The sequence below is a fragment of the Syngnathus leptorhynchus genome, chromosome 5 (assembly GCF_054491065.1).
Source record: "Syngnathus leptorhynchus isolate UIUO chromosome 5, UIUO_Slep, whole genome shotgun sequence".
NCBI lineage: Eukaryota > Metazoa > Chordata > Actinopteri > Syngnathiformes > Syngnathidae > Syngnathus > Syngnathus leptorhynchus.
In genome coordinates this window covers 8,286,256-8,392,150 of record NC_141199.1, presented here as the reverse complement: position 1 = coordinate 8,392,150, position 105,895 = coordinate 8,286,256, and the positions used below count along the sequence as shown (strand labels likewise).

The window sequence follows — 105,895 nt, the reverse complement described above, 5'->3', positions numbered from 1 at the left end:
CTGATATATTAAAGTACAAAAAGAAGATAAAGAAATTGTAGCTTCTGTATGAATACACAAAACGGGATGGGTTGCGGCAGTATACATAGTCGGAAATGTTTCGATATGCATACCCTTGTGTCTGAGCCAAACCAGTGTAAGTAATTCACAAAACACAAATAACCAATTCCTGTGCAGCCACAAGTAATGTCAAATGTTTATTGACACAGTGTCTCACAGCAATACATAGCAAGTTGAAATACTAACAAGAGTAACATATCAGCAACATTCAATCCCTAAACTTTACTTGTCATGGTAGCTCTAAATAAATGCAAATAATGATCAAACACCCCACTGGACAAAATCTGCACCATGCACATGGTCAGATACGAAGCTGCTGGTGTTTTAAGGCATTTTTTTATCCTACGTTATTTATTCTATGGCAAAATATTGATCCTTGTGTTTGTAATGACCTGGTGCTGCAAATGTGATATTTTTGGCAGTGTTGCAGTGGTGGGATATTTAGAAAGCCATTTCTTTTCTTTGCTGTGTGGTTATAAAAGCTTTTGTTACTCTGAAATGCAGCAAACATACATGTATATGTGCTAGTGACATTTTTTTCTTCCAAAGTTCTTTTAGGGTAGGCCACTGCATAGCGATACAAATACACACTCACTACATATCGACTGTTCCCAAGCCACAAATATAACAAGCCAATCCAGAACATTCTGTGTGAGTGCAATGTTGTTAGGGCACGGTCTGCCATGGCGACTAGCATAAAAACAACATTGCTGTGTTTAATTAAACTGGTAGAAAGCGAGCAAATAAAGTGAGCAAAGAGTGGCTCACTCAAACAGTTTTCTACTGGTGGATTCGTACTATAACAGACATTTTATCCAGTCATGGCCAAAGTGTGAAAGAAAGAGGTCACATTTTAAACAATCTGGTGCTTTTCGGCTGTATGGCGGCTTTATTTCAATTGCCCTTGCAAAGTTTGGGCTTCAGGCTGTGATATAGTAAATTGTGGGTTCAAAATGGGCTTTATTCATCAATGTGAGAAATTGTGAGAAATGGAGCTACGCACGGTACGCTTATCGTTCAGGTGCATCGTACGGAGTTAGCGTTTTGTGCTTAAGCGCAATTTATCAAACAATTTCAAGCAAACAATTTCCTGTGCATTATTTTTGTTTGAGTTTTCTTTTTCATCGCATTTTTTTTTTTTTAGATTTATTGTCTTTATGGTTATATCCACCATACAAACACCATCTGCAGTGCAGTGATCGATGAATGCTTTGCATGATGAAGTTGTGCATGGTCAAAGGAGGCTGATGATGGGGAGGGGGGGGTGTCATAGGAGCCCCGCCCTTAAATCCAGCCACTGTGCTGAATGAGCAATGGAGCAGGATGACGGACAACTAGATACGCCATGCAAATCAAGCTCGCTTTACACACATTTCTTTTTTGCTGATTAAATATCACAACTATTATTATTATTATCAGCACTATTATTTAAGAAGTAAGAAAGGGCAGTGTTCCTTTGAGGATGTCCACCCACTTTTGTGTTGCTGCCTTGCAGACACAATTGATGCACCAAAATTGATTTGTCTGAGGTGAAATTTGTCTTGATTGAGTCAACTAGGCAATATTACAAGCTAGTTCTTTGGTCCAACCGTACATTGTTATTTACCTCGGAATGATTTCTTATAGTTGTCTGTGCTTTTTTTGTTAATCTGTTTCATCTTATGTAGGTGATGTGTTCAAAGCATTTGTCCTTTAAGTATGCAAAGTGATTGCACACATTTTTGTCTCGTGATTGTGGTAGTGGTGTTTGACCAGATATAATCTACTGTGTGCATTTGTATGATGCAAATGTGAACAAGAAATTGAGTACTGTACCACGGTTCTAGCATGTGTTGCCTAAGAGCTTGTTCTTCTCGGTAAGTGAGTGACAAACAATCAAAAAAGAATTAATGAATGATTAATTAATTAATGAAGTGACTGATATAGTGGAGTTATGGTATGATGCTTTCCTTCGGGGAATGTGTGTGGTATTTAAGGGAAACTGAAAGCATTGTGAGATCAACCTCTGGATCCCAAATTGTACTTCTATCTGCAAAACCAACGCTTCAACACAAGAGGTTTACGAGAAGGCAAACTAGCATCTTAGGTCCCTGTGGTGTAAGTGGATTAGTATTAGTAATGAAAATGATCAAAGAAAGGGGTGGAGATTTAGTGGTCTAGCAGGCTTACACTAGGTTTCTAGTTATTCTGTTTGGTGGAGGTATCACTGGCATCTTGCTGTTTCTCCACCTTTTTAGTGGTGACCACTGTTTCCTCATAAACCTCATGTGTGGCCTTGTTCCCAGCCTTGCTCTGCGGCTGGCTCTCATCCTTGCCTTCCCTCTTGGAGCCCTTGCCGGAGCTGGTGTAGATGCGGGACTGGTAGTTGTAGCCTGAAGTAATGGATGGGCTGGGATAGGTGATCCCTGTCCCTATGCGGGTCTCCTCGCCTTCCAGCAGCTTCCTGCAGATGACAATAATGAGAAGGGATTAAAAGGAAGGTTAACCATGGCTGCAAAAAGTGTGCTGCGTGTTTCTTTTTTTTTTTTTAAATCCTAATGGACAGTATGTTAAGTGACCTACCTATATGCCGCTATCTCAATATCAAGAGCCATCTTGACATTCAGCAGATCTTGGTACTCCCTCAAGTGACGAGCCATCTCATTTTTAGTGGTCCTCAGCTCATTTTCCAACTCTGCTATGCCATCCTGTGAAAAAGATAGATTAACAGGCTGCCTGTTAAATATTTAAATTCCAGCAGAGCCAAGAGACATCTTTAGTTCTGAGGACATGCAATGCTGTATTGAGACAGCGTATGTTGCACAACATTGGAATTGCATTTACTGCAAAGCATACCTTTTTTTTATGCCTATCAACTGGTCATAGAGCTCAACTCTCTGTTCATATACATTAAAATCCCAAAGCAAAATGAACTCGAGGATATGCACGTTTTGCAAGCTGATGACAGAGAACAAGGACGTGGGCGTTGTCACTCGCAGATGCTGAGCCGAGATGTCCCAGGAGAAATTCAGAACCACGGACAGAGCTCATAGCTCACATTAGCCCTTCAATACTCTATTTTATACATGAAACCAAATAAATGTTACAAGATACAATGTGAACAAGATTTGGTTACCTGATAGTTTCCAATCTCCACGCCGTGTCTGTCCTCCATCTCCCTGAGCTGCTTTTCCAGGGACTCATTAGTGCCTCTGAGGCTCTCAATTTCAATGGTCTTGGACTGCAGTTGCCTCCTAAACTCGCTCATTTCCTCCCTGCTGGCGCGGATGGCATCGTTGCTGCGGGTGGCCTGCTCAGAGAGGTCGGCGAATTTGGTCTTGTACCACTCCTCGGCGGACTGCAGGTTCTTGGAGGCCATGGATTCATACTGACTTCGGATCTCCTTGAGGGCAGAGGTCAGGTCCGGCTTGGCGACCTCCATCTCCACAGACACCTGAGCGGCCTGGATCATGTCCGTGAGTTCGGCCACCTCCTCATCGTGCACCTTCCTCAGGAAGCTGATTTCATCCAGGAGAGATTCCACCTTCTTCTCCAGGTCTAAACGCACCATGGTGGCGTCCTCCACATCTTTCTTGAAAGCCTTGAGAGTGGCCTCTGCGTCCTCCCGGGCACGGAACTCTTCTTCATATTTCCCCCTGAGCTTCTGGAGGTCATCATCAATGCTATCTCTCTCGATGAGGAGCTGGGACTTCTCCCCATTAAGATCATCCAGCTGGGAGCGCAGTTCGCGGATCTCCTGCTGGTACAACTCGGCGAGGCGGGATGGTTCCGCCTGCCTCTGGCGCAGAGCCACCAGCTCAGTCTCCAGCACTTTATTATGTTGCTCCAAGTTGCGCACTTTCTCGATGAACATGGCAAAGCGGTCATTGAGACCTTGCATTTGCTCCTTTTCATTCGTGCGTACAATTTTGAACTCATTATTGAGGACGGTGCTCTGGGCCAGGTCGAAAGTATCCAGAGGCATGGACGAATAGGCGCGTCCGGACTTTCGGGTGTACGCGCCTGCGGATGAAACGTTGCTCCGAGGTGCGGAGGAGGCTCGGTAACCTGCCCGCGAGGAGGAGACGCTCATGGCTGTCCGAGATGGAGAGGACGCATAGCGGGGAGATTCCCCGAACATCCTTCGGTAGGAGGAAGAGGAGTACACTTCAGATCCGTAGTTCATCGTGGCTTGAATGGAGTCAGAAGAGTAGATGGGCGCGTCTCCCTTTTATAGGCGGGGGCAGCGCGATCGTTAATGAATATGCATTGTTAGCAGCCTACCGCGGATTCACCCCCAAAGTAGTCGGAAATACAAAGTAAATTTTAATTCATAAAACACAAATTACATATTGGTATTTGTTGAGTTGACTTGAGAGCAACACTGATGACAAATTCACCTTTTTTGTGTTGCGGGTTAATTGGTCAGTCATTTAGATATAAAACGGGATTTACGAACAATCCAATAGAACCTGTTATTTTTGTTATTCCAATGAATCAATTTTGCAATCTGGATGCAATTTCTATTCGTTTTTCAACTTGATAAAAAAAACAAATGTCATTCCCCATATATACTGCAATTCAGCAGTTAAAAATGGGACTCTGCTGCCCTCTTTTGGAAAGAAGAGGAGCTCGGTAATTTGAAGTTGGTGAGGCGCATCTATGAGGCCCCGAGGGGCAATAAATTATGCACTTCCTGAGCTGGACTCATTTATTCTTTAGATGCTTGCCTTTTAAGTGCCGAATGTACAAAACCGAATTATATGATGAATCTTTATAAAAATGCCTGAATTAGCAAGTTTAAATGTGCTTGCATTGTTGATAGCAAGTTTAAATGTGTTTTTTTTTTGCTTGCATTGTTCACACGCATTCACAATCATTGTATTTACCACACCACAAAATATCATATACATCAAGCCAAAGATGAATGAGCAATAACAAAATTTTAATGACTTTAATGATGATTAATTTTTCTTAGCATTCTCGAAACATGCAATACAATCTTGCATTTGCCAAATTTTGAGCGATTGCTTTGACTCCATTTGAAGTAAAATGTCTTTCAAAGTCAAAGTCTGCTTTAGTCTGCTTTAGTCTGCTTTTTAGTCACACGCATTCACAATCATTGTATTTACCACACCACAAAATATCATATACATCAAGCCAAAGATGAATGAGCAATAACAAAATTTTAATGACTTTAATGATGATTAATTTTTCTTAGCATTCTCGAAACATGCAATACAATCTTGCATTTGCCAAATTTTGAGCGATTGCTTTGACTCCATTTGAAGTAAAATGTCTTTCAAAGTCAAAGTCTGCTTTATTGTCAATTTCTTCCCGACACACACAAAATTCAACATGTAAAGAAAATTCAGCTTAAAAAAAATCTCCTGCAAAAAATATTCAGCTGCAAAAATTCAGCCTAAAAAAATTCGCCTGCTTTGAAAAATTCAGCCGCAAAAATTCAACTGCAGAACATTCCGATGCAACATCTGGACATTCAAGGAGAAGCAATCGATCCCCGTCTCTATTCATCCAAAATTCAACCAATCAAGTTTTGCTCGACTGGTCATGTGACACTGACAGCAGCAATACAACGCAATCGTCGTGACGTCGTCAAACAAAGATGCCGACAATCAACCAATACACGCGATGGCGCTGCCGTGAGTCTGTCTGCAGTTTGTATTCATACATTTGAATACAGTTATTACTTGACACAATGTACAATCGCCCGATTTATTAAACAGACTGAACTCTGATTGAAGTGGCGTTTGTTAAATATAAATGTTTATCCTGATTTCACAGAGTATTATTTTACCGGTTGTAGAGCTGAAAGTTCAAGAGAAACTATAATAATTTATTAGTAGTAGTAGTAATAGTAGTATTGGCACGTCTATTTAGCCTGAATTTATGTTTTTTTCTTATGGAGAGATATGATGCTATTGTATGATTATATAATAGGGCATACTTAAGTGTCCTTTGGAAATGACCATCATTAAAGTGCAGTAACATTATGTGGTTTGTTGAAAACAATTCTTGCACTGCTGGTTTGTGACACTATGCTGACTCTTGTTCTTGTTCAGTTTTGTTTGTGATGACAGGCCTTGCGATGACAATGATATATATATATATATATATATATATATATATATATATATATATATATATATATATATATATATATATATATATATATATATATATATATATATATATATATATATATATATATATATATATATTTATTTATTTATATATTTCTTTATTTATTTATTTATTTATTTATTTATTTATTTATTTGTATTTAAAGTTTGACAAAATGGAAGTCTTCCTGATCAGTTTATTCAGAGTTCATGAAATTTTAGGCAAAATTGTACAGCTACAATGTAGATATTACTACCAAAAGACTGAACTGTAGCTCTTGGATAAACTTCATCCCTTAAATATGTCAGTTGTCCATCGGTCAGTGGGCATGCTGTGTGTGGAGCAACTCTGCTTGTTTGGTCAGCACCAGAATGTCCACTGTTTTCCCATTCATTGTCAGGAATCTCTGGCCTACAAAGAAATACAGAGCATTTTAGACTGCATGGAGTAACAGCAGGCACAATTTTAAATAATATTTGCACAATTTCAAATAATATTTGCAGCTTCATGAACTAATTGCAAATGATTTGTTAAGTCAAATTTATTTGTATAGCCCTAAATCACAAGCAGTCTTAAAGGGCTTCACATAGACAAACAATTGACAATTATTCTCAAAGCATCCCCTGATCTTAAGCTCCCAAAAGGGCAAGGAAAAACTAAAAAAAAAAAACACCAGGGGAAAAATGAGAAACCTTGAGAAGGGACTTTTCAAATAACATACTTGAATATAGCTCTGTTATCTGGAACGAGATAATATGTGCGATCCAACTTCCACAGCTGATTAGGGGTCATGTGGTGCTTTGTCCGCAGTGGATGTATTCTGCAGGTGAAGGGAGGAAAGATCTTCCAAAAATGTATACATGATATGAAATATATTTAAAATGTCTTATCTACAATTGGTGCACAAAAAAGAGACTACTGCTAACATCCAATCGTCCCTTTTGCTCACATCACGAGGACAAGATGAAGGCCTATTATAATGTTCTTTGAGATGTTCCTCTCTTCATTTATAACGAAATGACATTCACGTTGGTTAGCTGTGCTGCGTGAAATCTCCGCCTCCTGATGAAAGACAGAAGGAGGTCCCGCCCTCTCAATATGCCTTCCCCTTGAGCTGGCAGCGGAGAGAAAGAGATAGAAACCTCATACCTGTCAACCGAGGAAAGGACATCTACGGCCCGGCCTCACGGTGCACTCATTCGGGGCCAGACTTGCAGCTTTCTACGTCGATATATATACACAGCCTTTCTTTCTCATACTTCCACACTGCTCAAGGCGCATGCACCGACGTAGTTGACAAGATATAGCAGTGGTGAGTACAATCACGATAAGAAACAGCTAAGTTAAATCCAGTGAAACCAAGCTTGTTGGCTGTTTTGATTGTATCCCATCAAGCTATGTGTTATTAGGCTTATTCAATACATTACATGCTACCCGCATCATCAATGTCGAAGAAGGTGCTTTAGCAGACTGTTAGCTTGTGTAGCAAATAACCAGATATTTGGCTGTCATTACTAGTCAATAGATTTTTCCTGTAACCCGAGTTAATTTTACACCGATTGTCGGTGCAATTCATAAATGATCTTGTGCTGCACTGGCATTCAGATTTCAGAGGGTGTGCAAGTTCGCTGTAGTAGCGCTTACCCGCTATGTGATCTACTGTATAAGTGGAACAAAGCCCGTTTGCGTTTCTGCAGGCATGTCGTATGTAATGCTCTGACATACTGAGTCTTTGGAAACCTGAGCTCCCATATGGACACCCCCGAGCCCCTGGTCAAAATAAACACAGATGTCCTGAAGACAGGCATGGAGTCAAGTAAAGATGACTGCAACCCGGTAGTCGTTTGGGGTTCTTTTGACACACGCAAAATGCTCATCAAACGCGTGCATTCAAATATGAAAAAGATACAAGTGATGATGTGTGGTTGCGCGTTTTTCCGCGACACATCATGTGTTTTATCTGCCCCGTGCTGACACGAGAGCAAAAAAAAAAAAAAAGCTGACTTAAACGATTGTGCAATGCAGGTTTTCCCCTCTTCTCCAGATTCCATTAAAAACAACTTAGTAATTACTTTCAACAGCCCAAAGGTCCAGAAATGTTCGTACAATCAGAGTTGACAGTGCACCAGTTTCTCACGAAGGCACAAGTGATTGCGCACGTTCCTAAAAGGTTGCAAACGGTTGCTAACAGTTCAACATTTCTTTGCAACAAGAAAAACTTGTCAACAATTAAAACTGTTGGCAAGTGTTTGGCAAACATTTTTGTGGTTGTTTGCGACCTTGAATAAACGCTGCATTTGCAAATATTTGTTGAAAAGATATGCAACTATTATCTCTTTTTGAATCAAGATAAGCAGTTGGCACAATAAAACACACACATGCACACACGCGCTTGCACTATAAAAGTACCGTAATTTTCGGACTATAAGTCGCTCCGTAGTATGAGTCCCACCAGCCATAAAATGCACAATAAAGTGAAAAAAAAACATATATAAATCGCACTTTTGTTAAATCGGCTGAGTAGCATGGTAATAATCCATTTGTTAATGATGATTCACCAAAAGATTGTACCGTTTGAGGACGCATCGGGCCATTCCTTGCTTTTTTTTGTGCTAACCATTTAAGTATCATCCGTGTGCTGTGATTTCATCAACTATTATATCCATGCTAACAGGATTAACAATACATTCAAGTAAGAAAGTGTAATCCCAATCAATCAGTGCGCCTCATTCACAATAACAACATTCATCCTCACACAAAGGAATTTACGACTTTGCATTGGAGTAGACCAGTCGCTCATGTTCCATGTTTACTAATTTCCAGTCGGAAAAGTGTCATTATGATTTCTGGTCGGCATACAAAAAACGCTTTGAGGGTGAAATCAAATTAGATAAACTGCAACAGATACTGTATGACAATAAAAGCATAAAGTTAAAAATGTATTGAATTTGTGAGCATATATAATCTTACTTAGCTCAATATTTTCAAGTCTGGTTTGCATGTCTGTATATTCAATATCAGCCTAACTGTGACAGATTAAAGACAGTCAAGCTATATCCATGATAAAATGCAGATTACTAAATGTAGAGCACATTTAACATTGAGGTTACTTAAAACCTGCCTGAACATGTGATTAAAAGTTTTATTATCTCATTTCTATTTCATAATTTGGGTATTTTAGGGTCTCAGAGTGGTATTTGCTCAACCACTTTATTAGGTCAGCTTCAAACCTCCAGCCAAATGGAACCATGAGTTACCTTAAGTTGACAAAGTATAGAGATGGACCTGTTTCATTTCTCCTCAGACACCGAAAGACTAAAGATGACTACTTCATGGAGTGACAGACTGCAAAATTATGCTGACCTGCCAGCCAACATGGACAGAATAACAATGAAAAAATACAGACGAGAGCCCTACCATAGGTAAGAAGCCTCTGTCTAACATGCACCCTCTTTAGAATAGTGATAGGTGATGCAATATTTTTGGCTTGTTGGAGTTCTCTTAGATAATCCTTCTTTTATTGCTTCCCATTATGGAGCCTATAAAACAGGAAGGATTTCCTTTCTTGAATCTTCTCTTTAAGTACCTGTAATTTTGAGACAGAGCTGCTGGTCCAAATGACTTGTCAAATTCATTTGTCGCTTTTCACAGTTGACAGAAATCGGCAAAAAAGAATCTTCCAACTTGTGCTGATTTTAACAGAGCCAGTATTGTCCGATTAAACGGTGTGGCCCTAGTTAGGAGTCTTAAGAATGTTACTCTAAAAATTGGCTTATATAATAAAAAAAAAATACTTTATGATGTCAACAGTTTGTAAATGAATGAATCAATAATTCCTTTTATTCTTATGAGTACAATTCTTTGTAAATACAACAATGGTTTTCTAACTGTAATCTAAGAAAGAACTGAATATCCTCCACGACCCCTTCCACTATATGAGTCGCATAGCTGTTGCTTGCTTGGTTCTGCCGGACTTGTGATTGTTCTGGATATCTTTGAAGGGCCATAAATGTCATGCCACAGAACAACAACTCTGACTAACTGCACGCAACAACAGAGAATGACGTAGAATAGTCACAATCATTTTTGCAACAAGTCAGAAAACATCTGAATGGTAAGAAAGCAAAGAGAGGGGGGTGGGTGAGAGAGGGTGGAGTGGGGGGCTTTATTGTTTGTGGGTCCTGTTTTGGCCTGCTGGAGTGGAGCAGATCCGAGAGTCAAAGTGGGGTTTTATTTCACATACTAGAATGCATCGCTACGCGTCTCCTGGACAAACATCGAAATGGGGGCTTTTTCACTACGGAACTGCTTCAAGGTATTTACTATCTGGTTTCGATGAGTAGAGATGACAAATGAATATAATCCATTATGACATAGCGCTACTTTCTATTTGTCTCTTGATGTTTGGTATCTTTTTTTTTTTTTGCTGATTTGTATCTTATTTTGACGAGAATGAAATAGTGACGCGTGCTAAAACCTGTCGACAACGGAAACAATTCCAAAAAATCTGATGGAATTTAAAGGATATTGCTCTATAATCAACGTTTGTCCCAAACTGTAAAAGATGTACATCATGAAAGGTCTGTTCATAGCCTAAATGTCCAAGCAGTGTGAGTTAAGTGAACAATGTCTGTGATGTAAACAATGAGGACACTGTGTCCCCATTGACTGATTTACAAGGCAGGACAGTAGAGCCGTTTCCTGGCCGATCGACACAAAGTCTTAGTGGTAAGCATCGCTCGAAATAGTAGCGTACTGTCACGTATCACCGGACAGAAAGCAAGTTTCTATTTATTGATGGAAATTGAAACTATATTCTCCATGATTTTACCATACGAATATTATAGAGAACATAACAAATTGGGATGTTTTTTTTCTGATGTTGATAATTTCTCTTGGTATGAAGCCTTAAACCCATCCAGTACTGAATGATAGATCCACTATGGCCTGGCTACTTGTCTGTCTTGTGTAATATTTAATCTCGAGTTAACATTTTTCACTCCAGAACACTATTTGCCATTGTGTCTGTGATTGTTGTTGTTTTTTGACATTGCCAGTAACACACATACCTTGGTGTGTCTTCTCTAGAGTGTTTGTCAACAGAAGTCTGGCAATGGAGAAGATTAAGTGCTTTGGTTTTGATATGGATTACACTTTGGCAGGTATGTAAGACTTTACTCAACACCTATGGGAGCAAAACAACAAGATAGATATGATTTCTAAAGAAATAATCACAATTTTGTAATTCCGTATTCTATTTCCATGTTCTTACATCAGTAAGCAGCAAATATGTTATGAATGTTCCACGTAACTCCCTGGCATATCAATCATCTAGTAACTGCTCCAAAATTATCCTGCCATGTTGTTCTGTGACTCAGACCCACTTTATTATCCGCGCTTCCCAAAATAACCAAATGAATTAGCTAAGTGGGTCACGTGTGTTTGTGAACTTCTTGAACGATGACCCCTTTGAGAACAGGAATCACTCTTAGTCCCCCTCTGAATTTGCGGCAAAATTTTAGCGCAGAGTAAAAGTTGCTCTTTTTATGGGAGCTCATACCCTAGTGTCAATGTTTACAAGAAGCACGGCCATCACGTATCCATGGAGGGGCTGTCAGCTTTCGACCCCAGACGTGCTTTATCAAATCCGGACAACTAGAGAGTGCCACCACTGTGTGCTGTACTCGCATAAAATGTCATTGTTATTACATATGTGGGTTTTATTGTTGGGGTAGCATGGTCTATTTGGGGCTAGCCTATTTTGCTTCACAATTCTGAGGTTTGGGTTTCGAATCCCAGCTTGGGCCTTCCCGTGTGGTGTTTGCAATCACATTGGTTTTACCGCTAACTTTTGATGTTTCTTGAAGTCCAATCAGCTATACTCCACTGAGTTTGGAAAAAATGTCTCCTTGAGGGAGCAACTTGTAAGCACAAGAACAAGTTTGTATCAGCCACCCTTATCTCACAGTGCACTTTGAAATTCCAGAGGTGATTGGGAGGTACACGTGATGGGTGTACCAAAGGGTTCATCGGTCCAGTGATAATGGAACTTGAAGGTACAAACATCCTTCCTTCAAGCGCCTTAAACAGCAATATTGAGACACAACTAGGCTAGGTTTGAGCTTTAGAAGATCCATAGTAGTGGTGGAGTCCACCGATGAATCGAATAATCGGATAAAATTCCATTTTGCATTAAAGTATATTTAAAACATTTTTTTCCCAAATTACTGTTTATCGACCGATTATTGTTGTTTATTTGGCCTTGTTTAACAATAAAAAATAACTAAACAACAAATAAGCAAATCACTTGACAGGGATGTTGTACTTGCCATCGTTTTTGAAAGGGATTTAGTTCCTGGTTCAGTCATTTAAAACGTTTCATTTTGATTCAAGATAAAACTGCAGAAATCAGAGAAGAATTCAGAAATCAGATGAGTTGGACAATTTTAAGTTAATCAATAGCAAGTAAGTAAGTATCTGAAAAGAAACCCATTACGAACGATACAAATGTAAAATTTCTGAATGAAACTTTTTCATCCAAGGCTCTGTGTCAGAGAGTTAGTCATGTACATGCCCTCAGTGGGAGGAATACAAGAATTAAAAAAATTTAAGGCAGCTGAGGACATTGTAACCAACAGTGCCGCAACTTCCGGTACAACCACCTGAGCTCTTTATTAGCCTAGCAGTGGAGTTTCTGATGCAGTAAGAGAGCTACTAATAGCACCACAAACTTCTGTCAGAAATAGGGACAGCTAAAGTTACACCTGAGAGTCGAATACTCTCTGATACTATACTATCTATACATTGCAGTTTCTTGTTTTGCACGTCCTCTGTTTATCAGCAGAGGACTCAGTCAAACATGTAATTATGAACAGGTTACATGGTTGAGCAAGCTTAATCTTTTCTGTAATTATTTGATTACACGACTCACTTCCTAAATGATAACCGGTTTTATGGTCTTGATTAAGATATTGAATGACACGCTAAATCGAGATTTGTCAATTCAAGGTCAACATGTTGAAATGGACCTGGCAGTGAACTACAGAAAGTGAGACTGGTGATCGCAGAGGTGACCGAGGGCAAACAACTCTTAAAATAGGTTACATTGTAGCGCCTCTGAGCTTTGGGAAGAATTTGACAAAAGAGTGTGTGGTGCAAGGAGGAGAAGAAGCGAGTGAAGCAAGAGGTGGAGAGGCAATGTACCGTAATTTTCGGACTATAAGTCGCACCAGCCATAAAATGCACAATAAAGTGAAAAAAAAAACATATATAAGTCGCTCCAGAGTATGTCGCACTTTTGGGGCAAATTTATTTGTCAAAATTCAACACCAAAAACAGACATGAAAAGGCACAACCAACGACAATGCAACATGGGATATTAGGATACTCGTCCCCACTAATATCCCATTTCAAACAAAAACAAAAAAACCCTCTCCAAATTCACTGGGACAAAAAAATAATGGTACCCCTAGAAAAGATACATTTAATCATGGGCACATCAAACAGGGACAAACCTCTCATTAGTATCACAAGTGACTTCAAATAGAAAACACCTTTCAAACAAACCTGAGACAACTGAGGCAGTTTGTTCATCAAGAGCAGACCAAAGCACTTGCTGAGAGATGCAGAAGTCTCAGTGGATGTTAAACAATGTTTTTGATTGCATTAATACCTCAAACCGGTGTACAACAAGTCTTAAGTTCAGGGTACAATTTTTGTCCAGGCTTGTTTCATGAGTTTGTTTTTGAAAATAAGTCCTTAGAACCACAATTCAAAAGCAATGTCTGATTTAGTATTTCATTAACAGTGGCGTTACAACAATTTTGTCGATGTGTGCATGTTTTACTCATGTTTGGCACCATGCAACCAGAAAGGGCAGAAGATAAACTATTTCATTTTGTTCTGTACATTTCTTCCAAACAATCCCACTAGGAGTAGGGAAAGCAGCCATCAACACAAGCACATTCTCCATTTTGTATTTATAACATGTGACATACCCGTGTCCCAGTGTCAGATAGCATTTTAATCCTCAGCTGGCCTTTTTTTTGAGCCCGGTCTTAGTTGTAGTTTGGGCCTGGGGTAAATATTGACGATGGTGAGGAGCGGGCTCATCAACCCGCCCAAAGCTCATCTAAGATTCCACTGAAAGTTGCGCCATTTTTTGTTTTCACACCTGATCAAATGTTCCTGTTGATTCACGTGGAACATCCTGGCTTGTGTTGACACAATGTGTTCACATGTACATGTGTGAAGGGGCTTCATGAGGGAGTGGGAACATGGAGTTAACCAAAGTCCGAAACAACACAGCACAATCTGGAGTGGATACTGTCAACCTTTTTTTATTAAAAGTGACTTGTTTGTGCCTCTTGTATCTTGTTGTTTTCTAGTTTACTGACAATATTCTGAGTCATCTTAAAGAAATCAGTTTTATATATATTTTTTTGCATAATTACGGTAACTGCGTGTCCTGCTATTTTAGTATGTAAATCAAAACGGCTGCATTAAAAAATGTCACTTAACCAAGAAAGCAAGTGGGATCTCAGCTATACGGTACACTTTGTTTTTGATGAGTAAAAATCATCACAAATTGAGTTTTAGTTTAGCAAGGACGTCAAAAAAAAAATCACATTATATTACTAGACAGCTGAAATGTTCACCTGTAAATTTTTAATATACTTTACAATGGCGTATAATTCTAATTTCTCAGACTAAAAAGAACTACATCCGAATAAGGACGTAACAGTGTCATCAGTGAAGCAAGGCAAGCATTTTCCACTTTTGTTTTGTTTCGGCATTTCCTGCTTACCGTACTTCAGAGAATTTTTAAATCCCTTTGCCGAACCCCCCCCCCCCCCAAAAAAAACATACAACATACTATGCAGCTATTTCAGTATTTGAATATGGATACGGGGCAATATTTGCTAAACACACGCCTGTTTGTGCATTTGCTTTCTAGTGTATAAATCACCAGAATATGAGTCTCTTGGATTTGAGCTAATAGTGGAGCGGCTGGTTTCCATCGGTTACCCTCAGGAGTTGTTCAGCTTTGTCTACGATTCGTCCTTTCCTACCAGGTGGGCCCCACTGCCACTTTTATAGAATAATCGAGACCTCTGTATCACCTTTATTTGGTTACGACTAATGTTAAGAGCAGCAGGACAAGTGATTCAACTGAGATTTACCGTGAATAGAGATATGACAACCACTTTTTGTTTCCCCACTTCTAGAGGCCTTGTATTTGACACAATGTATGGAAACCTGTTGAAGGTCGACGCCTACGGTAATATACTGATCTGCGTCCATGGATTCAACTTTCTCAGAGGGTGAGGCTTCTGAACATTCATCTCTCCTCGTCTCTGAGGAAGATTGTTAGTAAGACTGTCAGGTTTGTGTCCTCATACGGTTTGTGTGCCCGCTTCACCGCCCTCATGAAATAATCTCAATGGGTTTCCTCTTTTCCCAGCCCTGAGATCCGTGAGCGCTACCCAAATAAATTCATCCAAAGAGATGATACAGAGCGCTTTTATATTCTCAACACACTCTTTAACCTGCCAGGTATGTCTTGAGCAAAGACAATCTCAGATAATGACAGCGTTATTCATGTTGGTTTTTTTTCCTTTTTTTTTTTTTTTTTCAAGAGACCTACCTCTTTGCATGTTTAGTGGATTTTTTCTCCAACTGTGATCGATATACAAGGTAAGAAGCTGCTTATTCTAATAAATATCATGTCATGCAGCAAGCTGCTGGGCGCTAGCGCCATGTGAAGTGACTCAAACCAACCTGGGGAAAAAAAATGAAACCCCCCGCTGAATGGAGGCTCCGCATTGCAGTCGACCAGTCAAAAAATACATTTGCTTTGCTGAATTGTTAAAAAAAAAAAGCATGGTTTCAAATGATAAAAACATAGGTTTAAAACATTTGACTAACTTTAAGACAAGGGAAAAAAAAACAAAAGAGATAAACATTGGATGCTAACATTAGCGGAGAGTCCAATGTCGTGTACATTTCTTGAGAATGTAATCTGGAATGGTTGCATGGTCTTTGTCCTCTGAAACCTGGTTGTTGGTCTTTTAGGAGAAGAATGCTTTCCTGTTTGGCTGGGGACCCCTCCATCAAGGGAAGGCTATCCCATTTAAAATAAAATGAGCAAAAAGTCAAACCAAGAGAAAAAACAAACTAGGAGAAATGTTTTAGAAATCCTTCCATAAAGATTTGTCTTGTATGACAGCGGTGTATACATGTGCGTCTCTGCTCCTCCTCCCTTTAGCTGTGAAATGGGCTTTAAGGACGGCGACCTCTTCATGTCTTACAAGAGCATGTTCCAGGATGTTCGTGATGCTGTTGACTGGGTCCACTTCAAGGTACAGCATGCATGAAAGCTGCAGTGGCAGAAAAACAAGAATGTGAACCATATTCTGTACACCTGATGAGCTAGTTCCACTCAGATAGTTTGAGGAAACCAATTCCGATGAGTCATTACGTTTGATACAGTAACTTAAATATGACAAAAATATGTTTTATTTTGACTACAAGTGACTTTGAAATGTATTGTTGAAGTCACTAAGTGAAGAAAGTTTTAATATGAATCAATTCATGTTTTATATGATAAATATTCAAAATAAGTCAAGTAAAAATGAAAATATCAGTATTAAAATATTCCCCAAGTTACTACTACATAGAATTGTCTTTTTTTTGTATCAGTTTAATTTTTGGGAATGATTGATTCAAAGTAATTTACTAGTTTAAGCTATGAAACGTTTTTGTTTTTATCAAGACGTACTCTTCGGTTTTGCTTTGTATGGAGTTATGTGTATTTCTACACAAATTGGTCAGAAAATGAATATCTTCATCACCAAGACACAGCAATAATTAAAATAAACAGACACAAATATCTTTTAACACTGCACAACAAGCTGCTCTCTTGGTCCATTTGCAGTGATGCTTTTAATAAGAGTGGTCCGATCAAGCAGTGTGAAGTTTTTACATCTTTTACATTTCAGGGCACACTGAAGGAAAAAACAGTGGAGAACCTTGAGAAGTATGTCGTGAAAGATGTAAGTCGTTTGTATTCATGATGGCACGAGCTTTTCACATCAGCTTGAATCTATAAGTAAGCTTATTTCTAAAGAGCCTTACCCTTCTTTCTTTTTCTTTTGCATTGCCACCAGGGAAAGTTGCCTCTTCTCCTCAGCCGGATGAATGAAGTTGCCAAGGTTTTTTTGGCTACCAACAGCGACTATAAATACACTGATGTAAGTAAGGCCATTAATATTCATGCCATCAGCCACACCAGCTACTTGTTGGCTTCAGTATGGCAGAATAGCCGCCTGTCACAATTGATGTTTTTGCTGTCGAAAAATCATTTTGACGAATTACATTTGAAAGTTTTATGTTTGTTTTTGAAGTAATTAACTATCGTTTTGCTCACAGAAAATCATGACCTACCTGTTTGACTTCTCTCATGGTCCAAAGGTAAATACTCTCTTCTATGTGACAACACTCATAATTTATAAAATATATAAACATTATTATATCATGAATATACATAATCCACTTCAGACGTTAGTACTTTGAAGCCCTCATTTGTTTTGTATAATCCCAATGTTGGCATTTGTTTTCATCATTCATCTGTTTCAGCCTGGTACTTCACACCAACCGTGGCAGTCTTATTTCGACCTCATCCTTGTAGATGCCAGAAAGCCACTCTTCTTTGGTGAAGGGACAGTGCTCCGACAAGTGGACACGGTAAGGGGATAGGAAACTTCCAGAATATACTACAGACAGAGAGAGAGAGAGACAGACAGAGAGAGAGACAGAGAGACACAGAGAGATAGAGAGAGAGAGACAGAGACAGACTTCAAACATTTCTGCTAGCATAGACTAGCTTCAAGGGTTGCTTTTTTTTTATTTTTTATGGTGCAGCGCCTCTGTGTGAAATTTGATGTAAATGACCATATATTTTACACTTATCTCAGACAACAGGACGACTAAAGATTGGCACCTACACAGGACCGCTGCAGCATGGCATTGTTTATTCTGGAGGTAAGACATTTCATGTGGTGTCAGGTTGTTTGTGCTCCCTGAGTGAGTGTTCCCTGGTTCTTCGCCACAGGTTCCTCAGACATCGTTTGTGACTTGCTCGGGGCCAAAGGGAAGGACATCGTGTACATCGGGGACCATATCTTTGGAGACATACTCAAGTCCAAGAAACGCCAAGGCTGGAGGACTTTCCTGGTCATACCTGAGCTTGCCCAGGAGCTGCACGTGTGGACCGACAAGAGTTGTAAGACAGAGAGGAAAAAAAAACTTGTGCTCACAATGTTGGTATGCACGAGTCATGAATTAGACAATGATTTTGCGTATATTTCCAACTTGGGCGCAGAGTGAAAACCATTGCGGTATGGTTGCGTTCGGAAATTCACTCTAACGGCACTCCTTTCCCATTATATTTACAAACACAGACTTTCAATCAACAGCTCGTGCTTCAACTCTTTCCATCTGTAGTGTCAAACATACTGGTGCAGATGAGATACCAAGAGTGTACTTTGATTAACCGAACGGAATTGTTGAACAATGTTGTGAGTTTCAAAACAGTCGATGTGTGAACCAGTGCGTGCTCAGGGCATATTTCTCAACATGCCCTTAGTTGAACTGGAATTACGAGGCCTAGGCCAACATAGCATTGTCTTGAGTTGCACAGATTACGACATTGCACATGAGCAGTGAGAGCTGATCATGGTTTTTTTTTTCCTTCTCAGCTTTGTTTGAGGAACTACAAGGTCTAGACATTTTCTTGGCAGAACTCTACAAGTAAGAACTTGAACTCTTTTCAAACCACCTGCACCGATTTCACCACTTTGCAGAAAGCACGTGTGTTTGTGTGGGCATTATGAGGTCCTTTGGGTCAAAAGTGTAAAGTCTAAAGGAGCGGTCTGAAAATCTGCATTGCTGATGATATTTATAACGCAGTGTCAGCCTCTTAAGCAAACTGATATGACTCCACCCACCCATTTTATGCAACTTTAATCACGGGTCATCATTCTCCTGCAGACATTTGGACAGCAGCAGCAACGAGAGGCCCGATATCAGCACTATCCAGAGAAGAGTCAAGGTACAGCTTCAATCGCCTGGGTTTCCATAGCGACACAAGAGAACAGGGCTTGTCACACATGTAGAGTATGTTTGTTGAGTGTGATTTACCTTTGTTCTGATGACCCCCCCCTCCCCCAGTTTGTCAAAAACAACCACTCTCTGTGTGGATGCTGGTGGCTCGCTATTAATGAATAACCCCCCCCCCCCCCCCCCCACACACACACACACACACAAACACTCACACACACTGACTTGTGCTGACGGGGATGTCAAGTAATGACGAATGATTTCATTATTACAAAAGATAGTGTAATAAAAAAAATCTATCTTTTAATTCATATTTAAATATTTATTGATATTATAAATAAATGCCAAATATGTAATTTACCTTACAGTATAATATTATTAATATTTAGATATTTATTTATACTATAAAGAAATCAAATACCAAATAGTTTACCTTACAGTATTTATGAGGTTGGCTTGCACACTGGTAACACAAACCCGTTGGCTGAGCGCCATTCATAACTATTATGTAGATCACTGTCAACTTTTTTTTTTCTTTTAGATTTTCTTCAAATGTTTGAATATTTGCTCCTTTGTTTTTTCACAAGTGTTGACCCTTGTCCCATCCTCTCAAACGCACATTTTGAGGGATGCTCCTTTGATACACTATCACTCGCTTATTTCAAATGAACCTGTTCATCTGTGGAGTGTTCGGAACTGGTTTTAGTACTTTTGTTGCCTTGTCCCAGCTTTTTTGCCATGTGATACAGGCATCTAGTTCAAAATGAGAGAATAATGGAATTCATAAATGAAAATATAAACTCAATGCGAGGCCCGACCACAGAAATGCTCCTCTATGATGCTGCGCCACTGTCATACGCTCCATTACAACAACCGACATTGACTTGAAATGTTGGGGATGGTAGAAGTGCTCAATGTGTTTCTTCTTTTTCATCTTCTTGTTCTCAATAACAAACAAACAAACAAACAAATAAATGGAGGAAGGGATAAATGACTAAAATATTAGTTGGAACATTACATAGCTTGTCTTTGTAATGTATTCAGTTGAGTAAGTTGTTTCCAAATCATTGCATTCTGTTTTAGTCACAATGTCTCTTTGCCTTTCCTTATCTTTATCGCTTATCAGACAGAGTATCTGTGAGGTCAATCAATTTCGTTCTGGGCAGATATCCTTTCACAACTCCAGTTATTCATCTCTCCTCCAGAAAGTCACGCATGACATGGACATGTGCTACGGCATGATGGGCAGCCTTTTCCGCAGCGGCTCCAGGCAGACTCTGTTTGCCTCCCAAGTGATGCGCTACGCAGATCTCTACGCAGCCTCCTACATCAATCTGCTCTACTATCCATTCAGCTACCTCTTCAGAGCCGCGCACGTGCTTGTGAGTACAGGAAGGAAAACAAACACATTTGCAGATTACATCTTGGGCTCATTGAAGAAAAACGTGAGACTACTTTCAGACACATGCACATACGTCTTCATTCACAACTCAATAAGAAATCAGTGGAGGAAAAACAGCTTTTTAGAAGCAACTAATCAAACCCCCGCTTTTATTCTGAGCCTCAGATGCCCCACGAGTCGACGGTGGAGCACATGCACGTGGACATTGGTGCCGAGTTGCCGATGGCCACGCGCAACCGCAAGGAATTGGAGTGCAAGAGAAACCAGTTGACCCGCTCCTTCAGTGAGATAAAGCCTCCCAACCTGTTTCCTCAAACCCCGCAGGAGATCACCCACTGCCACGATGAAGACGATGATGAAGAGGAAGAAGAGGAAGAAGAAGAGGAAGAAGAGGAAGAATGAAGTACTTTTAGTAATTAAGAGGTTTGCTAGTTTGGCCTTCCTTCACTGTGTGTTTGTTTGTGTGTGCCTGCGTGTGTGTGCGCGTGCGTGCGTGTGTGTGTGCATGCGTCAGTACTTGACATTTTAGAGTAAAGTGTAGCTGACCATTGAAGTTTAACGTGACCTTTTCAGGCCTTATTGTAGGATAAGCTGGCTTGAAGCCTGACATACTCGTGTGTGTCAGCACGCTTTGTGAAGAAGTGCATCGATTGGATGCATCACAATTGATTTTTTTTTTTTTTTATGCAAATGGGAACAACGTGCTTTTCGTTTGTTAGATTTTTTTCGACACTATACATGTATTGGCATTATGCTTGATACTAATGTGAAGATTTGCAAAACTGAGAGATGACGTCACAGTGTTCAGGTGGCCGTTGACCTGTTTTCTCATTGCCGAGCAACATCCTGTACAACATCCTGATAATTGCTATGACAACAGTGAAGTCATGCTTCTGTAAATAGCTGTAAGGTGTAAACTGCTGAAGATGATAAGAGGAGTATTTTTATAGAAACCTGAAATGTGAGTGTTACATTTGCATTTATTTTTTTGGGCAGCTCGGTGCAGTTTATTACTCACTTAACATGCAGCCTCCATATGCAAAAAATGTGCAGAGCATCCTGGAATTTTAACAGCTGTTTGTGCTTATGCAGAGCCAAAACAGTTAAACTGAAGGTTTTTTTTTTTTTTTAAAAGAAACTTTTGAGACAGTTTTTCTTTTCTCTTCTTGATTTGCAGCTTTTATTTTTAATTTCCTTATTTTTGGACGTAGTCACGCAAACGTACAAATATGACGCAACCTTAAACAACTTGAGGACACATCACATCAGTAACTCTTTCTTCTTTATCTTATTTATTATTATTTTATACATAAGGAAGATTTTCATTATCAGGGTTAACTGTGTCTTGAAACTTAAATGAAAGTGTATCCTTTGCTATAGGAGCGGTTGCGATCGTTTTGTTTTGTAACTTTGATGTTAAAGTTACAAAACAAAAAGAGAAGAAAAATCTGTGGTGTGTCCCCGTCCCGCCGTAGGTTTTTCTTCACTTTAATGTTAAAGTTACAAAACAAAAAGATCGCAACCGCTCGTGCACGTTTTTTACAGTGTATGTTGACTGTAAGCATTTTAGAGATTTATTCAATGCGGTTTACATAGGAAACTGTTAACCTAACCTGTAACAAAAAAAAACCAACCAAAAAATGTGAATAACACATTCAAAGCTGTATCTAAATGTTAATTGCAATCAACAGCTTCTTTTGGGGTCAGGTTATTTTTATTTTTCTAAGCTAGTGTTTCTAGAACTATAAATGGAATACTGTGATTCCTCCGATTGTTTCTTAATTTTTGTATCACACCATGCAAATGTTGAGCCTATCGACAATTAGTTAACTGAAGTCAATGCTCGAAGTGAGATTTTATTTGTCACTGTCATCTCTCATTTTGTAAACGACGGTTATATTTGATTTTTATGCATATCCTTTTATGTTCTCATGCTCCAGGTGTCTGTACACTGAGGGAAATAACCTACAAATGTAAAATAAAGATAGTTTTTCAGAGTTTTGTGTTCTTTTCTTGAGCCCAAATACACATTGGCCACTTAATTTAGTATACTTCCTGCAATTTAATGGCATCCAACTCAACATCATTTTTTTTACTGAACAATAAGTTTATTTTTGTCATTGCTGAGAGTGAGACTGTGACGCTTGGATGAGCTAGAGCCTACTCCTGACTGAGTTTGGGTGAGAGAGGGTACACCCGACCCTCGACCGGTTGCTAGTGGGGACTTTAGATTACTGTTGGCCTTAGTTAGCCAAACATGAATGATTTGAGGATGTTAGAGGAAAACGTAAACCTGACACAGGGCTGTCGAGATCCAAACCCAAAACCTCTCAACTATGCGACTCTAGGTATATTTAAAATTGTAATTTGTATATATTATGAATTGGGTCACCAACGTGGCACCCGCAGGCACCAGGTTGACCGTGGGCCTGTTCTAATAACTTGCCAATGAAAGGAAGTTGTGTTTCCAAGGTTATCAAACATATTAGTGTGTGTGTGTGTGTGTGTGTGTGTGTGTGTGTGTGTGTGTGTGTGTGTGTGTGTGTGTGTGTGTGTGTGTGTATATATATATATATATATATATATTTATATATATATATATGATTTTTTCTGAATACAAATGCACACTTATCTGATTTATATTACTTGAAGCATTCAAGTCATAAATATTTGCGATGAAGAAAAAAAAACATTATCTGCGTAAGATGTCACTGTAAAACTGAACCATAAAAGTGAAACAATATCACTGTAAATCTTTTAATGGCAGCCGCAGCAGAATGAAACATGAAACAACAGTTTTGATGTCACTAAACAGTTATTAAACATGGATTATGATCTGCATTGTGATAGCCGCCACAACACTCTTCTCACATTCACTGCTGTCAAAAAAAAACTTTATGAACTAAGATCAGGCATGGTTGTGGAGTGTCATGTGACAAAAAGACAAACAACAGGAAACAAAACTACGGAGCGGATAAGGAATGTCATGTGTCATCTGTGGACATATTTAATGTCGAGGTTTCTTCTTGTGACGTTGATGATGCTCAACCTGTTAGATGAGGTCATTAATACTGTGCAATCGTCAAGTTTGATTAAATGTAAAATTGGCACAAAAAAAAACAAAACACTCTTACAAAACTTAACTCTCAAGCGCATTGGCGCTGTGATGGCCCTTTCACGTTGACATCATTGTTCCCACAACGCAGACTAGACTTGTCTGAGGCCTCCAATTTGAAATTAAGGGAAATTTGCATGTGGATGTTGTATTTCCTATCTTTCGAACACAAACAGACAAATACAGAGCATACATACAAATACATATAGCTGTCAATTTACAATACAGTCATTTTTTTGTATTATTATTAATCATCTCTTAAATAAATTTCTCTTCATTGCACTTTGTTAAAAATAATTAAGGTTATGATTTGTTTTCTTAAAGGCAATAGTGTGATTTTTTTTAAGGTGAAAAAGCCCAATTTAGAATACACAATAGTAAAAATAAGACAATCTGTAATATACATACTGTTTCTGTAAAAGACCTTTGCCCCCTCATATACACCAATGGATGTTTAGCTCCATATTATGTAGCATGTCCTCTCTGGTATGACGTGCATGCTTAATTGCCACTTTAATGTCACACCACATATATATCTTTATATATACATACAATATTTATAAAATAAATAAATACAGGAAAACATTCTTGGTTTATGATGTAATGGTTTCTCTCAAAGCGGTTTTTGGTGCAGTCTTTGCCAAACCATTGCTCTCTGGAGTCCATGTTGATGGGATCAAACGTCCACTGAGTTTCCCTGAAAGATGCAAAAAGGTGAGATTTATTTGGGAGTGTGTGAGTGTGTGTCCAGTGTAAAAAAAAAAAAATCACGGCCATTCACGGGAGGACCAAGGTCTTTGGCCTGAGTGGAAAATATGGTGTGTGTGTGTGAGTGAGTGCGTGTGCGTGTGTGTGTGTGTGTGTGTGTGTGTGTGTGTGTGTGTGTGTGTGTGTGTGTGTGTGTGTGTGTGTGTGTGAGAGGGGTATCAGGTTTGCATGCAGTCCGTTGTCCTCTTGTCCAAGTTACCGCCATGAAAGTGTCAAATCGTCCCAAAAGGAATTTCAGTCACAGCACCATCTTAAGAAGGTGTAGTGGAACAGGGCTGCCAACAGGTGGGGGAATTCACCACACGTCTGCCCCCACTGCCCATCCTTTGTGGAGGGGGGGGGGGCCAACTGACTGAGGTGATGCAGCATCCTCACTCCGCCCGCTCACGCTCCCCTGCGATCTTTCTAGCTACACCACTGCACTGTGCGTCCGTCAGACAGGAAGGCGGAGGGTCCGGGCCTCCACCGAGCTGAGCGCCGGGCTAGATGGGCCACTCGTTGTGTGCGCTGTGGTTGCTCCTGCTCACGCCAACGCAATTGTGCTGCTGGTTAAGAAGGTGGGAAGCCTCGTTAGCCAAGGCTACAGTCACAACCGGGGCGTGGCCGGCGGGGCCGGCGAGCGTGATGGAAGTCTCCAGCTCGTTCGGCGTGAGCTCAATCTTGGTGAACTCGCTGTCTGTGGATTGCGGCGTCTTGTCCATGCGCGACGCCATCAAGGCATTCTGGTACTGCTGCCGTGTTACCTAGTTTTATTGGGTCAGATGGCAAAGCAAGAATGTTGCGATTCAATTTTGGCATTCTCAACTCATACTTCTTCTGTGGTACCTTGACCTAGTAAAGACAGGGTTTTTAAAACCAATCCAAAATGTTTCTGTTGTGTTAAAACTAGAGGCGAGCAATACACTCTGACAATATGTATTACAACAATAATGAAAATAACGACAAAGATAAAAAAAAAAATAATGTGTCATTTTACGACTAGCTTATCTAACGTAATTTATCATCTGCAGCATAATGCATGTCAAATATCATTAGAGGAAACAGATTAAATACATTTCTATTCATTTCAATGGGTAACACAACTTTGATTTTCAAACTTGGAGTTACAAAGTGGGTCACGGAGAGAATTAAATTCATAACTTGATGTATCGCTTTTAAATTTTCTCTAATGTCACTACACTATCATCCTATATTACATTAGTACATCCAAATCCATCTGAAACTAAAATGGGTTAAGGTTACACAGGTATAAGTGTCAATCTCCCTCGACTCACCTTTATAAAATACAGGTCCGAGCATGCTCTGACAGAATAGTCAGGTACGTAGATCTGCAGGAAGGAGTTCAATTGATTGTTACTGCTGCCCAAAGTCGGAGTGATGGCATCTATTCGATCGCTCCTGTTCTGGGAGTCCGAGTGGTTTAGTCCAAACGGCCTTGGTGGAGATTTATTCTCTGTGAGAGAAATGATCAAGTATGAATTTTGCACCAAAATATGCTGCTATAAAATACATATGATGTGAGGCAACTGAAAAATGAACAAATGTGGATAGGCAGCATTTCAGGAAAAAACAACAACTGCTCTTTAATGCCTTTATAATTTAAATTTCTTCAAATAATTTTGTTCTGACATATTTTTGTGGTTGACTCATTTGACAGTGATCCTTCTACTTTAACATTCAATGGTGGTACATTAAAACTAAATTTGCAATTTGCATTGCGTGAACGTAGTTTTAAGACACTGATAATATTAAAATATACTTTCCGTGCCTTTTTGGACTTCCAGAAAATATTTCATGAGTTGGTGAGTTTCACTGAGGCAGCTTGCCTGTGCCCCCACATAGAAAGTACTTGCTCTCTTTTTTTTTTAATTAAAGCCAGATTATATTTTCCACTCCTTAAAGAAGCCTAGTGAAAATCACACACAACAAAGTGAAAACAGCTCGGCTAAAACCAGTGCTACTACGCTGACTGGAATGTATGTAATCCAACATTGCAATAAGTCGGTGTCTATGGGACGCACAAATAGCATTGGTGTGTGTGCGCGCGTGCAGACCAAGCACAGTGGGCCAAAGACCTGGCATGTGAAGTCTTCCAGATTAGTACTCCACTTTCAAAAAGCAGCAGGGGTCAGGTCATTATTTAAACCCCCTGAAAAGTATTTCAAATATATATATATATAATACATGTGTGTATAAAAGCCAGACCAACATCATTGTGTGGCATTCAGGCCTCGAATAGAATGGAAGAAAAAAAAAAAGTTAAATATATGCAAAGTTCCAGATACTGATGTATCCTTTAAAGTGTGCTTGTTTTACTTAAGTCTGTGCAAGTGAACATATGTGTACGTGCTTCTCTTTGTATGTGCGCACAGTGGTGTCCAGCAGGGGGCTGTAGCTGTAGGTCTTGTTTACGCAGTCAGGGGGTTAAAGGTTAGGGGCGAGAGGGAGAGGGCGGAGTCTGGGGCCTCCAGTCTCCAGCACCATTGAACCCCTTGAATAATGGCTCAGAGGATGAGGGTGCTACAGACTTTTTCTTCACACTGATTCCTTTCTTTTTCATATACATGTATTGGACATGGTGCATTCAAGTACAAACCCATTTCTGGACAGATACACATCACCATCTACAAAGTCATTTTAAAACATGAACAAAAAGTAGTATTCATTCGACTAAATATGACGATGCTAAACCAAAAACTCAAAAAAACAGTACAGATTAGCACGTAGCTGAGAATTCAATGAGGAGATGGGTAAAGAAAGAAAAATATACTCTACCTGGTGATCCAGCTAATGAATCGCCCCTATTGACAAATGTTCGCGAAAGAGACAGCGGGACTTTTGGGGCAGGAGGGGGGCGGTCAGAGAAAAGAAGAGGAAAAGAAAAGTAAAGAAAGGTAAGTAAACTAGTATACATATCATGTACATGTAGGCAAAATCAACAGCAACAAATCCAATCATGACTAAAAGAAGAATGAAAGAGAATCATAAGAATCACATTTAACTTAAGACTGCACAGGACACTTTTCGTTTTCACCACTAGGTGTCTCTCAGTTCCTATCTACTGATCAAAATGGTTGTAAGGAATGGGGAATAGTTGAGAAGTTTATGAATGAACTGAGAAGAGTGAGGGCATCACTACTACTACTGTCACTGCGAGAAGGGTCACTAATCCATAATTTCACTGACAAAGCTTGTATCTACAGTTGCTTTAAGATAATGTGGCTGATTATTCACATAAAGGTGAAGGCAATAATGGATGTTCTAAAACGTTCTTATTGTTTTCCCATATTTGGCACGCAACCAAATAAGAGCAAATGAAATTAAAGCCACAAAAAACATTTGAGTCACTGATGACTTGAAGGAAATACAATCAAGTCGCATCATGAGAGAGCTCACCTGGTGAGACAGTGAGAGCCAGCATTCCATAGAAAGAGAATGGTCCAGCTTCAAACTTCATACCCTCTTTTCCTGCCTCCACTTCCACTTTGCCCTGTAGAAGTCAGATTCAGAGCTTTAATGGAAGAAGGACCATAAAAAAGGACTTTTGTTCAACATAGCATTTGCTTTATTCATCTTTTTGTATGAAGTGAAACATCTTTCGTCAAAACACAAGTCAGTTCATTAACTTTGTATTTTTTGCCAAATTTCCCAGAGAAATTTACAAAAACAGAAACTGTTCCGGGGAAATAGTGTAACTGTCATGCAAGTGTAAAAATAGCTTTATTGCTGGTAATATTAAAAGTAAAAACAAGAGGTCTGAGCTTGAAATGCAAACAAATTTCCCAGAGAAATTTACAAAAACAGAAACTGTTCTGGGGAAATAGTGTAACTGTCATGCAAGTGTAAAAATAGCTTTATTGCTGGGAATATTAAAAGTAAAAACAAGAGGTCTGAGCTTGAAATGCAAACAACTGATGGTTAGAGATGGTTAAAGAAGAAAAATCAAGTTATGTGGAAAAAGAGTAGTTGACTGATTATCATATTGCATACACAACAGAATCCAAAATCAAAAAAGTTCACCAATTTTCAAATGTATTTTCAAAGTGGGGTTTGAACAAAAAAAAATTGTTGCAATATTACACTATTATTAAAAGGGAAGACAATTTACAGTTTTGTTATTGTAACAAGAAACCTTGAGTTGACACACATGAGTTGCCTTTGCAGGTCAAATAAAATAATGTGATGGGCCGGATCTGGCCCCCGGGCCTTGAGTTTTATACCTGTGGCGATGGTTAGACCGTTATCACTATCCACTATCAATCGGAAAGCCGGAGCGCTTCACGTGAATTTTGACCCAGAGTTAAAGTACATGCCTTGCATAATGTTTCCAACTGTTTTCGAGTCCCACCAACCTGCAGAATGAGGATGAAATAGTCCACAGGTCTGTTCCTGTGGAAGAGGTAGTGCTCAGGCGCCCGCTTGCTCTTCTCATCGTATTTCAGCTCCTGGATGACATTGGGATGCTTCAACAAGCGCAGTAGAATCTTTTCAGACATTTGCGGTGGTGCGAACAGGTCTACCTCTGCAGACACAGAGAAGGGGGGGGGGGCAGTGAGAATAACAGTTGAACAGAAGGATCAACACAAATAACTATTAAGTATTTTTGAGTTGTCATACAGTATTCCCAGTAAGCAACTAATAGCCACATCATTTGAGATGACATCGGTGATAAATACGACTAACGTGAACATCTAATACTCGGTTATGGCGACGTGGCGTATACTCACCCAACTCAGCAGCCATCCGTCCCAATACATGGAGACACATATGCACACATACGCAAAAACTTTCCTTAAGGCACACTGGGGGGGAAGTAAAGCAGCAACACCGAGCACTTGCCTGTTGCTAGGAAACGCAGGGTAGCCAGCAGAAGCTGAGGTGATATTTTAACCTTCATTTCATTGTCGGTAGGCTTGAAGGCCGAGAAATCCTGCTTCCTGTCGCGATGGGTGATTTTCTTCTTCGTCTTGTTGTCAGCTGCAGACACAAAGAGAGTTGATGAGAAGACACGCGATACAACAACAACCAGACGTCAGTCCACCATGTCACTCCACTAATAAAAGATACTCGTCCCAGGTCACGGGGTGACTAAACTTGAGTTACCCATACTTCTTTGCCTTTTCTGGAAACATAGCTGTGGCGTCTTTCTCAGAAGGAAAAGAGAACTATAGGGGGGCTACATTGTTAGTTTATCACATTCTTAGCATTACTTCAAGCCATATGTTATGGAGCAGCAGATAAGCAGGCGCATTGGTGCAACCCCCAAATATACATTGTCATAGTATATATTTGATAGGAGTGAAATATGTAATAGGATCTAAAAAGTTGAATATATTTAAATTCTGGTGCACAGGACAAATAAGCACGTTTGCAATGCGCAACAAATGTGAAAGTGACAAAAGTGAAAAACACCCACTGAACATTAAAAAACATTGAGTGGGATGTGCACATATTATATTTTGGGGTTTTTTTTTGGATGGAAGGGGGGAAAAAAAGGTCGCCCACAGTTTGTTTTATACCCTGACTGTAAATTTGGGATTAAATTCATCACAAAGCATTTTTGTTGGGTCTTTCTGGGTGCCGTCACAATCATTTCATGTCAAAGAGAATGAAAAGCTACAAGGTGAGATGTTCTATGCCTCATGTACATTGAAGGATTACAGTATTTTAAAATTATAGCCAACTTTATTTTGATCATTAGGCTGTGATAGTGAAAAAATAAAAAAATGAAAACCACTGGAACAATGGCAGCTTTTGAATTGCTTCAGGATGAGCTCGCCTGTGCGTCACAACGTGTAAACTCCTAAAACATGCATCAAAGTGTTTTGTCACATTAAATCTACAACAAAGAGCGCCACAAAAGAGAGAAACTATGATGGAGATTATTCAAATTTAGAAGTGGAAGCCATGACGTAACGTAAGTACATACAAACACACATGCATGGCACGAATGCATGCACACACACACACACTACTAAATACTGTTACTAAATAGTGTGCAAATAACTGTTGACCTGGAGAGACTTTCAAATGAATGAGACCGAGCTCTCCATTCACAATGAATGAGCGCTAGTGGTAAACTCAAGAAAGCACTTCAGTACTATTTCATCCCTTGCACATATGAAATTGTATTATGGTTCAATGTAAAACAGAAAATATGCATTGTTTATATTGGGATTTTTTTCGTCTTTGACAGAAAAAGGCCACATGAGTGGTGTCAGTAATCATTTGAGGGAGTCGGGTCGCTAATGATCCCGCCATGACGCTGACACTGCTTCCTGTAGCGGTTGAAAACAAAATTTTACGCCTGTTCCAATCACACCTCGAGTATAATGTCGCCCCAACTTAGTTTTAATTTGTCATCCAAAGCTGAAATTAATTCTGAATGCTCATTTGTATGCCGTAGAAACACACACCTACGACTTTAAAACGTGAATTTAAGACAATAATACATACATACATACACACAGCTCAGGTCAAAAGCACAGAAAAGTTAAAGTAAAAGGGGCAATAGTGTGGCTGCAAAAAATGTTTTAGCTTTGGATCAGCAATCACAACTATGCATGTAGTTTGGATTCTGAATCCTCTGTGGGTTTTAGTATTACTCGTGGCAATGTGATCCATTTGGATAAAAATGATATTGTTGTGTTGTGATGTACTATATTTCACATTGTTTTGTGGTATTTGGAACAACCTACAGTATACTGTGATTTAAATACTTAATTACTTCATGTTTGGACCTTGACGAAATTAAACTGGTATGAACTTTAAGAGGGCAACCTACTGTACAAGTCTGTCTCGTCCAGGATCTCTGACTTGATGATTTCCTCAATAATGTCCTCCAGGGTGACAATACCGAGAACCTCGTAGAAAGGGTCTCCCTCACCCTCATTGTTGACCCTCTGAACTATGGCCAGATGGGATTTTCCTAGCAAATCATACATGCACACACAGACACACAAACACAAAGGCAAGTTATAAAGTTAGGGTCATATTATGGTTGTTAGAGAAATACAGAGGTCAAGCAGTGGGTGGTGTTAGGGGTAGTGTTGTTCTATTGGGAGATGGGAAGGGGGACCTAAAAGGGAACAAACAAACTGGGGCACCCGAGTTTTGGGGTCATTTTGACGTGACAGATTGGCATATGTTTAAATTGGACGATGACAACTGTACAATAAATGTATGGAACCTGGGGGGAAAAAAGCACGTGTGACAGTACAGAGTCTGACACCATCCAATTGACGGTGGGTGACAAAAACAACAACAGATTTGTGCATCAGTCATGCCCCTATCTAATGCAAGGTAGCAGATCTATCTATCTATCTTTCTATCTATCTATCTATCTATCTATCTATCTATCTATCTATCTATCTATCTATCTATCTATCTATCTATCTATCTATCTATCTATCTATCTATCTATCTATCTATCTATCTATCTATCTATCTATCTATCTATCTATCTATCTATCTATCTATCTATCTCTCGTGATGATACATAAAAGGATGAAAACCCACTTTCGTCAGTCCTTAGTGCGTCTTGTTTTTTTTAAAGTTTGTCATCATTGGTCATTTGTCATCAAAACGGGCATCCATCCCATCAGTATTGACGGAATGCCCACTTCTGATGAATACAATATCAACGCTGATGTAAGAGAATAGTAAACTAATATTTAAGGCTAAAATGAAATAACTCTATTAAAAAATTGTGAAATTCGGTGAGCTGGTCTGCTCCATGAAACGCAAGGACTGTTTATCGCTATTTTGCAAAATCATCATGTTTAATAACCGACCCGGATTCTACCATTGGCCACAATGCAATGTGAGATGCTACTTAAAGTAAATCATTTGAAACAAAAATAACACAAACAATTCTGTAGTTAGAAGAAAATGACAGCAATGTGTTTTCTTCATACATTTTCAAATGACGAAATCTGTGGCATTTTAAAACGTTTTGAGCAACGTATGGTAGAGCACTACAATAAATATTCTGCAATCAATATTTAGGTCAACTTTTATACACACAGTAATGACCCGGGGAATGGTTTACTGACGCTACAGTCAATTTCATAGCAGGTGCTTCTTTCTTGGTCGACACCGTCTCGGTCCACGATGATGTGAAAGTCTCTTCACTGTGGGCGGTGACATTGGTGTTCCAGTTGTTTCCAGGTCATGGTAAGCCTTCGCTCGCCCTGGAGATTCCTGGGTTGTTTGTGAACTTCCAAACCTAGAAGGAAGGAGGACTTGCTCCAAATTCAAATTCACCTCAAATCTAGATGGTTGGAACATGGACACACTGATGTCAATTTAACATCAATATGACATTAAACCTAATTTTGATCTGACATCAAATGCCCACTGGGCAGTTGGAAGTTCCAAAAAGATATTGAGTCTAAACACATTTGCTTTGGACTGGAAAAAGCTGATTTACTGTACATGAAGCTTTTGACGTTCCAAAAGCTCAACATAAATTATGATTGAAATCAGTGTCAGGAGACAACTTATTTAAAGCAAGTACCAAATTGACCAAGATGAGTGGTCAAATATACAGGCAGAAATATATCAGATGCTTGATGACGGCTATAAAATAAAAAGATCAGGTCAAGGTGAAACTTGACATTTAATCAAATACCAGTGACGATGTATGTGTTGTGATTCAGTGTCTATTTTGACCCTGTGAAGAAAACAAAAATAAATTAAAGCTCAACACTCCGGTCTTGTTGTCATTAAAGATTACATCCGATAAAGATTCCAACGTTAATTGGATCAGTGCAAATTCAGAATTAATCTGATATGCTTGCTCATGATGAGTAAAACCTCTCACAAAATGTCCAGTATGAATGAATTGATGAATGAATGAATGAATGAATGAACAAATGGATGGATGAATGGCTGAATGAATTTATTTGATATATGACTAAAAACAACCAATCTACTCCTTTGTCATTTGCTAGTCTCGCTCCAGCCGACATGGCTAAGAATTCTTTTTGCAACCATTGGCAAATGACCACCTAAGACTCGGAGGCAGGTCGAGCTCAGAGCAGTTTAAAAGAGAAACCATCCGTGTAGTCGTGTAGGTACCCGAGAAAATATGTACTGTGGGAAACGGGAACTTTGACACGGTAGAGCAAAATCAACAAGACACTGTGATCCAAGTAGCCTCAAAAGACTCAGGAGTACAACACGTGACAGTCATACTGTCTTGAATGTCATCATGATGTGGCCCGACTTATTCCCCCTTCCCAGGACCCGCCCGTGTGCCACCCAGAAAAAAAAAAAAAAACAACAAACTGCATGTATTCAGTGAAGACTGTCAAGCAAAACGCTAAATAAATTCTTTGCCTTTTCTCAGCTTGTGATCATTTAAAAGGAATTTTCCACATGCCCAGGCTAATATTAGCCTCCTTCAAAATGAAGTTTCCATTCGGCCCCAGCGATATTCTCACCAAGCAAAGGAACAGAACAAGACGAAGCCTCCGCTGTGTGATCAGATTGTCTCAGAATGGGTCGTTTGCATGCAGCTACCTGGGTTTAAATAACCGAGGGTGTCAAATGTGTTTGCGTGCAACTACTGCACATGTTAGTGTATTTCGTATTTCAATGAGACCACAGGTACATTACTCAGAGCATGACCCTGAGTGCTTTTGGCTAATGCAGCTTTTTGTACGGAGAGAAAGGACGTCTACGTTCATCGCTGAAAGTTTTATTGCACTGCAGCGCTCCGCTTCTGCACAACACCATGACAGCACACTAATTTGCAGTGCACTCAACCCGGCAGTCGGAATACATAAAAAAAAAAAACATGTGCATCCACTGCAGTTGATCCTTTGAATAAACACTCGGGTAACTAACATATGAAACCAGTCGAGAAGAATTCCTAGTGAAAACAAGGAATGCGAATGGGTAGTAAGAAGCTTGTTAGAAATTGAGAAACAGGTAACAAAAATAATCGGCTAACGGTGGCACACGTGCACAATATCAATGACTTCTTAATTATTGTGCTTTATCACAAAGGTTTAACTAGGACAAACGCAAATGAAGCCTATTGGGTTCAAGCAATCAGGCCTCATAAGTCCTTGAGCATGCAATTAGTTTAAACCGGCCTGCATATGTGGGGAGTTCAAATACTGAGCACAATTTCTAAAACTGTTACTATCTATCAAAAAACACACACAAGTGATTTGCAAAAGTCTCAGTACAAACACTACTTAAGACTGAGTTTGTAGACAAATAAAATAACATAAGGAACTATAATAACTCAAATATGATATTATTGTATCGTATTGGGAAGATCGATTTGCAACATTCACAGGTGGATGTTGAACCATATTGTATGCGCACACACAAACTCACACAAACTCTATGCACACAAACACACACACACACACACACACACACACACACACACACACACACACACACACACACACACACACACACACACACACACACACACAGAGTAACGTAGCGTAATATTGAGCATGTAATATTTCTCACCATGCAATTACAATTCTCAACAATTACACGATTAACAAAAATATTTAGGTCTATAGGGCCCTTTGCCTATGAATGAATGAACAAATCACAATCTACTTATTTGGTCAAGGGTTTTGAGAGTGAGTATTTTATTGCCAATGTTAAATGCACTCTGGGTTACGAAAAATACTCACTTTGGTCAATAGGTGGCAGTACAAGAACACAGTTTGGCCTGAGTTACCCGATACTGGAGCGAAGGCAACTTTCATGCCGATGCTCAATTCAGATTTTTGTGTGTTTAAGCATTCAGATTCCATATTAAATTTGACCTTTGTGTTAACATATTCGACCCCAGTGACCCGCATGCGAAGAAGAGAGAGACAACGTTACTCGCAATGTCGTTTTGAAGAAAATGTGATCCAGCATTATTATCTTTTCATTATTGCATATACACAGAGGAATGATTTGGGAAGAGGTGAAATATCATATTTTGAGGGAATGAGGCAAGGCTTTTCGATCGCATTTCATGGAGACACCACCAAAGATGATATCACGCCATTACTGTGCGTAATAAATGAACCTTTGTGGCTGCTACTAACACCACAAAGCCAGCTAGCTGCTCAGACTGGCTTAAAAAAATCTGATACAGGTCGCATATGAATAAAAAAAAAATTGGAATTGAGCTGCACCGTGAACGTAGCCTCAGATAGAGTGCATGCGCAACTGCACCTCGGCCTGAGAAATTTTAAGAAAAAAATGTTTTGCAAATTTCTTAAAATCGGGCTTCGCAGTTTACAGTAACGTTTCCAAACATGACAGAAAATGACATCATCCCAAAAACTATGACTAGGCTGAACTGCTTCAGAGAGACAGTGAGGGGATTCAGCCAAAAGAGGCTGTTCTCGAGGACCATACTTGGAGTTTCTGAACAGGATGACGAATTATCCAAACAACTCTGGATTTGTTGTCACGCCGTAATATTTCTCACCATGCATCATACGGAAAAGCAGCACCTGACCACAAGTTCATTCATTTTCTCCTAATGGTTTCCCATTGATGCGTATCCTTATGACTGGGGCTCTAAGGAATCTCCACCCAGGGGACATTTCAACAACAAACGCAACCAGTTACGACAGCAAGCTGCATTCTCTGAATGAATAACAATGTTTTTCCAGCGTGCGTGCGTGTGTGTCTGCATTGTCGCAGCTGAACGATCTTGTGACTAAGGAAGACTAAGCTATGAGCAAATCTGACCTTTTTGTATTGACCATATTGTCAAGACGGTCTTACATGATGGTCTTACATGATCAGAATCCCAAATGATCATAAACGCATCATAAATGCAGCAAATGTTTTATCGGATTTTTCAGTTAATCGATGAACAATCAAAAGAATGTATTCTTTTTTTTTTGTCAATTGTCTTTGTTTTTCAACCCATCTTGCGCAACTTGCTGTTCTTTACCCTCTCACAAGTAGCTAGATGACAAAATTCAAGTTTAATCCATGAATCAACCAATACATTTCATTCTTCAACCGAAATTTAAACAGCCGTTGACATTTTAACATCATGAGACTGAGATGGCACCTAACAACCGATGTAAGGCTTCAGACAGGAAGTGGCTACTGAACTTTGAAAAGAATTACAGAATATGCAATGCTTTCCCATCACCCTTACATTGCTCTATATTTGCCAGTGCTCAAATATTTTTTGGGGAAAAAAAAAGTGGGACGTGGAGAGGGGGGCCACTGATGAGCGTCCACAACAGATACTGACCCCTCATACTCCCACCCCATCTCCCCAAGCCGTAAGTGCCTATTTATAGGGTAAAATTACGCTATGGAAAAATATGACAAAGCTGCATTCCATAAATACACTGGGAATGGTGGAAAAGAGCAAACGGTTTAGTCTCTGAAGGCCAGAGTGGAGGTTCTCAGGCTTGGATTTGGAGTATGGATAATTAGCTACATATATAGGTGGATCTTTCTTTCATTTGGATGAGTGAAACAATATATTTAAGAGACTTAACGACAGGTTGTGCGTACTATGATATGAAATACAGTATTTTAAGAATTAACGGAATGCATGTCTTTCCAACAGAAAAAGGAGAGAATACTTAAATATTGTACATTGTTAATCATAACTGTTAAATAGCTTCAGAATTGCATTTTATATTATATTACATTCTTCTTTTGAAGATCTTTGCTCGGGGTGTGCTTTGAGTCTCATTGACGAGCGACGGCTCCAGATTTCAATGTATGAGTGGATATGTATGTGAACGTAAACAACGAAATAAAAAATGTTTATTTAACATCAAATTACAGCATGCACAAATTGATAAGCGCCAATTTTAACAATGTGCACAGACAGTGACACATAAATACAAAAATAAATACATAAATACAAAAAAAAAAACAATAAATACACACAAAATACCATTCTCAATTTTGAGAGGTTCAAAGTGAGATTTGGTTTTCCACTCAGTCCAAAAGTTTAAATGTTATATTGGGATCATATACGTACTTGATACTTCATTTCCAATAGGGATAACTTTCTGCTCCTCCAAAGTGATACGGATAACCAAAATTCTAAAGCATCTTAGTCGTCACACAAAAATTTCCTGAGCCTTGCTTGGACTACGATGAGAAACATTAGATATTCACAAAGTGACCAAACCAGTGTTACACCTGTCCAAAATCTGATATCACAAGTTACCCAATATGGGTGTTACAAGAAATTCAAACCACCTACTAAGGTTGTCACGATACTAAAATTTCAAATTTGACATCTATACCCAAGAAAATACTGGATACACTCTCCATGAAGAAAAGTGTAATACTGGGAACAACCCTCAAACTGCCAGGCGTAGAAGAAGGAGATCACGCTCAGGTAGGCGAGGAACGATTTTTTTTAAATACACACACATATATGTATGTAAATACACACATATGTGATATGTATTTTGGACATACTTGAAAGGAAATTTAATACACATGTATTTATTAGCGATATTCCACTCACTATTCGATTCGGTAAATATTCTCTCTATGTGCTCAATGCTTATCAGTAGAAGGGAATAATCTGACATGCATTTTGTTTCACCTGAGATAAAACAAACAATTATGTTATTATATCTAATGATTAGATATTTTGGGGGAGGAGGGTAAGAAGTAGAAGTTTTTTTTTTAAAGAATAAGACTGTACACAACAGGTTTCTTAAATGGATGATACTGAAAATGCCCTCTAGCCCCTGGTGTGTGTAATGCGCCCGTGCGCTGGACTACCCAGCATGTATTCAGCGTCAGCCCAGCTCGACGGCCCCAGATGTGCAAAAGTGGTGGCTTACAGGATCCCAGACCAATGCTCCTCACAAACACACCCTTTCACCACGGCTTAGTGCCAAGTTGCAGGCTATGAAAGGTCCACAAGTTCAGTCTCATTTTTACTTTGCGTCTCTCCACTCAAAATCCCCATTCCTGAAAAGCAAGGTATGCAACTATGCATAAACAGGCTTATACCATATGTACTTGTAATACTGTAATGTTTTATGGTTGGCAGAAGCAACAATTAATGCCATGTTTGTGAAGATGAAGAATAGAGAAGTATTGAGTGCAAGATGTTTCGTAGTTGTTTCTGTATTCAAGCGAGAAAAAAGTTGGTCGGACGTTCAATGTTCGATTTGTTCTTACCATTTGTTTTGGAGACCATCCACAAAAGACAGCCTAAGGTGACATATATCAGACAAATGTGAATGTAATAGTAGCTGGAAATGGTATACTATAAGTCATGATTGCCAACCGGTGGTCCGTGGCCCTCTAGTGGTCCGTGATGGTATTAAATGTGGTCCGCGAAATTGGACATGGAAAATAATTGTAACATTTGTATTTATTATTTAGACTTGATTTATTTTCCAGCTAATGTTTTGAATCATTTACCCATCCAAATTATGTCAAATGTAGCTCAGATTCCCAAAATAGATACGGATGCAAATATATATGTATACGTCTATCCTTCTTCGGTGCAAAATAAAATAATATTACGCCAAAGCAGTGGTCCCTGACTTGCTACTTGATTATAATGGTGGTCCCTTGGACAAAACCAGTTGAAATCCCCTATTATAATTTAGAGCAGAAAATGTGACGATATTTCCCACTATGGAGAAATAAGAGGTATTTAAGTCACAACAGGAGGCATGAATTGACAAAGGTACCCACCAAAAGTAAAACACTTTTTTTTTTATTATAACTGCGGTAGTACAGTAGATGGCAAAGGGAGGCCTCTAACAACTAAACCCTAAATTTTCATCATGTCATTTTGAAGTAGGAAGAAAGAAGACTTTTGTGCTATATTGACAGAAACACTACCCTAAAATCAAGGATTGGACTTACTAAGGAAACATCAGTATGCTATGTCTGTTTTTAACAAGAAAACTTGAATTAATACATGTGCATAGTTTTAAAATAGTAAAAAAAAAAGTGTAGGCAACATGGTGAAGCACTGGTAGCACGTCCACATCACAGTTTAGAGTTCATGTTCTCCTTGTGCCTGCGTGGGTTTTTTACAGGTGCTCTGGTTTCCTCCCACATTCTCAAAACATACATGGTAGGTCTGGTGACCACTCCAAATTGTCCGATTGTGAGTTTTGTGCCTTTTTTTGTGCCTTACAATTGGCTGGCAACCAGTTCAGGGCGTCCCCCGCCTACTGCCCAAAGACTGCTGGGATAGGCTCCAACACGCCCGTGACCCCGGTGGGGATAAGCGGCTCAAAAGATAAATGAATCTTTGAACGAATAACTCCACACAGGAAGGTCTTGGGCCATAAATCCATAACTCCTCAACTATGAGGCAAACGCTAACCATTAGACCACTATGATGTCCATAGTAGTAATAATATTAGAATAGTAATTTTTGAATGTTAGTAATCATTGTTTTGGAGCTCAACATGGGTCAAAATGCTACCAGAAATGCTTGACATTCCTTTCTTCAATCTTGATTAGTAGGTTATGACATCTTGTCTAGTATTTGACCTTTTTATCCAAGGTCAATGGCCCGTAGATTTGGTACGGGATCCCTCACATTCCCTCATTTGAGCACAGGCTGCATGGTGAATAAAAGGTATGACAAAATTCACAACCTTATTTTGGCTCATATTTTTAGTCAAATATTGTCTATTTTTGTACTGGAATGAATAGTGTACATTGTTTATGTTTGCATTTTTCAGTTGATTTAATTGATGAATCATTGCACGTCTACTAGCATCCATAAAGGAGCCTAAATTACTGAAGAGATGGCAGACTTTTACCTTATAGCTGGGAATTGGTTCCCTTGAAAAATGCATACAACACCTGTCTTGGCTGACATGGAGTCAAAAGTGGTCTGCATACTGATTGCTAAGTTAATCATAGGGCAACTAATATTGGGGCATTGAGTGGGAATGGACCACCATAGTGTGACAGTCAGATTAAAGAAACTGCTACACTACGGCCATTATTTATCTATGCGCTTCTTGTCATCCACGGTTGGGTGGCGGGGGCAGCAGCTTAAGAAGGAAAGGCCATTTCTTCTCCCCCAGCTACTTTGTCCAGCTCCTCCTCTGGGAGTGACCCTTGGCATTCACAAGCCAGCTGGGAGACAGCCTACCCAGTCTCCCTACTATAACCATTATTATTGAATAATAGAGTAGAATATATGTCACATACCTTTGTATCGGTAAACGTTAGGGAAAGAGATAATACCTGGCTGGAATGTTTCTGTTCATTGGATAATAATTGTGCAACAAGAAACATGCAGTTTGATAAAAAAAAAAAAAAAAGAACCCTGACAAATGAAGAATGTGTCAAAGAAGCCCCGAATAAACCGAATTCCCTCTGACTTCAATTTCCTGATATCTGTATATACAATGTAGAATTAGCAATTTGCATGATTCAATTCAAGTTTTTCAGGGCATGAGATGAAGTTGATCAATATCACGGAAATTATGAGGGGTCAGTTTGAAGCACACCTTAGAATGTTGGCTTCTATTTTAATCCAATGCTGTCACATGAGCAAGGAGAGCAACAGTCCAGTCCATAGACAGTCAATACAAAATGGGAACAACTCATGTACAGATGTTCACACGCACACAAACAACGTAACTCTAGCCTCTGACGCTACTCACAAGGCCATGCCCCTTAATGGGATGCATCCAACACACCAACAGATTCACTCATAACACATCTATATTCATCCATCTATTCATTTTACATAACGCTTTCCCCCACGGGGGTCACAGTTGTGCTAGAACCTATTCCAACTGATTATGGGCAGTAGACCACCCTGAATTGATTCCCAGCCAATTACAGGGTACACAGAGACAAACAACCATCCGCACTCAGACTCACACCTAAGGGCAATTTGGAGTGCTCAATCGACCTGAGCATGAGGGAGGAAACTGGAGTACCCGGGAAAAAGTTGAATCAAACCCGAATTAATTGCATTTCGAAAAAATAGTCCACCGCCTCGGAACATATTTGGTTTTCAATGCAAAATATTGGAAAATCTTTGTCCTGGTTCTCAGATAAAGCTTCGGAAAGCGACCCGACTCGTGAGGTTATTGTAAACAAAATAGAGTTCGTTCCACCTGGTGCTAGTTGACGTTGGCTGGCATTGTTCTTTTAGCGGGTTGCAGACCACTGTAAGGCTGAACTGTACTAGAGAAAAAACATGGGTCCCAAAAAAGAGGCAGAAGAGGAAAGTGGCGAGAACGATAGAGCTGAAAAAGGCCCTCATCGACAAATATGAAAGAGGCGTTCGTGTGATGGACTTGGCATCGGAATTCAAAGTGCAGAGATTGACCATAAGTTTGTTTCTGAGTAATGGATAAAAAATGCTAGTGTTGCTAAGGGGGTTACGAGGAGTTAAGTCCCAGTGGACAAAACAAAGAAAGGAAAACACTGACAAAATGTAGCCAATTGAATTTTTTTTATGGAAGAGGATTCCCCTTCCAAACAATGACCCCGCCCTCCTCCACGCTCATAGGTTCAGCACCTCATCAATGTCAAGGTACATACGTAGATTGGAAAATTACTGTTTTAATTATGTGTTTCTTATTTAATTTATATTGCACATTCATTGTGGTATAAAAAAGACAACAGAGTGGTAAAAATGTTCTGGCTGAGAACAAATTATTGTGTTCTCAGTTATTTCTAATGGGAAAAATTGCTTCGGAACTCAACGGTTTTGCTTCTCAACGCTCCTTCTGGAACGAATTAGATCCGAGCTTCTACCGTATGAGTAAATAGCGTTTAAATCTCGGTCAATGAAAAATTACAAGTCAAGGTATCACTGTATTCTGCTACTGAAATCAATCATAGTAACTTGTTGAAGACTTAAAACAGTAGACACCACGAAGGTATTTTGGACTTGTGGAGAGCCCGTCTAAAGCTTTTCTCGTGCCAGCAAGTGGAGAGACGGACAGTGTGCCCGGTGTTATCAATGAAGCCAGCCTCTTGGCTCTCGGAAAAGTCCGGCTTGGAAAGCATCCATAGCAGAGCATTAGGCCTGGAGGTTTGTGTCGTTTGTAATTTATAACACTGGGGGAAATAGGCAAGAGGACAATATGGAGTGAAGAGGGAGAGGGGGAATGTGGAAGGAGGGGGATGGGACTTGCTGAACTAGCAGGCGACTGTGCCTCTCTGAGTGAGCTGCATAGACTGGAGGCCTTTCGGCCTCTCTTCAAGGCTCACCCTGAACAGGCCTTATTTTCAAGGCAAAGTTCGACTTCAAACTTAGTCAAGGTATCGCATCAACATTCATACAGTCACGGCCCAGAAAAATCCTCCTCTGCTTCTGTTAAATACAGCAACAACAAAAAAATCGAGGTAAATGGTAGCAATCACAAATGCTTTTACATGGTGATTGCTTTTTGTTTGCCTTGTAAAAACACAAAAAGCCAAATCTGATCGTTCTACACAGATAGGTGTGGATAAAAATATCAATCCAAATGCATTGCGATAGATCAGCAAATTCTTTGAATTGAATGGCCTCCTGGTCAGTGAGGGGCGCTTTGCGTGTGTTGTGCATTATACGAACGGAAGCAGCGGTCAACCGAACAGCAACAAAATGGCAACTAAATTAAGTAGTGGCAGCAGCAGCAGCATGAAAGAAGCACCTATTTTTAAATCTGACTTTTCGGATCACTTTAAATTGACTTATAAATTGACAAAAGGTTTTGGTAGTGGTGCTCGGCAGAATGAAAATACACGATAAACCAGCGCAACCACTTCCGGTTGCATGCAGAATGAAGTTGCTGTGGCTAAACCTGTTGACTCAAAACAGGTGCAACTTGACAAATCATTTGGCTGAAACTACTGCCAAGCTCTGTCCACGAACAGAAGATAACCGAGGTGTCGATCGTGTTCATGTGCAAGAACCTTGGAGATCAGGAGATCACGGCAGATTGAGATCTGTTCTCATGTCTGGCCACATTAGAACTCATCAACATTTTGTTTTAGCTTTGTCTTTTAGATGAATGTTCTGCTGTAAGACCCATGACTTCTGACGGTGATCCAACTTTTTGACACTGAGCTCTGCGCGACACAATTTATTGGTATTTTTCAGATTTCATGATGCAATGCACGCGGTCAAGGGATCCGGTACAACAAGCAGCCAAGCAACTCCAAAACAATCAATAAACGTCTACATTGTTAATGTGAGACTTGCCCCCCCCCCACCCCACCCCCCACAACACAAGACTACACGATGAGCAATGGTTGTCAATACTTTAAATTAGCCCAGCTTCAAAAAATACTCAGTGACTCAACATAAGATGAAAAATGAACGACGGTCTACCTATGGAAGAAAATCACACAAATGAATTCTGACATTTCAAACTCACGTCACTCAGTTAATGATTGTGAATGACTCAGCTGATGACAAAATAAGTGCGAACATATGCAACATAACATTGCCAGTAAGTCCAGGATTTTGGAAAATAATTAATATTCATTTTTTGTACACTAGCCAACTTTTACGACGGTGATTGTTTCACAAAAAGTGTTAAAGCGCATTTTCAAAAAATTTGCCACATCTGCTAGAAAGAAAATAAAAGCTTGTGTGATTTTAGATATAAATGAACTATCTTCTTAAATCACCATGGGGAAACAAAATGAACTTTAAAGTAGTTAGCATTGCAGAGTATTCTATATTTTGGGCCTCTGTACTGAAATTAAAAAGTCTACCTCGATAGTAATGTATAAATCTTAAGACTTAGTTTTGCACACTCGCATTTGGTATGTCTAATTGCTACATCCTTTCTCTTCTTCCCTCATCAGAGATGATGATGAGGAGCTGAGTGAGGCTGTTACTGCAGTGGATTCGACATCAACGAACCGGGAATGGTCCTGAGTAGAGCCACTACCCAGGATGCATCTACCTGTGGTGCTACACTTCATTAAATGAACCCTCAAGCTGTTCAAACTATGACTGCATTACATCATATCATGTAATTAATGTTGCCCACTCTGCATCCCGTCGCTCTCCGAAGCCCAAACTATTCAAATTAATCAAATTCAAAGAAACGACACATTATCTGCACACTTATTTATATCGTAAATGTCTAAGATTTGCTTTGGTAGACTTAAAACCAAGGTTGCTATACTTTTGAGATCTCAAACTTTTTCCCAGCCCTAATTCAAATAATCTGTGGCAGTTGAGTAAATTAACGTCTATTGTTGTGATTCTGATCAATATGAATTGTGTCAACGATTGATCGGATGCATATATGTCAGAATTAATGGTCTACAATTATGAGGGATCAATGGACGACGTGGAGGCATGAACCGACAGGCAGGAGAAGACGGTTGCCTCTGTGCACTTCCAGGTGTTTTTTTTCACGACACTTCATGAACTTGACTTGGCTGATCAGATTTATGTAAATACATTCATTTCAAATAGATTATTCTGTATCAAATATATAACGTAACTACTGTAAAATACCTACAACAAATCATGTCTTTTCTTCCAATAAATACATATACGGCTTAACTTGATCATCCATCCGTCCATCCATCCATCCGTCCATCCATCCGTCCATCCATCCGTCCATCCATCCATCCATCCATCCATCCATCCATCCATCCATCCATCCATCCATCATCCGAACCACTTAGCTGCAATTACATGCCAACTTGGTCATTCCTGCAGTTTCTGTGATGAACTATATCTGATCATTTGATTAATTGATGGAATAATTGATTGTAAATTATTTGATGGTGACAGACCTACACGCATTATTAGCAACTTTTCGTTCGACACAAAGATTTGGATCAGGACAGGATCGAGATCGGCCGATCCACGAGGATGCAGTATTGGTAATGGATATGAAAAAGTGGTCTCGAGCCGAGTCCCTACTTTTTCAACCATGGCCACTCAAACAATGATCACAGGGATCGACATCAACAGGGTCCGCGCTGTGCACATTTCTTTGTGATTCAGGTTAAATTTTTCTATAAGGATTGACTTGAACAATATATGACGCCTATAAAATGTCAAAATGCAAAAAGAGGAACACAAAAGTAATCTTTTCTTGAAGGCTTAAAACATACCCTGTAAAGACACTAAATACTAAATTATTTAGTTAATATTATTATCGTATTTTGGGCCAGGGCCAGCGACTTGTCTGTTAGGGCATAACAAAATGACTCACCCAAATTGGTTTAATGTAGAACACTGGATGAATTGATATGCTTTGAGGAGACAAAGCTACCAGCTATATGGAGCTTGTTTAATTTTCCAAGAGCAACAACAAGGTTTCTACAGATCAGACCAATATGGAGGTTGCCAGAGCAGTGATATACTGTATATACACTGTGTATCTATATTTTTAAAACAGCAAAGAATGTCAGTCAAGAATCTTCTCAATGGAATGTTTTCTACTCTGCTCCTTGTTGGCTTTAGAAAAAAAAAATATGGCTGTTTGTTAAGATAATAACCTCGAGTGGTGCCTTGGAACTGATTGGCCTGAAATGTCAGACGGAAGAATGATTATCCTGCAACCTAAAAATGACGCGTTCACCAAGTGCATCAACTTCAGTGATCTGATCTCGCTTGTGTTTCCTACATGGGATCATATTGCAATAGTTGAGTTAACAATGCACAAAGAGTGACATCAAACCTGAGTTATCAAAAAATTCAACAAAAGAGGATATTTAATAAAAATTAAAAAAAAAGGACAATAATGGCAGTAGACAAAATTAACCTACAACCTTCTCTTATTTAAACTCCAAGTCAGGTTTACATTATTGAGTTTCACAAACGTATTAATTAGTTCATAATACTTTAAGTTCTTCATCTGATTATGATTATAGCACCTTTGTCATATCCATTATCCAGAGAAATAAATCCAATGGTACTTGCCGAGTATATTGTGTAATATAGTATATCAATTTCAGCATTGCATAAATTTATCGGATGAAAATTGCTGAGAGAATGTTTTGCACAAGTCCACGCGACCTATCCAAACTGCTTTTTTTTTTTTTTGGAACATGGGATGAGTTGTGGGAGAGGGTTGATGGATGTTAAGGGTAGTCATAATGCCAGACTGGCTTTGGGAATGCTCTGTGCCTTGATTCACACTCCTGTTGTACTAATCGGGTCTTAAAAGGCCACTCCATTTTGAAGCAGAATCTGAAGAATGTAGGCTAATTCAAAAGCCAGCCTTTTAACACAACAAACTTTGCCAAGGAAGCCCAAAAGGTCAAACTAGCCACTAAATCGCCCAATGTCAAAGAGCCATCTTTTTTTGGGGGGGGGAACTGAAAAATTAGCAGGCTACTATTTTGTGTTTTTTTTCATTCCCCTGTGATTGATTTTTTAAGCGCACACACACATTATGGAATCTTAAAAATGACTTAAGTTGTCTGACTTATTTACGCTCCATGTACAATGTACATGTATGCAGCGGTGTTTGTTTGAGTCGGGTTGGGGTGAAATGGGTTGAGTTGAGATAGCTCTACTACTAAGCCTGATATGTGACGATCATGAGACTTTAGGATTTTTATTTATTTTTACAAAACTGAGGGACATTGGAGCACTTCTGTGGTTGTACAATTCAAATCGGAAAGAAAAATGCAACTACAAAGTTTCCCAAAACCTGGGAATTCAAAGTGCCATTATGTAAGACGTCAACACGTGTCACATGCCCTTAGTTCTGTGAGCATCCAGGGATTTAACTGTAGCTGTTTTTCTTTTTGGGGGGGCTTATTTTGGATAACATAAGTGCGTCCACGGCCAAAGGCAGTGATATATATATACTATTTAAAAATAAAAGCAGGGGGTGTACTCCAATTTCCATATTTAGCTACTACAGTGAATACTTTTCACAGAGAAAACTGAAATATTCAAAAGCAATTTTGGATGGCGACCAGTTCAGAGTGTACTAAGAGTGCTGGGATCGGCTCCAGCCCTACCGTGACCCTCGTGAGGATAAGCACATTAGGACGTGAGGGCAATAACACTTTTTAATTCATTATTACATTCAACTATTTTACAGTTTTAATTTCAATAAATGTCGATACCATGAAAAAAGGTTTTAGGGTGGTGCATTGTTTGGCACCGCTAAGTTTCTCTTTGCCATTATCTCAGAGCCAATCGGTGTCCGGGAACAGATTTTATTCCATTTTACGTTCTACTTGAACAAGTTGTCTGGACTTTACAGGGGTGTCCCTCATAAGTGAGGATTAAGTAGTCTTACCAATAATGACGTCATTCAATCCAAACACTTGCACCATGGGGTACTGAGCAAACACTTTGACTCACTTTCCAGTAAGATGCTCGCCACACAAAAAAAAAAAAAAAGGAATTATGACATTGCAATCAAATCACAACATTACTGGTACTATTTCAACATGATCAACACGGGGAAATAAGTAGCAAAGAGTCAGTGAAGGCTGTTTGGATCTGAACTAAGCATAGATTGGCCTATATTGCAGCAATCAGGGATCTGGATCAAGACCTGCTGGGCCGCATGGAGGCTTTTTCACTGAAGGTACTTCCTCCCAAACATTGCAGCAGGTATCGCTGCCCCAACGTTAATCACTGAATAGAACATTCAACGGCTAGGTTTTATTCTAATCGTAACAACTACGAGATATTTTTTCTTTTATTGGAAATCGTGCTTGACTTTTATATTCCATGAATTGATGTGATATGAAATCTTCCTCCCACATTGAACCTAGGGTAGGTGTCTTGCCTTACCCAGGGGGACAGGAGGTCACTGCAGTGGAGCCAAGAAACTGGACATAACCTGATATAAAGCCCTCAAACAGTCCTTCATCACTTATAGGTCGGTCGCACTGCATGCCAGTGAACTTCCAGGAATATCATAAATGCTGGAAGTCATGGAGGGGGGGGCAAATTCCTCTTTCTTACTCTGCTACTTGGTTTGGTCCCAAAGTGAGCCTCTCATTAAAGAGCAAACTTTGAGCTGAGTGAACAACCCCTGGATGCCAGTCATTGTGGCAGTCACAGTGAGAAAGCGCAATTAGTGAAAGGGTCAGAAATTTCCAGAAGGGTGTCGGTCTCAATTTGTTAACTCCAAATGAAACTTCTGAGCCAAGCACTCGCAACTTTTTAATTGTAAACTGACCTTTTGCATGTCTTTATTTACTTCAATTGGTGGTTCCTTTAATTGTCCATTGTACACAATTAAAAAAAAAAAAAAAACTTTCACATCTTCCCATTAGACCACTCCATAATAATCTTTAATACCAGTTCTGGAAAGAATTGTCCAGTTCCTTGATTATAAAACAGTTTTATTCAGGGTTGTTGAGTTTTTATTAATTCACTCCTGCATTTGTATCGCCTTTACATGACTCTTGTGTGTTCCGGCCAGAAAAATTGATATTTTATAGTTTTAGTTTAATAACAGCATTTGTCTTGCTACCAAAAAGTTTTTTTTCATCCGCATTGCCAACCCAGAAAGAATCAGTATCAGTCGAGGAAAAAAGTTGCTATCTCCATCCCTGATTTTGTAATAATGGTGCTGCTACAGTGAAACTGTAACTACTTAAGAGATTTGTGAGACCATCTAATGCAGTCATAATTCATTACTTTACAAAATATTACACACATTAATGCCCCAACAAATCCTCCGCTGTCCAGAGACTTGGAAAGCTTTTTTTTTTTTTTTTTCCCCGAATTCTAGTTTTTCTATAATGCTCCTGTTGGAGCCTGTAACATTGCACATTTGTCACTTTTGTGAGCAATATTAGACAAGTGTCTACAAATAAATAAACAATGACTTACATTACAAGGCCCTTTGAACTGAGCGTGTGAGTTGAACAGAACCAGACTGACGAGAAACTGACCCTGTCGGCCTCCCTTCAACAGTTGCTTATGACCTCCGCGAGAGGCCGGAGGCAAATTCCTTCTGGTGCTGCTCATGTCGTAATAACGTTCTGTGCCAGCTGCGTATCGGAACCAGAACTACAGAATTAATGGCGCATTTTGAACTATACAGGTGTAAAATGAAAGATCCACGCAAGTAAATTATAAATGATGTGAATGAATTCAAGAAGGACCGTGTGAAGTGTAACAATACCCGCTCCAACATAGACAACAGACTATAATGATGAGAAAAAGGAACATGGGAATTCACTACTGGCAAAATTAGAACTATATTGGATTTGTTTTTGTTGGAAAATCAGCTCAAAAAGCTTCGGTACGTTTCATGCTTCGCTCAGCAAAGAAACAGTAAATGATGAAAACACCCCCGCCCCCCTGCTAATGTATTACATAATGCTAATTTGGCAAGGAGAGTTACACCTAAATTCTGGTAATGGAGCTCAATGATTTGCTCTGTTTTCCACCCCAATTAATCCTCTTAAAGATAAGTGAATTTTCGAATCAACACAGAATGCACCTTAAGTGTTTTTAGGGATACTATAAGAATGTGTTCAATCAAACGTGGAAGTGTGGAAGGACTTCAAAATGCTGAGGACTCTTTTATATATACAGCGTTCCCTTGCTATATCACGGTTCACCTTTTCACTGCCTCACTGTGGGGTTGTCAATTTATCATGCTTTGATTCATTCATTCATTTATTTTCCAGCATAGGAATAGTCGACGGCAAATGGAGTGCACTTATTTTTTATTTATCAAAAAGGGAATGGATGAATAAAAAAATAAAAGAAAGTTATTAGCTATGTTCTTTTGTGCTCGTCCCCTAACCCTCTCACGGCACGCAGCTTGTGTTTAGTCTTCAATTTACATTTTAATTTAGGAGGAAGAAAAAAAAAAAAAATAGCCTTTTTTGGAACGTAACAACCACAATAATGCCCAGGGAACACATACACATGATGGATAGATAGATAGATAGATACAATATATAGTAGCCAAATGAGGTAACAAAATCATTAAAAACAATCATGCAGTGCAATTCTACATCACAAATAATTCAAATTGATCTTTTGTGTAACTTGTTACGGTCAAATATACAGTACCTTCAGTCATAACCTGGCTGCAATTAGTATGGCTAGAGGCTGAGGGGGAGTGACGTGCCAAACTTCAGGTAAACTGCGTGAGGTAAACATCTTTGTCAAACATCATGCGCATACACACAACACACGAGAGGGGGGGGGCAGGAGGGGCTTGAGGGTTTTAGAGGCTGTTATTCATTATCCACATGACTGCATTCCAGGGCTGGACAAAAGAAGTTATCACCACCATCACTCAGAGGCGAGTAAGCGAGAGGGATTTAAGCAGGTTCTCAAACAAGATGCCCCTACCTGATAACCTTAAGTCTTGCACTTCCACCATTCCCACGTGTCCTAATGCATTCACAAATTGGAGAGGGACGGAGGGGGGCATAGCTAAAATGTCTGAATGAGACTGACATGAAAAGGACAGAGGACACATAGAGAAACTTTGAGAACATAACACCGAGTGGAAGTGATGGAGGACGATAAGGAGACCGGAAGTGAGCACCGAGGTTGTGTCAAGTGCAAAGACGTCACTACAACAATGCTTTGTAAGGCCGAAATAAGAAAGGGGGGGGGGGGGGGGGAAGCGCCTTTTCTTCTTCATCCCCGCAACTTTCAGATTTACACACACTTGACCTTTCACTTCCAGCCGCGTTGGAGAGAGGAAGAGAGGCTAAAGGTCAATATGTGAGGGTCAAGAGGGATTATGTTGAACATGTAGTGTGCTTGTCTTTTTGCATCAGTTCAGGGTTGAAGGGAGTGGAAGAAAATAAAAAAAATAAAAAGAACTTGACATAATGCGAGCCGTCATACAAGGAAAGTGTCAAACCAACTAACTCACCTTTCTTAAACTCTTCCAGCATTGCATCCAGCTTGGTGTCATTGAAGACAAAGTGCAACGGGTGGCTATAAAACTTTGTTATGGTTTTGAGTGGTGTGCAATCATCCGGGTCAACAAAGGCCAGGTCCTTGACAAAGAGAAGGTCTACTATGTTGGACCTCTCGCCCTCGAAGACCGGAATGCGCGTGTATCCACTCTTCATGATTTCGGACATGGTGTTGAAGTCGAGGGTGGCGTCCCAGGGTATCATGAAGCAATCTCGAAGAGGCGTCATCACAACTTCCACCGTCTTAGTCCTCAACTCCAGGGCACCCTGGATGATGTTGAGCTCCTCCTTGACCAGGTCATTGTAAGGATCCGTGACACGCAGCATTTCCAGAAGCTTCTCCCGGTTGTACACGGTTCCGATCTCCTGGCCCAGCAGGTAGTCGAGCAGTTTGCTCACTGGGTAGGAAGCAGGGAAGGTGAGCAACATAAAGAACTTTGTCAGGAAAATGGTGTTGGCACCCACGGCCAGCCCGTGTCGGGAGCATATGGCCTGTGGCACGATTTCCCCAAAGATGACTATTCCAATGGTGGACATGACCACGGCTATCAAGCCTGAACCAGCGATATCATCCAGCAGGATGGTCAGCGTGGTGTTCACCAACACGTTACCGAGCAGAAGCGAGCAAAGCAAATAATTCCCTTGGCTCCTGACAGGCTCGATCTTTTTGGCGTAGTTTTTCTCCCTTTCCGTGCCACAGTTCTGAACTATCTGGAGCTCCATGGGGTCCAGAGCCATGAGGCCCAGGTTCAAGCCGCTGAACATACCAGACAGACACAGCAGCATTGAGATGAAGATGACCTGGAGCCAGAAAGGTAGTAAAAACTTTTTCTCCTCCACTACGATCACCCTGGTGTCTTCGCCGTCGTGATAAATCCAGGTGTTCTCCGTCCACGGGTCGTGCATTCCAGCCGCGGCAGGTGCGGAGGTGGCGGTGCAAAGGTAATAGGCTTTGCTCCTCTCCGTCTTCCGCAGAGGTTTGACCTCGATCTCAACTATTCCTGAAGTCTTTCGGTTCACAACAATGTTTGGTAATATGATGATATCTGAAGTCCTGATGCCACAAGGATGCGAGCCAGAGAAGTCCTCTTGGCTGTGGTTATCCCCCGAGGAGCTGTCAAGGCTCAGCCCCGCCTGGTTCCTCTCGTGCTCCGTGAAGGCAATCTTGGACCAGGTCTCGTTGTTGATGTTCTGCCCGTACACTCTTAATTTGATCCGAGAGCGCTCACTCACCCGCAAGTAGCCTTTATCCATGAAGGAAATGTCGTCCGTGTCCTCCAGACGCAGGCCACTGATGACGGTCTCCTCGGACCCTTCCTTGCCACTTGTCGAGGTGACAAAACAACCAGTGACAGTCAAGAAAATTAATGTCAACGCGCGGACCCGGTTCGCTGACGCCATTTTTGCAGCGGTGGGTGCAGGGGATAACGGCTCTGCCATAATGACCACTGTTGGCATGCAACCTGCTGAATGAAAATGACTTTGTCAAATCAGAACCAGTCAGAGTCCGCCTTCATCTCCGCAGAGGGTTGCCGTGACTCGCGCATCAGGACCTCTTCTTTCCCACTACGTGTACGACAGTGGTCCCTCCGCCAGACCAGGGTAAGTGGCGAACTCGTGCCTGCATTGATTTCGCGCAGACAGATGCCGTCGGGGGCCAATCAGAAAACGGATCCGGGACAGGGGCGGGGCGGCCGCTGTCACAGTGACGAATCAAATTCCAAAACAAGTGCACCTCATGTTAAGAAATGGACAAGAGCCACTCGTGACTTTTTCTACAGACTAGATTCAAGTTTTGGAATTCGACATCTAGTCGAAATTATGACAACGTGGGCTAGGTCTCCGTATTGGACAGATTTGGGTGACGTCACTATGTTGTCAAATCGTTGTTTTTAATCATCATTTAGCAAACACAATAAGTTCTCACGCTCAATAACGCGTGATAGGTATAAACACGTACTTCTCATGTTTTAAGCAATTTATACCAGTGTCTAGTTGCTTTACTGTTTTTTCTTATTTATTAAGATGAAAAATACGTTCTTTTTCCCTTAAAACTGCGTGATGTCGAGCCCATAATGCAATATGCTGATTCACCAATTGCACAAAGCTATACTGACTCATAATCACTGCAGAAAGACTCATAACATAATGGGAATAGTATGTCATGTTTGAATTGAGATGATTTCAATTTCCCTTATGGATATATGCATGTATAGACACAGTTGTCTTGGGTGACATAGGCTCATTAATATTGTGTACATTGCATTCACATAATACTAGGTTAAGCAGTGGGGTGTTTATCTTCACTCATCCTTTTACACACTGCCTCTATAATTGTCAACACTAATAGAATAGAATACGATTACAATGTTATTTATATGGCCCATAGAAAGTGTCTCTGAAAATATGAGGCATTGAGGTTTACAAAGCAGGATCACAAACATTTATTGTCATATTATAAACACAATGATTAATGTGATGGACATTTGGATCGACGAGAACTGGAAATAAGGCAAAAAAACAAAAAAAAAAGTGCACAGTATGACTAATGACCCCAAGTAAGCAAATTTTATACTGATGTAAATTTTTCTGTTACTTTTTTTTAACAGTAAAACATCGTTTCTCTTAAAAAGGTGTGAGTTGGTATGCTTGTTACTCGTCAATAAATGCTACAGCTAATTGTTAACTTTCAAACTTAGTCCGTAGCAAACAACATTTGTAATCCACTGGTAAAAGGAGACTTTGAAGCAAACAAATATATGTATACTAGTGATATATTTTGGGGTATTTGGGATTGTTGTTAATGTTTCATATCATATCTTCTGTAGACTACTTTGTTATAGCTGCAGCAGCTATGAAAGTGCTATTTAAGGATAAATTGAGTTGAATTAAAGATGTTCAACAACTGCTTTAAAATGTCTAAAATAATGTGCACCCCATTAGAATTTGTTGAACAAGTCATGATTTCTCATGTTGTATCAAGAGGCCTTAAGGTCTGACCATATTGTATTTAATCCTTTATCCCTACGGTGCACTTTATTGAAATTGGACATGGACTGCGTAAACACACATCCAGAAACACCAAGGCGCATTTGCGACACTACTGTTCCACTACCACGTGATTACATTATGTTGCCGAGATTCTGAACGTTGCAGCAGTGTTCTACTCCCAGAATCACTCGAAGCAGGTTGCAGACTGTGTACTGCAGCACCCCCCTGTGGCTAAGCCTGCACTCTGTTTCTGCAGCTGCGCGGCCAGCTCAAAAGGGTCCCCAGAGATTGCCTGAAGTGCAACAAGTAACAGGGACATCACACTTTTGGATTATGTCACATTTCCCCCAAGGCAATTCTAACAAGTGTGCAAAAGTACATTTCGAAATAACATTCTATTGTTATTTTATAGTCATGTAAAAAAATGTGTCTGGTATCAACGGAGGCTCTGTGCCAGTTTACAAGTGGTGTAGTGTTTTACTTTTGTTTTAATCCCTTCCAAACATTGATTGTTTACTAAATTGTCTGAAAAGGGCCAAACAAAAGTATTTGTAAAACCAACAAACACAGTTGATTACAGTGCCAGTCCAAAGGTTCAACTATGAACTCTGATCTTAGACGTACTATCGAAGGAATCAAAAGGCAACATCTGCATTATGCATCTTAAAAAATGCGCTTCTGATGCGATTGGCTTGTTGATGAATCATCTGGTGTTGCTCATGAAATGTATGCATTCATAGAATAACCATGAGAGTTGATATGAAAGCATTCCATGAGCTAGAGAAGAGAGCATTCCTTCCTGTTAAAGGTTCCCAGCATGCCTCCGCAGTTTGGTTATGACTCTGAGACAGCTGCTTGACCTTGCGCTCGTGGATGAGTGCATATGTGTGCTTGCAGTGTGTGTGCGTGCGTGAGAATGTCCAGCATGTTTCCTCCACTGTGAAGTTAAGACAGCGGGCCTCTGTGGGCATGTCGGCAATTTTGAATTGATGCTGCAGAGTAACAACACAAATACATTTCAACATACTATATTTTAATGTATCACTGACCTTCAGTTTTAGTACGCAAGATTCACACGAGTCTTCTGATGGCTGGAAAGTGAAGGCCTGTGCGTATCTGGATTGCATCAGGATAGCAGCTAGTTCGCCATCAACCTCTGCCACTTGATTTGTCTGTCAGATGGAAATATTTGTGGAACTTCAGTTCAAAATCAGCAAGAGCTAATGCTGAGGAGCTGCATACCTTGAAGGTGTACTGACAGTCAAAGTGAAGGGAGTCTTCCGCCCCTGTAATATTTCCATTATAAATGACTTTACACGGCTTTAGGTTGCCTTTTGGAACCTTAAACAGACGATATGTAGCAGAGACAAACTTGAAGTCACCTGTAATGCAGAACAAATGAAAAGAAATGATCAGTATGTCCAATGGTGGTACGTTAGAGAATGAAGTTAGTATAATCCACACAGACAAGTTACAATAACAATACATAAGAGCAAAAAGACAGAAACAAGCGTCACACCCAGAATGGCTTGCATTTCGTTGTTGTTAACAGTGATAATATTGGCTTTGACGAGCCTCGGCGGTCTGAATCCTACTTCTTCGGCCAACTGTAGCAGATCTTTGTACCATAGCGCACCTCCGAATCCCTCACCTGTTGTGGAAAATTGCATGATCAAACTAGGGCATGTGTCCGCGGCATATAAGTAGAGTACAAATACACACCCCAAAGAACTTTGTTGTTTTTAATTTCCTCAGTTTGTCTTCCACTGCTGTACATGTCACTGAAGAAAAACTCACCACCATCCTAACCATCGGTCGAGCAAGCACATGAAGTCTTTTGTTGGTCAGGACACAATTATAACTACTGATGAAACTTGATCAGACCATGAGTGTACCTTGAGGACGTTGTAAGCTTCAGTCAGGACTTGCTTCTTGTCTGGAGAAAGATTCACCACACAGTTGGAGCTAAGTAATAAAAGGGACTATTTCAAAACATTTCAAAACAACTACAGTACTCAGATTTGAAGTGTGAAACTAACTGAAAGAGAGCAGGAGGCAAGAAGAAGCACATCTTACATGATGATATCAAAAGAGTTCTTTTCCAGACCTGCCTCTGATAAGGCCTCGATGAAGCCCCGGACAAACGTCACATTGGGCTTCTTGTAGCCAAACTCCTTCATGTGAAAGTCCACATGTTTCCTGGCCACTTCAAGCTAGATGACATAAGAGATTTCAATTCAATTCAAAATGTCCATATGATAAAGCCCATCAATTATTATTGAGTTAAAATCAAAAACATGAAGCTGATGCATACTTTGTGATGGCTACTGTTTCTTTCTGGTGATAAAACACATTACTTTTTAAAGCGCTTGGTCGTATTATGTCAAAGTGACAACAGCAGGAAATTTTTCATTGTGAGATAAATTAATTTAAGGTTACAGTGCATTTTAGGTTCATTGAAATTTCAGACAAACATCCCTGACATTTTGAGTATAAATGACTGGATTTGGCTTGAGTTTACCTGATCCTCTGTCATGTCGATGCCAGTGACATGACCTGCCTCTCCTACCAGTTGACTTAATATGTAGCAGTCTCGACCACTTCCGCAACCCAGGTCCAGAATACTGCATCCTTCCAAACACTCTGGCACAGCCAGACCACAACCGTAGTATCTGACGGGGAGAAACCCACGCAATATTACAAACTGCTTTGCCAATAAAGTGCATGAACATATTCAGCAGAAACCTGTCAGTCACATCAGGATGGACTTTCTTCATAGCCTGGAGGATGAGTTTTGGGACAGGCCCCACTGGAGCCACACAGACATTACTCTGTACATCTGATGTCTTCTGCAATGTCTTTCCATAATAATCCTACATGGGAGGTAAATCAATACGCAGCTATGAGAACAATAACTTTAAAATAGAGCATCACCCAGCAAAATCACAACAGAATTAGCTTTATGCCCAAGTACGTTAATCACATTAGATTTCATTTGCTTTCGACTTTTGGAGTTAGAGGAGTAGTTGAAAAGAAAAAGACTGCAAACACACTCACACGACTCTTTTTGTATAGCTGATAAGTCATGAATCAGTGATACATCAAAAACAATTTAGAAAAAATCATTTTCACAGCTCACCAGCGCATGTAAATTGGTCAAGGGTTAGGTGACTACCAAAACAATGATAATAATAAATTGAAACAATAATGATATTAGTATTTGAAGTGTTTTATCCTACCTTAACATCCAGATGAACGGTGGTATCGACAAAGCTTTAAAAAAAAAAAAAATTGGATCAATGAATGCAATGAGTATATACGACAGAAGTTAGCAAAAGTTCCAGGTCAAACTTTGCTGCGTTGAACTTATTGTCACGATTTTTGACAGCGTAGGCTGAAAGAAATTACGGCCGTACTACTCTGAGAATACCCGATCTCGTCGGCTCTCGGAAATTGAGACAAGTTCTGCGTGTTTGTGGGTGCTGTTACCTAGTTTTATCAGCCATTATTGATGGTCCATAAGAAGTCCACAACACGGTTGCGAAAGTTATGTGGAATAAGAGCTCAGTTAAGATGTCCGTTGGAGGGAGGGTTCTAAAAGCACTTTATGCACATGACAAGAGCACACCCTGTGCTTCACTATACGAAATTACATGAGTCCAGATAGGAATCAAAATAATAAAGACGTTGAAAGAGAAATATATTGTTCAGCTATAAGAAAAATCACTGCAATGCCCAAATAAATTGAAAAAATCCATGTATGGCTTCCATGTATTTAATGATGTATTCTCTGACAAAACCAGTAGGATTAATTCTTGAATGTTTCAGGAATATCTGCTCAAATTCCGCCAAATGCTTCAGAATTCACTCGACAGCGCTTAACAATGTAGATGAAAAATGAGCTGAAGTATCCCGTGAAAGCAGTCAAAATGAAGAGTGATGTTATGCAATGGCCAAGTCAATCAATCATCCATCCATTTTCTAAACCGCTTATCACTTGACCTGAATCCACTTGAGCATGCGTGCTAACAAGACGATACAGAAAAATGGGAACACCAGATATTCATCACACTTTATTGCTCCCTTTATATGCCATCAAGACCACAATGTGGAAGCTCCAGAACAAGACTTTGATAATGACTTGCAGAGGCCTCTCACTGGGTGGAAACAGCTTTAATATTAAATTCCTTTGTTAAAACGTTGTGGAGCTGGCTCAGCAGTCACTGGGAGCTACTTTTTTTTTGTTACTGACAGTAGCCACTCTGGAAGGCAACTTAACAACTGTAGTTTCTTTTACGGCACATAAGCAAATCTCTCTTGGAGATAGAAAACCCAAAACGAATGTTTTTTGTTTGTTTTTACAAAGCAGCACTTTCAATTGTATCACATATATATTTGATTCTGTTAGTTACAGAACAAGTAAGGCCTTGAAATGTACTTTACACAATTTAAAATATGTACAACAGTAGCGATTACAAAAGCTACTGTTGCTAGCTACAGCAGTTATTTTCTTGGTACACTCCTTTTTGCATATGTAAACGCAGAGCTGAAATCACAGGCCTAAAAGTTCCAGTTTTGTCACAACTGTAGAAAGATAACATATTCCTAAAAAGCTTTTTGGCTGGTTCATTTACCTCTGGAAAATGTCTGTCCTGTGACATATTCAGCGATCATTGTGAGTGTGTATTTTCTCTTTAGATGGAAAGGTACCAACAATTTGGACGTCGAGACTCTTCATTCTAGTCTAGTGCAAATCACAAAAGATCAAATCTATAAAAGGCTAATTCTACTGGATTCGTCCATATTAGACAAATGATCATACTGTAATTAGCAGATGGTGATACAGCATGTGTTGCGTGAATAAGTAATCATTTTTAATGCAGGATCATTCTATCCAGATTTCCGAATCTAAATAATAGAAAATCACTTGCAGCAGGTTGCAGACTTTGTACTGCAGCAACCACCTCCTGTGGTTGAACCTGGACTCTGTTTCTTCAACTGCACAACTAGCTCGAAAGGATCCTCAGAGAGTGTCTGATTGATGGGTAAGGGAGACCAAATAAAAATTACACTTTTGCATTCTACGATTCCAAAGTTTCGTTTAAGAATGAAAGTGGTAAAAATATGTGTATATATATATATATATATATATATATATATATATATATATATATATATATATATATATATATATATATATATATATATATATATATATATATATATTGGAGACATTCTATTGTACAGTTCATAATAAAAACATTCTATGAATGAGCAAAGGCTTTTAGTGTCAGTTTAGTGGAGTTGTGAGTTTTTTGTTCTCTTCAATCAGACAAGGGTCCTTGAATAACACAAAAGTAACTAATTACAGTAAATTATGCAACATTGATTTCACATCAAAGGAACCATCTAAAGGTTCACCCCTTAAGTATTGTTTCGTGATGGGGAAATGAAGTTTCAAATTGGCTTCCTGAACCAGCTGTTGTTGTTTTATCCTCTAGATGGCACTGTTGGTTTAAGTAAAGGGGTTTTAAGAAATGGCAAGCCTCATACGGTGTCCTTTCAGTCCAATGTTGAATAGGGAGTGCGATCTACTGTAGAGGAGTCAAAACAATGCAACTGGTTCATGAGGCAAATTTGAAGGTTCATTTTTCTCACCACTAGTCTCAAAAACTCTTATTGGGGAAGCAGTGTGCAGTAAGTGCCTGCAGTCTCTGCTGGCCCGAACATTTGCAATTTAAAGTGCACCCCCGGAGCTCCCATATTGATGAATGAAAATGGATATTGAATATCTATCAGAGATTTTGAAGAATTTGGGGGGTGCGGGGATAAAAATACATATGCTATATATTTTTTTCCCTATGTCTTTCAATCTCTGTCAATTATATGCGAATGTTCACTATTCGTGGGCCTTTTACTATATTTTGTCAAACTGTAACACGACAGTGGTTGAATAAAAACTCGACTGAAGGCCCAGGCCTAAAACACACCGCTTTCAACCATACTTGGAAGTACTATCAACGAAATGCCATCACATATTGCCAATCAAGAAGCTGAAAAATAACTTTGAATGTGATTTAAAGATAACTCTTGAGATGAAAACATCAAGTGAAGTTTGTGGATGTATGCATATTAACAGAATAACCATGAGAGTTGATATGAAAGCATTCCATGAGCGAGAGAAGAGCATTCTTTCCTGTTCAAGGTTCCCAGCATGATTCTTGCAGTCTAGTTATGACTGTGCGACAGCTGCTTGACCTTGTGCTTCTAAATGTGTTTCAGAATGTTTTATTGAGTATGACTATGTGCGGTTTCCTGGTGTGTCTAAAAATTTCAAATTGATACCACAAACATGGTGACGTCTGGTGCTCTGAGTAATTGTAGTAAGTATTAAATATACACAACACATTTCTGGATAACTAGTTTAGAAAGCAATAGTGTAAGTAAAATAGCTTGTTTGACTATTCCATTTCTTTTTCAAAGGGATGTTAAAAGAAAAACATGCACACGGTTGGCTTTAGCGGGCCACAGAAATGATGAGGCGGGCCACATCTGGTCCCCGGGCCTTAAGTTTGTCACCTGTGTTTAAAGTTTTACTGACCTTTGGTTTGATGCCACAGGGTTCACAGGAGCCACCTGGTGGCTGGAAAGTGAACTCCTGTGCAAATCGGGAATGGTTCAGGACGGCTGCTACTTCGCCATCAACCTCTGCCACTTGATTAGTCTGTCAGATGGAAATATTTGTGGAACTTCAATTCAAAATCAGCAAGAACTGATGCTGAGGAGCTACATACCCTGAAGGTGTACTGACAATCAAAGTGGAGGGAGTCTTCCGCTCCTGTAATATTCCCATTATAAATGACTTTACATGGCTTTCGGCTGCCTTTCGGGACCTTAAAAAGACGATACGTGGCAGAGACAAATTTGAAGTCCCCTGTAATGCAAAACGGGTGAAGAGAAATGTGTTAGCATGTTTATATGGTAGAAAAAATGGTATCAGAGTCTGCCTGCCCTTGACAGGATACAATGACACAACATACAAACAATTAAAGGCAGAAACGAGCATCAAACCCAGAATGGCTTGCAGTTCTTTGTTGTCAACAGTGACGATGCTGGCAGTAACAAGCCTCGGTGGACTGAATCCTACTTCCTCGGCTAACTGGAGCAGATCTTTGTACCACAGTGCGCCACCTATACACTCACCTGTCATGAGATTTTACATATTTCAGCTTATGTCTATCAGTAGAACATCAAAATGACTCACCCCACAGGATTTTGTGGTTTTTTATTTCCTCAGGTAGTCTTCCATTGCAGTAGATGTCACTGAAGTAAAGCTCACCACCATCCTAATCATCAGTCGAGCAAGTACAGTACAAGGTTAACACAAATAGTGTCTACTGCTTTAAACGAGGCTCTGAAATTCCAGGGATTTTTCGAATTGCCAACTTAAATATTCAGTGGATACTTGCGGTTCGGCACCCGAGGACTTGCTGATTTGCTTTTATTTAAAAATAAAATCAATATTTGTTTTCTAGGTTTTTCATGTTAGTTTTAACCCATCCCATTTTCTCCCCAGCAACGGTTTTCGAGGAAACACCTTATTGGCCGTAGAGGAGCCTTTTTGAAAATGTTTTTTTCCTCTCCCAATGCATTTCAATTATAGGCAGATTTTTTACTATTCATGGGCCAGCCTTATCTCTTGCAAATGGTGGAGGTCCACTGTATTTGAAAAGAACATCAGGGCATAACCAGAGGTTATTCAGTGGGGTGGCCAGGGTACAATATCTTACTGAGGCTTGTCCACAAACATGTGTACAAACAAATATTTTAAGTAAATGCTGGGGTTGACAGAGTGTGCTTGAATCCTATGTGCTGAGGAAGTATTGGATTAAATAAACTTTGGTCAGTTAGAATAGAAAATAAGTATGGTATTGAACTTTTCATATTTCTGAGGTGTGCCAGCTAATCTTGCCATGGGAAGTTTGGGAAATCGAATTCCCCAATAGATATTGTTGTTCCACTTCAACAGTGATTAAAAGTGTACCTTAAGCACACTGTAGGCTTCATTTAGGACTCTCTTCTTGTCTGGAGAAAGATTCACCACACAGTTGGAGCTAAGTGATAAAAAAGTGAATTGGGGAAAAAAAATCCACAAAGCTTTACAATGTGAGAGCTGGAGTGCAAGGAGTACAACTTACATGATGATGTCAAAAGAGTTCTTTTCCAGACCCGCCTCTGTTAAGGCCTCGATGTAGCCCTTGACGAAGGTAACATTGGGCTTCTTGTAGCCAAACTCCTTCATGTGAAAGTCCACATGTTTCCTGGCCACTTCAAGCTAGATAACATATGACATTTTAATTGTGTTTTAGTGTCCAAATATATGATAAATAAGCTACTGGTGGGGCCTTCTTTGCCGACTTACATTTGCAAATCAAATTCTAATTTTGTTTCACAAAACGTGTATGAAAATGATTGAAAAAAAAAGAGGCTCAAAGGATAGTAATTCAGGGAAATGTTATATATTAATATCCATAATGTTGTCTTATGAACATTTGAAACCACCAGAATTAGCGTGTCCAGTGTCTGCAATTGGAAAACAAATTCTATTGACTTGCTAAGCAAGCAGATAACATGGATCACAAGCATGACTAACATCTGATTGTTGTCTCTCTGACACTCCCTCAAAGTACTAAAGAGCATAGACATAGCTATTCATTTTCTGAGAAACACGTACGTACATATACTGCATTTTGACTGTATTTAGAAAAAAAACAATATATCAAATGTTTTATATGTTGTTTTAAAATAAAATACATTGTATTCAATGGGGAAAGGTTATGACCTCAACATTTCAAAACAATACATTTTTGAGCTGCAATGACATACAATGACAACACAATATTCTTTGCTCATGCTTATCATTTGGTCAGAATCTGATGAACGTGGCACAGTTCCATTCTGTTATATATTTCATTTTAGTATAGTATTTTTAGTTTCTAGAATTGCAACATCCCACCACTGATTCTCCAAGTACCTGATCCTCAGTCATGTCGATGCCGGTGACATGGCCTGCCGCTCCCACCAGTTGACTCAGCATGTAGCAGTCTCTGCCACTCCCGCAGCCCAGGTCCAGAATCCGGCAGTCCTCCAGACACTCTGGCACCACCAGGCCACAACCATAGTATCTGAGGGAAAGAGAACCCCGTTATCTCAATTACACTTTGAAAAGAAGGTTTCATGAATGAATGAATGAATGAATGAATGAATGAATTAATAAATGAACAAACAAACAAACAAACCTGTCAGTCACATCAAAATGGACTTTCTTCAGAGCATGAAGGATGAATTTTGGGTAGGGCTGGGCTGGAGCTACACAGGCATTACTCTTCAGATCTGATGTTTTTTGTAACTTTTTCCCATAATAATCCTACGAAAAGATTACAAGGACATTGATGTCACAAGCGGGGATAGCTTATTATAGGACTACTGTTGCAACCCCCAGGCGGTTCGGTGATGCACTGGGTAGCATGTCCGCCTCGCAGTTAGGAGGGTGCGGGTTCGATTCCACCTCCGGCCCTCCCTGTGTGGAGTTTGCATGTTCTCCCCGTGTCCGCGTGGGTTTTCTCCGGGCGCTCCGGTTTCCTCCCACATCCCAAAAACATGCTTGGTAGGCCGATTGAAGACTCTAAATTGTCCCTAGGTATGAGTGCGAGTGCAGATGGTTGCTCGTCTCTGTGTGCCCTGCGATTGGCTGGAAACCGGTTCAGGGTGTCCCCCGCCTATTGCTCGATGACGGCTGGGATAGGCTCCAGCACGCCTGCGACCCCCGTGGGGGACAAAGCGGTTCAGAAAATGGATGGATGCATGTTGCGCCCCCACATAATGAGGAAAGTTCAAAGGTCTTATTAGATATTTATTACACTGTGATATAAACATTGTTAACACGTGTTATTTTCGGTGGTTAAAGTTACACTATGCATGTAAAGTTATACTATTAATCAGAAATGCGATTAAGAAAATGCTTACCTTAACATCTAGATGAACGGTGGAGTCCACAAAGCTTTAAAAATAGTATTAAACGTATTAGAACCCGTACTTGATCACAAATAAAGCAAAGTAAGTTATCTAGCTATCAGCAGAAATGCATGAATGCTGCAAGGGCTGATAGAACTTAGCTAAATATACATGTTTAACACTTAAAATTGGCAAACGTTTGCTGTATAATGCTGCAGAATTTTGTCACTCAAGTTAAACGTGTCATATCAAAACAGGTGATGAATCGTAAAGATTTAACGCCGCAAGCTCTCAATGCTAAAGCTAGGCTAAATGAAATGGAAACATCTTGTTCCTACCTTGTTTTATCAGCCATTGTCGGTGGTAAGTGAGATCTGTCTACAATCCTGTAAAACGCCTTTTGCAAGTACTCAGCGCTAACTTGCAAAAAGTCCGCTGTCAAGGGATGGTTCGGAGGTCACTTCCTGCACCACAACACGGCGTGTGCGTCAGTGACGTCACGATACCAGGCAAACATGAGTCCTCATTGCGTTTGGCTATTTTTGTTTTTCACAAGTACGGTCGGGTGTGATCGCTCCAAATTTTTTATTTCTGCTTATGTAAAAACACAATTTTCTTTTTTCTAAGTCCTCAAAGAAAACAAAACATATCTGCGTTGTAATATAAACAGTAAAATTTAACAATTCACAAAAACCCAATTATCCCAAATAATTGTCTCTGTGGTGACAAGACTAGGGTTAAAAATAATGAAAAACATGACAACTTTGAATTAAAATTGAAAATGTTTATTAAAAGTACATCCATGTTGGTTGGTGTTGACATAGTAACATTCAAAGAATATGTGCAGATCCACACAGTGATGAAGTAAGCGAGTCTTTGGCATGATTTAACCTGATTGAGTTGAACAAATATGTTCAATTATTACACTGGTCTGCATCAAAAGATAAATGGAAATACATTCTAGATAGGTTTTTCACAGCGAAGACAGTGGCACCCTTCATTTTCTCCATACGGTTACCTTCATTACATGCCAAGTAAATACAAGTACCTTTCTTTCTATCTTTGACTACACTGCTTTAATATGCCTTACGACTGCAACCAAAAATTCTTGCACTTAGACAAAAAATAAAACATGGAGAAAAAAAATTGAGGTATTTGTATTCTACATCTAAAAATGCCCTAGAGAATTTTGTTGACTACTTTGGTAGCAGCTTTTATATGTATATTTTGGGGTAGGGGTGGTACTGGGAGGGGTTGGGGGGTGATGCAGACCAGTGTTATGTACCCTTTACACAACTTCACCACGAGTCTCAATAAATTTGACACTTAAGGACATGAAGTCAAATTGAATAAAGCTACTTGCGCCTGTCTAAAATCTGTCACATGGTCATACATTTGAAAATAGAGTGGTTTCCCAATGTTAGATTTTTTTTTTGTATTTAAAATACACTTACAATGATTTTGCTCATGAAAAATAGCTCATTCATGCGCTACATTTACCACAAGTTACATTAAATTATACAACACAGATAGTACCTACAATCAACTTTTGATTGGTTCCGTTAAGACAATAAAGCTTAATAGAAATTGCGCTTCAGAAGTTCTCGTTAGTGGGGGCACAATTGGAATCGTTTCAGTGAACCTTTGCATTGGCTGATGAAAACCTTGTGCTTGGTAAAATTTGCTGCATATATTTTGAGATAAACTCCATTTGTAAAGATATATAAGATCAGTGTCCTTTATTCAGGTACATTCTTCATCTGGCTGTTAAAACGTTGCAATATTTCGATTTAAGGGGCAGATGTGCAACATTCTACCAGCAGGTTAGAGATCAATAAATTGATTTTTTACATGTGGCCATTTTGTTTTTTTATAGTGCAGCATTGTCATCATTCATAACTCAAAACCGTTCACATTCCTGCACTCGGAACGTTTCGTCCATTCTAATCAATGTGAGCTGAGATTCAGTCTTAGCCTAGGCAATTGCTTAGGTGCTTATACAAAAATAATTTTATGAGTCTGAGGTCTTGCCCATTCCATAGTTAGAGTATCCATTCCAGCCTGCGTCGGTGTTGCGTTGGTTTATCATAATAATAGTAAAAACAATAACAATTACAGTATGTTGCTGAAGGGATTAATGAAATGGTGTCATAACAGGCCAACTAATATGGCTACGCTATATCGACCCCCCTCAAACCAAACTGTGTCTGGGGGAGGGCACTTTGAAGCGCAAAACAATTCATACCTCAGGTTATTATACAGCACAAACGTACTGTAGAAGATGGGCAAATGTTTGGCGTTGTTTTGCGCAAATGATCCCATGTATTTAAATGCAGCAACTCAAAAATCAATGCTTTCATACTCTACTGCAAGTGAAGATGACAATCGGAGTTGACGTCCCCAACCCCATCACCTCTGTGGCTAGGCACATAATGCTAACATTCAGGAAGTTAACCAAATCCGATGCACTTGAGGCCTCAAGATATTAACAACGTGCTACAATTTAAGACATAAATTATGAAAAGCAAAACAATAGTCTCAGTTAAAAGCTTCATTTAGAAAAGATAAATACAATTTGTGCAAAGTAGAAATTGCTCACATAAAGACTTGTTAATGCGCTTATAGCTAGTGATTCGGATCAAACAAAAACACCACACAAGCATTTTCTTTCAAAATTGCCGGAGGGAAAATAAAGCGTATTCAGGTCCATTTCAGATGGTTCTACAGTATATGCTCTCTTACTCAAACAGTGTGTGTCGAGTGTGAAAGTAACAATTTTCCTGCACCAGTTGAGTGAAATCGGCCATCTTCTCACTTCTGTTTTCACAGCGGAACCAGTTTCTGCAACACTTGCGAGATGTAAAGATACCAACTGTGCGAGCTGCGTCTTATGCACCAATTGTCAAGTTAGTCAAGCCCACTTCATGTTCCACCTCAGATCATTTGCACCTATAGCTGAATGTTCTTGAGGCTTGAAAACCTTTGTGCCGCTAAGAAAGCTTTCATGTTCCACGGTTGGGCCTTTCAACCTTGCGCCTCAGTGCTGGTGCTGTGGTGTGGACCCTCCTGCTCATTGATGGTGTGGAGGAGGAGGCACACTGGAGAGTGCAGTGAGGCGCCGCCTGTTACGTGCACCGGCTGGGAGGATCCTGGTGCCGGTCGTCTGTCCGAGCCGCCGAGCGCCGGCTCCTCCTCCGCACCGTAGGAAACCCGGTGAACGCAGCTATCACAGAAGTCTCCAGCCTCCTCCTCCGCATCTCCCTCACGATCCAGCAGGCTCTCCAGTTCCCGCATCTCCTTGCCTTCCAGGCCACCTGCTCCGCTACAACCGTTGCTCCCACGTGAGCCGCACACGCACACTTCGATTCCAGAGTCACCTGTAAACCGACGCCTTCTACCATTAGGGAGTCGTTCTTTGTCTTCCGACAGGTCCTTCAAAAGAGGATCCTTGCAGTCGCTTCTCTTATCCTCCAGGTTGAGTCCCTCCCTACTGATCCCCTCTGACAAAAGTATCATCTCGGAATCCTGTGTTGTCTGTGTAGGCTTTGGCATTAAATCGGTTGGTTGTGGCTCCTCTTGACTGGGCACGCTGCACATGGCGTCCGGATCGGGGGGTGCGGGAGCCGGTTGAACGGCTGGACAGCATCCATCCTGCTGCTCAGGATGAGGCTGCGAGACTGCCGACGATGCTCCTGTGTGTAAGGCACTGTAGGGTGGTGGCGGCGTAGGCGGACGGTTCACTACTTCTTCGTAATCTGGCAGCAGGTAGCTTGGTAGAAACCCTGGGGGGGGGGGGTAAAAGGGGAGTGGAAGAGATTTAAGTCCAAGAGCTGTACCTACAATGTTGTTTTTACAAAGATAAGAACCTTTATCACGCTGGAAACAGAAATATGACATGTGGAGCAATAAATACAAATCATGGGGGAAATCATGAAATACCACAAATAAAAAGATAAAGTTTTTTTTTTTATATTAAAGGGAAATGTGCTTTCAGCAGTTAGCAAACATATTTTTCAAGGTTGTGTTAAACATATAATCATATCAATATAATATCTAGTATTGGGGGGAGGCTCGGTTGCAGTTTCCGCCAGTTCTGAGTTCCTCCCCCACGTGCTCCTCCTTTTGATGTCTTGGATGCCCTGGCTACAGAGGCGTTGCTACACTAAAGGAAGGGAGATAGTGGCTGTAGTAACGCTGATTAGAAAAGGAATGTAGTGTAGTGTGAATTGATCTTCTCGACCCCCACATTGGGAGTGCAGAGTCTGCTTTCTTCCCCCAACCAGTTGTCCTCTCCACAGGTGGCCGACTCCTGCTAAGTTTAACTTCTTAGTAAACTAACACAACACATAATAATAATAATATCTAACCTTACTTAAACCTTTCAGCACATATTAAGTAAATGTAAGGTAACTGATATACAGTTCCTTAAACGAACATTGAGTAAATATGGGATAACTTTAATGTGACTTCTTCAAACTGTATATAACCAATTTTGATCATCTACAATCTATGAATCAAAGCTACAGTTAACTAAAAGGAATGAAGTCCCTTTAAACTGACAAAGAACATTTCGCCTATGCAAAGAAGCTCTGCTCATTGTCATTGAAGACTTCTTACAAAACAAACACAAAAGTAACATAAGGACAGGAAGGAAACATAAGGCTGACAAGGATCAAAAGACATTCCTTGAACCAAATAGAAAGCATTTAGTTTAAAGGAGAGTCGTAAACTCATAAAGATAAGGCCTCCTGGTCTGGCAGGCCAAGGCTTCCCCCGAGATTGTTCCAACAGAGTACCAGACGATAACACCTCGAGGTGGGTGAGGAGCGAGAACAAAGAACAATACCACGTCCAGGTGGTTGGGCTTCGAGAGGAAAACCCCCAACTCCTGACCACAGTGATGACACCTCGACGGGGAGGAGATGACCATCGACCAATCATCACACAATATTTTGCATGCTTTAATATTCATATTGTGTTTCTTTAAAACTGGGCAACCCGGAAGAATGTGTCGTCTTTTGGTGGTCACAGAAACGCACGAGTTTTAGTGTGAGGGACCCGGGACCCAGGCCTGTATTAGAGCACTTTGTTAGGAATAAACATTTGGTAAATTTGGTCTGATTGATCTACTGGTCTTCTCTTTGACAGAACGAACTCGCAAAATTGTTAGGTGCGCCAGTGTGTGGATTAGGACATAGAAACTTGTGTTAAAGTTGATCGTAATTTGGAGTCAGATCAATAGCTAAAATCCGTATCCTAACAATTTCTTGGTGACCCCGACGTGATGTCGAGAGAAGGGTAATTGACAACTCGTGGTCTGTATCCAGGACACCGGACAGCGTCCGGGACGCTGTCTCTCGGTCGGCGAACCGTTTGGAATAAGTAAGGTGCACAACGTTGAGCTGGTACAACGTCTCCTCAACCCTGAGCGCTCATCACTGATAAGGTAAGCAGAATACCTGTTACTATAAGTCGAAATTCTGCAAATTGAAAGAGGAAATTTAAGAGGAGACTGTTGTTCAGATCAAATAAAGTGTGCAAGAGATACATACGGCAAATAAGTTTGGAACTTACGTGTGTGACGTGTACGGTAAAGTCAGGGACTTACGCGTATTACGAATAGGTCCGGGACCTAGCCTAGTCGTGGCGGACAAGGGTACGTTGACGAGCGTATTCAAATAGCCAGGTTTTTTTTGAGATCCTGGGAGGTGTGAGGCTCTCCCGAAAACATCCGGTGGTAACAGTTCCTTCTGTGAGAGATCAGACCGCTAAAACATCCAAAATGCCCCAAATTGATAGGAGTGTGTGTGAGATAGTGTGTGTGATGAGAGGAGTGCGTGTGCTGAGAGGAATGAATGGAGTGAGATAGTGTGTGTGATGAGAGGTGTGAATGGTAGGATAAATTGACAGTAAAAAACAGTACTAGCAAAAACCAACCGTAATACACAGGCTAGTAATTTTGTTGAAGGGTAAATTTAATCCTGCATTGAGGATCCTCAAAGTAAAAAAAAAAAAGTAAAAAAAAAAAAAGTAAAACAAAAAATTGAAAAAAATTGGAAAAATCTAAAAATACCAAGTTAAGACAGGAAATAAAAAACGGTAAATCTCTAACTCTTGAAGGTGATGAGAAGTACATGGCAAGTAGATTTCTTAATTGTATGCGATACATGCCAAAGTGGAAGAGAAAGCGGTGGAAATAGATAAGAAAGGAGTTGAATACAAGGGCATTTATCCATCTTTGCATGATGTAACACCCCCGAGTGCCCCCACACTCGGAGTGACTGCTGTTGGACCGCCGCCGTACGGCAACCCCGGAGTGATGGCTCCAGTGGTGACGTTGGGTGGCCAACTGGTAGTGGATGTCGAGGGCGAAGGCGAAAGGGCGGATCAAAGTATTGTACAACTGATTGAACAAGCAGTAAATAGAGAGAGGCGACGGATCAGGGAGGAGGAGGCGTCCCGCGTGGACACTTCCACCCCCGCTCCGAGCTCTCAAACGTCCAACATAACGAAAGGAGTAGGTGGGCATAGACTAAGTGCCGAGAACGAGGAGCTAAAAAAGAAAGTTGATCAAGTTGATGAGCAGCGTAGACAGGAAGCTCAGATGTTGAAATGGGTAACGGAGAAAATAAGACAAGACGCGAAGAGTGAGTGGAGACAGAAAGAGCATTCACAGCGGGACAGTAGCGGTGAGGAGGAAGATGATGTTGTGATGCAACAGAGGAAAATGTTGGAGTACGCGAATCTGAATGGTAGAAAAAAGGGCGGACAGGGAGAGGGCCAGACACGGAGAGAATATAATTTGCGGAGTACTCGTGGACAGATGATACAAGCAGAGGTTCAGAAAAATGAGTTGATGTGTCCCCTAGTGGCAACAGCGGATGGTCAGCGTTACGAGCCCATGGTGCTCCGTGATGTAACTGCGATGATGGAAAAGATGCCCCCACTACACAGAGGAGGCAAGGTGTGGCTGAACAAGTTTTTGGCTCTAATGAGTGGACAGAGTTGTACACTTGGTGACATGCGACAGATGTTGGCAGGAGCATGCTCCCTAGTGCAATTGCAGGCGATTGAGGAAGCAGCAGGCACAGCGAGACTGGGGAGGGAGGTGCCCTTGCCACAAGTAGCAGCGCCCCTGTTTGAAAACATTAAAATGACTTTCCCACAACCCACCGATTTGGCCCCCACTATGTTTCCTTATGATGTGAAAATGTCACCTGCCCAACATTATGTAACATGTGTGGAGAGTTGGATTGAAACCACAGGTCGCCATCCGGCTCTCACGCACGAGGCAGAGGTGCTCTTCCGGACGGCGCTGGTGGATGGACTTCCGCCAGATGTGAAGAAGCAGTTAATGTCAGACCCTGACATTCTGGTTTGTGCCGAGGAACGGTTTAAACGTCATCTTTTGCATCACTGCAGAATGTTTACTGAGTCACAAGCTAAAGTTGATAACGAGACAGACGCATTATCCAAACAGTTGTTGAAATTACAGTTGGCAAAAATGCATGGTGAAGCTAGACAGTCTAAATCACAGAAAAAGGAAATGCAAATGTCACAGGCTCCTCAGGTGGTGGGACGCGGAAGGGGCCAGTTCCGGGGCGGATACAGAGGCCGGGGAGGGAGTGCACCTGCTTACCCGGGGAGGGCGACATACAAAATCCATTCGCCCAACGCATGCTACATCTGCGGCGAAACCGATCACTGGGCAAGAGAGTGCCCGCAGTATCGACCGCACGGAGCCGGCCGTCCAGCCGGAGGCCCGCCACATCAACCCGAGGAGCCGATACAACAAACACGAACAGCTCCCTCGAGTGGACGACCCTGGCAACAGCCACAAGCACACAGAGGTCAGTACTATCAACATGATGATCTCTGGTGTGGACAATTCGAATAGGGATGCCCGGGGAGCCAGAGAAGCAGCGGCCCGGCGGAGCCAATGCTTCATGTGACAGTGGAGGGAAAACCTGTGCAGATGCTGGTGGACACAGGCGCAACATATTCATCAATAAACACTGCCCTTCCTGTATCCTCACTGTCAAAGAAAACAACAACTTTGGTCGGCTTCTCGGGAAAACCACAAACTCTGCCTTTTACCAAACCACTTGAGACTGTGATCACCCGGACGGGGTGTAGACTCTGGCACAAATACATCCATTCCACGGACACCCCAATCAATTTGATGGGGAGGGACTTGTTGTCAGCCGTTGAAGCCAGAATTCTGTGTGGGCCAGAGGGAGTGATTATTCAATTTCCAGATGGCATCAGCATCCAGTGCTCACAACAAATACAACAACATGGTCAGTGGCTGATGGCGCCCCTACCAACAGAAGCAGAAACGGCAACCATCTACTGGGCCAGGCTGGAGCCAGAGACCCCTGCTGGTGGTGGTGTGTTCTCGACCTACCAACTGTGGAAACCCTGGATCTGCTCACTGACGCCATACCACCCACCTGTTGATCCTTTGCATTGCACTCTATATTATGACCGAAAAAGTGATGATGTATATCGGGATTTGTTTGAAGAAATTGAAGGGCACATGTGGGATTTAATTTCATCACGCATTTTGATTGGTAAAGAGGGAGTTGCAGCGGTAACTGAGCTGACACATGAACAAATGCAGTGGTTCAAAATGACAGAAAAAGGGGTGCCACACATTTCCCTAGCTATTGCCCCAGGACACAAGGCCAGACAATTGGGCTCAATGGTCAAGCAGTTGTTGCAACAGACCGATTGGCGGGAAACTCACATTCCTAATTTGTACTGGTTTGAGTCTCAGAATGCATACCAAATTAAACAACCCATGGCAGACAGGATTGCTGGAGATGATGTTGGTGTTCCGCGGTCCAGTAATCTGGACGGGGAACACCCAGACTCCTGTTTGCATCCTACGTTGAAGCCTAAGCCCGGCCTGTTTCAGCCGACCCCGTGGCTGGGAGCAGAGGTGATCATTGATTTCACCGACATGAATACAAGAGTGAATGGGAAACGCTTTTTGCTTGTGTTGGTTGACGCTTACTCAGGCTGGCCTGAGGCATATCCGTGCTCGAAAGAAGATTCTGCTGCTGTGATCAAGGCTTTGATCACCCATTACATCCCCACGCATAGTTTTCCCGCCCTGATCCGCTCTGACAATGGTACACACTTTAACAACAAAGCCTTGGCCAAGGTGGAATCAATTTTGCGTTTGAAGCATCGATTCGGCTGTGTCTACCATCCTCAGAGCCAGGGCAAAGTTGAACGAATGAACCGGACGTTGAAGGAAAAAACTGGCCAAAATTATTGCTCAAATGAGAATGAATTGGCTCCAAGCGATTCCGCTTGCCTTGTTGTCTGTGCGGCAATCTGTTAACAGGCACACTGGATTTGCACCGTTTGAATTGATGACAGGTCGTCTAATGCCGGGACCAGCAACGACGCTCGTCCCACCGGAGGATGTTACGGTACCAAATTGGTCTCATACAGCATAAGGGTCCTATTTGTCTGCTTTGGTGTCCAGTGTTTCTGCACAGATTGGAGAGAAAACGGCTGCGGCGGAGGAAGGCGTGTCGGTGGAGAAACAGCTCACATGTACACGTCTACGTCAGAGTCATCTCCAGAAAGTGGACGGAGCCCAGGTGGAAGGGCCCCTTTCGTGTCTTGGCCAGGACCTCTCACATGACCCAGCTCGACTTCAAAGGACGTCGGTGGTATCACTACTCACACCTACGTCCGGCCCCAGAGTTTGTTCCGTCAAGATGAAGGTATTCTTGTTTGGCCGTGTCCCGGACCCGGCCAAAGGGGGGTGACAGAAGGAGAAGGAGCAGCAATACGGAAAAGTAAAGGAGAGGGCTCGAAAGGATTTTCGGATTTTTCAGAATTAATTTTAGTAGTGCTATTTTTAGTAAGTTGTCTTTTTGTGTGGACATTGATGACAATTGATGAGACTATCCAGCAGAAAACGTCCCAGATTCAAATTTCACCCACCTATAGACAATATTGATGCAAAGGAGAAGTAGTTTTTGTGAACACAACAGAAGAGCTCTCACGAGAAGAACAGGAAGGTTTGAGACAGAGATGTGACAGCGGGAATTGGCAAATGCATGTCACATTGTCTAATTGGACAGAGACAAACCAAACGTTACAGGACAAATTGGAAAAGTACCAGAGAAGGGTGTGGAGGAAGCAAATTGAACAGGTAAGGGAAATATTGGATTTAGCCCCACCAGACAGAGAAGGGACATGTATTCACCAATGTAAAGGGGATGGACGGTTTGTAGTTGCTTCATGTCATGGAAAAGGTAAATTAACATACGGAGAAATGTGGTTGTTTTATTCTCAATGCTTAGGGGGTGAGTTTAGTTTGTCTTTGGTTGAGAGGGCATTGGAGAGTCACGGCATACAATTATTCACTAAAAAAGAAAGCCCGTTTTTGACAACCATGTGACTCAACAAAATATGACATGTTTAAAGTTAAAGGGGACCGGCATAAGTATTGGGACAATAGATTCCACATGGTGGAAATTCAATTTCAAATTCAAAAATTTGTCACTGACTGTAACCTCTCCTCTCTCTCGTGCAGACATCTGGTTGTGGTGTGGTGATGACAAATTATATGATCGCTTGCCGAAGAATGCATCAGGTATCTGTGCCCTCGTGTCTTTGATAATGCCTGTGGTGGTTGTCCCCATTGAAATACAGAATCTCAATTGGGACCTGGAGTCCCCATTGACGGAGCTCCTGAAGCGAGCCAAAAGAAACGTTTTGCCCCCGTGGTTGAGCGACGACGATCCAACATATATTGACGCTATAGGAGTGCCCCGAGGTGTACCAGATGAGTATAAACTCGTTAATCAAGTGGCCTCGGGATTCGAAAGTATCTTCCTATGGATCACCCCCAATAAAAATGTAGACCGTATTAATTACGTTCATTACAATGTCCAACGACTTGGTAATTATACAGCTGAATCATTTGCCGCAGTTCATGAACAATTGGCCGCGACGTCATTAATGGCGTTCCAAAATAGAATTGCGTTGGACATGCTATTGGCTAAGGAACATGGTGTGTGTGGAATGTTTGGTGATGCATGTTGTACTTTCATCCCAAACAACACGGCACCAGGGGGACGACTGACCAAGGCGTTGGAAGGACTAAGGACACTGAATAAAAAGATGAAAGATCATTCAGGTGTACACACCGATATTTGGTTTGATTGGATGAAAACGTTTGGAAACTGGAAAGGGCTCATCATGTCTGTGCTTGTTGCTGTGGCTATTTTTACTACAATTATGATGTTATGCGGTTGTTGTTGTGTTCCATGTATTAGATCACTCACTGTCCGGTTGATCGAGAAAACCGTTGGCCCGTTGCCACCGATGGGCCAATATACCCTGGTGGCTCAACATGAGCCGCGGGAGGAAGAAAGGACCGATAGCGCACTGGTAGATATTTGCTAGAGTCGCGGGTGATGACCTCATAAATGAGGTCATGAGAGGGAATAAAGGGAAATGTGCTTTCAGCAGTTAGCAAACATATTTTTCAAGGTTGTGTTAAACATATAATCATATCAATATAATATCTAGTATTGGGGGGAGGCTCGGTTGCAGTTTCCGCCAGTTCTGAGTTCCTCCCCCACGTGCTCCTCCTTTTGATGTCTTGGATGCCCTGGCTACAGAGGCGTTGCTACACTAAAGGAAGGGAGATAGTGGCTGTAGTAACGCTGATTAGAAAAGGAATGTAGTGTAGTGTGAATTGATCTTCTCGACCCCCACATTGGGAGTGCAGAGTCTGCTTTCTTCCCCCAACCAGTTGTCCTCTCCACAGGTGGCCGACTCCTGCTAAGTTTAACTTCTTAGTAAACTAACACAACACATAATAATAATAATATCTAACCTTACTTAAACCTTTCAGCACATATTAAGTAAATGTAAGGTAACTGATATACAGTTCCTTAAACGAACATTGAGTAAATATGGGATAACTTTAATGTGACTTCTTCAAACTGTATATAACCAATTTTGATCATCTACAATCTATGAATCAAAGCTACAGTTAACTAAAAGGAATGAAGTCCCTTTAAACTGACAAAGAACATTTCGCCTATGCAAAGAAGCTCTGCTCATTGTCATTGAAGACTTCTTACAAAACAAACACAAAAGTAACATAAGGACAGGAAGGAAACATAAGGCTGACAAGGATCAAAAGACATTCCTTGAACCAAATAGAAAGCATTTAGTTTAAAGGAGAGTCGTAAACTCATAAAGATAAGGCCTCCTGGTCTGGCAGGCCAAGGCTTCCCCCGAGATTGTTCCAACAGAGTACCAGACGATAACACCTCGAGGTGGGTGAGGAGCGAGAACAAAGAACAATACCACGTCCAGGTGGTTGGGCTTCGAGAGGAAAACCCCCAACTCCTGACCACAGTGATGACACCTCGACGGGGAGGAGATGACCATCGACCAATCATCACACAATATTTTGCATGCTTTAATATTCATATTGTGTTTCTTTAAAACTGGGCAACCCGGAAGAATGTGTCGTCTTTTGGTGGTCACAGAAACGCACGAGTTTTAGTGTGAGGGACCCGGGACCCAGGCCTGTATTAGAGCACTTTGTTAGGAATAAACATTTGGTAAATTTGGTCTGATTGATCTACTGGTCTTCTCTTTGACAGAACGAACTCGCAAAATTGTTAGGTGCGCCAGTGTGTGGATTAGGACATAGAAACTTGTGTTAAAGTTGATCGTAATTTGGAGTCAGATCAATAGCTAAAATCCGTATCCTAACAATTTATATATTTAATTTGGTTTTTAAAGGTTTTTAACTCTAACTCAGGGGTGTTTAAACTATGGTTGGGCGATAGAAGCCAAGAAAATTTTTTATTTTTTTCCAAAAACGCAATAACGATAATTTGGTGATATTCTACCAAATCAAAATGGACAGAGAGCATTTATAAACCGATTCACACACCTGCAAAACGTCATACCACAATGTTCTGTACACGTATTTACCACAAGAACTTTAAATTATGTACAGGCTGTAGTCACATGTTTTTGTGAATATTTCTGGGACTTAAATATCTATTACCCCGGTTTATAATGACAGGGATCATCACATTTTGAGCTGCAGTAATTATGGTCTACCGCTGCCAACTACCACAGTAATCGGAATGAGAAAAGGTGTCCGAATACATTTCTGGTGAATATTTCAGACAATTCATCTCATCTGGTATCTCCAGAATGAGCATTATCAACAAAGTCACATCAGAGTTCATTCAAGGTCGCAAACGTTCATTTTGTTTGTTATTATTTTTGCTGGCAACATGCATCGTCACCATCAACCTTGGAGTAATGTAATAAGTTTCAATCGCTGCGTCAGTGTTGTCAATTCAACCCACTGATGCTATCAAAACAGCTGGCACTCAAGAGGTTGGAGTTTTTTTTTTTTTCTTCTTCTAAAAATGTCTGACATTGAATGAATTAGGAACATCTTGTACGAAAGGATGGATAATTCAGGATCATTCCATAATACAATTAGCCAACAAATGAGCATCAACATGAGCATGAATGTATACTGTGTGATGATAAGTCTTACTGAAGTAGAAGGGCACTGAGGGATAGTTGTGTGCTTCACGATAAGCAATGAGGTTGATCTCGTGCTGTCGCTGCTGCTGCTGCAGTCGGTGTTTGGTGCGGCGATGGTGACACACACAGCAGCAGCTCAAAATGAAGATGATAGCCCAGACCAACCAAAACCCTACGGTAAGGCACAATCCACATACATTCATCATGTTTGACAAACAGTATGCTTATACCTTGTTAAATCAGATTTTAATCGTATCATGTCAGGGTGTGTGGGTTTGATTTATTTGCCGATCCACAGCGGCAACGTATCGTTCCTAGTCACAACTTTAAATATGTTAGGCCAGTGCACTCCCTACCTCTGGTTTTTCAAACGAGACTAATGCCCATAAACTCTAAATTTGAATCCCAAGGTTGCACAAATCAAATTTCAACAAAACATTTTGATGACATTGTGTCATCAAAACATTTTGATGACATTGTGTCACGAGTTGGTTTCAATTGCCACCTGATCTGTAACTCGTTTGACTACATTTCTATTGACATAATTTCCATTGGGGAAAAAATGTGTCCAAAACAAAATTGATTGTTGAACCTAAGATGTCAAGTGTTTTCTTCCTCACTTATAAAATAGGATGTACCTGCCTATGTTGTCACCTCCCCGCTTGCCTATAAATGTACAGTGAACTTCTGCATTCTCACAGTTTGGAACCCTCTGATTCACATATGCTGAGATTTTTTTATCCCCCACACTTTATTCTGTACTTGAAAATCTCTTTTTCAATTTAGTTTTGTGTATATAATGTATACTGAACGTTTCGGGAAAAGATTATGGGGTTAAAAAAAAAAATACGGGACACCCCCCCATCTCTTCAATAGTCCACAACATCACCTTTAGCATTTAAAAATGTCGATTTAAATTGGGATTTTCTGGCACTATATGAAAATGAAACTAGCATGATGGATTTTAAAAATGACTTCCTTGAGTCTAGCAATCCAGCTGCCTCACAACAACAGCAAAACAGCAGCATGTCTATTTGTGTGTTGACTGTTTCGGCTGAAAATAGCAGGGCACTTACACCAAAGCTCATAGTAGTAACTGCAACACTGAGATTCTCCACAACAGTGACCCGACTCACACATGTAGCTTTGGTTGTTGACACCTTCGCAGAGAAGTAGGCTCTGCAAGAAAGAAAAGAATGGATGGAACCACAATTCATCTTGAAAGATTCAAAACATCGATTGAATCACAAAATCTTTTCACCAGCAGGTCATACTTTCAATGAGAGACCGACCAGCTTATGTATTTCAAAGGAAGGGAACCGTAAAAAAAAAAAAAAGTAAAAAAAAAATACAATGTAATCATAAAAAAATCAAAAAAATCCACACCCACCACTAACATTTTTGTAAGGTCAACTTTGTCAAATTGTATTTTTCAGAGTCCACTTTCATACACCATTTTTAATCAACACAACTTTATTTCTAGAAGTAGTACGTTTCTAATATTTGGTAATGACATTGAACTCGAATGAAAGGTCACTGACTGAACGCCAGTCATATCTGGTGACAGAACCGAAAGAAGACTGTAATCAAAATCACACGTGGAAGCTGTATGGATCTGTTCAGGGACGATATTTTCTTTTCAATTAATGATTGATTAGCTGGCCAAAGAAGTTAAGTTATATTACCAGCACAGGTCCAGAACTGAAAGGCATGATAATCCTGGATCCAAAATCCCAGACCAGTCCCTCCAGCTCTCAGGTCATACTCCCACACAAAAGCAGCTCTCAAACATACAGTATTGCTTCTTCCCCCTTCTTGCCCCACACACCTACCCACCCCCACTAACACACACACTCACGTCGAGCCCAGGAAGGATTGCTCTACGGAAATTTCCAAGCAACAGCAGCGAGAGCCGGCCACACGACCCACTTGATCAGCACAAAGTCAAATTCTGACAAAAAAAAAAGTGGCCAGTCTTACATACCTGATTGTGTCATCATTGCACACCAAATTGTTTGTAATCTTTTCAACTATGACCTATTCTGAAATGCTGCTGAACATAGAGACTGAATTCGTGGAGGAATAAAAAAAAAAAAAAAAAAAAAAAAAAAAAAAAAAAAAAGATGACAGCTCAGATAACCTCAGCTGTTTTCATTGCTCTGCTGGCTTTTCCCCAGTTTTTGTTCTGAACCTGGCCGCCTGGGCCTTTATTGCCACTTGATACCTAACCATCTACCTTGTTTGGGTCTTCAGTCCTTATTTTACAAAAACACACCCTATTGGAAACCACAACGTGTTGAAGAAATTGACGTCAACTAAAAAGATGAAGGATAAAAAGGTCAGGAACTTAAAACCCAGTAAACACTGAAAAAAAATACATCTCAGAGAGAGTAGATCAGATCATGGTACAGACCATGTCAACACACACTGTTGATGTAATGGTACTGCGTTTAGACTGGACATATGTTCTTTGGAACCATGTACGATCTTGGTAACCATGGCAACAGTAATTCCATGCTCTTCCTGTTATTTTTGAGTCAATTAGGTGACAATAATTGGTCAACCAATCAATAAACAGCGGCACGTCAAGTGCTAGTGTAGCAAATTCTAGGAGGCAAAACGAGCTTCTCATGCACTGGTTTTCATTTGTGGTCACTCTTCTGGGACCCTCGTTTTCCAACTGTTTCCAGGGTACAACTTTTAACACCTTTTGGAAACAGTCAGAGCTCAAGATTACGACCAATATGCTTGCAAATGTGGCCAATTTTGCAGTGTATGCGTGTAAACATTTCATCTGACAGCACTAACGCGAGTGCACGATTTAATGCTCGCTCTGCGGTCTCAATGTTTAAGAGGGCAGAGCGCTCTGCATCTTTTTAATTGAACTAATAGTGTATTTGAATTATATAATTGGCTGGCGGCTGCTTCCTGAACGGAAACATACAGTTACAATCGCCTACACGTGTCACAGACAACAGAAGACAAAACAAAAAACAGTCTCAATTTTTTCAAAACTGATAGAGAGCTGGATTTATGTATTTATTTATTGGGGTGCTCAATGCTTGGTGCACAGGTATATTATGATACAATGGAGTAGACAAAGATATTCAAAAATCCCTTGTGAACAAAGAGGTGAGTGAACTATATTCACAGCACACAGTACGAAGGTTTGACTTAAAGTAAACATCATTTTGACCTGGTTTTGAACAAGTTTATTTTTCAGCTCTCATGTCACATTACTGCACCAAACTTTCAGAGAGCCACCCCTTCGCCGGTTCCTTCCGAGCAATAATCAGCTGCTGTAGCAAGGGAGTTGCTCCATCGTCCAATTCCATTCAACCAAGATGCATCGTGGGCGGCCATGATGGCTATGCCAGGTAGAAAATGCACTTTTGGGCTGAAAATTTTTCTGGCATTCCTACTTGTTCTTGATTTGTTCCGAATCCAATCTGAGAATTCAGATTCACTGATCGCTTTCGCTCACCCACTAAAATCTCGGTTCGATACCCCTTCCTGCACAACCTTACTTTCTGACTAACAGTTATTTTGGTGCTAGAATATTTGCCTAAATGACAAAGCAGGGTGGGTAAAAGTTAACCATCATATATGATTCATTATGACGGTACGCACTAATAAAGAAAATACAGCTGATGTATTAACAGTAAAGTCATCAGCATACGTCTGAGTCATGTGACACCTCCTACTAGTAAAGGGACATCCAGAAACAAAAGAAATATACACATAGACAGGATAGGCACCATTTCCTAAACAGAGGTTTTAAAACCCGAGTTTCATTCATATAGTGGTGACGTAACCTGTCCGTACAACGCGCAGGATGATCCATCTCTAACCCATGCAAACACAGTTATAGTTATAATTGCATTTATCCAGGGAAATATTTTTGTACTTTGTATAACAAGTAAGGTCAGTGACATACATACTACTGTTCATCTCTATAGTGTTATTATTACTATAGCTCTGCCATTTACCATCATTTACACTTTTATAGTTAATCAGCATTACTGCAGTATTACAATGGAGCTGTTTGCCCTGAATCCTTTTAGTTGGGATTCATTTCACATCATTGCTAAAATGACACAAACCATGGCAATAAATTTCTTGAATTTCAAAATACTTGAAATGGAGAAATGTTCACAAAGATTAATGATTCATATGAAAACGTGAAACTCAACTAAATAGTTTTAATTTTGGTACTTTGCTCCCGAGCTAACACATTTATCTCATTAAGCAAACATATTATAACTCTATCTCCCAAGCCCCAAAGTGAGGCAATTAGAAATGATGAAACATGTAAATCACAATGTTTTAACATACTACTGCATTGTGCGAACAGGTAGACTATACAAGGAATATCAAGCAATAAATGGCGAATGCAGGTTTCATTTTCACTGTCTCTAACTACTTCACTTGAAATGAACCGCACTGAAGAGAAAGGGTTCTATGATGCCAAACCTTTAAACTACAAGTTGCGGAGCGACGTTCACAACAAGTTTATTCAACATTCTTGTTGCTAAAACGCAAGGCCCCGACTCCTCGAGGTTTCTTTAACTTTAGCAACGCTAGGTTTAGTTAGCAAGAGCCTGGTATCTTGTCGTTAGCATTGTGTCCTAACGTAGCCAATGAGTAACATAACATCAACGTGTTGTACACGACAGCCACCGTCTTTTTGTGTTTGACAAACGAGTGAATGTTTACTATGCTAAGGTAACTACCATCTTGCTAACAGATCTGTCAGAGGAGAAAGCTTGATTCGAACCGCTTACCTTGTCTGTTGAAGAGGCTGTAGGGGTGACAGAGTCAACGTTGTGCAAAAACAATCCCATTTTAACAATCAAAGCGACTTTCATTCCTCCCCCCCAAAAAAAGTTGCGACGACTAGGACACAACAATATGCAATGGCTGTGGTTGAAAAACTTCCCCCGAATATCATCGACTAATTCTCAGGCACTGTCTCGCTTAGAGGCCGCTGTGAGTGCCGCTTTCCCGACATTGTGGAGCTTGAAAGTAAGGCACGGAACGGAACGCGGTGAGCAACTGGTTGCTGTAGGAAACCCCGGCTCTTGCAGCTGTTACACAAGATGTTTGTTCCTCCTGCGTGAGGATTCGGCTACTGCTAGTGTCTACTCGACTGGGGTGTGGCGTGATCGCCTCGATCAGATCCATGTGAGCAACGTGAAGGGCGTACTGTACATTTGCGTGGCTGGCACTGGTTGAGCGGACTGCGACGCCATTGGATAACTTGCTGGAAGCTAACCAATCACGATTTCATGCGTCTTCATCAACTCATGCCAGCCACAGGAACAAATGCTCGTTTCTATTTTTAACCCTCATGTAACGTACAAATTTACGGACATGATTTTGGATTTATTATGTTTGACATGTTTAATATGATTCATCTTCAGTGTTTGTTTGTTTGTTTGTTTGTTTGTTTGTTTGTTTGTTTGTTTGTTTGTTTGTTTGTTTGTTTGTTTGTTTGTTTGTTTGTTACTGGTGGTGATACTTTCGTCTGTCTGTCTGTCTGTCTGTCTGTCTGTCTGTCTGTCTGTCTGTCTGTCTGTCTGTCTGTCTGTCTGTCTGTCTGTCTGTCTGTCTGTCTGTCTGTCTCAGTCTGTCAGTCATCGCAATTACTTGGGTTCAATTTGATGCCAGCAATTTAAATCTCCATAAAGTGATTATAATTCAGACAGACCTTTACATCACATTTACTCTACACCCGGGTGGGTAGTTAGAGACACAGCATCTATGTTGGTACCACTAGGAAATAAACCCTGCCAACGTTTATTGAATTACCGGTTTTAGAGGATTATCATTTGAATGTTTGTTTTAGGAGAAAAGGGGGTACTACGTAGGCCCCGGAGCCTCAAACCAGCCCCGCCCCTGCTGTTACGTCACATAGAGTTTCAGTTGTCGCGTGGTGGACGACAATAAAACAATAACAGCCGCGCAATGAGAAGTACGAACTACCAAGCCGTTATATTCATCCATTTATTGCTCATCCTCAGCTGGTGACAAGCTGCTGGTTGACTTTGAGCTAAATCGAGGCGGGGTACACCTGGACTGTTCTCCAGCCAATTGCAAGGCGCAGATTGAAAAAAAGAACAACCATGAACATTTAAACTGGAGATCCGTAGCCGAACTCCCTGCTAGTAGTTATAAATCTACGGCCATCATGCCGCCGAAGGCGAGTTACCCAACTTGAACTTCATAATATGCCATTTTCTTACCATCTAACATGAAAACAATTCATCGTGCATGAATTCCCTATCTTCAAGTGCATCGTGTGACCCAGGTGAGTTAAATATGGCCACAATTGTTACACTAATAAAGGTTGAACAACTGTTTAACTCTTGGAAAATTGCATGCCGATCGAAGATCTGACGTTTTGATAGCTGTTTATGGTTTTGCCCCACAAATTAAACCGTCTTCAATCGGGTTTTCACATTCTGAACTGACTGGTGTGAATCATTACAAAATCAAACACAGTAATTAAATGTAGCGAATAATATTTTGAGCCAACGGACTGACGAATGAATTGCGCATGCGCAATGGTTACAGTAAATGAAGCCGAAATGAGAACGTTGACGTGGTCTTTAAATCGCCGTATGCGTAGGATGAACAATCCCGACGATTTTACCCTCGCAAATAAATGTTAGCCCTATTTAGTTCGCACATTGCATGTTAACATGTTTCAAAATGTAAAATAAATTTAAGTTCATGGCGTATTTAAAAAAGGAAATAAATGTAAATAAAATATATGAAGCAAGAGATTAAAAGGTTTCGAACAGTTTATGTCAAATAGCTTATAACGTATGAATTGTCATATTTAAAAAATGTAATGTGTCCGCAAATTTAAGTCTTACCAGTCACATATGTGTGTTTGATATTATTTATTATTTATTTAACAATTGGAGATTACAGGAAGAGTAGATCACATTACAATATGAAGAACATCATGCTCGAGGCATAGAAATGAAAATTATACACATAATCCATGTATATTTAAACAAAAATATTAGCTTCACTGCAAGCAAATATGCTTGAACTCGTGAGTGAATCCAATAATGAATGACTTCCTTTCTATAAAGGTACTTTTGTAACCATTATTATAAGATTAACCAAATATATGTTTGATTTTTGCACATTTCCCCCAGCAAAACCAAAAAGACATTCTTCCAAAGTAACACAAAGGGGGAGGGTGTGCTTATGTAAATGTGGGTTCAATTCACATTGTGTTCAAACCAATTCAATGTGCTGAACAAATGTAAATTAAAACTAAGTCTGAATCTCACGCTGTTGTTATTGGGGACAAGGTTAAAAGTTTAGAGTCTTTTATCATTATTCATTCAACTTAATAAAAATAGTGTGATGTCTTGGAAAATACAAATGTATGCTTGAATTTCTTTTGTGTGTGTGTGCATTTTTTAAAAACATTTATAGTAAACAGTAATATGTATCCTTCTCTCTCCTCAGTGCTGCTGTAACATCCTGGCAGGCCAGATATTAGACAGCGACTCCTCACCATACAGTATCCTGGAGTTCGTGGGTGAAGGTCGCTTTGGAAAAGTGGCCAAGTGCTTAAAAAAGTCCACCATGGACACAGTGGCAGTGAAGATTATTAAGAAAGGTAGAGCTTTTATCAGAGATACCGAGAAGGAGCTTGCCATGCTAAAGATGGTCAGTGACTTAAACCCAGACCACGCCAATATCATTAAATTCTTTGAGAGGTTTGAATGCATGGGTCATACCTGTCTAGTTTTTGAGATGCTCGACTGTCACCTGTTCAACTTGCTCAGTGGACGAGATTGGGAGCCGATGTCTCTGAGTGAAATCCGCTCCGTTGCCAAACAGTTGCTGGTGGCCTTGGATGCTCTGAAGCGTCTTGGCATCCTACACACAGATATCAAACCAGACAACATCATGTGCGTCAACAAGCGGGACTGTCCCCTCAGGGTAAAGTTGATCGACTTTGGTTTAGCTCTCGTAGTGTCCAGTGTCCAACCTGGGATGAAGATCCAGCCTAAAGGTTACCGAGCTCCAGAAGCCGCCCTTGGCCTTCCCTTCACTGAAGCTGTGGACGTTTGGGGCGTCGGTTGCGTCTTGGTGTTCCTTTACATTGCTGACAACCTCTTCCCAGTTGACTGTGAATACCAGATGATGAAGTGCATGGTGGATGTTTTGGGTCAGCCAGATGATCACCTGCTCCGTGCTGGCAGATATACCAAATGCTTTTTCACTAAGCTGGAAGCCAGTGGAGGTCCACAGTACAGACTGAGTACACCAGAAGAGTACGAAGCAGTCAACCATATCACACCTCTCGAGTGGAACGGCTTCATAGAACCACCCAACTCTCTGGAAGCCCTTATCACCTTTTATCCCGCACAGGCCGAGCTGGCGGAGTTGGCGGACCGGAGGGCATTTGTGGAGCTTCTGAAATACATGCTACATCTTGACGGAGACCAGAGGATCTCTCCCCATCAGGCCTTGCAGCAGCCGTTTATTACAATGGCTCACCTGAACGAAGATCCTGACCACCAGTGCAATGGTTATTTCAGCGCCGCTTGCAGCATGATGAGCAATGTGCAAGAAGAAGACTGCAAAGATAAAGATCCAGAAAATCAGTGTTCTGAAATGGACAAACTCATTGAGTCAGCAAAGCCTACTTCCCTGGATTCCAGTCGTACAATTTTAAAGAGAATTTCTCAACTATGCGGCCGAATCGCCCCGTTATTTTCTTGTTTTAGCCATCCATCAGATGACTGCACGGTAAATGCTTCTTAGATCTTTTCTTATATATTTTAATGTATGTCTACTTCTAGTAAGTCCTTTACTCATTTAAAAACTCCAATTCCAATGAAGTTGGGGTGTTGTGTAAAAGCTAAATGAAAACAATACAATGATCTGCAAGTCTTTCTCGATCTTTATTCAACTGAATACAAAAGTGAGATCTTTAATGATATTTTATTGATTTCATGCAAACATTCATTCATTTTGAAATCGAACCCGCAACATGTTCCAAAAAGATAAGGGCATGTTTATCGTTATTACATCATTCCCCCCCCCCCCTTTTTTTTTTTGTTCTTCACAACAACATTCAAGAAGCCTTGGGAAACTGGAGATAATTGTTGTGAAAGTTGGAATTCTTTCCCACTCTTGCTTGACATACGATTAAAGCTGCTTAACAGTCCGGAGTCTCTGTTGTCATGTTTTGTGCTTCATAATATGCAGCACATATTTTCATTTAGAGACAGGTCTAGACGATGGCAAGCCAGCGTAGTAACTGGTAGGCTTTTACTATGTGGCAAAATCCTGTTGCTATTATTCAGAGGTGGGCATCGTCCGGTTGTTTCGGAGTTTCAGTCCTCAATCCACCTAGTCAACCCTGAAAATAATTTCCATGTCATGCAGGGCCCGCACAAGCACACAGTCAGCCAAATAAATGGAAAGAAACTGACAAAAAACTCACAAACAAGGGCACAGCGTGGTATCTGTCTGTAAATGGGATATTCCCATGTTTCAGAAACTGGGATTTGGACCTTAACCCAAATACTGGGTTTCGACCCTTAACCAGGCATAACATTCCTGTTGGTGAGTCAGCAGCATTGGCCAGTCACTACCCATCAACCATAACCATATAAGATACGGTTTGATGATCTTTTGTTTCTTTCCATTTCTTCCTGCTGGCTATCAACATTCAACCTGTCTTAGATTTTAAAAAGAACAACGCATCATTGTCCGGCCGGACTGCCAACCAGTGGTCCGCGACCCTCCAGCGGTCCGCAAAATTCGATATGGAAAATAATTGTAATAATTTAAAAAATAAAATTGATTTATTATTTGGACTTGATTTATTTTCCAGCTAATTTGGGGAATTATTTACCCATCCAAATGATGTCAAATGTAGCTGATAATCCCAAAATAGACATACAGATGCAAATAAATAGCCTCCTTTGGTGCAAAATAAAATAATATTCCGCCAAAGCAGTGGTCTATAAATTGCTTCTTGGATATAATGGTGGTTGAAAACCCCTGTTGTAATCCTGGTTATTGTACATCACCAGTCCCGTTCACAAGGCTCTCTGTATGGTATACCCAAAAGTTTAAAAGCGTCACTTTCTGTAGGTGTAGGAAGGGGAATGCCAGCATACACCTTGGCGCTACCTTGACGCACCACACTTTGGTTAAGCGAATGCTCTGACAAGCTCATGTTCTTCGTCTTTGCCAGAGCCCTCATGGAGCGGTTGAAATGTGCAGATCCGGTGAAATACAGAAGCGCACAGGCAAACTCATTGTGGGGCACCACAATGACATCTAGCCTGCGATGGCGGCGGTCTGGTCCTGGCAGGCGGCATACGCCCATGTATTTCTTCTGCTCTCCATTCTCCTCATGACTCACTAGGTCATCAGTCAAAAAGCCTGAGTGGGGAAAATAAAAATCTTAACTTGAGTATGTATGGATGTCTATATCGAAATTCTGACAGAATTTACCAGTGTCATGGAGGCTCTGGAGCACTTTAGGGAATACACCTTTGTGGGATTTTCCATCAGGATGTGAAATAAGCACGTCCACATCTCCACATGTGCTCTTTCCTCTGCGGTATGAGCCGCATGCCATTGCCACCAGGCCAGGATCAATTGCCAGGGCAGCATCCCTCACCTGCACAATTGCACATATTAAAAACCTGATCCTGTGTGATCCCTGTTCTGTTGTTTTTATAATATTATGTATATTGTCTACAAGTCATGTTTACACATAAAACTATCTGAACATCTGTAAAGAGGAGCATTGTTATTTGTTTTGTTTTTATTTTGGGGTACATGATTATATGTATATGAATAACCTACATGTGTATAATAAACATGATAGGTAATTTATAAAGAACAAGAGCTACTACGAGATATGTTTTTTTCAATTTCTTCCGCGCTGAACTCAGATACATACATGTTGATGATTTTTTGTTTCTTTCCACTTTTCTTCAATATCTTTGTTATATGTTCAATAAAATCAACCAATCAGTCAAGACCAGCCAGGGCTGAGCCTAAAAGGAGCAGACTTTAAAAATGGGGAGCGAGGAAGTTGGTTTATCTGGAGAGTATATTTATTGAGCTGTTTGGAGGGGTTGAACTGTGACCAAAGGTGGCATTTAGCCAATAATAAAGGCTGGCCCAGAAGCAGCCATGCAAGTCCAAGCCATGACATCACTTCCAGCATTTTTCACAGATGAGCTTGTGTGTTTTGGATCAGAAGCATTGCCTTTCTTTCGCCATAGTTTGGCCTTTTCAACATTTTGGTAGAGGTTAATAAACAAAAACAAAACCTGTGTTGCAAAATGTTAGTCTCAACTCTACTTCTCGGCTAAATCCAATCTGGCCTTCCAATTTTTTTGGCTGATAAGTGGTTGACACCTGGTGGTACGACGTGTAACTTTCCTCTTTTCATGTCTTTATTGATGATATAACTCATGATGAACGCGCAGAATTCTGAAGTCTACAAAACCGGATTTCTATGGAAATGTACAGAAAAATGCATCCAAACAAATAGGAAAAAGCTACATCCTCCAAAAATATATTGACCCAAAGCATATTGCCAACACAACAAAGGACTTCATCGGGTGGAAGGTGTTGGACTGGCCAAGTAAGTCACCGGACCTTAATCCAATTCGGCCTGTATTTCACCTCTTAAGGAGGAAACTGAAAGTAGAAAACTTCAGAAACAAGACAACTGACAGTAGCTGCTGCAGTAATGTCTGTTCCAATACTTTTGCTCTCTTGAAAAGTGGGTGCCATTAAACAAAAGGTGCTCTGTCCTGAGTTTTTTAACGCATCTAGATGTCAATACTGTGAAGGGACAGCTGGACTTCTGAACTTGTGTCTCATTTTTTTAATTTTGCAACCCAAATGTCTTTAATATACTACAACAAAAACAAATGACTTGAACTTGTCATTCCAATCATTTTGGAGGGGACAAATGAATATCTATTTACCACTTTCTCAATGGCTGCAGCTTCATCCCTGGGCATTCTGTCTAGGAAGTCTTCGTAGTGCTTGAGTCCTATTTTCTGACAGTTGCTCAAGTGAGCTTTGGTGCGAATGTCCTCCAAAGTGCGGAATCCCTGATGAATAAGAAAACATTGACAATTGTATTGATTGTCTTCATACCGAGATTAGACTTTCTTTTTTTTTTTCACACCAAGGATGTTCCGGCTTTAAATCTTAGCTCCTTTTGATGTGGAGTTAGCACATGGTTTTCTCCAGACTGTAGCCTTGCCTGTGACCTAGCAGCCAGCACATAATAAGCTCAATACAGTAGAGCACAGGGGTCAAACTCAAGGCCCGGGGGCCAGATAGGGTCCGCCACATCATTTTACGTGGCCTGCGAAGACAAATTGTGCATCAAATTTGTGTGTGATTACTAGAATGACAAAAAGTCTTCAGTTTTAAAACCATCTTTTTTTTTTTTTTTTAATATTTGACCAGTTTTTCCTAGTCTGATTTGAAAACGACTTATTTGTCAGTTTGTTTTGTAGCTTATACTGTCTATAATATGAGGTGCTCATACATTTATTTGGGTTAACAGTCATAATGGCCCTCCGAAAGAAACTATGACTACAATGCGGCCCTCGAAAAAAACGAGTTTGACACCTTTGCAGTAGAGGATAGAGAGTGAATGTTTGACCTGTTGGTACCAAAGCTGTGCTGTCTTTGCTCCTGCACCCCAAATGTTCGTGAAAAGCTCCAATATTGGCACAGCCTCGCCAATGTGATCAAGCTTGCGCAGATGACCACTTTCCATGATCTCGTCAATTTTGTCCGCCATGCGTTTGCCAATTCCTGGGATAAGGCATGCCTCCTGAAACGGTCGGGTCGGGTGGGGGGTAAAATATGAGGAATTGAGGGCATCATTACATCTTGTGATATATATATATATATATATATATATATATATACATACAGTATGCAGTATCCCGCATCACTTGTTTGCTTACCTGATATGATGTAACCGGCTTGTGATAGCTCTTCAATGCATTGACAGCTTTGGAGTACCCCAATGCCCTCCACTTGTCTCCCTGGTGTGTATAAGCCTTGGCCAGTTGTTCTAGTTTGTCAGTGATGTCTTTGTTGAAGTTATTACTTTTGGACTGAGAAGACTGTGCGCAGACCCACTTCCCTGAGACCGCCGTTTGAGTGGTAGGGCCTTGACCTGGCTCAACATTGAGCTCAGTTGCCTCTTCTTTGGGGTGTCGGCCTGTGATGAGAGCTTCCAGATGACTCTGACTGACTGCGTCATCTTCACCCGGCACTACTTCTTTGTCTGATACACTCTGAAACAGTTCGGATAAAAAAATTGTCCCTTTTGACAGTGACCACATTTACTCAGAGAATGGTAAACTTGGTATTTTTTAAATAAGTACCAGCCACTGACCATGTCTGATGTCTCCCCTTGGTTGCTTGGATCACACTCTGGCTTGAGAGACGCTTCCGTTGCACATTTGTCGTCCTCCAGCGAGTCTTTTTCTTGTTGCGTTTCAGAATTCCTAAGAAGAGAGATGTCCAAAGACTGACAATAACAGGACCAAGATAACATCTAAGTCAAACAGGCTCCTCTGGAATGTTGAGAAGACAATATAAAACCAATATAACTGGAGCATCTTATACTATTTATAATACACCAGGTAAACCGACATTCGATTAGTTTGAACCACAGCAGACAAAGTATTGATAGGCGTTACCTCTTTGGTAAAAGACTGTAGCTTGATTCATCCAAGAGTTGTTTCTCACTGATACAGGAGCTTAACCAACTGCATTTTACAAGATGGACCCCAGAAGGCATTGCATTCACTTTGATGAGACGCAGAGCCCTATCACACTCCATGTTGTCATCAACAACAACATGAGTGACACCAACACATAGAGACCTCACTGTCTGGCCTCCGTTCTGTTGAATTTGTCTTTGGAAGATCTGACATCTTGCATTTCCTATCCCTGCAGGCAGAATGTACACTGAGGTACCGATAAAGGTACTTCCTGAGAAAAAGGAGACAAAAAGAACATGAAATGAGGAGCATGATATAAAAACAAAAAATCAAAAAAGTACAAACCTGTCACATCAAATTCAGCAGATTTCTTCTTTAAAGGAGGAGAATCCTTTCCTTGAGAAGCTCTGGTCTTTTTAACTTTGGGGAAAGCTTTCACAATCCCGTGACGTGGTTCCATCTTCAGAGTGAAATGGGCAAGCCAGGGGCCTGCTGCCTAGTTAACATGATTTAGAATAGACAACATCGAGTTATACATGAGAAAATATAAGTATATAAGATGCTTTCAGGATGTTTTTTGATGGCCGTATATGTTGATTCTATAAATATAGGACAGCCATCAAAACTATTCGAAGTACTACACATATTGTTTTGTTTTTTACAAAGTTGAACTGACATTTTCCAATTTAGTGTGTTAAGCACGTCTGCGACCCCTGTGTGATATGGATGGAAGATGAGTTTTAAAAATGGACTGAGTGGAGGCTTGCCTAATGGGGGCGGGGACGCTAAACTCCACACGGGCTGCAAAGTATAAACTGTTGAGCTTTTGTGATCGGCAGTGAAAGGCATTGATCGATACATGCCGATCATGTTCTTTTCCACGGCCAATTACTATCCTAGGCAGAGCGATCGGAGCACCACTTACGTAATCTTATACACCAAATTAATGTAAAAAAATCGTAGGTTCGCTACATTATCTGAACTATTATATTAACGAGGAGCCAGTCATGTGTTCGTGCACACAAACCTCATCGTACCAAACATGTTTTCTTTTTGCATGTTTGACAGGTCCACAATCATGTCTTAGTTTGAATTTAAAATGCACTGTACTTTTGATGAAGCATACATGAACGATATTATGTTAGCTGTCTGCAGTCGTAAATGTGTCGGTGGATTTTATTCATTGCGACAACCGATTGTGATTGTACAATAAACATATTCGTCGTATCCTAAGCACTTTAAAAACATTTGCAATGTTTTGCACTTACCACTGCCCCGGAGGAAACTGTTCCTGGTTCACAAAAAAAGCGAACATTTCCGGTTCATTTGATTTTAATCACCGATTTGAATTTTTGTTTCAACCCCCCCCCCCCCCCTCCTTTGCGTTTAAATTACATTATTGACAAATAATTGGCTATTATAATGTACGTTTTATTGTAATTCATGAACAACACAAACACAAAAAGATTTAGAAATAGTGCAGGAGTTGAGCATCAAACACTTCCGGGTCTTTTGTTTTTACGCAAATGTTTTTATGCATTGTTGGAAATTGTAAGCGATAGGTTTTGATTTTTTTTTAAGCAAGATGATGTGTTTTTTGGGATGTAACTTATTTTTATTTGTATTAAAAATGCAATAAATGCATCTCAGAAAATATGCTGACAGAACCTTTAACACGGCTCCGGGGAGCATGTTGATGACGTCTGATGACATTTCTTTCAAACCAAACATATTTCTTAACGAGGGTGTGAAGTTTATTTCTTAATTAACATAAATTTAAACTTGATTTGTTTTCACTAAAAGCTCTGTGTTAATTTTGTTTACATTACTGTGAGTTGCCGTGGTTACGGGTTGATTCCGGAAGTTTCTCTGCACAACACAACAATGGCTGTGCAAAGCTGGATCGACAACTTAAAATCGTCAAAGAAAACTGCATTAATTCACGATGGTGAGTATAATGTGTTGAAACAACATTTTGTGTATCCGTGTGTTATTTAAATACAACTTTCTGTGTCACCGGTTGACCTGATCTTATTTGCTTCTATTACTGTTTGTTAACGGAGGTAGGAGAAAAGCTCACCCCAAATTATTTTAGCAAATCACAATACAACTATACATATAACAAGAATCATCAACATGGCTATGCACCACTTTTAACCAGTGGTCCTATTCGTCAAATATGTGTGCATCCACTCTTTGGATGTTTCTTTCCACTTTGGGACGACACTGCAGACTGGCTGCTAATCAATAGGATAAAGTGATTGCAAAAATATTTTCAGGGTCAACGCCAGTGACAACTAGAGAGGACTGCTTGGTTGATTGAACGATGACTTTTAAACGTCATGTTAGATACAGGCAGCACGATTGAGTGCTAGTAGTTAGCACATTTGCTTGTTTGGTGCTGATCAATCAAATCCGATATTCATAATTAATTAATATTCAGTTAATTTGCACATCAGATAAATGTCTCAAAGTGTTGGACATATAGCACTCACCGTTTGAATCTCAGTCCCTTCCTATTTGAAGTTTGCATGTTCCCCTCATTCTCATCTGGTACTCTGCCCCCCCCCCCCCCCCCCCCCCCTCCATTCTAATAACCTTCATATTTTGGTTCTTTGAAAACTAAGTTGGCCATATGTTAATATGTACCCTCTCCATAAGGGAAAAGGAAAATCCACTACCTCTTTGGAGATGGAAAAGAAATGGCAGAAGAGTATGACTTAAGAACAGATGAACTTGTTGGTAAGCAGTGCACACCACACGCCATCCACTAGCCATGAGATGATTGATGTTGTGGAATATTTGGTGCGTTGCAGTGCGGAAGTGGCGTCACAAAAACACACTTGGAGCGCAAGGTCAATGGGAGGTTGAAGTTGGGGAGCCGCTTATTGGTCCCGTCGTCTCTTCGGATGCCGAGATCCTAAAAGAGAACTGCTCGAATGTATGTTTTCTCTCTCCGCAATCTTGAATCCAACTATAGGACTGTGTATTTTTGACCGTTTGCACACACTGCCTGACTCTTAAGAGACATCTCTTTTATTTCAACAGCCTGTGTTTATGCGTAAAGATACAAAGAGCAGTTTTCAGTGGAGAATCCGGAACCTCCCCCACCCAAAAGATGTTTTTAATGTTTCGGTGGAAGCAGCTGAAAGATGTATTGTCATAAAAACTTCCAACAAAAAGTAAGTATGCTTGAACACCACCACTTATTGCAACTCCATTGTTATTCCTATAGATGGCACTGTTTGCTCTACATTACTTTTACTAATGTTTCCCCAACTTTTTTCAGGCTCAAACATGTATTATACATAAAAAAAAAAAAAAAATCATTCAATATTCCGGCAAACACAAATGTCACAAAAAATGAATACCCAGGTGAAATATATATACTTTATGCCATCGAGTGCCAGAGCAAGGATGCAATATTTGTTTATCATTCCTATCTGGACCAATAGAGTGAAATTATAAAAAGAAAATTTCAGGACACATCTGATTGATGATCTCACAGCACACAAATGTGCCAAGGCATCATGGAATCATTGAGACTGTTTATAAAGCTGTCTATACTTGTGCATTACCAGGTATTACAAGAAGTTTGCTATTCCTGATATGGATCGAAGTCAACTCCCGCTGGACAGCTCTGCCTTAAGCTTCACTCATGCCAACAACACTTTGATAGTCAGTGTAAGTGTCCAGTCCAACAAAAATATTGACTGTCTTCCGCTTAAGACCTGTCTCAAATCTCACTCGTACTTTTTTTGTTTTTTAAATACAAGTTGTATTTCCGCATTACGCATATCATGTGCCGATTATAAGAGGGAGCCTATTCAAACTGACATAGGATGAGAAGCAGGGGATACCTTGGACTGATCACCAGCCACCAGCAAACCACACAGATACAGAGAAAGACAACAAATGACATTCACGTCGATTAGGCCGTCATACTTACTGTGCACGTTAACGTGTTTTGCATCCATGGACGCAACTGGGGAAACGTGCAACGCTTACACAGAAATGTCAGAACTGAAGTTTCAAACAAAGAATGTCGCCTGTCTCACTACTTATCCATCCTGTGATGATGACTTAAGTAATTATGCTCTTTAGCTAACAAAAATTATGTTAAGCTAATAAACATGCAGATTTGCATTGTCAATTTATTTTATTTGATTATGTTTATGTTTTACAATTAATATACCAAGTAATTATGTCATGAAATAAATATGAATGTATATAAAATTCTTCTTTATGGATAAGTTAGGCGGTTATTTCTGAGATAAATGAACAAAAAAATACAAATGAGTAAATACATTCAATCTAAGGACAAAATGAAAAAACTTTCAATAAAAAAAACCCCACAATTATTTCCTATACTTAATTGACCGTTTTTTCTTGGTGGTGGGGGGGGGGGGCAGCTGAATGAATGCCTCTTTTATTGCAGTAGTCTTGATTATGTCAATGCTCTGTAGACTGGAATAAAAAATTGGAGCAGGCCACACTTTTCCCACTCCCTATCCTAGAGCAAATCAGGATTTGATTAGTCATAATTGAATTGTAGTTGTGCGGTAATGCATCTTTATTCTTTCTTCAATATTCATTTATACAGTTATTTTTTATTGTTCTTTATTTGTGTGTGAGTGCGCATGTGTGTGTCTATTAGACTACGATGACATTTTCCTCTATCGTCACTCTCGTACAGTACAAGAAACCCAAAGAGATTTTAACCCTCGAGCAGGAGCTGATGAAGGAGCTGAAGAAGTTAAAGGGGACCAGTGAAGGTGACATCGACTGCAAAACTCAGTGAATTCCGAAAGACAGAGAGAAAGCCATATTCTGGTTCTTTTTTTGGTTTACGTATAAATGTGTTGAATTCATGCTTGATTAAAGTCTCCTGACATGTTTTCCATGGATGCTTCAAATGGTAAATACTTTCTTTCTTGTGGTTTCCTACAGTATTTGAAAATTCAAACCACTGACAAGCCTTGACAAATAACATTTCTTTCATTAAAACATTAAAATTGTTGAAAGTTTAGATGAGAACACTGTTTTAATATGACTTTGTTCCATGCTTTCTGGCTTTCTCTCAAAGCCAGCGCCCCTGCGGTCTTGATGGGAGTCACACAACCAAGCCAGCCTCCTTTCATTGATGTGCTTGTAAAGCACTCAAAACACACATTGACCTGTTCGTTACGGGGTCACTCTTACGAGCACATCCCGTTTGTGTTAACTGAATACCTTCATGTTCCTTGCATGTCGCAGGCCACCCTGAAAGCCATTAGTGGAAGTTTGGGGATGGAGGTAGATCGTGCATATGGAACTCTTTCCATTTTACCTGAGAGGTTTCGTGAGACTTCGGGATTGTTCTCACCATCATTCACGCAAATTTGGCTTAAGTACAAAACAATACACAAGACTTTGTTCCACCTTGTTATACATTGTCAACATGTTAGGGTCATCCAAACAACCTTTTTGATCTTATTTATCCATCCGCTCATGTTTTTGATCCATTTTCCCATCCCCATTAATGCTTTGAAATGACAACAGAAAATCACATTACTGTGTCATAATAAAGTTTTCTGCACGGCAAATTTGCTTTCTGTCTATTATTGTCATGTAGAATTTGTGCTGTGGAAGGGTTTGGTACAAAACGCTGCCTTTCGTGCAGGCAGCACGGGTTTGGATTCCCCGCCATGACCCACGGCTGTTCCCAAACTCGGGTAAGTCATGTCTGGGTTGGGTTAGGAAGGGCGTACCAAAAGCATATCAAATATATTGCGATGGAACAAGCTGAAAGTAACAAGTGTTGGCTAAGGACATGCCTTGGTTATATTTTTTTAAAGCAAAAAATGACATTTTTGGGATTACAAAGAAAAAACTTACCCAAAACAATCAAATGTAAAACATTAAAAAGTGTTCCAAGTTCAAACCCCTTGAAATGTTGGCTTATGATGACTGTCTTTAGAACAGCACGTTTGCTGTGTTTGTGGAGTCACTTTCTCCGAGCTCTGCCGATGTTTCAGATTGCTTCAATGCGGCTCAAGCAGGCATAGTGACAATAAAAATGCATAAAAAAAAAAAAAACATTCAATTATTCACTCACTTGATTGTGTTTAAGATTCAGTGCTTAAATTCTGTAGTAAAAACAAACAATACTTTCACATTTGATTTTCCAAAGGCAAAAGAGTATTTAAATATGTATGTAATCTTCCGCTACACCAAGACTGCAAAGGCAATTCCTTCCAAAACCTGAAGACATTCCAGTGTTCCAAGCTCAACAAATTGACCATCCAGCTCATGCATTGTGAGGGAGCGCATGCAGCCAGGTCCTTGTGTTCAGTGTTGCTTCACTGTCGTCTGGCCTCTGACGGTCATGCTCAACTGCTTCTGGGAAGAGGTTTCCTTTTTCTGCCTCCCTTTCACTCCCGAATGCCTCTTCCCAGCCTTTCGCCCGCTTTCAGTTCATGCCACATTTTGCCACACAGGCCCTGATGTTTTTTTTTTTTTTTTTTCTTCCCCCCCTTCTTCACCCAGCCTCCCCTCCAACCCCTCCCTGTGTGACTGGCTTCTTTTTGATAACTGACCCCTCCTCGTGTTATTATTCGAACCCACTATTGTATAACATGGCCTTTTATATGAGCTTTCACAAAGGCCCATTTGATCAGAGGGTTACGGTGTGCGATCGTGAGAAATGCAACTACATGGTGGTAACCTTTGTTTGGGCCAAAATGGTGGGCTGACCTCATCGCTTTTAACGCGTAGCTCCAGCCATTCAGATCCAAGTCTCACTTGCTGAGCACATTCAACTCTGTGGCCTGTCACAGATATTGCCCCTCAGTTATCTGGGTCTCCAACTTAAAGGGGGAAGACAACATTTTTTTTTTTTTTTTTTACAAACATTCATTCGATTCCAAAACAATCACGAGAGAAAAGCCAAGGTTCTTTTGAGTGGATTCTTTAGTGGTTTTAATATACACTCTACAATAAATATCCATTTGATGTCATTTACATTTTTACAGTAGAAATATATTCGTAGATATTGGACAATTCCAAAATGACCTCTTAAAGGAAATTAGTGTCAAATGAAACTCAGATGCTTTAACCAGAACAGTAAAAACAGATAGCTGCCTTGTTTAGCTTCATCGTACTTGAAACATTCTTTACCACTGAACATTTAGCCTTGAAATCGCTTCCTATCAATTCAATGTCCCACTAATTTAATGAGAAATCATATCTTCTCACTAAATCGGAAACAATTATCATATTAGACAGTCAACGTGTACATAAAATCCAGAGTAAAGAATGACACCAGGAGTCCATAAAAAAAGAGATAGTTACATTTGACTGTGAAATGTGAATTGTCCCCCCCCCCCCCCTAATTTCAGAGTGGTTTGTCCATAATGGTTTGTCCACATCGTCGTTCCTCAGCGGCCCACAGAGCGCTGCTGATGCGAATGTTTAGTCCGCTTGCTTAAAGGAAGAACAGAGAGTGGAAGAACATCAAATGGTCTCTTCTCACTCAGCAAGTGGCCACGAGGTAACCGCTTCATGAAGTGGGCCTCTCTCTGGTGCTGCTTGGTCTTTGAGGCCTTCCTTGGACGGCCCTTGCGTGTGAAAGCCATGTACCATCCTTCGTATTTAGCGTTCTGGAGCGCTGTGTAGTTATTTTCCAGAACAATTTCGGTGAAGATACAATCTTTACCTCTTCCCTTCTTCTGTTGGGGGCATAAAGTAGATGTATTTTGATACCCAGAAAGTGGAAAATTTTATACCATCTCACGCTAAAAATTATGTAAATAATGCAATTTGAAGTTGTAAAAAACGTCATTTTGTGTGACAAAGGGACAGAGCCTTGCCGTAAACAGTCAAAATCCAAGAGTCATTGATGCCTCCAGAAGCTTGATAATTGCTAACAAATACCACAAGATGGTGGCAAACCACTACATTTGTCTAAATAAAGCTCCTCAACTCACAGTGACATTAGTTGCTTGGTACCAAGATGCCACAAGATGGCGCTAAAGCAGTACTTTAGTTTTATAGCTGCGAATCCTATGTGCAGCAGGTCCCTTAGTCTGGGTTTCTTTCCTGGGTTGATTTAGTCTACATTTGATACAGTGCAGTGATTGAAATGTGAATCCATACACTTGTCTCCTTATCTAAACTACAGTATTTGGAATAAGTTTGTCCCAATTTCTGTTATCTGTCAGATAGTTTGTTATATAAACAGTAGAGTGGGCATGGCTGGAATATACCCCCTTTTTCTTCTGCCTATCATAATTACCTCACTTATGATTGAGCCTTAAGAAATCTGCCTAGAAATAAGTTCCGGGCAAACCTTTGCAGACATGTTCTAAATTCTTATTCAAAACCTGTTTTTTTCATGCAAAAACAATTGCAACAAATTATCCCAAAAAATCTGTCATTTGTATCATTACATAAAGATCAAGTTAGATTAAATAGGGGCAGCACTTCAATATCACCTTGATGATTTTCATCCAGTTTTTGTCTTGCATAAGAGTTTTTTTTATATATTTTTTTTAATGCATCACTATTTTATACCACGATGGGAAGTATTCAGTTTGAAAGGAACTCAAGCCTAGCATGTAACTTCTCTATTATTCCTTCCCAAAATGTCTGTGTCACATGTTTTGTTTGGATATTGTGGTCATCCACCAACCAACCACACTTCATTTTTAACTATTCGAAGACTGCATTGATCTGTGAATAAAACTGAAAATAGTTTCCAGATCTGTTGCAAAGGTTTCTCCTTTTCAGCAGTGCTTAGGTGTGGCCGAAATACTGCTTTACACATGACTGCAAGTTTTGGAAGGATCCTGCATTTCTTTGGGTCTCCAGAGATACCAGCAGCTTCAAATACCTGCTTGCTGCTCGTCGGTGGCTTTTTAACTGCTTCTCTCTTTAAACAAGACATTGGCATTGCAGAAACTTTCCTTACTACGCCTGCAAATTATTTCACAGGACTAAAATTTTCTTCAATTGTCTATAGTGTTGTTTTTTTGCAAGCCATGTACTATGCCACCTTTTTCATTCTAAAGTGGTTTCTTCCACATCATTTTTGTCATTTACGAACTAATTGTGCTGCTTACCTTTCCAATCAGCTTCCCTCGCTTATTCATGCAAATGTAGTATCCACTCTTCACCCCTCTGATCCGTACACGACTCCCAAAAGAGTCTGTCTCCACCTCGAGTTTAGCTGCATAAGCAAATGTAAAGCAAATAATGAGAAGACGTGGTTTAAGCAATAATTCTGGGATGTCTTTTCTCTGAATGAACTCAATAAACAGTGGAGAATGTCACATCCATGTCATGAAAGAGGAAGTCAACCCCCAAATTTTCTTTACAATAATTTGTTGCATGTGCCCCCACTAGTCTAAACACGTCATTCTGATTAATATTATGTTTGTGGAATATGAGTTAAGCAGCAAAATTCAGCCGTCTTTATCCAGCTTAGAGGGCGGCCATTTTGCCACTTGCTGTCAACTGAAAATGACATCAGAGTTTAGGTCACAGGTCACAACCAATCATGGCTCAAATAAAAAAAAACTGGTGAGCCGTGATTGGTTGTGACCTGAGAACCAGCAACTGTGACGTCATTTTCAAATTGCCACCCGTAGAAATGGATAAAAACAGATGGATTTTGCATAGTTCATATTCCACTAATGAAACATTAATCAAAACAAAGTGTTTTGATTATTTGGGCTGCACAAAACACATTATTATTGTAAAGAAAATGTTGGGATTGACTTCCTCTTGAAGAAACTTGACTAATATTTAAAAACATCCTGTCCAATGAACCACAATTGCAAAGATGGCATCCATTCACTCTTGTTTTGATGTAGCAGGGTGAGTAAATGGTGTACTTTGATGCACTTCAAATGAAAGAGGAAGAAAAGCGCCGCTGGGAGATTTGGGCCACTTACAAGAGTGACACCCACTTTTATAGGTATGTGTTAGGACTCGTGTGTGGGTAGAGAAATCCAAAAGACAAAAGAGTCCATGATACAATGAACTGAATACACGGACCTCGCTTGCTTGTATATATTGAGTTCATGAGAAAAGCGATAGAATTTATCGATAGAATGAGTCTCCAAAAAAGCAGACATTCACTGGATAAATGGAGGCTGTGGTGGAAGCCAACCCGCTAGGGGTCAAGGCTTTTGTTACAATATTCTTTTCGACAATAGTCCGCCTCGAGGTTCTTCAAAGTAAACCGCAAGCACATAACTTGTAAAAAATGATGACGCTTAACTTCCAGCTTCTTTTGCAATCACTCATAGGTCTTACTCTGTCAAACGTTTTCAAGAGGCAGCCAACATCGATGATAATAGAAGCGGGTTTTTTTTTTTTCACCACATACAGTGTGCGCACTGCAGGTGAATTTCAACCACTGGTTTTCTTTTTCTGTTAAAGTACTGTAATAACTTAAGCCTTGCAAAACTTAACATCATCAGTCCGAGGCCCTGGAAAGTCTGACATAATCAATCAATTTAATAATAGTTTCAAAGTTCAATTTTGCAGACATTTTATTCAAATATGAATGTTTTTAATGCAATTACACTTATATTAGTGAGTGGCCACAGGTACTCCTGGTGTCAAAGCTTTCTTGTCCCCCCCACCCACCGTTTCTAAAACCCATTAAATTTGAAAATAATTAGCGTCCCAGGTGTTCCTAATATTGTGAACGCGTTAATGCAATGTTTTTTGTATATTTTAATACATTTTCAATTCTCCGAGTGTAGATAGAAAAGTATCTGTGTTTAAATTGAATTTAGCTGTCGTTAAAAGTTCTTTCAAATTTGGTTGCCGTGTGCCCGTGTGCTTCATTTACCGTGCGCCGCTCCATCGTCCCCGTTTGCGTTGATCCTCTTGTTGGACAGCACCTGGACGTGTTTCCCGCTGGTTCGACTGTACAGTTGATAGGTTCGAGTCAATCGGCGGCTCATCCGGTCCGACAGCCGACTCTGCTCGGTGACATGGTGCTTGAAATTAGGAGGAGACTGCACTGTGTTCTGCAGGACAACAGTAAGCACACGCATTGATTTCATTTTTAACATTCAGCAAATGTGGAGGACCACACGATTGTAAATGGTTTTAGTTCAAATTGATTTTTCTTCTTCATTGTATTATATATTACTTTTTTTTGTTTTTTTTCAGTGGCCTTTGCGGCTCTTTTAATGATTCATTCAGGGACCCTCGGGGATGACAATTCCCCTGTTGGTTATTTTCCTTTACCAGCAGTGATCTTTCACCCCCTTCTTGACTCCCCCCACCCCTCAATACAGCCGTCCACATATGTTTTAACAATCACCTGTCAAAGTGGGGTCTTGCCACTTTTCAAGATGTTTGAATTTTTGCCAATTGCCGTAGCCGTACTAATAAAATGTTTTCATTATTATTGCAATCCAGTGCAGACGTGTAATGTACGAAGTGTCTACGTTACCAGTTTACCCATGTGAATTATTATCAGGAGGTTTTACTAAAGTGAAATGCGTTACCTGTGCGTAAAAGCAAAGCGCTGTGAACTGAAGTAACCTGTTGGAGGAAAAAAAAAAAGAAAAAAAAAAGAAAAAAAGGTTAGATGGTCTGGCCAGCCTTAATTTAATAAAATGTAAGAAATAATAATAATCTAAGTAATATTTTTTTTGTACTTACAGATAACCAAACCTCGATGCTCTCAGCCTCATCTTGTAGTAATTCAAATATTGATTCATGAATACTCCGCTGATTCGCTGCTGGAAGGTCTAAAAAAATTAAGCTCCCCCCTGCTTCGAAATCCTCTCCGATTCAAGCACTACTTGTATGGCTGGAATCAATAGGTCCAAAACCCCTCAGTGTCCCATGCAGGTGAAAGTCCGCAGCATTCATCCAAATGAATCAAAATACGGCAATCCAGAATGAAAGTCCGGCATGAGCGCTGCTGTTCACTTATGGCAGTTGGTAAAATATTGTTTAAAAAGTTGTCCCCCCAAAAGTATCCAAATACATCTTGAAATCTTCATCAATTTGTTGTGACAGTCCTGTAGTGTGAGCGTTTACGCACGGAACTTTACGCACCAGAAATACGCACAACAAAAATGACAAGTAACCAGATCCACAACAGCACTAAATAAATTCTAAGTATGTGTCTCCTTCGATATGCTGCACGTTGTTCAAATAATAATAATAATAATAAAAAGTCCAAATGTCACTCTCCTCTCGCGTGTGTACACTCTCCGGTCCAGCAGCTGCGTCTGCCTCCCTCCAACATTTAAATAGCTAAACTTGCGGGAGAGTCAACATCCTCGGCGAGAGCAGGCGGGGCCTTCAAGCTGGAGCGCATTTGAAACCGAATACTTGTTTAAAATCTTTACATGGACCAATTTGCCTCAGGAGCTGGAGGTGAGAAGTGAACCAGTGGGTTTATTTGTGGCTTCATGTGCAACCGCATGGCATGTATCATTGGTGCCCCTTTTTCCCCACAGCACAAACCACACTAACCATATGTCAATGACAATGGAGTGTGTCTTAGTCCATGCAGAAATCACTTGGCAATTGTTTTTCTATTAGCACAGATGTCCACATGGAAAACGTTCTTGGCATGTACTTAAGAACATCTCCAGTTACGTTAACATATTCCCTGGCTGCAGGTTAGAGGTGCTCTGCCTGTCCCATAGTGCAAACCTCGATGTACTTTTTCATCCTACATATGTAAGTAATATGTATTCCATGTGAACGTATGACACAAAATGGTTTTCTCATGACATATAGCTGCATGGATACAAACGAGTTCTCTCACAATGATTCCCTGTAGTTTGTCACAATCCTGGTTTGATTTTCAGGAGTTTGCGGAGGACCCGCTGTGCTTTTCTTTTCAGCTTTTGTGCATGGAAAGCATGCAATTACATTGTACCTGTTTGGGACACAAATGGCTTCCTGCAGAGCCATATGACCGTTTGACATTTGTTTGGTCTCTGCTGGAAGCTGGAACTGTGGACTTCATTGTGTGAACTTTCAATTAACATTTAAAAAAAAAAAAGTTCTCATCTGAGGTATGATTTCCATCTGTTCGATATATCTGGAGGATAATTCTCACAAACGACAAATACGTATTCTCTGTTAATGTGTCAAATATATTTATTGTTCAACTTTCTAGTGAATATGTAAGACATAAATGTAAAGAGTATAATACGTTCCTTTTAGAAACAATCAAGCATGGTAAATAATGTAAACAATACCTTTAAGAGACATTGAACACATTGAATGATGTAAAAATGTACTGTCCACATATTTTTATCCAAAGTCTTTTATCTTGGTCCAAATGGTCCAATCAAATGCTTAGCTTGAATTGGCTTAGCAACTAAATGAGCCATAGCACATTGTATGACCCCTGCTTTTGCTTCATAAATGCAGTCCCATTTGTCACACACACACACACACACACACACACACACACGCGCACACACACACACACACACACACACACGCACACACGCACGCACGCACGCACGCACGCACACACACACACACACACACACAAAGCAGCGAGAGAGAGTTACATCTAAAATATATATTATAATGTGAGTTGAAGCTGTCATATAGTCGTAAATCAGTCATTCTAACCAATGCAGGGGATTTAGGGGGTGAAAATGGACCTGCCTCATTAGTTCCAGTGGGACGCTGGAACAATGGATTTTGACACCTGGAACAATTCAGCACCTTGTTCAGCTTTGTGCTGACCCCCCTCAAGCAATCCACCCACATGCTTGATAACTCATCATAACATCAGGTTAGTTTATGCACCAGTACTTTCAAGAAAGAAAAGTCCTCTTGTTAAAGGATATGACATTTTCAATCATAATAAAAATGTTATTTATGTTTGTCAACCATTTTCTTTCTGCTCAAGAGACTATAGAGTGGATGGATACACTTTGCTTTTTTTTACTTTATTTTTTTTTACAACTTTACTATAAGAAATTGTAAGAAAGTTTTTTGTAACAAGCCACTATGTTAATCTGTCACACCAATATGGTATCATTGCTGTTGTCCATGGTAACAACTGTGATGTTCAATACAATATAGGCAATACAATACATTTAATCTATTGAAACTCATATTCCAGTTGAGTCATAGTGAGAGTGTAAATGGAATAATAAG

General features: G+C 40.3%; 10 protein-coding genes across 16 annotated transcripts; 3 read left to right on the top strand and 7 right to left on the bottom strand.

Moving 5' to 3' along the window:
- Positions 1-1,365: 1,365 nt before the first annotated feature.
- inab (internexin neuronal intermediate filament protein, alpha b) lies at positions 1,366-4,225 on the bottom strand. Its single transcript, XM_085912439.1, has 3 exons — positions 3,176-4,225; positions 2,623-2,747; positions 1,366-2,503 (listed from the first exon to the last, which is right to left on the bottom strand). Exons 1-3 carry the CDS (start codon positions 4,223-4,225, stop codon positions 2,239-2,241), a joined length of 1,440 nt encoding a protein of 479 aa, XP_085768565.1. The 3' UTR covers positions 1,366-2,238.
- A 3,068-nt stretch (positions 4,226-7,293) lies between these two features.
- nt5c2b (5'-nucleotidase, cytosolic IIb) lies at positions 7,294-22,701 on the top strand. Of its 5 annotated transcripts, XM_085911863.1 has the most exons (18): positions 7,294-7,495; positions 9,488-9,605; positions 11,272-11,345; positions 15,140-15,257; positions 15,411-15,506; positions 15,647-15,738; positions 15,822-15,879; positions 16,451-16,544; positions 17,184-17,237; positions 17,352-17,435; positions 17,614-17,655; positions 17,821-17,928; positions 18,159-18,225; positions 18,296-18,466; positions 18,942-18,993; positions 19,234-19,294; positions 20,508-20,684; positions 20,870-22,701. In XM_085911863.1, exons 2-18 carry the CDS (start codon positions 9,505-9,507, stop codon positions 21,104-21,106), a joined length of 1,686 nt encoding a protein of 561 aa, XP_085767989.1. In that variant the 5' UTR covers positions 7,294-7,495; positions 9,488-9,504; the 3' UTR covers positions 21,107-22,701. The 5 variants fall into 5 exon arrangements, with proteins under 5 accessions (XP_085767989.1, XP_085767991.1, XP_085767990.1 ...); XM_085911865.1 differs by lacking the exons at positions 7,294-7,495; positions 9,488-9,605 and adding an exon at positions 9,700-10,297; XM_085911864.1 differs by lacking the exons at positions 7,294-7,495; positions 9,488-9,605 and adding an exon at positions 10,367-10,498.
- A 2,233-nt stretch (positions 22,702-24,934) lies between these two features.
- On the bottom strand, positions 24,935-52,960 carry cnnm2b (cyclin and CBS domain divalent metal cation transport mediator 2b). Its single transcript, XM_085911975.1, has 8 exons — positions 51,362-52,960; positions 31,372-31,515; positions 29,427-29,564; positions 28,940-29,109; positions 27,984-28,077; positions 27,363-27,422; positions 25,862-26,040; positions 24,935-25,330 (listed from the first exon to the last, which is right to left on the bottom strand). Exons 1-8 carry the CDS (start codon positions 52,863-52,865, stop codon positions 25,070-25,072), a joined length of 2,550 nt encoding a protein of 849 aa, XP_085768101.1. The 5' UTR covers positions 52,866-52,960; the 3' UTR covers positions 24,935-25,069.
- Positions 52,961-53,833: 873 nt separating this feature from the next.
- Positions 53,834-58,038, bottom strand: LOC147056684 (arsenite methyltransferase-like). 2 transcript variants are annotated; one of them, XM_085912615.1, is made up of 11 exons: positions 57,888-58,038; positions 57,638-57,671; positions 57,144-57,271; positions 56,920-57,070; positions 56,506-56,611; positions 56,294-56,334; positions 56,121-56,202; positions 55,918-56,049; positions 55,641-55,780; positions 55,448-55,570; positions 53,834-54,690 (listed from the first exon to the last, which is right to left on the bottom strand). In XM_085912615.1, the coding sequence occupies exons 1-11, from the start codon at positions 57,902-57,904 to the stop codon at positions 54,583-54,585; spliced, it is 1,062 nt and encodes a 353-aa protein (XP_085768741.1). In that variant the 5' UTR covers positions 57,905-58,038; the 3' UTR covers positions 53,834-54,582. The 2 variants fall into 2 exon arrangements, with proteins under 2 accessions (XP_085768741.1, XP_085768740.1); XM_085912614.1 differs by having other exon boundaries at positions 53,837-54,690; positions 56,294-56,363; positions 56,475-56,611.
- Positions 58,039-59,288: 1,250 nt separating this feature from the next.
- LOC147056683 (arsenite methyltransferase-like) lies at positions 59,289-64,915 on the bottom strand. Its single transcript, XM_085912613.1, has 11 exons — positions 64,751-64,915; positions 64,425-64,458; positions 63,698-63,825; positions 63,433-63,583; positions 62,597-62,733; positions 62,443-62,512; positions 61,663-61,744; positions 61,470-61,601; positions 61,193-61,332; positions 61,000-61,122; positions 59,289-59,432 (listed from the first exon to the last, which is right to left on the bottom strand). The coding sequence occupies exons 1-11, from the start codon at positions 64,765-64,767 to the stop codon at positions 59,322-59,324; spliced, it is 1,125 nt and encodes a 374-aa protein (XP_085768739.1). The 5' UTR covers positions 64,768-64,915; the 3' UTR covers positions 59,289-59,321.
- Positions 64,916-65,181: 266 nt separating this feature from the next.
- Positions 65,182-83,184, bottom strand: wbp1lb (WW domain binding protein 1-like b). 2 transcript variants are annotated; one of them, XM_085911020.1, is made up of 4 exons: positions 82,760-83,182; positions 79,052-79,154; positions 77,986-78,147; positions 65,182-68,194 (listed from the first exon to the last, which is right to left on the bottom strand). In XM_085911020.1, exons 1-4 carry the CDS (start codon positions 82,841-82,843, stop codon positions 67,437-67,439), a joined length of 1,107 nt encoding a protein of 368 aa, XP_085767146.1. In that variant the 5' UTR covers positions 82,844-83,182; the 3' UTR covers positions 65,182-67,436. The 2 variants fall into 2 exon arrangements, with proteins under 2 accessions (XP_085767146.1, XP_085767147.1); XM_085911021.1 differs by lacking the exon at positions 77,986-78,147 and having other exon boundaries at positions 82,760-83,184.
- A 737-nt stretch (positions 83,185-83,921) lies between these two features.
- Positions 83,922-87,180, top strand: LOC147056681 (homeodomain-interacting protein kinase 2-like). The gene is made up of 2 exons (XM_085912904.1): positions 83,922-84,285; positions 85,467-87,180. Exon 2 carries the CDS (start codon positions 85,587-85,589, stop codon positions 86,772-86,774), a length of 1,188 nt encoding a protein of 395 aa, XP_085769030.1. The 5' UTR covers positions 83,922-84,285; positions 85,467-85,586; the 3' UTR covers positions 86,775-87,180.
- On the bottom strand, positions 86,903-93,091 carry poll (polymerase (DNA directed), lambda). The gene is made up of 9 exons (XM_085912903.1): positions 93,016-93,091; positions 92,093-92,243; positions 91,724-92,018; positions 91,417-91,528; positions 90,980-91,315; positions 90,670-90,843; positions 89,978-90,106; positions 88,482-88,650; positions 86,903-88,409 (listed from the first exon to the last, which is right to left on the bottom strand). Exons 2-9 carry the CDS (start codon positions 92,205-92,207, stop codon positions 88,048-88,050), a joined length of 1,692 nt encoding a protein of 563 aa, XP_085769029.1. The 5' UTR covers positions 92,208-92,243; positions 93,016-93,091; the 3' UTR covers positions 86,903-88,047.
- A 196-nt stretch (positions 93,092-93,287) lies between these two features.
- On the top strand, positions 93,288-97,314 carry dpcd (deleted in primary ciliary dyskinesia homolog (mouse)). Its single transcript, XM_085912267.1, has 6 exons — positions 93,288-93,695; positions 94,409-94,489; positions 94,564-94,688; positions 94,796-94,929; positions 95,329-95,431; positions 96,444-97,314. The coding sequence occupies exons 1-6, from the start codon at positions 93,632-93,634 to the stop codon at positions 96,546-96,548; spliced, it is 612 nt and encodes a 203-aa protein (XP_085768393.1). The 5' UTR covers positions 93,288-93,631; the 3' UTR covers positions 96,549-97,314.
- Positions 97,315-98,653: 1,339 nt separating this feature from the next.
- Positions 98,654-104,144, bottom strand: fgf8b (fibroblast growth factor 8b). Its single transcript, XM_085911938.1, has 5 exons — positions 103,415-104,144; positions 103,258-103,294; positions 102,591-102,771; positions 100,849-100,955; positions 98,654-99,456 (listed from the first exon to the last, which is right to left on the bottom strand). Exons 1-5 carry the CDS (start codon positions 103,471-103,473, stop codon positions 99,166-99,168), a joined length of 675 nt encoding a protein of 224 aa, XP_085768064.1. The 5' UTR covers positions 103,474-104,144; the 3' UTR covers positions 98,654-99,165.
- Between the last annotated feature and the right edge of the window lie 1,751 nt (positions 104,145-105,895).

Excerpts from the sequence above, each read along its gene's own strand:
- LOC147056681 (XM_085912904.1), top strand. The coding sequence starts at position 85,587 with ATGGACACAGTGGCAGTGAAGATTATTAAGAAAGGTAGAGCTTTTATC.
- poll (XM_085912903.1), bottom strand. The coding sequence starts at position 92,207 with ATGGAACCACGTCACGGGATTGTGAAAGCTTTCCCCAAAGTTAAAAAG. Across the intron at positions 92,019-92,092 it reads TGCTGAATTTGATGTGACAG|GAAGTACCTTTATCGGTACC; the intron begins GTTTGTACTTTT and ends CCTTTTTCTCAG. Across the intron at positions 91,316-91,416 it reads AAGGGGAGACATCAGACATG|AGTGTATCAGACAAAGAAGT; the intron begins GTCAGTGGCTGG and ends GAACTGTTTCAG.
- cnnm2b (XM_085911975.1), bottom strand. The coding sequence starts at position 52,865 with ATGCCAACAGTGGTCATTATGGCAGAGCCGTTATCCCCTGCACCCACC. Across the intron at positions 29,110-29,426 it reads CCTGCGTTTCCTAGCAACAG|AGGTAGACCTGTTCGCACCA; the intron begins GCAAGTGCTCGG and ends CTGTGTCTGCAG. Across the intron at positions 27,423-27,983 it reads GGCTCTCACTGTCTCACCAG|TCCCGCTGTCTCTTTCGCGA; the intron begins GTGAGCTCTCTC and ends CTGCCCCAAAAG.
- nt5c2b (XM_085911863.1), top strand. The coding sequence starts at position 9,505 with ATGACTACTTCATGGAGTGACAGACTGCAAAATTATGCTGACCTGCCA. Across the intron at positions 15,880-16,450 it reads AACTGTGATCGATATACAAG|CTGTGAAATGGGCTTTAAGG; the intron begins GTAAGAAGCTGC and ends TCCTCCCTTTAG. Across the intron at positions 18,467-18,941 it reads CGTGTGGACCGACAAGAGTT|CTTTGTTTGAGGAACTACAA; the intron begins GTAAGACAGAGA and ends TTTCCTTCTCAG.
- dpcd (XM_085912267.1), top strand. The coding sequence starts at position 93,632 with ATGGCTGTGCAAAGCTGGATCGACAACTTAAAATCGTCAAAGAAAACT. Across the intron at positions 93,696-94,408 it reads AACTGCATTAATTCACGATG|GGAAAAGGAAAATCCACTAC; the intron begins GTGAGTATAATG and ends CCTCTCCATAAG. Across the intron at positions 95,432-96,443 it reads ACAACACTTTGATAGTCAGT|TACAAGAAACCCAAAGAGAT; the intron begins GTAAGTGTCCAG and ends ACTCTCGTACAG.
- LOC147056684 (XM_085912614.1), bottom strand. Across the intron at positions 57,272-57,637 it reads CCGTTCATCTGGATGTTAAG|GATTATTATGGAAAGACATT; the intron begins GTAGGATAAAAC and ends CCTCCCATGTAG. Across the intron at positions 56,203-56,293 it reads AAGCTTACAACGTCCTCAAG|GATGGTGGTGAGTTTTTCTT; the intron begins GTACACTCATGG and ends ACCGATGGTTAG.
- inab (XM_085912439.1), bottom strand. The coding sequence starts at position 4,225 with ATGAACTACGGATCTGAAGTGTACTCCTCTTCCTCCTACCGAAGGATG. Across the intron at positions 2,748-3,175 it reads TGGAGATTGGAAACTATCAG|GATGGCATAGCAGAGTTGGA; the intron begins GTAACCAAATCT and ends TCTTTTTCACAG. Across the intron at positions 2,504-2,622 it reads ATTGAGATAGCGGCATATAG|GAAGCTGCTGGAAGGCGAGG; the intron begins GTAGGTCACTTA and ends TGTCATCTGCAG.
- fgf8b (XM_085911938.1), bottom strand. The coding sequence starts at position 103,473 with ATGAATCAATATTTGAATTACTACAAGATGAGGCTGAGAGCATCGAGG. Across the intron at positions 100,956-102,590 it reads GGACGATGGAGCGGCGCACG|CTAAACTCGAGGTGGAGACA; the intron begins GTAAATGAAGCA and ends TTGCTTATGCAG. Across the intron at positions 99,457-100,848 it reads GAGGGAAGCTGATTGGAAAG|AAGAAGGGAAGAGGTAAAGA; the intron begins GTAAGCAGCACA and ends TGCCCCCAACAG.
- wbp1lb (XM_085911020.1), bottom strand. The coding sequence starts at position 82,843 with ATGAAAGTCGCTTTGATTGTTAAAATGGGATTGTTTTTGCACAACGTT. Across the intron at positions 78,148-79,051 it reads TTACTACTATGAGCTTTGGT|GGTTTTGGTTGGTCTGGGCT; the intron begins GTAAGTGCCCTG and ends GCCTTACCGTAG. Across the intron at positions 68,195-77,985 it reads CTCAGTGCCCTTCTACTTCA|GGTTTCTACCAAGCTACCTG; the intron begins GTAAGACTTATC and ends CCCCCCCCCCAG.
- LOC147056683 (XM_085912613.1), bottom strand. Across the intron at positions 63,826-64,424 it reads CCGTTCATCTAGATGTTAAG|GATTATTATGGGAAAAAGTT; the intron begins GTAAGCATTTTC and ends ATCTTTTCGTAG. Across the intron at positions 61,602-61,662 it reads AAACCACAAAATCCTGTGGG|GTGAGTGTATAGGTGGCGCA; the intron begins GTGAGTCATTTT and ends ATCTCATGACAG.